Raw genomic sequence first — 144,179 nt, forward strand, 5'->3', positions numbered from 1 at the left:
TAACCTGCTTAAAAAGCTGAGGGTTAGGCTAGGTTTCTTCCTCAGGAACAAGTCCTGTTTCTCGCTTGAAGCCAGGAAAAGGCTAGTCACTGTGACCTTTTTACCTGTGCTGGACTATGGTGATTTGATGTATATGAATGCACCTGCCAATTGCCTGGTCAAGTGAGATGCTGTGTATCACAGTGCACTGAGATTTGTGACAAACTGTAAAGCATTAACCCATCAATGTACCCTGTATGTAAGGGCTGGTTTGCTTTCACTAACTGTACGGAGGCTCAGTCACTGGTACATTTTTATATACAAAGCCATGTTAGGGAAACTTCCATCTTATATCTGCTCCCTGATCTCACGTAAAAAATTGTATGTGGCTACTGCCTGAGATCGAATGCTGTGGTTTTATTAAATGTGCCAACTGCTAGGACTGTCTTAGGGAAGAGAGCTTTTAGATGCGCAGCTCCTCTGTCTTGGAATAGTCTGCAAATTAAATGGAAACTGAACAATCTGGTGCCACTAAATGTTTTTAAAGCTCGGTTGGATGCTACTCAATCGGAAGCTATAGGTACCTGTTTATGTGGATACTTATGTAAATGATGCTGTATGATGTCCTTTTGTTGTTCTATTTATGTTTGTATGTTTCATGTGGAACTACTTGAGCAGGTCTCCCTTGAAAAAGAGATCAATGATCTCAATGGGATTTATCTGTCTAAATAAAGGTTTGAAATGAAATAGTTTAAGGAGGCAGGCTTCACATTCTGTCAACACATATTCAACACTCAATTATCTTGGGCTCTTATTTAATCACCACCCCCACTCACTTAAAGCAGTGCATCACATTTCCATAACTGCCTTCTTTCTGCTTTATCCGTCTCTCATGTTGGGTTAAACTCAGAGCTTTGTATTCACACACCTTAAGGTGACATGGCCATTGTTGTTTTCAGGGTTCCTGCAGGTTTCTCCAACTCTAATTTAAGACTTTTTAAGACCACTTTGAATAGAATTTAAGACCTATTTCACGGCAAGAAAGTATGAAGGAAAATTGCTATGAAAGAAGAAATACGTCCCATAATTACTTACAAAGTAAATGTATTCATGTTCAACATAAGAACAATGACTGAATATAACAGCATAACAGTACAGAACGTGTAGACAAAAAGTGTGTGTGTTAGGGCTGTGCAATTAATCGTATTTTAATCGCAATTACGATTTTGGCCTGCCACAATTACGAAAACAACATAATCGAAAAAAACGATTATTTTGCTTTGCTAGGTTGTGACAGTGCATCTAATTAATTTTAGTCTAATTTATTTTTCATATTTATATATGTTTAGTAGCTTGTGGAAGTGCCCTCCAAAATATTTGTTGATCTTGTTTATTGGTATTTATTATTTTGATATTATTTATTTAAATGTATCATTTATTTAATTAATTTTTGTATTGGTTTTTCAGTTGAATTATACGTTCAGGGTAATCAACAGTTACAAAGATACCGTTCAAATTATTATTTGTTTTAAAGTTCAATAAATGGATGTTTTCAAAGTCAATGAATAATCGTATTTAATAATCGTGATATCAATTATTGACCAAAAATAATCGTGATTATGATTTTTTCCATAATCGAGCAACCCTAGTGTGTGTGTGTGTGTGTGTGTGTGTGTGTGTGTGTGTGTGTGTGTGTGTGTGTGTGTGTGTGTGTGTGTGTGTGTGTTGTGTGTGTGTGTGTGTGTGTGTGAGAGAGTGAAAATAGCTATATTCAGAGCTCTGCTGCCTTGGCTACAATCTTTCATCGTTGCTGTTGTATGATTGGTGTTTAGCTACGGTATTTAGCGTCTACAGCACCTCCGCTTTTAGGGTTGACGTAGACCCAAACGTCGCCCGGAGGTCCCCCGGTGTTGTTGCGGGAGCTGTTGCACTAGCTAACGCTGCACTAGTTAAGTCTACATTAGCAAGACAAACGCTAATTTCTTTTGCAAAAGGTGCAGCGGGCTTCAAACACGTTCCCTCCACTGGTTTCAACCAAACACTAAATGTTTTCCAACCAAATTGAACTTACACTTCCCCATATTTATTTGGAAGAAGATTTGAAGCTACATGAGTTTCTGACTGCCGCTAGCTGAAGCTTGGTTGCTAGGTTACTAGCTGGGTGTTCTCCAATAAGGGGCCGGGGGAAACAAAGTTAATGATTACTGGTTCCATGTTGATTTATTTCAATACAAATTGTCGGGGGGAACTGAAAGGCTCTTACCGTACTGGTTACTTTGCAGCCCGGACATTTCCCCCAAAACACATTTAGACGCGATCGCTACACAGAAGTACCTTTCAAATCCCATCATTTTTAAGACTACCTTCTTGATCATATTTAAGACCTTTCATATTTTTTTGGTCATATTTAAGACCTTTTTAAGGCCTTAAATTCAGATTATCAAATGTTAGCCTTTTTAAGGAACCCTGTGTTTTGCTATTCAGTCATTGACAGTCATCATAAGCTCACCACAGTATATTTCAGGCTGTTAGACCATTGGTTTTCTTTTAAATCCTTTGGGGTTCATCAATCCTACAGCATTGAGAGATGCTAAGCATTGATGGGTCCACACAAGCACATTTCCATTCCTCCGGGCGTTTTGTGGAACAAAACAATCAAGCAGGGTTAGAAAGTCACACGGTACATTACAATGACGGATTCCTGAAAGCCCGATAAAGACCCTCACATCAATGCCAGTTTCAATTGATTACTTTTAATGAGTGCAAATAAATAATGCACGACTTTCTCGCACACCATGTCCCATCCCCCCCCCCCCCCCCCCACACACACACACACAAATTTAAAAAGTTGAATGCCCTTCAATTGCTTTGCCTTTGTTAGAATGTCTTTGAGCGAATTGCTTGTTAGTGCTTTGCCAGCCACCAGATCCCAATCGCAAACATAAGACGGTGTCAGAGGACCCTTCATCCTGTTAAGACAGGGGCACCGGTCAGCATTAGTGAAAGCATGTGGGAGCATTTGTATTAATTCCTGGGAAATCCAAATTACCCAGAGTAGTACGACTTTTAAAGGCATTGCTAAGGACATATCCTTAGCAATGCTAAGGATATGTCCTTTTTTAAAAAACGTATTTACTCAGTTAAAGGTCACCTATTATGCAAAATCCACTTTTTGATGTCTTTTATACATGTGTCCCCTCTGTGTAATGAGATTCTGAAAAAATAATTGCTTACTTTTTGTCCTGATCCATTTATATAAAAAACTGTCTGAAAATGTGTAACCATTAGCCAATGTGTAACCATTAATCAACCAAGGTAACTGCCTTATCACCTGAATCTCCTCCGAGCACCATTGTGTGTTTTTTTTTTAACCAAATTACTTTCATCTAAAGTAATTTAGTCATTAGTTTAGTCTTCCAGACTTTTGAAACAGGACTGAAACAGAGGGGTTTATGGGATGCTACACTGCATTATCTGTTTGATATTTCGAGCAAAACACTTCAGAGACATGTTTTGTTTGTTTATATCTGAGAACTATAATATATTGATGAAAAACATTATAATAGGGACCTTTAATGTTTGCAGAGTATGTTTGTTCTTGCTGCTGTGTCTTCAGCAGCAAGAAAAAACACATTCACACCTGACAGCTCAAATAAAAAATGTCTGCACTTACCAGGTCCCCACAAATGGCAATGTCTGTCCAATCATCTGTATTGGACATCACCTGGGACAAGAAAAAGCCTAACTCAACGAAGACTTAAAGTTGATGGTATGCATGGTCCCCTAAAGATGATTTTGGACGTCATCCCATGGCCATTCATTGAGGTTCATCATCAGCCTCTAAAAAGGTAGGGTCTGCAGATACACAATAAGCATTACTACAGGCAGACCACTAAAGAAATGATGAGATTAGTGTAACATATGCATGTTTCGCAATCACCTGTTTGGATCAAGCGGCAAACTCTGGGGCAGAGCCGGGAGGCCAATAAGGAAGTGCCACAAACTGCATTTCATCTATTGGCCGATAGGCTGCAGAAAGGAGCAATTTCCATAGACCCCCATGTTAAAATGCCCAACTTTACAGCAGAAATAAACATGTTTCTACCCCTGGATGCAATACAAATTATTCAGGATATAGTTAGATTCCGCCTTCATGTTTATGAATTGGTGAGTGAATTGTTTTATAACGCAACCCTTTTATTTATATTAGGTCTTGACGTGTTTGCATAAATTAGGGCATGGTCACCTTGGTTTCTGCAGTGAGTGCTGCTTCTAGCTTTCTGTCTCTCTGCTAGCAGCTCCGTTAGCTCAGTAAGCTCCAGGATGCTACAGGGGCTCAACTGCTCGGCTGATCCCGGGAACACAACTTGAACCCAGAAGTGTTTGTTGTGTCTGTGCATGGTGGAGTATTCTTCATTTAAATATCAGACTTATGTTATAGCTCTGCAGTTAAAACAGACCATCCCTGAATGCAGTTTCTTCAGTAAGTGAAATTCAAGCACTTTATTTTTTACTGGTTACTGATTCAGCTAACGAGCGAGAGGAAGCTACATCTGTGCTATCGATGCTATCTGTAACATACAAGGTAAACCATAGTAGAGAAGTGTAAAACATGAAGAAGGATTATAGAACAAACGGCTTCTGTGTGAGGTTGGTAAAATAAGGTCATGCTCGTACATTAGTTAGTTTGCTAGTTAGTGGTTAGTTAACCCAGCTTCCCCAAATGTCTTTCTTTTTGGTGTCTATATACGCCGGGATCCGGAGTAATGGATGATCCTGTTGCTGCGGTCCTGTGTCCTGGATCGCGAGCCCTGGATCTTGAGTCGTGGCTGTGCCTGTTGCTTCATCTTCCTATTATACACACATGCATTTCCAAACATTTGGACTAGGGGTCCGATATTCCGCATTTGACCGATTATCGGTATCGGCCTTTTTTTTATCAAATTGCCGATAAAACTTTGGCTCTGATGTGGCCGTTTCTCTGGCTGTAGTCACCACTCTCTCTGTACACGAGCAATGTCCCACCCACAGCGCTATCTGATAGGCTATTACTGAAGTGTCAATCAACACTGAAGATTTTCCCGGCGGGAGCCAGCCAGAGAGGCGGGACCTTCCCCTGCGAGATGGAGTTCATGAGCTGTTCATGAGCACTCATGAAACATTCATGAACAACTCATTATATGTTCACTTGTCATGTTCATGAACCAAAATTCTTAAAATGCTCATGAACCATTTTAAAGAGCAGTTCATGAAATGTTTATGAACATTGTTCATTCATATAAAGTTCCTGTTTTGCTCATGACAGACTTTTATGAGCAATTTATGAACTTTTCATGATCCAGCCAATCACAAAATTATAATTAAAACCCCAAAAAGTTTGCATGAGCATTTCATGAACTTTTCATGACTATGAGCATTTCATGAATTTTGGATGATTGTGGCAAGTTCAGAATATTTTTGAATATTCATGAGCATTTTATGAACTTTTGATGATCAGTGTGATGATTTTAAAGACCTCTTGAATATTCATCTACTATTTGAACATTTCTTTATTTTTTAAAACTTTTAATCTTAAAACAAAACAATAGTGCATTTGAAACTGAACATTATCTGTATTTATTTTGGTGACATTCATATCATTTTATGGTTTATCTGTACTGTTTGAGAAGCAGTACGAGTAAGTAGCGCCAATGTGGAACCTTTGGCAGGTGAGCGGTGACATCTGGGTTATTTTAGGGGGGACACTTCCGCCCCCTCCAGTCAGAAGCAATCCAGACGATCAACCGCATCCTGTGTATAATTATTGTTGCTGCACTTTTCTATTTTCTACAGGTCAGTACATGATGAAAATGATCGATGTTAACTTGTGTGAATTAGATATGATGTTGGAGATGTTTAGGAGAGTGTGTCAGAAAGTTTTGAGCATGTTTGACATAGTAACGGTATTTAAAAAATACTAAACTGTCGGCAACAATAGATGCCATTTTCGCGGGCTTCAGCCGCGCCTGGGTAAATGTGACCTGAGCGAAGGCTCGCAGGCAGGTTAGCTGCTGCGCACGGGTAATATGTTTTTGTTTTACCTGAGCGTGTCTTGCAGGCACATTGCCTTGTTTTTTGTTTATTAACATTGACAGTGTATTTTTGTGATCTCCATAATATGTTATATTTGGTAAAGATAGATATATTGATAGAAAGTATTATTTGATAGCGTTATGTGTTTATATTGACTATGTTTAATTTCTCCTTGAGATACAGTAATGGACTGTGACAGACGGATAACTTAAATGGAGAAATGTGATGTTTGTAAAGTACAGCTATTTGAATGTAACTGTGTACTTTGAATTTTGAATAAGAAGCAATCCAGACGATCAACCGGATCCTGTGTATAATTATTGCTGCTGCACTTTTCTGTTTTCTACAGAAATCATTTATTGTTGCTGTGGTACCCAAGCTTTTGGGACCCGTAACAAAAAAATGTGTGCAGCTCAGTGTCAAGAACTGTGCTTCAAATAGTGATGGGATTAATTGTAGTGCTCCACCTGTATACATGTATGTTTGTATGTTTGTTAATTTGAATAAAGTTCCATTGTGATTGACATAATTGTTGTTTTCTATGGTTGCCAATTGACCCACAGTCAATGGTTCATGAACAGTTCATGTACATGAACAGTTCATGAACAGTTCATAGCCAGCCATTGAATTATATTCAGTGACTGGGTATGAACTGTTCATGAAGTTGTTATGAATATGGTTCACGGAATTTCCATGAACTTCTCATGACAAGTTCATGAACAGTTCACTATCATCTCACTGGGGTTCTCAGATTATAGGCAGGTGCGAATAACGCAGACACAGACAGAGGCAAGCAGCAGCGCTGAGCGGCAGAGCCATACATGTGTTTCGAAGGTAAATCAGTTGAAAGCCGAAGTTCAATAAACATCCCAATCCCTTTTCTGAAGTTGCAAAAACACCACGATCTTATGATCCAATTCTATCAGTTTCCCAGTTACACAGGGACGCGAAAAGTCAGTCAGAGTTGGGGGTGCGTGCAACGTCTGGGGGCTGCGAGTGGAGCCTCGCAGTTTTTCAGGTTGATATGTGAAGCTCATTAGCTAGCCAACATGTATCTAGCAAATGTTTAGCAAAATATTAGAAGTGAGGCTACTAGACTAACGTTAGGTCTACTGTAATAGCCTCACTTTTAATATGTTGCAAAACATTAGCTAGCACTAGTGTTTTACAGTTGCTAGCAGCTTATTGGGATGTTATGCTAGATAGGCAGGCATTGTTTTGATATAATAAATTAAGCATTATTGTTAGTTAAGCATGTCAGCCTGCAGCCCCACTTTTAACTCTGTCTCATTGCAGATGGCTGCACTAAAGAAAAGGGCACAGAGAGGAAAACCAGTTGTAAGATGTTTAAAAGTTCATTAAACATAATATATGCTTAAATGCATTTCAAATATGTTGTGTTGGAGTTTGTGTTATTCTACATTTTGACACCAAGATTTTCAGATTTTACTGCAAATGTATATCGGTTCCAAATATCGGTTATCGGTCTCCTTGATTACTAATAATCGGTATCGGTATCGGCCTTGAAAAAGCCATATCGGTCGATCCCTAATTTGGACTACCTATGTTGCAAATGTATTATCTTTTCAATTTACACACGGCATCTATTGCACGTCTGTACGTCCTGGGAGAGGGATCCCTCCTCTGTTGCTCTCCCTGAGGTTTCTCCCATTTCCCCCTTTAAACTGTGGGTTTTCTCCGGAAGTTTTTCCTTGTACGATGTGAGGGTCTAAGGACAGAGGGTGTCGTATTGTCATACTGATATTCTGTACAAACTGTGAAGTCCACTGAGACAAATGTAACATTTGTGATATTGGGCTATATAAATAAACATTGATTGATTAATTGATAGTTAGGTAACTGTATGCATTGATATTGTAAAAAGAACCCCAACTATACAATAATATACAATCCAACTGATAAGATACAGTAAGGGCTTTTTTTTTAAGGATAATCAAAAAGATTAGGACATGACGTTTGCATGTAAAAAAGTATGTGACCAACACATGTTACTTTACTATCTGTTTGTTTAAAGTTTCCAGGTGATGCAGACAGACCAGAGGATGCTGACCACGAGAGACAGACCTATTCCTAACATCAGTGAACTTCAGCATGGACTCAAAGGTACAAAGACCCCTTTCATACTGTACAAATAATCGAGAAACGTTCTGGTTTAAATAGATAAAGTAACAACTATAATACACTGATATACATTCCATTAAACATGACTAAATACTGACACATCAGGGAAGTTGACTGTTCCTTCCTTGCAAAAAGTTTAGATTTGACCAAGCAACATGATTTTTTTGTCATCTTTCACATGTCAATGTATTCAAGGCAATTATTATTTTACTTTGTGAAAATTACTACCATTTGTCTCTACATATTGTCTGTAAAAACATGGTAAAAGTGGTTCTTGCAGTGAGACAACCGAACAGCATGATTCTACATTTACACTAAGTTCTGATAACAGTTGAATATTATTTTAATAATAACATATATTTTAATTTTGATTAACTGCAGACTGTTCATTCATAATCTGATCTATCTTTGTCGTACAAAGTGATGAATTTCAAAAACGCATTCAAATAATTTTGTATTTCTACAGCCCTCAAATGTTTCTTGTCATTTCTGTCAGGAAAGAACATACCTGAAGGACACAACTGCCTCACCGATTTCTCCGAGGAGCAAGAAGAAAATGAAAAGCTGATATGAGATTAAAGACCAATACAATACAATACAATATAATATATTTTAATCTGTAAAGCACTTTGAATCACCACGTGCAGAAAAGTGCTATATAAATAAAATTGCCTTGCCTTGCCTTACAAGACATTCACTAAGAAAATACACTTTTATTGTGAACACAAAGATCTGCACACTGAATAGTGTGTAGTCATCATTTGTTTGTGACAGCTGTGCCTAGTATGGGCTCACAGATGCAGTTAGGTGGTTTCTTCATCAGGCCTGGGGCCTCATTTATAAAGCCTTGCGTAGGATTGGCGTGGGAAGGTTGTTTACGTAGGACAAAGCAAATAAATACGCACAGACACTTTCCGATTCATAAAAGACTGCGTACCGGCACAGGACTTGCGTACGGCACATCCTATGCCGGTTTCCCTTTATAAATCACAATCAACTCTACAGTAAATGCGGCGTAGCTTTTGCGGACTTCACGTAACGCCCATATTTGCCTATAAATAGTCAAAGAAACGCCCATTCATTCATTCATTTTGAGTGACTGCATGAAGAAGATCGCAGGAAATGACGACAGAACAGCTAAAAAACACATCTCACACCGTGTCAGATTTTGGTTATTTTGGGGAGGTCGAGATAAATCATATTGTTTGGTGGATGCAGTTTGAACCAGAGTAGCAGCATAGAGGTCGGATCGTCACCAAAATAAATAAGTAAGTGGTCCGTAAAATGTTAATGGAAAAAAATACACATAGCCTAACCTTCCTCAGACTGTGTGTTTGTACCGGGGACAGGAGACACCCCCTTGATGAGAAACTAAGAAATGATCAGGGAATCCCTCGGGAGTGGAGTCATGACGACTGGATCTGAATAATTTTTTTGTATTTGGTGGTTTGTGTTCCAGCTGTCGATCAGCAACTATATATCCATAATCCACCAGTTAAAGGAAATACAACTAATGTGTTGTGTTATATTAGCTGTACAATTTACCACATATGTTCTTAGTTTCCATACCTCCTGTGTTTTATGAGCGACTTATCAAGTAGGCTATTGGCGAACGGCATAAAACATGATTAAACATGATAGTATATAAAACCATGCTCGTATCTATACAACCTATAGAAATGCAAAACGGCGTCAGTTTAAAGTAATTATGTCCTTCTGTTTACCGCATCATTAATGATAATACATTTCTTAACAAGAGAACATAATCGAGGGGTGATCAATAACATTTCCGTATTTATTTATTTCTCCAAGTTATGTTTTTGTGTGCACTGAAGAGTCTCAAACAGGCGTTTGTTAAATCATTTTAAGATTGGCTTTAATCAATTTATGAAAATGAATTCTTCATATATGATAAATGAGAGGTAACATTCTATTTATGGTATTATTGGTTTCTCGTCCCTCCCGTTTTTGTGCTTAGTGCGTACGTATGGGTCAGAGTTTGCGTGGAGGACCGCACATTTTCCCGTCAACTTAGTTTTTTATAAATCGCAAACAGTGCGTAGAAACTGGCGTACGCCATCTTTTGTGCGTGCGCACCGTTTAGAAATGAGGCCCCTGGTCCTCCTCCCAGAGAAAGACTGCTCCACCTCAGTCCTCTCCAGCCAAACCAACAGACAGGACATCAGTCACGCTGAGGTTTCTCCCAAAGTCTCTGCAGCTCTCTGGACATTAAAGTAACGTGTTATAGCAGAAAGTTTAATGCAGCGTATTTCTGGTATATTCATTTTAATGTCACCTGATATATAAGATGTGTGTTACTGAATTGGGTCACACAGTTAGAGAGAAAATGGTCGTTCTGAATTATCAATAGATGTATTCATTGTAAGTGAGCTGACTTCGAGGTTGGAGGAAGTTTAGAGAAGGCCTTAGGGTATAAGAACAGTTAACCTTTGTTAGTTAACTAATCCTAAAGATGTCATCAGATGAGGACGTTTAAACATATACGAGTATAGCTTTTAGAAAGATAAACATGTGGCATTTGTGTGGTAGGCTGCATAGGGAAAATGTGTGTGTGTTCATTGCAGTGGCTATATATGCTGTATGATTACTGCTCAACTATACCTGTGTTTGTGTTTTATTAATTCCTCTCTGTTTTATTCTTTCATGTTGTGAGTGCTAAATTGCCACAACATTTTGGAGTAGTTGGCTTAAACATATGTGTGTGCTTAATTACTCTGTATGAAGTAGGAGCAGTTTGCATGGCAGGAGACTAGAGGTGTGGGAGATGAGACATCCTTATTTGGACACAGCATGTCAAGCATCTGGAAGGCTACATGTCTAAGATGTGTGTGTGTTGAAGATGTTTAAGGGGAATGTGTGTGCGTTCTGTCAAAGAGTCCTATGTATGTACAATTCTAATCCAACTCCAAAGCATTGCTGTAGGACTGCTTTAGGGCAGAGATAATGTTTTCCTCGTTACTATTGATTGTTGTACAACGAAATAATCATTGATCAACTATACCTGGTAAGTGCAACTTGAATGAAACATCCCTATAGGGACGTGTGTGTGTGTGTGTGTGTGTGTGTGTGTGTGTGTGTGTGTGTGTGTGTGTGTGTGTGTGATCCCAGATATACATTGGTTCTTCTTTGCCTTATAGGGACACAGGCACTCACACACACTGTAAGGAGATGGCGCGAACCAGACGGAGTCAAACATCTGTTAACATCTCCTTGTAAGGAGATGGGGCGAACCAGACAGAGTCAACGACTGCTGATTCATTGCCTAGGGTCCCGCCTAGGAGTGAACAACCAATTAGAAGATATGAAGGGACGAGCAACCGACACAACTACTCCCCGCTTATGTGTATAATTACTGTAACATTCTTACACTCGGGGCTGACTTCTGACTGACTGTCCTGATACGTCTATCACACGGTAGTAGAATTCAGCCCGGAGTACTCTGTATTTTGTATTGTTGCTTTTACCATTAAACTCAGCTTATTGCTTATCTCATAACTTGGTGTTCGAGTCCTTTCCTTGAAAAGACTACTCATCAAACGATCGGCGTGGAGCAGATTCGAACCTTCAACCACGCCACTGGGTGGTGCTCCAACAACATCCACGCTGTCTCAATTGATCCACACTGTGAATATGAGAGGGGAACATTTGTGTAATAAATGCTTTAGACAATAAGAAATATTAAGTTACTGTAACTGTAAGGAGTGGCTCAGTTTTAATAAACTAAATACTAACTGTATTTCAAGTCTGAAAGTTTAACTTAAAAGAAGAAGAGGCACCTAAAATGAAGATTGTTATTTCAATAAATGTAGTTGATTTAAAGTAAAGTAGATAAAACTGGTACACTGGTTTAAGAGTTTTAATACAGTCTGGTGGTGGAGGAGGCACACAGGTAAGAGCACTAACTAGCTACCATCACATGTAACTAAGCTTGACTTGAATTTATTAAAAGTATAATTAAGTGACAGTAAAAAATCAATAACTAAAATCATGCAAATATTTGAATCTTTGCCGGGTCCACTGTTGAATTTACCACAAAATATATATTTTAGAAACCTGTTAGCTACCTAGCTAGTAGCTTTACAGCCTTTCCATTTTATTATTATTATTAGCCTTAATATGAAGTAACATTAAGTAAACCAACATGTTAAACAGTAAGAGTAGTAGTCATATTTCGTGAACCCTTTGAAGAGTACTGTCACCGGTGTGATCATTCTATAATACACAATTTAAGCCCGGGGGAGAAATGCTAACGCTAGCATCGGCGATCGCCGATCTTTTCTACTTCATGCTATCTGCACAAATGGTTGACATTAAACATTAAAAAGACCAGGCAGTTCAGAGAGAATCAAAGGAAGGCAGGCAGGCAGCTTTGCATGACATTCTTCTGGACGTGTTTCATTGTGGTGATAGTGAGGGTAGTCAATCGTTTTGTTGACAAGAAGACTAGAATAGTGACGGCCATCTTGGTGACGTGTGTTGTTCTGCGAGACCAGAGATGTAGTTCATTGAGCATTTCACACAAACAAATGTGTTACTTCACAGTTTTACACACATATATATTTTTTTGACTTGCAAAATTATCTTTTAAATTGACAAACATCGTAATTCGTGGCACAATTCAAACGGGATCGAAAGATAATCTTTCTCTCTCCATTGACTTCAATACATAATTTTTCAGAAATAAGGTCCCATGGACAGGGGGTAGCTTGGAGTTGCTCTAGCAACTCCAACAATTGGCCTAGCAACGGCTTAGCAACCCCATTGTTTTGTTATGAAAATGTATCTATATTTATACACATTCTCCCGAGATCTATCAGGGGTCGTTGTTCGCTCCCATCACTCTAACGGCCGGTCCACACACAGGCATGAAAAAAATCTTGAAAAATCTTGATGCTGGGCGTGTCTGAAGCTTGGCGATTTCACGCGCCCAAGGCGACCAACAACCAATCACATGAATCTCCCGCCCCCGACATACAAAGCAATAGCAATGTTAAAACGAAGTAAACTGGATATAAAATCCCCAAACAGGCGAAAACCTACCAGTTTCACCCACTGTCTCTGCCACCTCCCTCCATGCCTGGTTCCTCCGGTTTGTATCCCGGTAAATAGTTCTGATCGTAAAGAACCGGGTGATTTGCTACCGTAATTTCTCGTTTGGAATATGAGGAAATGAACTGCGGTCTGGCTCTCCCAGCTTGCACGCGGTTTGATTGGCTAGCGCTTGTACTGGCGGGATTTGCATACGAGATTGTATTGGCTGATGCCAGCTTCGAAAGCATCGGGAGCATCAAAAGTTGAACATTGCTCAACTTTTGATGCTCACGATGCTTGCAAAGCCATGCTCCGCTCCCCACAATGCAGTTCGGCGAAGATTAAAAATCTTCTACGTCACCCCATTCAAGTGAATGGGCGAAGCTTTGAAAGATTTTTTTCATGCCTGTGTGTGGACGGGCCGTAACACTCGAGTTTCACCCATGGTTTCACCACGGCTGCCAGCTGTGTTTACTCGCATCATTCAAACAAGACGCGCTGGCTCGGGAGCTACAACTACAACAAAATGAACATATTTTACCGTGATTAAATTGTAATACACGTTTCTAAATGATGCCGAAGTAACAACATACTGATACCGGTTAGTAAAAACCATGAATGAATGCTTGACAAGTCTGCAGACAGGCGAACAACCTTTTTAAATGCTTGTTTTCTGAATGAAGATCGGGTCGACCAGGCTAAGCTAACGTTGTATATAGGCCTACTCCGTCCACACTCACAACAACGGCCTACAGACATAAATAAACCAGCGACTGTATTCGCCATGACACAGACAGTCTGTGGTTTGTACTTGTTTAACTTTTGTCCAGTTTCTGAACAGATATGAGGAGCTGTGAGCTCTGAGTGCTAACTGTTAACAGCTAACGGCTGATGTTTTCTGGTTGAACGTCAGTGGCAGGCTGTGTGTGTGTGTGTTGTAGTGGACATTTTTATTATATCCTTATATGTTTTAAACCAAATGCTTCTCATTTCCTGAGATGTGCTGTTTTCTTCTTTTCTACTCTACTGTGGGTTTATTCCCAAGAGCTTCAAGGCCACAGAGCTGTTTTGGCTACTGGGTTGAGACTCACACAAAGTCACACGAGAACTTCTACAGCTCAAGGCCAGGTGTCTAATAACAATATGACCGTGTGAAGACAGATTTCTGCACTTCCCACTCTTTGCTGTATATAAGCTTTGCTTTCCTATTATATCTGCGCACACTCCTGCAGACTATCATATACTCTGTGGAACCTGTGTCTTTATTTGTGAGGTAAAAACTTCTTTGCAGCAATGTTCAGCGCATCATCAAATGAGGGAAACTGGATTCGCCTGTCAATACACTGATATTTATTGAGAGACAGACAATTACATACGGCCGGGAGATCATCCTAGTTTCACACTGTCCTTGTGCTCCACCAAGGTAATCTCTGAACCCAAAAGACACAAAACCTCTAACCAACACGAGGAGAGGCGGGCTCACAGAAAGCCCGCGTATAATCAATAGCCAATGCGAGACAATGGTCTGCTTGTCTCAAAAAGATGCTGCCACGTCAACCCCCCACGGACATAGGAGAAGCGTTTGACCTGTGACCTCAACATCACAGAGGAGTCTCTGACTGACTACAAGCAGATGTTTGCAGTATCACAGATTCTATAAAACAATAAGAAACTCTATAAACAGATCAGATGAAAATATTCTCTTACATTATTATTATTTGTATTGTATTTATTTATTTGAAGCTTCAAATAAATAACCAGAAAGACAACTCTGTCTGATTCACCATTTATTTGTTTTTGATCACTCTGACTTGTACTCTCCAGTGTGTTGGGTCTTAGATTTCCATAACAGTGTGTGTGTGTGTGTGTGTGTGTGTGTGTGTGTGTTTGATTGATTGATTGATTGATTGATTGATTGATTGATTGATTGAAAAGTTTATTAACAGCTTGTATATTGGGTACAGTACAGCTCAAAACATACAATTGTTAAGGGGATGCAAACCAGAGAAAGACTTTCGTCTTGTTTACATCAGGGTCCCCCATTTCCAATTCATCATATAATTTAAGACATATAAGACATATTTGACATACAGATGGCTTATTTACAATTTACATACAGGTGTTTTTTTACATACAGATTGCTTATTTACAATTTTCATTTTAGATTTCGTTCTAATACATCTTAATCGGACATTTAAGACATACCAAGTCTACAGATATACAGTTAGTAACAGAGTCTAAAATGCAAGTATATACATAGATGGGGGGGGAAGCTGTCCATTGTACGACAGGTTGAGATTTGTACCATTACCGGGGCCAGTTTTGCAATGCTCTCCCCCGAAGGTGCTCTTTAAGAGAGGTTTTGAAGGTAAGTATAGTTTTACTTTCCTTTACAGTTGTGGGAAGAGCGTTCCACCTTGATGTGGCATAATTGCGAAACGTGTATTCCCCCTTTTTTGTGCCAAATCTGGGTTTTACATGATTTGTGGAGCTCTCTCTGGTGTTATGATCATGGTATTCCTTGACCTTTGGGAATAATTTTGACATGTACATGGGTACCATAGAGGTGTAGTGGATCTTGTAGACCAGGCCCATTGCAAGTAGCTGTACTCTGTCGTCTACTCTAAGCCATCCTAGGTTGTCAAAGTGGGCAGAGGTGAGGTGGGTTCTAGATGAAAGGTCAAGTAGTAGTCTGACCAGTTTATTTTGCGATGTTTGAATTTTTATTTTTAGCGCCTTGGAGGTGCTATGGTACCATGACGTGCAAGCATAGTCATAGTACCCTTGAATGAGTGCTCCTGCCAGAGTTTTCAGGGTGTTTTTGTTTACCAGAGAGGAGATCCGGTATAGGAATCTAGTTCTTTGATTGACTTTTTTTATTACATTGGATGCCATTTTGTCCCAGGAGAGGTGCCAGGTGCAGATTCTGCCGAGCTCGGAGCTGAGGGTTTTTTCAACCTGCAATCTGCTCCTGTCAGAGACCAGCAGGGCTGAGTCGTCCGCGAACAGGAACAAGTTGCAGTCACATGCTGATGACATGTCATTTGCATAAATTAGGAACAGTAACGGACTTAATATGCTTCCTTGTGGAACACCACAGCTCACTGGGAGGGGGGGGGACAGAGTACCGTTTACCTCCACCATCTGTTCTCTCCCCTCCAGGTAGGACCGCATCCAGCTCACCGATAGTTTATCAAAACCAATTGCTTTTAGCTTGTCAATCAGAATGGGGTGATTGACAGTGTCGAAAGCCTTTTGTAGGTCCAGCATCACCATGCCGCAGTACTTGCCCTCGTCCACCTCTTGTTTGATGTGGTCGCTCAAATAAAGAAGGCATGTGTCAGTGGAGTGGGATGTTCTAAAGCCAGATTGAAATTCATAGATTAGTTTCTTTTCCGCGAGGTACTTTTCGACCTGTTCATATACTATTTTTTCCATGACTTTCGAGATGGAGGTAAGTATAGAAACAGGGCGGTAGTTGCCTGGGTCCAATTTGCTGCCCTTTTTGTGCAGGGGGGTTACTCTTGCAATTTTGAAGTTTTTGGGTACTTTTCCCTGTTTTATGGAGAGGTTAATTATGTGAGCTATGACTGGTGAGATGGCGGTTGCTGTGTCTCTGAGGAATTTGGAGGGGATATTGTTGTGGCCAGTGGCCTTGTTAGGTTGGAGGGCGCTCAGTTTAATGAGTACCTCTGCTGTTGTTACCCTTGCTAGACTGAAATCATCTTTGCGTACCCCTAGGTTTTTGTAGTAGGTCATGATGTGATCTACCCCCAAAAGCCCTGAGTGGGAGGGTAATTTATTTACAAGAGTTGTGGCTAATTTTGTGAAAAAAATGTTCAAGTACTTGGCCACATCCAGTTTGTCTGTGATGAGCCTGTTATCTGTCTTTATGTTTAAGTTTGAAAATCTCGTTTTGAGTTTTTTACTGCAGCCAAGCTGGTTATTGAGTCATTTCCAAAGTTCACGGGGTTTATTTTTGTTTTCCTCAGTTTTGACATTGATGAAATTCTTTTTGGCAGTTTTGATCATGGAGCTTACGTCATTTCTTAGTCTGTTTCTTTCAATTTTTAGTTCAGTCACGTGGGCCTGGAGTTCACTGCTCGTGCTTTTGGAAAGCATTGACTGACTTTTATGAAACTCAGAGCATTTTTTGTCACTGGTTTTCATGGCGGTCAGTATGCCGGAGTGCATCCACGGCTCAGCGCGATTTTTTATCCTGGTTGTTCTTAGGGGGGCCAAATCATTGAGTATTGCAGTGAATTTGTTTTTGAAACCAAGCCATGTTTCTTCAACTTGTGTACCACTGAGCGGTGTGTGTGTGTGTGTGTGTGTGTGTGTGTGTGTGTGTGTGTGTGTGTGTGTGTGTGTGTGTGTGTGTGTGTGTGTGTGTGTGTGTGGTGTGTGTGTGTGTGTGTGTGTGTGTGTGTGTGTGAGAGTGATGATGAGGTTAAATGCCACAGCATGCCAGTTGAAACAGTGAACGATCGCTATTGTGTACATGTACGCTCAGGGTGTAATGGTATTATACAAAAATATTGTAGGAGCACAGAAACAGTGTTCAAATTCTGCTTTTACAAACTTATTTTGGTTGTGCTTACCTTGCAAAGTAATGTTATAAGTGTCAAAGGAATATTTGTAATGTAAATATTAAGGATAATATTGTAGCGTGTCCAAGTTATAGTTATTTCAGTTATCAGATGTGCACAGTTTTAGTACATTTGTAAAGTTATTTAGGCAATGTTGTTTGTGGGAGTTACTGTAGGGAGAGACCGCCCCTTCCAGGTGTGTGTGTGCGTTTTCCGGTGTGTGTGTGTGGAGGGAGTACGAGACGGTAGGAGTTGTGTTCGAGTGTGGGGAAAAGTCATAATGAGTGTTATACTATTGATTGGTTCTGTAAGGCCTGGCTGTGGCCGTCAATACCAGAAAATAAAGACAACGTTTTCGACATTGAAGGCTCGAGTGATGCTATGATCTTGAATAGCGGTGAACGCTACAATATGAACAGGCTTGTGCTTGGCCCACTGGTATTGTTTGTTTATTTATTTAGAAAATTAACTAGCAACGCCGTGCTGTCATATAGCAACTGCAAAGCTACTGCAGCAAAAAAATCCTGGCGCCGCCCATGCCCATGGAGGTCCACCAGAAGGGGAGGGACTTCACCACTCTATGGTTTGGACATAAGCTGAAAAATGTATATTTTTCATTTTGGTGTATTACAAGACTGTTTCTACCTTTCTCTACATATGCCTTCATGCCAATACTGTTTGCTCCAACAACCTAACCTTATTATGTGCTTGATTTTTGTGTTGTTCATTTATGATTATGTGTTTGGATTAGTTTTCAGATTCCTTGAGATTTCCCTAATCAAGGCTATTGGAATCAAATGTTGCACAGATACTGTAGGGGGGAAGCCTTGGTGGATTAGTCCACATAGCATATGTCTTACACAAAAGAAGCCCATGTTTGCATTGCATCCCATTTTAAGGAGCATTTTACACTGCTCTCCTTTAACCAAGATCAATCCGTATCCTTAACCAAGTATATTTAGTTACCTACACATTACTAAACATAGGACAGTGAGGTGTGCTTGAAAGTTCCATTAAGAAAGAAAGTAAGTTGCTCCTTTTTTAGAGTACATTTTCTTAATTAAAAAACTAGGGCTAAGCATCATTATTAGCTGATTTTTGCCTTTATGACTGCCATTGACTATAATAGCTATAGACAAAATGAATGTTCTTATATTCATGAAGGCTATATTCAAGGTTATTTCATTGATTGGAATAGTTAAATATGTGTCAATTTTAAGATCGGCTAAAGTTATATGTTTCCCCAACAGGAGATATAAAACACCAAAACAAATCAATAACAAACTAATAAAACTGAACAAAAAATCAACAACAGCTATGTTAATTTCAATATTTCAGTGCACAATTTAACAATAAGTGCATCTGCTTCAAAAATCTTCTATGTCTTGTGTGAAAGTCAGTGTTTGTTTTTGAGGTCAGAAGATGTATTGGTTAATTTTAGGTATCCAACAGTCTCTCAAATACAAGACAAACGAGAACGCTTGTGAGTCTAAAGGGCATGACCAGTCCTTAGACGCTTAGATTTGTGAAGTTACAGACTTTTTGACAGATTTCCTATTTTGTTTGACGAAACACTCCCACACTGTAAAATATTACCATGATTTCACAATATTTAGCTGTAATCTTTTACAATAAATTACTGTTTTACCACTTTACAGTCTATACCTGTAATGTTCACAATATAATACTGTAATTTGAATTTCACAGTGAAATCAATACAGCAGTGGCGAGCCGTCAGGGCCCACTAGGCCCTCTGTGAGGGCCTAAGATATTCTAAAAAATAATATTTGAAAACATTAAAAAAATAAACATTTTTATTTTAAATATTATTTTTTTGTTGTTACATTTTTCATTAGTTTTACCAAAATAACTTGATTTAATTGTATTTAAAATAATATTTCCAAAGAAATAAATCCTTCGAATCGGCCTGTTCAGTTTCTGTTGGAATGTGAAGGGTTAAATGCCGTCTCTGCGAGTTACTGTGAAGACGGGAGAGCTTGTTGGTCCCTCTCTACATTCACAGAGGGCCAGCGATAGTAACTCAACGAGAGAGTAATGTCAAATGACAGTACAATTGACCAATCATATCTTCCCTTTAAATGGGCGGGCTTTATTTTCGCGGACTTTATGACAAGTTCCGCCCACTGTGAGGTCTATACAAGTGGTGCAGTGACGCACCCTAAAACCCGGAAGTACTTCGCTCGGATTCCCTCGACAGGAAGCAATGGGATTTCTCCATAGGATTTTGGAAAATAGCTCGAAATAAGGTCTGTGGAAAACGAACCTGTTAGATAAATGCACGTTTTGTTCAGCCGGATAATATCCACATGTCTATCGTACTTTTATTATTTTTGAATCATAAATCTAATCGATAGATTTATGATCGATAGATTTATGATTAGCATAAGTTCGTTCATGATGGCTCACTTCAGTGATAGTGATGACATCGTTGCGAAATTATTATCCGAGTCATTTTCAAGATTGAGTTACAATGATAAACTGGAGTGGCAAAGGATCAGCTGAATACCCGCCATCAAGTGCTTCATCCAAAAGGAAAGGAGGATGGACTTTGTGTTTCAGTGATTTAATCATCAAAGGTAGGCCTTGTCATTTTCAATGCGGGCCGCCGTGCCGACTTAATTCATTTGTAATTGCTACTTGGCTGTGGGTGCCCTGTCATGATAGGTGTTTATATAAATGATGTTGTTTTGTGTGGTAGAGGGTCGCTGTCATTGATGCGTTTTGCACCCCGGACCACTGTTTTGATATTCCGCTGAAGTCTACGTTGAGACGTAATATCTCTTCTTTTTTTTCGAGGGAAGGGGGGGTCAGAGGGCCTAGGTATAAAAGTCACGGCTCGCCACTGCAATACAGGCACAGTTAATTACTGTGAATGTACAGGATAAATGATTACCAGGATTTCACAACATGTTACTGTATTATTTCATAGTAAAATACTGTATTCAGACCATCCTCTGTGATAACACAACAAATTAAGTCATTTTCTTGCTTTTATCGCTCTTGCTTGGCTTTAAATACTAATTTCTTTTTTTGGTGCAGGTTTTACTAAAATTGAAAGGGGCACCGCTGCATGTGCCTTAAAATAAACGATGCAACATATAAATCTGTCAAATTGAAATTGTTGTCTTAGCTTATTGTTTTCAGGTGCTTCCTGGGCATTAATCCCAAGACGGGCTCGAAAGCCAAAAAGAGGCATGGCAATTTAAACCCCCATGTCAGCACATTCTTCAGAAAAATAGTTGACTTTGAGTGGATGTCTGTGTAGACAAGTGCTCCCTTCCTTGTTTTCTTTTCTGTCTCCCTGCTAGGCAGGTGCACTTGGTCTGCACCTGGTCTGCACCTGGTCTGCACCTGGTCTGCACCTGGTCTGCACCTGGTCTGCACCTGGTCTGCACCTGGTCTGCACCTGGTCTGCACCTGGTCTGCACCTGGTCTGCACCTGGTCTGCACCTCAGCCGTGTATATACAAAGAGAAGCTGGAGGAGAAGGATGTCTCGCCTATCCTAACGCCGGGAGACATTCTCCTCAGAATACCTCTTTGCCATTTTGAGCTGTAGGCCATATTTTTGCAGTTGTGTTTATGTTTAGCCTGGAGGACCTGGTAGTCCAGTTTTCGCGGCTTTATTTTGTTTTCCATAGAGTTTATATTTGATTTATGGTTAGGGGAGGGGGAGCTCTGGGTCCTACGGTCCGTGGTGTGGCTGGCTCGGGTTCCCTCCTTCTGTTTGTTCCTTTTGGCCAGTCCTCCAGACCTCTTTTTGTTTCCCGTTTCGCTTGTGTGAGCAAACGGCTGATTATCAATAAATGCTCGTTACCAAGTACCGGTTATTGCGTGTATTCTGTCATGTTGCGGGTCTCAGCACGAGCCATTACCGCGGAGTAGAGGTTGGGGCCGTAACAACATGTCCAAGACACTGTGAAATGTACTTTGCACTTCAATGGAGTAATACAAAGTTAAAATGGGCATTTTCTTTGTTTTTCTTTGTTGATTGAGCTGATTGAATTGTGTAGTTATGGTAAAATCCCAGTTAACTAGTCAAATTTACAATATATTATTGTATTATTTACATTTGTATATTTACAGTAAATTACTGGCTACTGTGTTGCATTACTTCTACAGTAATAGTGTGAAAATACAGGTAATTACTGTAATTTATGTACAGCAAGGTCCCATAATACCACAGCTTTGTACTGCTATATCACAGTAATTCCATGGGCATGGCAACTGTAAAGTCACAGTATTTAGTTGTATTCAAATGTACTGTAAAATATCTACAATAAATTACTGTGAAATATTTAAAGTCAATTACTGTGAAATATTTATGGTAAATTACTGTGAAATCCATGCAACTAGTAGCCAGTAATTTACTGTAATTTTACAGCCAAACATTTTACAGTGCAGTGAAATCCACTTCTCTAACCTTTAGGCCACTGCATCCCCATAGCGTTGTTATGGCTGGATTGTCCCCATTCTATCTGATGTACGATGTCATTCTCGAGGTCTAAGGAAGCACTTGAGACCACACTGCCTATCCCATGCAGTGCTGCCAGCGGGGTGCTTTGTATTAAGGCTGAAATCACAGCAGCTCTCTCGCTCTGCATGGTTTCTCTCTGTACAATGTGTATATTTCATGAGCATTTGGAAAGGTAAACTTCTCTTAGATCACAATATTATTTTCTTCGTCAGTGGCAAAAACAAACATATACTTGCCATCAGTGATTCATCGACATTGCCAAAAGAGCATATATGAATATGTAAGATTTAAACAAACCAAGTCATACAATAATCTCCTCCTTCCTTCTTTCTTTGTGCTGCAATGGGACAGTGGTTTGATTAGAGCGCCAGAGGCTGGCAGATGGCTTCCCTCTTTTTGCCTTCACATAAATAACTGTGTCATTGCCTTCTGAATTAACAAAGACTGGGAGAGGTTTAATTTTGCATTGTTCCTCTTCTATCTCTCTTGCATTTGCTGCTTTCCCTGCTGTGCATTCTGAATTCACTAATTAAGTGAACCTGATTAGCTGAGGCACTGCCAAATTCACTGCTAAATTCCAAAGAGGATCTTTTCTCTCCCCCTATCACTATTTTCAATTCCTCTATTTTGTCTTTCAAACAGATGAATGAATGATGAGATTTCACAGGCCAATTGTTAACAACAGAGAGGTAGTTTCCTGCTTCCAAGGTTTGCACTGATGAAGGCTGACTGCCAAAACCAAGAGAACCACAGTAAGACAAATGTAAAATATAACGTGCAGAATGCCACTCACCACTTTCACCCCTCAACATCACAGGAATCATCTGTGAGGTGTCCCGACGGTTTGTGTTGAAATTGTGAAAATATCTAAGTCAAAATGTTGTTTTTAAAGATATACAGTAATATTTTTGACGCTTTTTCATGACCATCATTCTTGATGAGATATAAGTTTGAATACCTGCTGATAAACATCCATCGGATTTAGACTATATCACAGACAGTATATAGAGTGCAAAATTCACACAAAAAAAAACCGGTATAATATACGTATGCTTTAATTTCAATGGAACAATCAAGTCTAATCTTATTTTATAACACAGTACCTGTATATTGTGCAAACCATGTTGATATTTCAAAAGCATTGCACACTGAATACCTGTACATAATTTAATGATGACATCTAAAGTGTATAAGGTATTGTGTTATGTAATGTATCAAATTCTATGGAGGCCCATTTGGCTGCATTTAATTATAACTCAGCCCCTGTACTGTATACAGCACAAACTGCAGTCAAATGGTAAATAGCTAACTCTAATGTGGATATCTACAGTTCATGAGTTATGATGAGTTGCGTGATACTTTGAAGTCTACAAAGTCCAATTGTATTTATAACTTTGCACCTGTCTATACAACAAACTGTTTTTCACATTTATCCAGTATACATAATGTCATAACGATTACCTGAACCATTAAGTTATATATTACATTAGAGTCTATGGAGGCTCATTTGATAGTATTGTATTGGCAATATACACTAGAAACTAAATTTAAAAAAAAATGTAAATGCTCACTCTTGTACACAGCAGTTAACAAATTGGATTACTGTAATGCATCAAAAGCTAATGACCCATGTCGTCATGAGATGGCGCCATAGGAGGAGACGACCTACCACGCCGGCAATGGACCACACTAAACCGCCTACGAACTGGGGTCGGTCGCTTCAAAACATCAATGAAGAAGTGGGGCCTGGCAGACAGTTCTGCATGCGAGTGCGGTGACCCTGAACAGACTGCCGAACATATAATAACCACCTGCCCTTTATATAGACCACCCTCGGAAGCCAGCCTCTTCGACTTAGGACCAGAGATGCGGGCATGGCTACACGACACAGAGTTGGACCTCTGACGTTACACGAAAGAAGAAGATGACCCATGTCATCCATACCCTAGACCAGGGGTGTGAAACTAAATGTCATCGCAGGCCACATTAGTATTATGGTTGCACTCAAAGGACCGGTAACTTTAAGACTATATACATATATAAAATAATGTATTATATTATATAATTGCAAATCATTTGCAAATCTCTTCATTGCACATGTCACAAAATTAGATGCATTGTGGGACATGTAGTTTATGGGCAACGTGCTTCTATAAAGTGGCATGTTACCATATAGTAAAGGTATTATATTCTTTGCAAGCTCTTGCAGGCCACAACAAATGGAGTCGTGGGCCGTCAGTTTCCATGTGATTATGAAGACATCAGAAAATCATGCCAATCAGCAGCTATACACACAGCAATCACACACATTTTCTTTAGTATTTGCTCTTTGAGTTTAAATAACTCTCATCCATTTCTGTATTTCCTCAGTTTCTCTGTGTCAGGGTTGCTGCACAAATGAAATGCAGATTGATTTTGAGTACCATTTAGCAGTACTATCCAATGAAAAGTGATTGGGCTTTACTAATGCGTAACTCCTCTTTTGTTGTAGTCAGCACTTTTTTCAGTTCACTCACAGTAAAGCTCAGTGTGTGACCAACAAGACAGATGGAATCCCTCAGTGTTTGAATTTCATCTGTGAAAATGGTTTATTTAAATATTATTCTGATATCGTCATTATAATACAAACTGTTGCAATGTTCCAGTACAGAAGCCTCACACAATACCAAAGAAAAGAGAACTATAATTCATTAGAATTTTGGACAGCTCAACAAACAGACAGGACCACATTGAAATGAAATACATCAGAAGAAACAAATACATCTAGAGTGAATGAGTAGCGTGGCATATAAAACATAAAAGGAGAAAAGCTGTGTTTCTGAAATAACAGCCCAGATGAAGGAACTGCCGTCATTGTGAACTGTTCTCCCTATTTGTTAACAGAGACCTTGTTGCTTGTATGCAATCCAGCCTCCATTACATCCCACACTCATGACCCATTTGTCATCAGTTCAATCACAATATCAAATCAATAATCGCTCCAATATGTCCTTCTTTATTATTTGATATGTTGCAAGGACCCTTAGTCAATGAGTCCCCTAGATTAGGATGAAAGCTTTAAAAGGAGATGTTTCTAATATATATAGATTTTTTTTTTGTCATATACATTTTATCCAAGTTCATTTTGAAGAGATGAAAACCCACTTTGGACTTGTTAGCACTTGAGTATGAGTACATGACACCATTTTTACAAGTACAGAACATCACTGGCCTCTGCCTTTTTAAATGGATTAAAAAATTTCAACATGCTGATTATTTCATTTACAAGTTGTACAGATCTGTTGCTTTTTACATGAGGGTTGGACAAACCGTCCGCTCAAACTCTGCCAACTCTCCAAAGTGCTTTTCCAATTCCATTTCCAATAGAATCAACATTAAAATCCCATTCTACACTAAAATAAGCTTTATTTTTTTCTGCAGTCTAAACTTTATGAATCATATTACATAACATGTTCTCATTTCAAAACACAACAATCGATTTCCAGTCACAGCAGAGTGGGATATGACAGTGATGGTAGATTAACTGTCCAACTATACCCTGAAGCTATTTGGAACTTGAGGGATTAGACAGGGTTGCCCTCAATCACTAGCACATCTTATACTCAGGCTGGAAGCTGCTGATGTCTCTGGTCTGCTCCCATGACAAGCACTGCCAGCCTTTGAACCATGCTGAATCAACAAGTTTCCCTCCACAGTTTTTTAGGAATGCAGTACAACTATACCAACCCAGTCTCACGGCATTTCGTGTTCACCAACACGATTTGCCCCTTTTTTTCGTGTTGCACAGCACGATTTTAAAAGCAATGTATTTCTACTGCCTGCAGCACGTATTTTTCTCCGGTCGGGTCGAGGAAGACCGGAAGCTGTGTGGTTCATAAAAACATGTTCTTACTCAATATCAAGACACAGTTATTGCTTTTATTTGAAATCGTATAATTTCGGACTTTTGTTGCCGTCTGTGAGGAAAATAAATGCGGCTCAGAGCCTCAGGATACTGAAATCTGTATTTTTTAAATATTTGTTTCCTTCTAATTTGTTATTCTTTTCAAAATAACACACTGTTATTTACTCACCAATAACACACAATTATCCTTGCTTTTATTTATTGGTTTAATTCCATAATCTCGGGCTTTTTTGGCGTCCGTCAGGAACTGAATTTCAAAATAAAAATAACCGGAAACAGACGTAGGCATTTCGAGCGATTACCCAAGATCCTCAGCTATGGTTTTAAGCTCGTTTATTGGATGTTTTAGCCGCAATGCATGCTGGGATTTGGTGTTTATATGATATGAAATCCGGAAAACATTTTAAAAGAATAAAATAATACTTAATTCCGAGCGCTCTTGCTTTTCTCTTTGAAAGTCATCACATAACGGCATTGTAATACACGGTTCGGCTGCATTGTATATTACAGATCTGCCCTGATGAGAAGACCTTTGGAAAAACTGAGAAAATGCCGCCGAAACTGAATATTTGACATGGATCATAAATATATTCAACAATTAAACAACATCTTCAATTTCTCTTCACACAATACATCTCCTTGCAGTATCAACACTAATTCGGCTGACTTTTACATTTGATCTAATTCACAGATAGGTTATATTTACACCATAACGGTGCACAGCTGATATAAAAGGACTGTAGTTTTTAAAGATATTACTGATTTTCTTTGAATGTAAGAATGTAAATACTGAGTCTGAAATAGTATAGCAATATGCTGTAAAATTATGTGAAAGCATGCATAAAACTACACATCTTCAGATGTTGTACGAAAACACAAGTGTCCTACACTAATAATACAAAGTTATTATGGCTGTGTGTACCTTGTGTGCACCTAGTGGTTAAAGCACGTTATTGAATTATTGTGTTTTATTTGATTAAAAAAATATTAAGAGTACATACTTTCATAGGGGGAAAAGTATAAATATAGAATATAAAAAATCAAGAAGATACTATAAGTGATCTCTACAATAAAACAGTTTAGTGCAGAATGTACAAAGATATTAATAGGAGGAGGTGCAAAACAGAACAACGAATTAACCTTTATTTAAACATTAAATAACAGATTAAGGTCTTCTTTTAAATAAGAAAACACTTTGGGGGTATCTATCTACAGATAAATATTTAGCCTGACAAAGTACTTAACGTCTAATATATTGCTTTCCTGCTATGTTAACTATGTTGAAGCACTTATTTTAACTGATATTATACACATTAATTATACTCTTATGTAGATAGAATAAGAAATGTGCAGAATATGACAGTTTTAATGGTGGAGGTACACACATATTGATAGATGTCTTGTAATGCACTGTTGAGGAACCTGTGACCCAAGTGTTTCATTCATTGCATAACTACACCGTAGTTGTGTATATGATATGTCAATAAACCTTTGAAAAACTTGAAAGGGATGTGCAAAATAACCATAATATACAGTCTTTAATTAACTATTAGTAGAGAATAACGAGTAATGAATATACTTTATTACTCGTTTCCATTCATGCCAATTGCAGATACATGTTTAGTCTTCTCAAGCACCAACTATCAAATATCTCTCCTGATTGTTGGCACTTGACAATCACCTTACCTGAATTTTACTCCGGTGTAACTAAAGTCTGATTTAAGGGTTGTTTATATTTCACATAATTAATCAGAATCTGCAAAGTAACTCAAATAAATGCAGTGGAGTAAAAATACCAGGTTAACCTCTGAATTGTAGTGGAGTAGAATTACAAAGTAACAATGAGCTGTCATGTGGGTATTAATGCTGCGCATTATGGACACAAGCGATTTTCACCCATTTATTAATTATATGTTTTACATTTGATAACACCAATGTGTTTAATACTGACAACTTCTAATTGTGGGAAAAACGAAAACGTTCAGTAGAGACGTCCCATAGAACATTTTGCGAAACACAATAGCCAGCATGTGTAGTTCTAGGGGGGCGTTCGATTCCAGTTTTGGATAGTCTGGCGTGGTTCGTTCCATTTCACACAGCTGTTTGACGCTCTGCGTAACCTTACGGGGACTGTAGTCCTAAACGATAGCTGGGGATTATGGGTAGTGTAGTGTCTTCGGTCATCCTAAACTCAGAAATGTTGACAATCGCAATGATGCTCGAAATGTCCCTTATAGGCCTACGTCTGTTTCCGGTTATTTTTATTTTGAAATTCAGTTCCTGACGGACGCCAAAAAAGCCCGAGATTATGGAATTAAACCAATAAATAAAAGCAAGGATAATTGTGTGTTATTGGTGAGTAAATAACAGTGTGTTATTTTGAAAAGAATAACGAATTAGAAGGAACATTTTTTTTAAAAATACAGATTTCCGTATTCTGAGGCTCTGAGCCCCATTTATTTTCCTCACAGACGGCAACAAAAGTCCGAAATTATACGATTTAAAATAAAAGCAATAATTTTGGCTTGATATTGAGTAAGAACATGTTTTTATGAACCACACAGCTTCCCGTCTCCCACGACCCGACCGGAGAAAAATACGTGCTGCAGGCAGTAGAAATACATTGCTTTTAAAATCGTGCTGTGCAACACGAAAAAAAGGGGAAAATCAATAGATTAAAAATCGTGTTGGTGAACACGAAATGCCGTGAGACTGGGTTGACTATACAGGGGGGATGTTCGCTTTGTCTGCAAAGCGGAACAAAAGCTTAAAGGGAGGTGAAAATGTTGCTTTTTGAAAACACACAGCACAGTAAACGTTGGCAATTACATTTTTATGTCATGTATGAATGTTAGATTATATTATACAACACATGAAAAACTACATAATCATGCTTCATGTTACCTTAAGTTCAATTTTGGGCATCAATTAAGCAAAGCAAATAGCATGTTATTCTGGGTCTTACCAAATGATACTTATGGTGGATAACATTCACTTACAGTATGATTATTGAGACATAAGTAAACTACTCTATTATTCATAAATATTTCAGTTCAAATTGGAACACCTGCATTTCTGATGGATGGCGCACAATTTCCCTTTCTGCTCAAAAGTTAACAACAACAAAAGAATCCCATTTATTTTAGAGGTTATACTGTTGTATCTGTTGTTCCAATATAAAACCAAAAAACATCGTTGTCGATGTTTGTGTCAGATTGTCAAAGCGTTTTGCTTATAAATGCTTCGCGTGAATAAAAATCTTTATGACATATCATCTGAAAATAAAGGTAAACATATATTACTGTAAGATACAAGATAGATAGTTTCAACAAAACTAAATTATTCGTCCCAAAATTGGGTCATATACAATGTTGATGATGAGCGAGTTTACTTGTGTTGCACTGCATCTTATGTCCTCCAGCTGCTCAGACATCTACCTGCAAATGTGTGTTTGTGTGTTGGTATTAAAATAATAGAAACTTGCGATATCTATGATCAAAATTGGCTAAATACTTATTTATCCTTTATAATAATGAGACATACCAGGGAGGCGCTAAAGCAACTGAAGCATGCCTTTATAAAATGGTACAGTTCAATTAAAATTAATCATCGGTTTCGCGATTTTCAATGACTCATAAATTGTGACACTCATTTTATTCCTACTAAGGATGCAATACAAATTAAAATAACAAGGGACATTTTTTTATTTTACACCAAAGCTAGCACAAACAATAAAAGCTAAATTTGACATACGGAACTCCAAGTGATGACTAGTGTTGCTCAATTTAATTGTGTTTCCCTCTTGCCTTCAGTCCAAAAAGCATGCACAGCGGTATATGTATCACTAACAAGATGTAACATGATGCTTAGAACATTTAGATGGCCAATACAGCTGTAAAATAATTAACCTTTTTAACCGTATGGTTAATGTTAACAACAGTCTAAATTAGCATGTACTTTAATTTATTTTGATTATTTGAGAGGGCCATAGTGCCTATTCACAATGAAGTTCCATGGCCAATATGGTGAGTTTCAGCTATGTATACAGCACATACAGTATTTGATAGGATTTTAAAATAAAACAGATATATATATATATCTAGAATCATATCTATTACACAAATATAGATTCACCTTTTTTCTTGTTCACTTTTGAGCAATGAACACATTTGACTGGAATAGCGAAACCATAAGAAAGTCAGTCTTCCATGAGAGTTATCCAACAAGATACAGAGTCCGTTTTCACACCGGAGCGTTGGTGCCATGGCGACATCTGTACAAAAGGTAATCCAACTGGCTTAAAGGTGACTGGTGTTTACAGTGGCTAATAACAATGTGCTGGGTGCAAGAGCAGTAGTGGAGGGGTAATGAGGGCCAACTTTGCTGTCCGCATGTTGTGTGTGTATGTGTGTTTGCGTTTGTATATGTGAGTATGGGGGAAGGAAGGTACGAGATCAGGGTGCAAACCATTTCAGTTCTTCAAATTATAACAAGGCATCCCTCACCAGACCACATGCCAGGAGGAGGACAGCCAGCCCACAGTTGGATAATATTCTTGTACCTAGAAACATAAAAGAAAAAAACATTAAAACAAATTAACAAATTAACATTACTTGAAGCTCTAAATGACATGGACATAAATGTTGTTTTTAACCTTCACACCCTGATGGAATTCCCAACTCACATTATAAAAGCACATTTTGTCATGCAGTGGAACAGATTGTGTATATGTCTTTTGTGTGTTCTCTAACCTGTTTGTGTTTCACCCTCCTCTGCATTCAAAATGTAACACCATATGGTTTCATTAAGTTTGCTCCATAAGGTTGCAGTCACCTATTAAGCCTGTGAACACTGCTCAGCCGCAGAGCATGGATTCAAACAAATAACATTGCAAAATACTTAAAGATAAAAATGAATTGTGAAAATGGTGGCCAAATGCCAAACCTTATTTGATTGTTAATTAATTCCTTTTGTTGACTATTGTTTTCCAACGCCACAAGACAGAACATTGGACATTTGAGTTCTTAAAAGTGTTACACACATGAGCTTGATTCTCAGTGAGATTATGGTCATGCCTTTATTTACATATGAATCTCCTTAAACACATACATAATGCCGCCTGACTTAAAGAGCCTGTGACAGCATCCCAACAACTGTTGTGCAATGAAATATTGGGCTACTAGTAATCTCGAACCGTCAGTTTAAAAAAGAAAAAGCGATACCGTTCCGTTAAATATCAATAATTTCGAACATCGCGGGGAAATTCCTTCGACTCATTTTGAAGTTTTGGGGGAAGCCGGAAGTGACGTCAATGCGGGAACGCTTCACTGTGCGGCGAGAGAGCCAAACACGGACAAAGTATGTTGTCATCAAGCGGCAAACTGTGGGGTAGAGCCGGGAAGCCAATACGGAAGTGCCACACACTGCAGTTCATATATTGGCCGATAGGCGATGGCTGCAGAAAGGAGCAATTTCCATAGACCCCCATGTTAAAATGCCCGATTTTACAGCAGAAAAAAACATGTTTCTACCCCTGGCTCCATACATTTTATTATCGATATAGTTAGATTCCACGTTCATGAATCTGTGAGTGAATTGTTTTCTAACGCGACCCTTTATATTTATATTAGGTCTTAAAGTTTGTGCATACATTAGGGCGTGGTCACTTTGATTGACAGATACGTGCCTCACTGTCAGCTAACAGCAACTTGTCCAATCTGCTAGGCTACAACCATAGAGGCTACAACGTTAGTTAGTTGTAGTTACTGTACTTGATCCTTTAGCTGTGTTCGTGGTGATCGTGCCTGTTAGGGAATATTGTTACAAATACCAGATAATTAAAATGTCGTGCTGTGCGCTTGAATGTACTAACAGATCTTCCAAGAAGTCTACTTTCAGCTTTTTTCGGTGAGTAAAATGATAATATTATACATGTTAACCCCGTTAGCAGGTGTTTGTGTGCTTGTTAGCTTAGCCTGTTATGTAGCTTATTAGCCAGCTAAGGACGTAACCCTTTATACATATATATACAGTTTAGTTTATGATTCAGCCTTGGGTAAGACTTTTATACTATATGGCTATGACGCCCATAATGCTAAACGGGAGCAAATGTTAAAAGGGGTGGGCCGCCGGAGTCCACGCCGCCGAAGCTAACGGGGCTGCAGGGTGCTAGCTCGCTAGCGCGTCCCGGCGGCCGTAGCTAGCACCCTGGGGCTCCGTTAGCTTCGGCCAGCGGCGGAGTCCGGCGTTATAACTGGAGATCAAGGAATGCATCGTAACGCGGACTTGGTTCGCCTGCAGCCCGCTGTAGTATTAGCTAAATAAATGATGTTGAGCAAGGCTTATTAAGCTGAATACCGCCACAATTATTCTGCTATGTATCGGTACTTATTTTATTTTATTAACGTGTGAATGACAAATAGCTAATTATCTTGCAGATTGTCTCGTTTGATTATGAATGTAACGTTTATATAGTGGAACTACACTGTTTTATCAAAACCAAAGTGCCACGCAGTGACTTGGTATGCATGTATTTCAGCAGGAAATGTGCAACCTAGATGACATTTACCAACACAGACTATATAGAAATATTTGTAAAAGTTGTTCATGCGTTACTAAGTGAATATGGCATTAACCCTCCTGTTGTCTTCGGGTCAAATCTGACCGATTTACTACTTTCATCAATCATGTTTTACATTCGATTGATACTGAGAGCATGTTAGCTTAGCTTCTTAGCCTGAGCTAGGACTCGAACGTCACGCTCGTTGGCAGCAGGTCCCGCCCTGTCCCGCCTCGGCTCCGCCTCAGCTCCGCCTCTTTGCCCTTATTTGGAGAAGGCGGGAGTTAGACTCTGACGACACCTTTGAGCCGTTAGTGGCCGACTCCGCCTACTAAGGGCTTCACGGCAACTCTGCAGAATCCTATGGGTGACGTCACGGACCCTACGTCCATTTATATATACAGTCTATGGTTGTCATGCGTAGAAATTGTGAATTACTGAGTTTAGGCACGTTAATAACGTTTTAATGAAGTTGACTACAGTATATTCATATTTGTCAGTGCTTTCATGTCAATTCGGCGAACATAAACATAAATGATCGTGGTGAAGATGATGATTACATTAGGATTAAAAATCGGTAGTGAATACTGAATTTCCTCCCGTAGGATGTGATATAAAAACAAATCGATTATTTTTGTAGTTGTAAACTCAAGTGGATGAAACTACATTTATTAGTGCTTTCATGTCAATTCGGCGAACATATGATAGATTGAATGATGATTAAAAATCGTTTGTTTGTGCCGGTCTGCATTTCCTGATGAGAAAACAAACCGATGCTTTTTGTAGTTATAGTACACCAACATGGATTAAACGTGTGTTTTTTTCACCACAATGTTGGGGAAATTAATGGATAAAATGCACGGATTATTATTATTCCCACTCCGATCGGGACACTAGCTCCACCGTTTCCCCGCAGCGAGGCTCCCCCCGTTGACAGTTTACGTGGGCTGGGTGCAGTGGCGGACTGGCCATCGGGACGAATCCCGATGGGCTGGTACCGAAGTGGGCCGGTCGGATAAGTCACTAGCACATTCCCCATAGGCGGCGCGTGAGGCTCAGGTTTGGGAAGGCTAAATAACTTTTTTTACGCCTCCGGCGTCTCTAGAAAAGAGATCAACTCAGTGTGCGGAGTTTAAATCTCTCAAGTCATATTACAGGATAAAGGAAATACAGTTTAAACTGCCGTATGCAGAGAAGACGCCGACGTGTCGCACTTATCATTCATATTACATCATCAATCAGATCATCGATCATATAATATAATAATATATCATATATTTCCTTATCTGAGTCAGCTTCTCCAGCCGTATCTGGCCGTGCAACACTTACAGTGTCACATACTGTATGCAGAAGTATTATTTTAAGCAACACATTATGTTGCCCTGGCTTGATTTACCGAGTTGATAACCAGCGTCATAGGACCGCTTAGCGAGATCTTGTTTGTTAGTTTGTTGTTGTTAGTTACTCAAACATATCCAGGGTATGTTGAACTGGCTTCGTAGTACAGGGCACAGGTGGCTAGCAGCGCTATTGTCAAAGACACAGACATTGCATTATATTTGTATTTTACCAGGATGCAGTGACACAAATATTTACATATTTACATTTACTATCTACAGCACCCGCTGCCCCTGACATCCCCCACTCCCCCCCGTTGACAATTTACTAGCGGTACCGAAGTGGGCCGGTCGAGAGTCCCGGGATGATTTTTATTCCCAGTCCACCACTGGCTACATGACCGTATGATCGCCCATATTTGACGCACCTAATTCCTAAAAGATACAACATAAAGCGATCCCAGACACGTTCAAAATTAAACTGTCATCGCTGTCTGAGCTTGCTGCTGTGTGCACCATCGTGCGTTTACATGCAGATTCTGGGATCCTGAACGGTGCAGCTGGAGCGCTGTGCCCGCAATGACGTCACACATAATTTGGCGGAACTTGAAGAATCCCCGAGAAGATCCAGAAAATGGTCAACATTGAAGGGCAGATTAATGGTTATCAAAGTACAAATATCCAAAATCAGTTCAGTAACGGTTTTCAAGGGGACAATATTTACTCAAATTGATGGGTTTGGATGATGGGGGAAACTCGTGTCACAGGCTCTTTAAAGAAAACATGGCATATGAATCATATAAAACTGTCAAGTTTGTCTTTTGTTGAGTGGACCTAAACTTGATGTTGTTACATAAATTCAACTTGTTTTACCAAACAACCACAGAAAACGACAAATGCAACCCCCCTCAAAGTAAGCAGCCATTGAAGTGTTGTGAAAATGATTTACATGGGCAGCTAGTGTTGCCTTAGCCCTAACAAACTGCTATCACCACTGCAGGCAGCTCTGACTGTTTACTGAGCATCTGACATGACTAACAACTGCAAACTAGAACACAGCATCCTCAGCCTACTCTTTGATTTGCCTCTGTCTCAGGGACATCAAACCGGAATGATGAGAGAAAAAGTAACAAATACACAGTCCTATACAGCAGAATTATGTTGACAAAAAGTAGTCTACTCTGCATCAACAGATACAGAGAAAGAAAGGATTTACGCAGCTTGAAAAGAGATGTGAGAAACAAGCCAAACTTGGGAAAGAGAAAATGAAATATTCACTAAATCATATTGACATTGACTATATTCCTGTAGCAGACTGGGGTGATGGTTGTAAGAGAAAATTGTCCTTAGGGATGTTTTGAACCTTGCGGCCCAGCCCTGGATTGTCTGGGCGGCTGGGGATTGGGGAATGGAAAAGGAATTGTAGTGGGGAGGGGAGAGAAATGGAAGGCTTTGACCCTTTATTCCTCCCCACCACATCTCATTTGGCTTGAGGTGAGAGAACAGGAGTGCCACAGAGGAGCAGCAATCACTCTGAGCCAAAACATCTTTCACACAGAGAATAATTAATTAGCCTTCAGCTATGAGTCAGAGCAAGACACAGTGAGACAGTATATAAAGTTATACATGGAAAGACACGCACTGATTTACTAAAACACATATTTTGCAATAATTTACTTAGCTAAGATGTTGGAGATGTCAGTTCTTATTTGTGTTAATGCACTTTAATTAATATATTTCCACATTTTAATTTGTATTTAACCAATGTAATTGTGAGCCAGGAGAGTGACACATTGTGAGGGAACGGGTGGACATGTACATGTATATGTGTAATTCACAGCCATATACAGTACCTAGAATAATCAAATGATGTCAACAAAGTGAAGAGGCACACATGGTTTTCAAACCCCAGGTGTCAATATTGGATTATAAAGTAAAAATAACACCTGTGCCACATCAGTCAAGCTTTATCCCGCTCTGCATGACTAATCTACAAAAGAAGATGAAAGGCTTTTGGGGATAAACCTTGCTAAATGTTTGAGCATTGAACATACAGGTGTCTACACAGCCATGCTTTCTCTTAACAATTTACTACATCATAGTGGAAAGTACTCCTGGTTTGGCTAATCACAGGTTATGTTAGCACTGTAGAGACAACAATCACCTGGATTTCTAACTGAAAAATGGTCTGAAGTTATAAAATATTTGATACATTTTATAGAATCTGTGAACAATATAAACAAATGTATGTTCTGTATTTGGTTTCATCATTTTTAAGCAGCTAACCTTTTTGATTAAGTGGCACTGGGCTAATTATTATTAAGGCTAAACACCTGAATCATGTTGACACTTTTGCTTCAGTGAGTTCATCAAGAGTTTATTGTACTCATAGCCATGTGCAACGGCTGAACCATATCTATCAGTTATGCATTACAGAATTGACTTCTTTTGACCAGTGTTTTCAGCCACAGTGAAGTCACTTCAATTCATGTATTTTAAATTGATGTATTTTTATTTTGTTTACAGTACATAGAGATACTTGTGTTGTTACACAAGTCAGGTCAAATACACTGCCAATCACTGCATGCTTATTATTTGTTTTATTTCTATTAACACTACCCACACTGACCATACTGAGCTACAGTATGTTTATCCAGTTACTGTGTGAGACACTTTGTTTGGAGATTGCATCAGGGAACCTTTAAATGAACTTGATGCAAAAATATCCTCCACTGAAAAAGAGCCTGCATTTCATCATATTAATCCTTTGCTAAACTAAAGCAGGCAAATATGTCCTCTTGTGTATTTTTTCCTATGCAAACTGTTAATACATTATCTGTAGTTGGCAATACTGTGAAATGTAATGTACTGTGGAGAACTCCCAAAAAGCATGCTGTAAGACTGGCTCTTACTAACGTCAACTTGAAGCAATATGTGATGCGTTATCGGGGTGGCTGACATGGAATAGTAGTATCTTATCATATACTTGGATCCAACCTGGATATAAAGGAATAATTTCCTGGAACAACAACAACAACAACACATATAACCATATATTTCTCTCAAGAAACATCTAGTAAAAGCAGGGCCAGTGCTGGGCCATACTGATATCCTTCTGGAATAACATGATGGGTCACTGCATGTTGCACTGCTGTGCTGGGTCCTTTCTTTGCGTCAGATTTGACATCCTACAGATGTATCTTCAAAAAGCATTGAGGCAACTCTAAGTAGTGTTTCACTCCCTCTAGAATCTAGAGATCAACATAAAAAACAGCAGGAATATTGTTATTCATACATTATTGATTAGCTGTTGAATTTGTTTCTTTGGTATTTGCCAACTATTTTTTTCAGTTTGTAAAAACAGAGTAAAAATAAATACATGTAGAATGACAACAATGTTCTGTATCTTTGCTGGAAAAATCACAGGAGTTATTGGTAGTGTCTTTTAATTACAATTGTATGTAAATGTTTGTAAATGTATTTTCTATGTCACATGTCTGTGTGACTGAGTTATGCTTCGAGATGAGTCACACAATTGTTTCAGTAATCAGGCACTAAGAGTTTCCAAGTACCTTAATTGTCTTGGTGAGCTGTGTTTCATGCTCCCGCTTCAACTTTGATTGGTGAGCAAGCACAACTAAGTAACTAATGGCTCTTCTAGAACACCTGCATGCAGCTCTCCCTTTCATCGTACACAGTATGTATCCCTCAATTTCTATACTTGAACCAGCACTCGTCATAAGGTAAAAATATCTCCTGTTCCTGTGCTATTTTAAGAAAACAATAAAGGAAAATCATTTATGAATTATTGCTGTTTTTTTAACCTACCATGCATTTTATTTGCTGAGCAAAGAAATAATACAAAAAGCTGAAAACATAAACAAAGTACCTTTGTGGGAGGTAGTGGTATTATTGTATCTACCCATCACTGTGGCTAAAAGCTACTCCACCCACGTCATGTCAAAATGTGGTTGACAAGGTCACTGTGTCCTATTCTTTACAAGCCATTACAGATACATTTACATCTGAATTATTGCTAAGGGAAAAAGTGTCCATGGCATATATTTGGGAGAGTCTGACTTCCAAATATCCGAGGGTTTAAAACTGCACATGTCTCTTTGAGTTTGCATTTTTTGCATGTAATTTCCCAGCTTTCCTCCACAGTGTGAGGGACTGCAAACTGACTTTTCCAAAGGCATAATTGGAGTGTCTGAGCGGGTAGAAACATATGCGGGCTTTCTCTGTACATGCTGGGATAGAATAAGCCCACCCTGAATACTCTTCATGTTGTCCTACTTAACCTTACACAACACTCTACATTTTGCCAAAATGTTTTTGGCTTGGTGAAATGGTGATGTTGAATATCAATTCTAGGCCAGCGAGGCCGTCAGGTTCAGTGAGGCAGGGAGGTGAATCACCACAGCACCTCCACAGGGAGCTCAAACTGGCTTAGTGCCAGATCTATTCTGGCTGATCCCTGGCTGGCTGACTGGCTAGCTGACTGTCTCTTTGACTTACTTGCGTACTTGAATGGCGGCTCTGTTATAAAACCAGCTGTATGATTTGCCTGTTGAATGATACACTATATTTCTGACTGTCTGGCTGCCTAAGCCATGCCCTGGATTTGTGGATGACTGACTGGTTAAATACAACTGGATGTCATTACCGTGCAGCTTGACTGTTCATCTGTGGATCAGGCTAAACATGATAACAGTCTGTTGGGTAATGCAAATACTCCAAAATTACCATCCACTATGTTTGAAAAGATCACTCCAGCAGTTGTGTGTGTTTTATCTGACATTACTGCAACCATTTTACAAGCCATAACTGACTGAGGAACAAGCAGCTGATTAGGGCTTAATGTGTTTTCTTAATTCCTGTCTGTTTCAGTATCACTATTTCCTCCCAAAAAAATAAGCTGCTTCTATCAATTGAGTTGATTTTTTCTCATGTTTTGTTTTTCTGTTGCTTGCTTCTGTTACGGTTTGGGAAAGGTAGGACCCAAAAGCAGACTACAAAAAAAGGTAAGTTGGTCTAGAAAACGAAAACGAGCTTTATTGTAAAAGCTGATGGCAAAAACACAAAGGAAGCACAAGGAAGATATAATACAAAAAGCTGACGATGACTGACATGGAGATTGACGGGAATAACTGTAACAGGACTGGGCAGATAAAGAGAAAAGTGGTAGTGCAGCAATCACGACAGAGGCAGTGTTCAAGTCCAAAAAAGAGGCTTTATTGCTGTTAAACAAAAAAATAACTTTAACTATACAAAGGCTAACATAGCCGGGCCGCTAACCGATTTACCAGATTACAAAAATGTTTCCTCACGCTGGGAGTCTCCTGCTCCCTCCATGTGCCACACACAACTGAGCAACTCTGGGTGCTTTGTCTCCCTTGAGGGAGTGATTAGCACCAGGTGTGAGGTCTCCACACCTGCTCCCAATACTGTTAATTACATTACATTACATTACATTGCATTTAGCTGACGCTTTTATCCAAAGCGACTTACAATAAGTGCGTTTGTCCAACAAAATACAACTTGAAGAAAACAGAATCATAAAAGTACATCAGGTTTCATAGAGCAAAAACATTTCAAGTGCTACTCAACTGGCTTTAGAAAAGCCAGTCCTTTATTAGTATAAAAGTGCTTCGTTAATAGTTCTATCGCTCGAAGTGGAGTCGAAAGAGATGAGTTTTCAGTTTGCGCCGGAAGATGTGCAAGCTATCTGCCGTCCTGATGTCAATGGGGAGCTCATTCCACCATCCTGGAGCCAGGACAGCAAACCCACGTGTTTTCGCCGTTGGGAACTTGGGTCCCCCTCGCAGCGAGGGCGCAGCGAGTCGTTTGGCTGATGCAGAGCGTAGTGCACGCGCTGGGGTGTACGGTTTAACCATGTCCTGGATGTACGAAGGGCCAGATCCATTCGCAGCATGGTAAGCAAGTACCAGTGTCTTGAAGTGGATTCTAGCAGTTACCGGAAGCCAGTGAAGCGAGCGTAGGAGCGGAGTAGTGTGGGAAAATGTAGGAAGGTTGAAGACCAGACGAGCCGCTGCATTCTGGATGAGCTGCAGAGGTCGGATGGCACATGCAGGTAGACCAGCCAGGAGGGAGTTGCAGTAGTTTAGGCGTGAGATGACGAGAGCCTGGACCAGAACCTGAGTCGCTTTCTGTGTCAGCTGGGGACGTATCTTCCTGATGTTGTAAAGCGTGTATCTGCAGCAACGGGTTGTAGCAGCAATGTTTGCAGTGAAGGACAGGTTGTTATCTAGGGTCACACCCAGATTCCTTGCAGTCTGAGTCGGGGAAACAACTGAGGTGCCGATGTTGATTGTTAGGTCAAGAGTGGGACAATCTTTTCCCGGAAGGAAGAGCAGCTCAGTCTTGTCAAGGTTGAGTTTGAGGTGATGAGCAGACATCCACTGAGAGATGTCAGCTAGACAAGCAGAGATGCGTGCGACGACCTGGGTCTCTGAGCGGGGAAAGGACAGAATTAATTGGGTGTCATCAGCGCAGTGGTAAGAAAAACCATGCGGGCTAATGACTGATCCGAGCGAATTTGTGTACAGGGAGAAGAGGAGGGGACCAAGAACAGAGCCCTGAGGGACCCCTGTAGTTAATTGACAAGGGTCGGACTCAGACCCTCTCCAAGTCACCCTGTAGGTACGGTCTTTCAGGTATGAGGTGAGGAGGGAAAGTGCAGAGCCTGAAACTCCAAGTTTTTGGAGAGTGCGAAGGAGGATCTGATGATTCACCGTGTCGAATGCAGCAGACAGGTCCAACAGGATGATGACAGAGGAGAGGGATGCAGTTTTTGCAGTGTGCAGTTCCTCCGTGACAGCAATGAGAGCAGTTTCTGTGGAGTGACCTGCCTTGAAACCAGACTGGTGCGGATCCAGAAGGTTGTTCTGATTGAGATAACAGGAGAGTTGTTTAAAGACAGCGCGTTCAAGTGATTTAGACAGGAACGGGAGGAGAGAGACAGGCCTGTAGTTTATAACATCAGACGGGTTGAGAGTGGGTTTCTTTAGGAGAGGGTTTACTCTTGCCTCCTTGAGACTGTTTGGAAAGTGACCAGAAGTTAGAGAAGTGTTGATGAAATGGGTGAGAAACGGTAGAATATCAGGAGCGATAGTCTGAAGGAGGTTTGAAGGGATAGGGTCCAGAGGACAGGTGGTAGGGCGGGCAGAGGTAATGAGGGTAAGAACCTCACTTGGAGAGAGAGGGGAAAAGGAGGTAAGTGTGTTGGTGGAAGCAGGGTCTGGTGACCCAGCGGTGAGTAAAGGTGAGTCAGAAAAAGAAGAGCGAATATCATCAACCTTTTTTTCAAAGTGGGTAACAAAGTCGCTTGACAGAAGTGAGAAGGGGGGAGGAGCTTTTGGAGGGTCCAAGAGGGTGGAGAAGATGGAAAATAGTTTTTTAGGATTGGAATAGGAAGATTGGATCTTATCTTGAAAGAAAGTGCTTTTTGCCTGAGAGATCGAAGCAGAGAAAGAGGAGAGGAGAGCTTGATAGGTTAGCGGGTGGAGCCACCTATTGGGAATGTAGCTGCCTCCCACTACTCTGCCTCTCAGTCCCTTACAAAACAAACAATAAACCGACACCGAACACAGGAAGAGACAAGACTAAATGCAGGGAGGGGTAATCACGAGACGAGAAACAGCCGGCAGGGAAGGAGAAACACAAGGGCAACAGGTGAAGACAATTAGACACACCAGGGAAACTAACGACAGGGAGGAAAACACAGGGAGAAGAACCAGACAAGAAACAAGGAGGAAAACATGACAGGGAGAACAGAAAAGCAAAATAACCCCACAACTAGACACAACAAAACTCAAACCCTGACAGCTTATTCTCCATATTGATTCTCACCATATATATATATATAAAGGTAAATATGCATTTACCTTACAAACAAATAAGTAGAAAATAAATTACCAATCTTAATTTATTTTTGCTTTGAAAAAGCCACTCTAAAATGAAAAATGGTCGTACACACATGTTTGTTTAACAATCTCTGTCCATACTAACATGCCCATATGTCATCACAAACACAGGGCATGCGCTTCCTGGTGTAGAGAGGACAATTTACTCTGCAATAGGTTGCTTAGTAAAAGTAGAAATGTTTTAGTTTTGTTGAACTTTCATGATAAAAGAACGTGTCTGACACTTTAAATATCAATATATCTTACTTTTACATGCAAAAAAATACATTTGCCTGATAAAACATTATTTTCTGGTGAAGTTAAAGGCTGCTACTTTTGCTTTCTCTTCTCGTTCTCTCTCACCTGCTCTCTCCTCTGTTACTCTTACAAATCAATGTTTCACTGCACAATGGATAAATAAATATAGTCGAAATATAGACATAGCGTCTCACTGGTTGTAGCTCTGCCAGGAGGCTGGAAGTTCCTGTCATACTGGAGAGCAGTAATTATTACTTGTACCTTTACAGGTTCTTTGTTAACTGTACTAAAGTTGTGCGTAAGGAAAAGCTTCTGTTTTAAGTCGATTAACAGATGCTTAAATGTGGTCGGCAAAGCCTTAAAAATAAACAAATGCTTTGTTGTGGATGTATCCCTAGAAGTCTTCAGTTGAGGACACAAAGAGCCACTGGTGCAGACGTTTAGCCACAAATATGGTTAATTGGGTCACACACTTTTCTCCACTGAGCGTTCACTTACATTAGCCAGATTTACAGGCAAAGAAAATCATTTTTAGTGAGGGAGGAAAAGCATTTACACAAACTTGAAATGACACAATGACATTCTGTGCAATTGTTTGAGCAATTGAAATTAAGTCACGAACAGCAGTCCGGTGGTTCTTAACCACCTACTGAAGCAATGACTCATTAGTAATCTTTCCTTAGACATATGCAGTTGATGCAGTTTTAAAAATATGGTGGTTTTAAAAAAAAACAAGGTCAGTGCTTTTGTTGTTGCTGCATTAATGCTTATGCATTCAACTGAGTCCATATTTATTTTTTCTTCATTCAGTAACCAGGCTGGCCTCAGGGGTGAGGACAAGTCTGGCTTAGGGGACATTTTTTCCTTCTTTTTAAAAAAAACACATTCAGCTCTGGTCACCTCTGAGCTTTGAGAGAAAAACACTGCCAGAAACGATGGAGGCCGAGCTATGATCTAACAACATCTGACACACTGGTGGGGAGTAGCTGTGAACAGACCACTCTGCTACTGCTGCTGCTATTGCTGCAACTGCTTCACCAGCCACAGTCACATTCCCTCCATCTGGAAAGTGCCTCATTGTTTACTCATGCAGCAATGCGGAAAAGGAAAATATCTGCACTCTCCCAGGTTTTATTTAATCTCAGCCAATTTACCTATTGTTGCTCATCTTCTTCAAACCAGTAATAGAACTCTGTCGCCCTCAGCCGTAACACCTCTGTGAGCCTCCGGAGAGGCATTTATCATTGTCAGACACACCGCACACAGGACTCATTGCAACACAGTTGTCAGCATAATTTAGCTGCCTCATAATCTCTGACTCTGCAGCCGCAGGGATTATTCAACTTTTTACCTCCATTCAGCGGCAAGTAATATCTTTCTATGTTTTGCTTCAGGGTGCAGAGGGGTATCAGAACCCAGAGCAGGACCCACTCAGTGTTTGAACTATCTGACCAGGTAGAAAATGATTGACATTTAAAGATGAAGAGGAGCAGGACTGTTGTAACAAAGTTTGATAGTCAGAAATTCAAATAAAGCAACAAGGTAATGAGAGACAATTTCCACTGAGCCACTTAATGCTAGGCTGCCTGATCAGGACCCTAAACAGTTAAAAGTTAAATATGAAGATACAAGAAAGTAAATATGGCAATCTGCAAAGGCCATTATTTCAACTCCTTGCACATTACATTTCATATATGGTAATACACATTATGGGTAAATTATGTTTTATTGCTACAACTATGTCATTTCTAGCTAGTGTGAAAATGCAGTTGCATTTAGTTTAGTTGATTTGGTCCAAACTTTTTTGTTTGTGATTAGATATATTAGTGTAAGGTTCTTACTGAGGTGGGTATTAAATCCAATCCTTTCTAGTAGCATTGATTATTTATTATCATGACCACAATAAGTTGTTCATGTTTGAACAATCTCTTTCAGTACCAATGGTAGAATTTGTGCAAAATTATGTTGTCAGAGTGGCTGCAGAGGTGTACAAAGTTTGAGCCCAGCTACTACTCTTTGTATACTAACAGTTAAAATGGTTAATAATAAGTCATCATTTATCCTAAACCATAAAGCTTTAGAAAAATCCCTAACCATGTTGGCACCAGATCAGAAAATGCTTTAATTAAGAACATTAAAGCTGCATTGACGCATGATACGCAACTTGTACTTTGCTAACTTTAAGGTTGGGCACAGAGCCTTATGGTGAAAACAGCTATTTAAGTTTTGTTTCTTTGGCTACCTCTTCTTTTATCTTGCAGCTGTCATCTGATTGATTGAGCTTTGAAAGGTAAGCAGTAAACACGGTCAAAGTTGTTATTCGAAAGACTTTGAAAAGTTTGCACAAGAGTTTTTAGTATTCAAACTGCTACAATTACGTACTTAATCCTCCTGAGATTCAATTTAGAGAGAATCACTTTTTAACAATGGTTATGAATGAGGGAGCACATTTTTTTTAGCTAATTAAAGCAATTTGAACGGATGTTATACTGTACAGCACATTAGAACTTAATGTCCATAATTCCTTGGAGGTCAACATGGAAACTTCTGTATATATTTTTTTGTTAATGCCGGTGGCCAACTTAAATAATATTGGAAAATGTCTTCCAAATGATAATTAGTTATAAAAAACGTGGCCAATCAGCAGTATCATTACATGTTCACACATTTATGTTGTTGCAGTAACGCTATCCACCCGGGGAGCAAATTATTAAAAATAAATGATGGCAATGATTTCATCTCACACAAATCATTCTAAGTAATTTCTTTGAAATGAAATGATTCCTTTTTAAAGAGAAGGCATTCTTTAAATAGATAAAGTATCTTCATGTTTGACAAAGAACTCCACTGGGAACACTGACCTTTACCAATAATGAAATTAAATGATCCTCCACTGGTGTGCACGTTTTCCATTTATTGCAAAGGCTGATGATGTTTGCACTCACTGAGACAACTCAATAGGTATTACACCACACACGTCTTAGGAAATATTTCAGCCTTATTGGCTTATTGACAAGAATACATTGATATTACTTGCAACCTGCTGAATCTAATAACAGACAGGACAGTATATCCCACAATTTCATTTGTTCAAATTCAATGAAAAAAAAGACAACTTACAGTCAGTGTGTTTTTAGCAGTTATAGCATCCATCACATTTTTCTAATGATGACATTATAGTGAGCAGAAAAGACAGACAATTTTGTACAAAATCTTGCTTGTTTCTTTTTGCCCATTATTTGTTAGTATTCTTGGTTCAGGTCCAAATGTGTCGTGCCGCCAATACGGTCATGTTCAAGATTTACCCACGCAAAGTTTTAAACAAATTACAAAGATAATTAACGCGCATTGAGAAACGAAACAAATAAATGTGAAAAATAACCCCAAAAAGTTGCTACTGATTTTTACTAGCGTGCTCATGCAGGGAGTCGTAGAGCTGAAGAGCCTGCAGCAACAATACCCAAGGTAATATGTTGAGTTTCAAGAAGCACCAGAGGATTCCTGCCTGAGGATCTCAGAAGCTGCTTATAAAGTATAAAAAATTCAAAATATAGCTGGGAGCCTGACCGAGTAGTGCCTTAACAGTAACAGTAAAGTATTAAAATCAATTTCACAGCACATGAGTAGCCTGCAAACACACACATGAAAGGATACATTGTATTTGTATCTCCTAGAATTAGTGAGTGGGCCAAGCAGCAACATTTTGGGCATGCTAGAGACAGGCAATTGACTTGAAACTGTTCCCTCGATAAAGAGAATTCCAACACTCCAAATAAGATAACATAAAACGACAGGCTGTGATGACGCATTGTGGTATGCATTGATAAAGCCAAATGCAATTTTTCTCCCTTTGAGCTCTACAGGCCAGTTTCATATTTCGCATTGCTGCTATGAGATGCGACTTGATACCACAAGTGTTAAAGGTGTACAAATATTTCACCTAACTCCTCGAAGCAGAGACATTAAATCTGTAGCTAGGCCACACCCCCTTCAAATTCTAGTCCGCTGGTGCGTAGAAAGCAGCTGGCAGTTCAATCTCACATTTCTGTGAAACAGTAAAGTTCCCGTTTTTGTTCGTGTGCCTTCTTGACCATAAGTAAGTGATGTGTTTGCAATTAAAAAATTGTCGTTTCTGTTCAAAATTGTAGTCATAGGTTTATTCGCTGTTGACGTAATTTAGTTGAAAGTTTGTATGGAGTGGCAGCCTCTATCCATGTATGCATAAGTAGCTGTACTTATAATTGTGGAGAGTTGCTAGATGTAATGTTAGTTAATGGTGATGTTTGTTTCCTTCCTTTAGAACCACACACATTTCAACAATACTGTTTCTACTGAGTGCATGTGCATCCATAACCTATTTCTTATGCAGTTAATAATAAACCTTAAAAGGAGATCCCTGCCTCCCATGTCCTGACTAGACGCCCCATATTGTTGTCTACATTCCTAACCAGCAAGAGCCCCATTACAGTGATGAAATTGATATCCTAAAGCCTTTTTTTTCATTTATTTTATTTTTTGTATGCTAAAGGTTGTTAATAATATTGATATTTACAATCTTGAACTGCCAACACTATTAAAATACATGGACACATATTAGTCGCTGCTTGTCTAGCTTTTCAGAAAATGACAAGTTCAAATTGCATTCATGGTCAAATGGATGAAATCACAACGATAATGTCTGGCTGTACTCCAAACCATTTTTTTAAATGTGACAGTCCACCTTCGGCCCTTGAAGCTTCACTCAGAGTTCAAACAAATTAACCCTTGACATTTTTTAATGACATTTTTAATGTGCAACCAGTCAAATGACAGCACACTTAGGCTTTCAGAATTCAATTATTCATGTCCAGTACACAACCACCATAAAACCATACCACCATCTTGGCAGGAAGACTATCACCTCTTTGAATTGGCAGGAGATAATACATTCCTTCTACATGGTGCCAGTTGTGACCAATAGTAACTCCAAAATGTGCCTTTCATGGATGCTGATAGGGTTATTAATTATTACAAAAGATTCATCAAGTGCTTGGCCAACTTCTGTGAATTCTGGCTCTCAAATCACATTTTCCTGCTGGTGCTCTTGTTCTGCAACACCTGCACTATGTCAGTTCAGTGTGGCCAGATGGTCTGTTTTCTGAAAAGGCCCCTTTGCACTTGACTGCTGTATAAATGCATGCTGAGGTCTGTTGTTGGTTGTTAGGTTTTCTCCACCATACACCCATTTTCATGCAGGTGACTCACAAGCTTCTGGAGCTCATCGGACATGTTGCAGTCTTTATGCTGGTGGTAAAACATCTGACTACATGACTTTTTTTGTTGTTCTACTGTGCTCTTGTTATATAACCCCCTATATCTATTTACCTGAGGCGGGGTTGTGTTGAGCTGTGTTGGAGGATGTGTGGGAGGTGGAGGTTGAGGCCACTCTCTGGTCTGAACTCATGCTGTCTTGGCCCGGAGATGAGCTGGACTTTCTCGGCTTCTTGTCTGTCAGGTGCAGCGGGGAGCTTTTCTTGGGAGGCAGCAGAGGTCGTCGTGGCCGGGCCGTGGCGTTGACCTTCAGCCAGGCTTTGGCTTTGTAATCCACAACCTCCACGTAGTTAGCTCGTGTCACCCGGCATTCATACAGTCCGTCGTCATTCTTGCTGACTCTGGAGATTTGCAGCTTGTGTGAGATGTTGTTGCCCTGGACTTTCACTGTCTGTTAGAGTGATTCAGAGAGGAACAGTTATGGAACACCACAAACCACAATATTTTCCTCACACATCATCCCACTTAATTCTTCAATATGCTACATGAGCATTGGACCTTTGACATCTGGATGCAAACACAATAGGCAATATTTTGTGTCATCGATAATTGCAGGTTCAATTATATTGCTAGGTGATACGGCTACGGTTTAAATAGTGGTTCTCTACTGTGTGCAATAAGCATAATAAAGGTTCTCTATCCATCTTTTATCCAACAAAATCTGTTTGGGTCTTGAATTGGGAAACAAAATGTAATTAAATAAAATACATTTTCTCAAGATTAAACTGATAAATAACTCTCAGTTGAATCTTGATTAATAAATCACCTAAATGGTTAGGTTTTTTTGGCATTATTTGACAAAAAAAGAAAGTGATCACAGAGTTGCAGTTAAGCAATTAATAACGATTTGCAATGTTAATTTAAATGATTTAATTAAATTATATATTTTCTTTTTTAGGGGATGTAGAAATGTTTATACATTCGGTGAATCAAGTGAGTACATTTGTGCAACCGTGAAAACCTGGTTTCCTTTTAACATATTTTTACATAACATAACATATTTATAACTAATCAGGCAATGATTGCAAAGTTAAAGCTTGTGAAATAACTTCCTCAGGTGTTATATTACATGTTTTACAGTTAAAAACTCATAAGCATTTGAACTCTAGCTGCTACATTTTGATCTGTGAGCAAGTCTGCAATCCACAACCCTCCAAAGAGGCCTGTACAGGACAAAGAACAGCAGAGAGAACTGTCTATAACATGCATGTTAATCAGAGCAATTTAACTGGAAGTTCACATATACTAAATAAATATAAGAGAAAATACGTCTATAGATATATTTTTGCTTTTTTCCCAGTTCACATATTGCTACATTCTACAATTTTTACAGTGGACGTAAAAAGGCTATTAAGGTAAACAGCAAGTGGACAAAGCACAGCAGTTCGATGCTGGAGACTGGGTGCCGTTAGACAAAAAAGAGCAAATGTAGGGTAAGAGAAAGATTGTAGTTTCGGTTTAATAGTGAACACATGCTGTTAGTGCCTCAAGTCATGATTTCATTTTTTAACCTCAACAAACGCAGATACGTTCAGCATGAACATGTTGTCTCTTTGCATATGGATTTTCAAAAAAGATTCTTTACCAAGTTAATTATTGCAAACCAGGAATGCAGCTACATTTTCCAATTCCTACTGAACAACTAACAGATGTTCCTATATCCATTCCATTACTTTAAAATGTTATCATAACTCATTGGGAGGAAGTGTGGTGTGTGTTGCACTAGGCACAGAATACACAGTGGCAGGGAAAAAAGGGGCTGAACGGTTGCTGGGGCATGAACACAGGAAGGGAAGCACTGACAGTAATAATACGCTGCCACTGATTTCAATGATTAGCTCCTTTCTCCGGTTGAAGGTGTATTATTCAGGGTGAAATCAACTGCCGTTGTGTTTCCTTGAAATGATATGCTTCCAACTTGCGTCATTATGGCATACATTCGATAAGCACTAGGTTGCAACCAGGGATACATGACGTATTCTTTAACTTACACTTATTTTTGTCCCCTCGTCATCAGGATCAGGCTCTTGTGTCATCTCCACCTGGGAACACAGAAAACAAAAGAACAAGAAAGAGAGCATTAGCAGAGATCATTTCGTTTAGTTTCTGCTGTTGAGGACACATTGAAATATATATGATATGCAAGTCTAGCGTTATAATCCCTAAAACCATCTAAGATTACTACAACAACTTTTTTTTTAAAATACATCACCCATGCGCTGACAGTAACAGTATAAATCTTTCATGCCAACTTCAACACACAGTTTACAGACTGAGTGATTGCATTGGTACTGTTCAGCCTTTAAAAATAAATGCACAAAGATGTTGCTCTGCTTCTGTATTTGATTTATTTTTAGATTATTTGAGTGGTTCTGTAGAGAAATGTAAGATCGTTTCCAGACGCCGCAGTGATTCAAAAGGAACAAACAGGTTCAGACCAGGATGCTGTGTGACAAAATGAAGCTCAGCGCAAGTTCTTTCAGGAAGACTGCGTACAGTATACATTCACTCCGCAGCTGCATATAATCAGCTCATCACGGGCGTTGTCTATAACCTATTACATTCACCTCATTCTCCAGCAATCACTGTGCTGCAGCCAAACTTTAAAATGGTTCTCATCTCTCCTGCAGTCAGCTGTGATTTCAGGTGTTCATGCTGCCGCCCGCCTCCTCCCCATCCACCTCCTTTCATCATATCCAGTACCAGGAGAGTTAATCCAAAGACCTCATCACACCTCCTCTTCATCCCATCTCCTCATGAAATCCAGATCTTCAGCATCATCACCAGTGCCTAGACACCAGGGGGTTCCCTATATGCTCACGGCTGCATTTCCCCCGTTAGATACGATTTCAGGATCGGGGTCTAATCGCCAAAGACTTAACATTTATCATATGACATGTGTCAATACATGTTCTTTAAACAAAATGAAGTCTCTCCTGATTGAACTGATTTGCTTTGCTTTTTAAGACAAATGATGCCTCAAAACCTCAATTAGTCTCTGCGACGGAAAGGGCTCAAGAAATGCCCCTGTTCAAGTCCCAGTGGCATAATTCTAGCCCGGTGGCAAGCACTAAGCCTACAGCCTACATCATGTACTGGGCATTGATTTTAGAGGCTATCATTTATTTATCTCACATCGGATGCCAAATGGATGTGTGCCCAGGAAAAGAAAAGTCTGCTGACTACATAGCTAAAGAGGAGCAAGAGCGGTGCAGCAGAAAAGGCTTGAGAGGAGGAGGAGGACGTTTCTCCAGAGGACATGGATGAGACAGAGAAGGCAGGGTAGGAGAGGAATAAGGTGGCTACTTATGAGCATTTGCAGCAGAGAGCGTTCCTTCAAGTGCTGTAATTACCTTCGAGGAACCGAGCGTTTTTCTCTGGAGGATGTTCAGCAGACAGGTGATTAATGAGCAGAATTAGGAGCCATAGCTTTCCCTGTCTGCATGTATGCATGACTCTTACATCTTGACTCCGCAGATGGATCTGGCATCCTCTATTGTATCAAGCAGACGTCTTTAAGGGTTAGGCAGGATTAATTGTCCTCATGTCTTGGTGCTGCAGTTTCAAGTCATCAATTACAGCCTCCTCTTTTACAAACTTCACAGTGGTTATATGGGCTGGGTGTGCAGTCTATGTCACCTGGGGAGGATAAAGTTGGAGTTCCACTCGAGGACAGACGCTCCACTCTGGTCTACACATAGTGGCTGTTGTGTTCATGAAAAAATCGTCACAGTTACAAAGAAGATGGTCTAAAGTTTAATTGCTTCTCAAAAAATGCATTTCCAGAAATCCTGGGGCTATTTACATACAAGTTCATCACAACATGGCTGGATTCATTTTGTTTCTAGTGTCTGCGGTAATTAATAAAATACATTTATGGTTTTAATGCTTTGTTTTTAATTTGAATTCTTTTTTTTCTACACATGCAATATACTGTATGTTCATTGCTCCATTTCAATTTGCAATATTCTGTTATGACTCACCAAACAACTTATATCTTCACAGGGTTTTCCATATTTTATTTTATTTAACCTTTATTTAACCAGATAAAAGCATTGAGATAAAATCTAATTTTCAATGCTGACCTGGCCAAGAAGGCAGCACCGTTACACATAACACATAACACAAACATATAAAATACAGAGAACATAACTAAGAAAACAAAAGACGAAAAAGCAGTCACTACATTGTGCACATTAGGACAGTAAGAAAGGTACACTACTTATTACTGCAAGAGCAGCTGGTGGTAAGGACTTCAGACAACTTCAATTTAAAACATTCTATTGAGACAAGTGCCCTCAGTTTTAGGCTTGATTGAAGGTCATTCCAAGACCAAGGACCATAATAAAAAAGACTCCTTTTTCCAGCCTCAGTCCGCACAGCAGGTACCTGGAACCGTATCCCGGCACTGGATGTGAGGTTGTAAGAGTCACAAACTGGGGCAAATCTGGCACATATGTACAGTGGAAGCTTACCTGAAATGGCTTTATACATTAATAGAAACCAATGCTGCATCCTACGCATAGTAAGTGAGGACCATCCAGTTAGGCTATACAGTTTGCAATGATGAGTCCAATATGGTGCATTTGATATATACAACCCAGTCTCATGGCATTTCGTGTTCACCAACACGATTTTTAATCTATTGATTCGTGTTCACCAACACGATTTGTCCCTTTTTTTCGTGTTGCACAGCACGATTTTAAAAGCAATGTATTTCTACTGCCTGCAGCACGTCTTTTTCTCCGGTCGGGTCGAGGAAGACCGGAAGCTGTGTGGTTCATAAAAACATGTTCTTACTCAATATCAAGCCACAGTTATTGCTTTTATTTGAAATCGTATAATTTCGGACTTTTGTTGCCGTCTGTGAGGAAAATAAATGGCTCAGAGCCTCAGAATACTGAAATCTGTATTTTTTAAATCTTTTTTTCCTTATAATTTGTTATTCTTTTCAAAATAACACACTGTTATTTACTCACCAATAACACACAATTATCCTTGCTTTTATTTATTGGTTTAATTCCATAATCTCTGGCTTTTTTGGCGTCCGTCAGGAACTGAATTTCAAAATAAAAATAACCGGAAACAGACGTAGGCATTTCGAGCGATTACCCAAGATCCTCAGCTATGGTTTTAAGCTCGCTTATTGGATGTTTTAGCCGCAATGCATGCTGGGATTTGGTGTTTATATGATATGAAATCCGGAAAACATTTTAAAATAATAAAATACTTAATTCCGAGCGCTCTTGCTTTTCTCTTTGAAAGTCATCACATAACGGCATTGTAATACACGGTTCGGCTGCATTACATATTACAGATCTGCCGTAGTTCTTTATTTATAGAGCCCTGATGAGAAGACCTTTGGAAAAACTGAGAAAATGCCGCCGAAACTGAATACTTGACGTGGATCATAAATATATTCAACAATTAAACAACATCTTCAATTTCTCTTCACACAATACGTCTCCTTGCAGTTTCAACACAAATTCGGCTGACTTTTACATCTGATCTAATTCACAGATAGGTTATATTTACACCATAACGGTGCACAGCTGATATAAAAGGACTGTAGTTTTTAAAGATATTACTGATTTTCTTTGAATGTAAGAATGTAAATACTGAGTCAGTATAGCAATATGCTGTAAAATTATGTGAAAGCATGCATAAAACTACACATCTTCAGATGTTGTACAAAAACAAAAGTATCCTACACTAATAATACAAAGTTATTATGGCTGTGTGTACCTTGTGTGCACCGCCTAGTGGTTAAAGCACGTTATTGAATTATTGTGTTTTATTTGTTTAAAAAAATATTAAGAGTACATACTTTCATAGGGGGAAAAGTATAAATATAGAATATAAAAAATCAAGAAGATACTATAAGTGATCTCTACAATAAAACAGTTTAGTGCAGAATGTACAAAGATATTAATAGGAGGAGGTGCAAAACAGAAAAACGAATTAACCTTTATTTAAACATTAAATAACAGATTAAGGTCTTCTTTTAAATAAGAAAAAAACTTTGGGGGTATCTATCTACAGATAAATATTAAGCCTGACAAAGTACTTAACGTCTAATATATTGCTTTCCTGCAATGTTAACTATGTTGAAGCACTTATTTTAACTGATATTATACATATGAATTATACTCTTATGTATGTAGATAGAATAAGAAATGTGCAGAATATGACAGTTTAATGGTGGAGGTACACACATATTGATAGATGTCTTGTAATGCACTGTTGAGGAACCTGTGACCCAAGTGTTTCATTCATTGCATAACTACACCGTAGTTGTGTATATGATATGTCAATACACCTTTGAAAATCTTGAAAGGGATCTGCAAAATAGCCATAATATACAGTCTTTAATTAACTATTAGTAGAGAATAACGAGTAATGAATATACTTTATTACTCGTTTCCATTCATGTCAATTGCAGATACATGTTTAGTCTTCTCAAGCACCAACTATCAAATATCTCTCCTGATTGTTGGCACTTGACAATCACCTTACCTGAATTTTACTCCGGTGTAACTAAAGTCTGATTTAAGGGTTGTTTATATTTCACATAATTAATCAGAATCTGCAAAGTAACTCAAATAAATGCAGTGGAGTAAAAATGCCAGGTTAACCTCTGAATTGTAGTGGAGTAGAATTACAAAGTAACAATGAGCTGTCATGTGGGTATTAATGCTGCGCATTATGGACACAAGCGATTTCCACCCATTTATTAATTATATGTTTTACATTTGATAACACCAATGTGTTTAATACTGGCAACTTCTAATTGTGGGAAAAACGAAAACGTTCAGTAGAGACGTCCCATAGAACATTTTGCGAAACACAATAGCCAGCATGTGTAGTTCTGGGGGGGCGTTCGATTCCAGTTTTGGATAGTCTGGCGTGGTTTCATTCCATTTCACACAGCTGTTTGACGCTCTGCGTAACCTTACGGGGACTGTAGTCCTAAACGATAGCTGGGGATGATGGGTAGTGTAGTGTCTTCGGTCATCCTAAACTCAGAAATGTTGACAATCGCAATGATGCTCGAAATGTTCCTTATAGGCCTACGTCTGTTTCCGGTTATTTTTATTTTGAAATTCAGTTCCTGACGGACGCCAAAAAAGCCTGAGATTATGGAATTAAACCAATAAATAAAAGCAAGGATAATTGTGTGTTATTGGTGAGTAATAACAGTGTGTTATTTTGAAAAGAATATCGAATTGGAAGGAAAAAAAGATTTAAAAAATACAGATTTCCGTATTCTGAGGCTCTGAGCCCCATTTATTTTCCTCACAGACGGCAACAAAAGTCCGAAATTATACGATTTCAAATAAAAGCAATAACTGTGGCTTGATATTGAGTAAGAACATGTTTTTATGAACCACACAGCTTCCGGTCTTCCTCGACCAGACCGGAGAAAAAGACGTGCTGTAGGCAGTAGAAATACATTGCTTTTAAAATCGTGCTGTGCAACACGAAAAAAAGGGGCAAATCGTGTTGGTGAACACAAATCAATAGATTAAAAATCGTGTTGGTGAACACGAAATGCCGTGAGACTGGGTTGATATATAACGCAGTGCAGCATGGTAGAGTGGGTCAAGTTTGGCCAAAACAGTGGGACAGGCAAATCTATAAATGGTATCACCGCAGTCCAGCTGGCACAGGAATAAGTCAGAGACCAACCTTTTACGGGATGAAGTTGAAAAACAACATTTAAGTCTGTAAAGGAAGCCAAGAGTGAATTTAAATGTCTTTGTTAGAACTTCAATATGGTGTTTGAAGTTCAGATTATGATATTTGTATCGATAAACTCAACAGAGACGCCATCAAGGGTGTCAATGGAGAGGCAAGAGGATGCTGACTTGGGAGCAAAACGCATTGCTTTGGTTTTCTTACCGTTCAATAGCAGTTTGGAATCAAGAAGTGCATGCTGCAGCGTGATCAAATCTGATTTTAAATTGGAAACGGCCATATCCAGAGAAGGAGCACATGAGTATACAATAGTGTCATCAGCATACATATGATTATGTCATTCTCTTTTGAACTCTAAGCCCTTGTAATGCTACTGTAACTTAAAGAGTGTTAACCCTGAAATGTTCAAATCCAAGTAGTCCAAGTATTTCAGTGTTCACCTTGATATTTAATGTCTGTTTTTGCAGTTTTGCAATGCAGTTTGAAAAGGCTAAAGAAGGAGACAATGGAGAAAACCTAGTACAGCCAAAGATAGTAGGAAGAATTGCCATTCCTCTTCTTCTCAAAATACCTACACGTATGTGTCCCTTGGCAACAAACAATAGATGCCATCAGTCGCTAATGTCATTTCAAACATGTTTAAAATAAACAAATACAAATTGTATCTGTTGACAACTTCTTATGGTGAGACTGATGTTATTATAATGAATACGTTACTCCATCATTGTTGCACTGGGCATACATTCTGTAAACATGGGTTGATAACACATTTACACTTTTTTTTTATTCTTGGGAGCAAAATTACCAATTTATAAAAACATGTTAACTACAACAAGCCCCTTCCAGACATAGATCTATGTTTAATTATGTATTCTTCTTTATTGTATAGCTGCTACGGAATCTCTCTGTGCCTCAAGGCTCATCAGGGTTACATAATTGCATGGATGGTTGACATTACACACATTGTGTATCCTCCAGCATCAGGACACAACTGTGTGTGTGTGTGTGTGTGTGTGTGTGTGTGTGTGTGTGTGTGTGTGTGTGTGTGTGTGTGTGTGTGTGAACAATGTGGGAGGATAAAAGGAGAGACAATTTGAATCCTTTTTTTGTGAGACAGTATCTCTCTGCTTGGTCTCGGGTCAGCTCACTGTGCTTGCCTTGTTCACACATTGAGAACAAATCCACGTCTGGTTTCACCTCTGCCTCTCAATTTTTTTTAAATATTTTATCCGAATTGACTCTTTGAAATTTGTAGGCACTACAACAACAAAAATAGCTGGTAATTTATGAGTATAAACCGTATGAACCCATTAGTCACCCAGCACTGTGCAAATGCTATTAAGGTAATTGTGACATAATGAATGTCCAATATCAATTCAGTATCCTGGCATTTATCATCTGCTGTAAAATCTACATGTGTTCCTGACAAATGTTTCCAGAAGCAAGTTTTTCGAGCTTGCGACACCAATGTAAAAGTTTTCAATGACACTGTCGGAAAAAACCTCCATTATTTTCCCATTTATATTTAATTTCTTTCGCATGAGTGCCTGCTGAGCCAAAGCTGCGGCAGCTCGCAAGTATCTCAATTTCAATCGCTTGTCTTTTTATTGCAAAACCCTTCCACCATGACCTACTGCCATTCTTCATGTAAATCTTAAATTGACTTCTTGTAAAATGTGCTCCGCAATTATTGTGCATCAAAAAAGCTCCATTGAGTTACTGCGTCTAAACTAACGTCATATGAAGAAAAATTGTTATCATTTAAACTGAAGTATAGAGTAGACCACCCTGTGTTGCTGTGATTGTATTAAAGCTCTTACTGAGACCGGATAGCATCTCATGTGACCCCGGATGATAGACATCTGCGGCAAATGAAAACACATAAAAAAAACAAAATATTTAAATTAGTTCATCCAGCATCATCCATTTTACAAACACAAACACAGGAGGTTAAATCCAGGTCATTGAATCTTTTAACCCTGTAACCTTAAACTATGGTGGCAGAGGAAAAGTCATTAGTGAAAGGTTTATCATCACTAGTTTCCATAATATGATGCCAGTTTGGTTTGGTATTGAAATACACATTTAATTAACTACACAATTGAGTGTTAAAAACAAATTGATTAAAGGATACAGTATGCTTGTGTATACTGTAGATTAAATACTCATTCCAGAATACATTTTACAATTCAATTAGACAACCTTTTAAAGATAAAAGACGATTAATTGTTGGAATTTGTATGTAGTTGATGGTCTTCAAAATGCCACTATGTATATACATGTGATTTATATCTTTTGTTTTGACCATTGGATTTAAAGTATGACATTGGAGAATCATTGACAGAAACAAAATCCAAATAATAAACCCTGTTCTTCTTACCTTGGTTTCACCTTTTTCAGTGTGTGTAAACTTTAGATGACAGAATAAATACCTGAAACATGCTCATTTGGCTGATTGAACTTCTCACAAAGCAAAAAGGGAGATTTGTGTGGAGCATGACAGTCAGCCAGAACAAACGTTTCAGGTTGTAAAACGCCCATCAGGCTCAAGCATATAGTTGATGGTTGACTGACTGCAGCTTTTACTGTATACTTGCAGAGGTGAAACTAGGGCATTGTTTGTCCTGCACCTTTCCATCTGTCAAATGCATTCAAACTATATTTGTATACACTACGAAGGGCACAAATAATTCATATTTTTTTAAAGTCAAACTTGTAGGTCAAAAGTGAGATTCATGACTTGAATCATGTTGGGTTTAGTTTTAAGATTATTTGCATTTATCGTTTCTAAACTGATATTTAATGCTTTCTGTTTTCATTTAGTTTTTAACTGTTGCTCTTTTTGTATAACTGGTCAAATGTTTTACCCTGTGAGACAATGTCAGGGTGTTTCCAAAGTAGGATCAGTGGGGTTTAATAGCATAACATGTCTCATGAGATCTGAAACAACATGTCATGGTGTCAAACTTTCAGAATCAAAGAGCAAGGCTCTATTTGTAAAGCCCCTATTTGCCATGGTAAAAGGAAAAATCCATCATGGAGGAGAATGAGATAATAGTGTCTCACAGATGCAGAAAGGAGACCAGGATGTTACGTAGCAATATGATGACTTGTTTTGCGTAAGACACATGTAACAGACTGAATGTTCTCACTTTTGAAGAGTATTGTACTGTATGCCCATACCCCTACTTTGATTGAAATGGGTTCATGGCCTGGTGATTAGGAATGTAGGACATCATGCGCTGAAGTCGAGGTAAATGAGGCAACCACAGACACATCGATCACAAATTCATAATGTTTTACAATGCGAGAGGATCCGGGGGGATTTTTTATCTGACTTCCACTGGTGTTGAAATAATACATCTGCAAAATGCAGCATTGTAGCAAGTGTCAGAATAAAATAAGTGGTTTGATTCGATGTAAAAAAGACAACTCCAACATTATAAGCAGAGATAAATAGTCAAAAGAGATGGTGACTAAAAGAAGACTGTAAGAATGACTTGTTTATCCAACAAGAGACTCTGATTGAAGGATAAATTAATTTTAAAAAAAAGGACATGGATACTTACATCATAGATTTTTTTAAATACATTTTAAATACAAGATTTGTCATCGGAAAGGAGATCTTTCTAAAAGCATAGTTGATCAACAGCAGAGTGAATGAATGGGCTGTACAAGACATCAACCAGAAGGCTTTCTCTGCCCACTGCCTAGAAAAACAGTGGGTAAGACATGGCAGTCAGCTTCAATATGGCAGAAATAAAGAACAGGTGGTGGAGCGGGTTGTCCATTAATCTAAAGATCAGTGGTTCGATCACTGGCTCTTTCACAGCCAGTACAGCCAGCAGTAACGGTAGCATTGAAACAGCCTTGATAGTAGGGGTGTGGTGATAACAGTAAGGACGATAACAGTCATATTTAAAAAAAGAAGAAGATTCTTCTTATGTCACTTTTGCAAATGTTTTATTACATTTTCTCAACATTGTTACACTCATATATTGAGTTTAATTCATTTGGCATTAAAGAGACATAATGCAAGCTAGAAAAAGTTAAAGATTTTAGAGATACCTTTATTTTTTTCTTCAAATGTTCTTAAGAAATAGCGTTAATCCTTATTGTGATTTATCTTGGCCACTATAATTGCGTAGTGGAGATATGATATTGTCACAACCACAGGAAAAGTGTTTGGATTTGTCATAGCACGATTATACAAGTTCTGCCCTTGAATCTGTAAAGGTTAGCTACACTGCCATTGTGAATCTGAACTCCTCTCATACTCAAAAAAGTGGGTAATCGTTGTGTAAAATCCTGTGAACTGTAGAACCTAGGATTTGATATGCCCTTTCTTCAATTAAAAAACAGAGTAGCTCTCAAACTCATATGACTCCTATCATCCAGCCCAAGCACCACACTCACTAGTTTGTTTACTTTGTTCATTTATCTTGTGAAAACATATCAACAACTATCCAGGGAAATGCAATCATCATTGCGTGTGTAAGTCACCTACAAATTGGCAGTGTATTGATACTCAGTGACACATCGCAAATTATGATGGATGTGTTGGCGCAATCGATATCCATTACAGCCGGAAAACGTAATCATATCTAATAATGAACTATGAATGTTGCATGCATAGCATACACATTCCATCTTTTTAGGGACCAAGTGAGGCCATACAGGGTGCAAAGTTAGAGTACATAAAGCACAATAGTGTGCCCTGTAAAGTGCTTCCTAATTACAATGCTCACTGGCTCCTGCTTGAAGATGTTTTGGGTCTAAGCCTAGTTGTTAACCCTAATTACATCCCACAGCTGACAGGGGTCCCATTCACATGCAAACACTAATCCCCTTCACAGTCCATTGGTTTATGACAAGAGCTATGTTAATTACATGTAAAGCCTGCAATTGTGCGTGTAAAAAAACATGAAAGTGCTTGAATTGTGTACAATTACTCCATTACTTTATCAAGTGAAGGGGAAATGATTCCTTGACAAGTCAATGTAACAGAAATTAGAGACCAAACAAGTGTTCTTATTGAACTGTTAGAGGGTCTCAAAGTGCAACTGAAATAATAGGCACCAAATGATGGTTTTTCAGTCTCTGAAAAAGCCATAAAATCACATGCACTGCATCAATATAATAATTTCAGCTCAATTCTTGACACCAATAGCAGCCATATTAGTATTGGAATGAGAACACTTCAGTCCCACTGTGCGACACTGAGGAAACAATCTGAGGTTTGTCCTCTTTTTAGCTACTGCTCTTGTAAAAAGCAGACATCCTCAGACATGTACTTGACTTTCTCTGTGTCCGAGCAACAGAATCCCCCAGCGTTGGCTTCAATGAATTACAATTATTCGCCTTCTATCGTGCTTTCAGATCTTCAATCATCATTTCAAGTATCATCAAAAATGCTGCACTGTTTCCTCCATGTATTGTATGAGAATTTCAGCATATAACATGCAAAAATGTGTGAAAATGCTTGTCTAAATCCTTTTTTTATTCAAGTTATTCTGTTGAACAAATGACTTTCTCTCTCTTTAAAAAATATATATTTTTGGTTTGCCTTTCTATGCAATAACATAAAGCTCGCTTTATCAATCATCTTCATTTTTAAACTCACTAAAATATGCTACAGTGTTGCAACCTTCAGAAACTTGGATTAACAAGAAAGCCAAAAATGTACTTTATAACCTTTATACCTTTGTTCTTTGAAATAATGAGAAAAATACTTGCTGAGTATGAGAACCCACTCAATAATACACAGTTTAGTTTCTTTGTTCTAAAATATCCAGACTGGAGTCTGGTAACTCTTTTGTTGCCCGCAGCTATAATTACTCATTGCTATAATTAAGCAGCAAGTTTGTGCATGTCTCTCTTGTCTTCAATCTTATTTTTATTTATGTATCCGTGTGATAAGAATTGCAATTTACCTGAGAATAAATTGTTCCATAGTGTTTAACAGTGGGGAAATCAGCCTATTAACATGTGTGTGACATTTATCAACAATAAAGCAGGACACTTTATCTCAAAATGAGTTATATATCTGTCCACTAACATAGAAACCACAGGCACTACATTGCATGCATTTGTGTGCATTTAACAAATTCATAAATGAATGACTTATATGAAGTGTGCCATCAGAATACATTTCTTGGCAATGTAGAATAACAACAGGTATCTTTGAGACAAACTTCTGAAGTATGTGAATGACAATAGGGAGGCTGTGGTGTAGTGGATTAGTACGTTGGTGTTCGGATCAGGGGAACACAGGTTCAAACCCCAGTCTGCAGTCAGCATGTCAGCATGTCGTTGTGTCCCTGGGCAAAACACTTCACCCCAAATTGCTCCTGTGGGGATTGGCCACAGTATTGAGTATGCAAGTCGCTTTGGATAAAAGCGTCTAACAAGTAACATGTAATGATAAAGCTGTTGTTTTGTATATGTAAAATGTCCACAAACACTCAATTGAGCAGTCAACAGAAGAAACCTCTATGGAGCACCATTCACATTGCACTGATTCTAAGCAGGTGTAATGGACACAATCTTAGTTTGGTGTGTTAGCTACTTCTATTTCTCCAAAATAGCAGGATGATGATGGTTAGCCCTGTATAACTGCTGCCAATTGCATGGCAACCCAATAGTTTCAAACTAAAAGTGTCACCCTACTGGGGCTGGTAGAGAAAAACTCTCATAGGATAACCTCGTCAGCATACTCTATCCTCGGAGATTTATCATCCTTTAGTCAAGATTTTTCAGGCTGGATCAAAGTGATGGATATAATGATATAGACATGCACAGTAATACATAGGGCTGCTAGCATGGTCTATGGTTTGTTTTTAGGCACTAAAATCTGGTCTTGGTTAGCAAATAATTGTTGTCATTGTCTTTCGTACCCAAGTTGTATGCTGTGTTGATTCATTCATTCACCTGCACCTTTTAAAACTAAAGGAACATATATGTCAGACAAAACCAAAAATGATAATGATTTCTTTATATTTACCATCTTTCCTGTTAAATGCATATGCTTGTAGGTTAGCATATAGCAAAAGCACACCCAATCTTCCAACAGACAAATGTTGTGATGAATTAGCGTGATAATGAATCTGCCTGTTCGAGAAACTCTAATTGATTTGGCAGTTTCATTTTTGTCCTGGCTGGCTAATTATCAATTTTCAGGAAGACAAAAAGGTTGAAACGGCCTGGCGGGTAATGATGGGACGGAGGGAAAGGCAGTCTCCGAAGAATATTGAATGAAATGAGAGACTGAGTGAAATGTCAATTCAAGTTGACGGTTAACAGAATGACAAAGTACTTACTACTCGCAACGGGAATGCCGGATGAGAGCTGAAGGGGTGACATTTGAGTCGAAACACTGAATTGTGACAGCTTCAGTACAGTTTTTAATGCTCAACAAGGCTATTTTGAACATTGGCAGCTCTTAATGCAAACTGGAAAAAACCTGAACCGAAATGCCCAGAAACCTTCAAAGATGGGTCATCAGTAATTCGTCTGTCCAGTTTTATTTGGACCATGCATTGCTGACTGCTACTGTATATAAGAGATCTTTTAGACAAGTTAGTTTTCTTTCTGCTTGCGAAAAATCCCTTTCCATCACTGATACCATAGAATATCATTTAATATGGACCAAGTGGTGAAGCTACAGCATTTCAATTTAAGGTGGTCATTTTTACATCAATGCTTATTGTAAGGGAAACTTATGAAAGCTTTAGCGCAAGTTCAATAAGGAAGACCTAACAATGAGTCACTTACACGTCACTCTATTGCTCTCTCCCCCCTCATTAAATGCGTGGGCGTCACCCCTCAGCAGCCAATTGCTGCACACGTTAAATTCCTTAAATGCCTGCTCTTTCTTCTGTCAGTTGTCATTTCAGGTGACCACACGCAACCCTCCTCCACCCCTCTCGCAAAGCTAAAACCTTCCTCCTTCAGACCGGTCCCACCTACTTATCACCACCACCAGTGTCTAGACCCCGGGGATTTAATCGGAGCGGTTCTTTCCCTCCTGAATGATTATCCTGCAAACCGGGGCCTAATCGCCAAACACCATTCCATTCTCCTGTTGTATTATCATGGCAATCATTTCATTCATATGACGTGTAACAATAAATATGTATTCCATACATCACGTCTCTCCGGGTTGAACTGTGCAGTGGGAATCACCGACTCAGGAAAGAGACACGGGAAGAGCAGGAGCTTTGATGTCAAACACTGATGGTTTATTTGGAGCTTCGGCCGGAGAATTCCCATCACAAGTCACAGCAGCCACGATCTGACTGCACGGTAGAGTTGCCACGTCAATTCTCAAGAACTCTACCCCAGACCCATGTATTTAGCTAGTTTCGAGAGCATCATCAACATGCTGCATAACAAGATAAAATCATAACACCTCTATCAGCTGACGTCAACAGGCAGGAACATTTGAGCAGGTCTCCCTTGAAAAAGAGATCAATGATCTCAATGGGATTTATCTGTATAAATAAAGGTTTGAAATGAAATGAAACATAGAATCATAACACCACTATCAGCTGATGTCAACAGGCAGGAACAGGGAGACAGAACACTGAGAGCACAGCAGCCAAGGTTACGAGGTGCGTGTGCTCAGTCAGGACAGTTTGAACTGATACACTTGGTCAAAGTTATGGGCCTTGGAAAATATTCCCCAACACTTATTACAGCTTTATCTTAAGCCTTCCAACTACAAAATTAATTCTCTGCTTTTCATGTGAGGAATCCGATCATCTCATTTATTTTGCTGGGATATATTCAAATATGTCATGCTCTTTGTCGTACAAAAAACTAATGAGAGCCCTTGTATTTCAGACCCACTTTTCATGATCTAAGAAAATATAGTTTGAACCCCGATATGATTAGAGGAGAGATTCCTCCTAATGAGTTCACAAAACCCTTAAAAGATTTGAAACATACCCCTGAAGACTTTGGTAGAAGAAGAGTTTCTGTTCGAAGGACTACATATGGCTGTAATCTGTTACAGTAATCAAGATGACTGTTAAAAGGAGCCACAGGGGTGGTAAAATAATAGAAGCAGCACATGAAGACAGGCTTTGAAATAACTAGATCAAAACTATAAATGGCTCCGCATAAGCTTGTCACATTAAGTTGATTGTCAATAAGCGGTATACAGGTTCAACAGGGAGGAAGTGTAGATGAAGATTGAGCAGTGGTGGCAAATAGAAGTTACTGTTAAGGTCGAAAATAGATTTAACCTCACGAATAACCATACAAATGGATGAACTCACCAACAGCTTCATAACCTTGTGTAAGCAATATGAACATAGTTTATCATAACATGGCAACAAAACAAAAAATACCTTTCCTTTTAAGGTTTCAGTTAATTTGTCATCCAGATAGTTCAGACGAATTCAACATGTCTAAGCTGGAAAACATGCTAGTGGATCCATATAATCATGTAGCAGGAAGTATAAGACCATCATTTATTACCAAGCACAATGGGGTTCAAATCCTTTTCTTGACATGTCCTCCATATTGACCAACTAGCATCTGGCTGGTAGCTTGTGAGACTCTGTCGGCAAAATGTGGTTCCGCAGAAGGGATTTTGAGTACATTGTCAGGTGTTTTATTTTTTTGATTTTGATATACTTTATTAATCCCCGTGGGGAAATTGTTTCTCTGCATTTGACCCATCCTGTGTTAGGAGCAGTGTGCTGCCATTTTGAACGTAGCCTGGGGAGCAGTGTAGGGAACGGTGCCTTGCTCAGGGATACCTCGGTAGCACTCGGTCTTTCCGGGACTTGAACTGGTGACCTTCCAGTTGCCAAGCCAAGTCCCTATCGACTTCGCCACCACCGCCCATTTATATGTCTTTCTCTCGGTCTGTGGACAGATTTAGTCAACACAATACCTTTACAATTGTGTAAGATGCAGATACAAACTATACATGTGTGTGGTTAAAATCTAAATGTGAACCGACTTTGAACTCTACCCTTTGCCTAAGTTGGCGTTGTGGTTGGTTGATGGTAAAAAATATGGAAATAAAAGAAAGGTATATTACTAAAGAGGGGAGATTCAGAGCTTTTGTACTGGTTGGGCTGTTAATTGATCTATTAAGTGTAGATAACATCTTATTAAGTCTAATATCTAAACTGTTGTTGTCTGCTTTGGCACATAACTGAGACAATTTAAGTTTAGTGTTGCTTTTCTGTCGTCTTGAGACTTTATATACTATTTTCTGGGTTACTTAAAGGTGAAACCAAAGCATTTTGTTTCCAAAAGCAAAACACCTCCCACTTCTCCTCCTAAGCCACTTTTCATAAAGTAGTGTGCCCTAGGCCCTGTATCTTTACCTTTAGCAATATTCCTCATAAATTCTGAAGGAAAAGGAGGATGAAGCACTTGGCACATGTTTCTTTTAGTATTTTGTCTTTTAAAAAGCAAACTGAACCTCTCACTACACATTAACATCGTATATAACCTTACACGCTTGGATTTCAACACCCAAAAGGGATAAATAATTCACAATTGATTCACAATTTCAGTAAACCAAACGGCATGACCATGTTTACCAAGTAGGCTTATGTGTGATGCTTCTTAGAGAAAAGACACCTAAGGTATAACACAAACTGAGGTACTGTAGCAAATGTTTTTCTGTTATGCTCTAAAAATTAGTTTTTTAATACTTGTGGTTCTCTAAGGAGGTTTCCTTGCAGATTTAATTTAACACAATGTGAGTGCTTATGCACAATATTATGCTTGGTGTTTTATTGTGTCTTATTACTCATATGGGGTAATATGCTCTAACGATAGATGTTTACAAAATCTGTGACCTGGGGCCTCATTAATAAAGTTTTGCGTAGGATTCACGTGGGAAGTTGGTTTACGTACTGTAGGACAAAGCTAATAAATACGCACAGAAATATTTCCACTTTAAAAAACACTGCACGCACGCCCTACGCCGGTTTTCTTTTATAAATCACAATCAACTCGAAATGCTGCGCAGCTTTTGCGGGCATCATGTAACGCCCATATTTGCCAATAAATAGTCAAAGAAACGCCCCGTATTAATATTCATTTTGACTGACTGCATGAAGAAGATCGCAGGAAATTACGACTGAACAGCTAAAAAAGACATTTCACACCGTGTCAGATTTTGGTTCTTTTGGGGAGAATAATCATATTGTTTGGATGCAGCTTGAACCAGAGTAGCAGCATGAAGGTCGGATCGTCACCAAAATAAATAAATAAGTGGTCCGAAAAAAGTTAATGACAAAAACAATACACATAACCTTCAGGGGGTGTTTCTCAATGTCGAGGACGCTTGCTTGGTAGCACATGTCTTCTGAGTCACTTGCTTCAGAAGCGAGGCAAGCATCCTTCCTACTGTAGCCTCGGAAAACAAAGAATTGTGGAACAGGCTAACAGGTGTGCGTCATATGAGAGGCCCCGCCTTAAATGGAGCGCTATTTCCGCCAAAGATTTGGAAATTGGTCCGTGCGCAAAGCATTATGGGGATTTTAAGACCGCGTAGTCTACACATGTTGTTAGAGATTTGGAGGGATATCTGATCCGCTTTTCAAATCTCCGCGCGTTCCTATGAAGCTGGTTATAATACAGGAAGGAATCCATATCTACAAAGTAACCGTTAACAATAATCTCCTGTTAATGGCAATATGACAATGCAATACAATTATTACAATACAACATGATATATTACAGTTATATTGTAATGCTTAAAGAGTAATGCCGGCTTACTCCTGCACTGGTTCGCATACTGCCGAGCTACTTTCACCCGAGGGCAGCATGTGAAGAAGAGGCCGAACGCCAGGGATCCACCGGATATATACCAGAGTAAGAAGGAGGGGTTTGGTGTTAGGTCAGCTGGTCATCTTTTCAGGTCATCTCATTGGGAGACGCAACGCTGGCCAGCAGGAAACCAAACAGGCTCACCTTACAACCAAAAGTCTCAAGGCCTGCATACCTACACCTCCCCCACATCTTCCTTTGTCCTCAAAAACACATGTCAAAAGGCCCCAAATGCAGCTCACAGTTTTACCCAAATTATTCTCATTTTAAGCTTATCCATAGTTTGCTAACATGAATAAATACAAATATAACTCTACAATGTGCAGCCTCGAAATGTCTCGCTACGAAGTACGCCGGCCTCGGTAGAATTCCAAGTATGCCGGACATTGGAACAGTCCTTCGGCGGCACTCAATGACGTAGTATGCTTGAAATAGTGGCTCTGGAGCAGCCTTCCTCGACATTGAGAAACACCCAGTGTGTTTATGCCGGGGACAGGAGACACCCCCTTGATGAGAAACTGTAAGAAAGGATCGGGGAATCCCTCCAGAGAGGAGTCATGATGACTGGATCTGAATTTTTTCGCTCATGTGACGTGTTCAATACTACATGAGTTTTACATTTACCCATGGATGCACAATAAGAACGGATTATATAAATACTTTTGTGACGTTTCGCCATTCGGCCATTTTGTCTTCATCCGCCAATGAGCAACTCTCATAGGAATTAACGAGGCCCACCTCCCACGCTGTATCCAGTTCTTATTATACATCCATGGTCTCAACCCCCCAGCAGCAACTCCCCCCGCAGCAACTCTATCCACCAGTTAAAGGAAATAAAACAAATGTGTTGTGTTATATTAGCTGTACTTACCAAATATGGTGTTCTTAGTTTCCATACCTCCTGTGTTTTACGAGTGACTTATCAAGTATTGGCGAACTGCACAAAACATGATTAAACATGATGGTATAAACCATGCTCGCATTTAAAACCTAGAGAAAAGCAAAACGGCGTCAGTTTAAAGTAATTCTGTCCTGCTTACCGCATAATTTATGAGAATACATTTCATAACATTAACACAACATAATCGAGGTGGTTTTAAATAACATATCCGTATTTATTTATTTATTCAAGTAAGCCTATAGATGTTTTTGTGTGCACTGAGGAGTTGCAAAAAGGCGTTTGTTTAATCATTTTAAGATTGGCCTTAATCCATTTTTGCAAATTAATTCTTCATATATGATTAATGAGAGGTAACATTTTATTTATGGTATTATTTCCACATATTTCTCTCCATTCTCCCTTCTGCCAACGGTGTCGCAGTTTCTCGTCTCTCCTGTTTTTGTGCGTACCGCCGACCGCGTACGGATGAGTCAGAGTGTGCGTGGAGGACCGCACATTTTCCCGTCAAGTTTTTTTTTTATAAATCGCAAAGATTGCTTAGAAACTGGCGTACGCCATCTTTTGAGCGTACGCACCGTTTATAAATAAGGCCCCTGAGGTTAGGCTCTTTCTTGTGGATCAGTATATTTTCATCTTTCCTTACAGGGGGCATACATAAAATAATAGATGATGGATAATTCACTGAAATTTGGACTGCATTCAAAGACAGGATAGAAATCTGATTTATATAGGTTTTTAATCTTCCGATTCATGGGGGGGGGTATCCTGTCCCCGGCACAAACACACACTGCCTGAGGAAGGTTATGTGTATTTTGTCATTAACTTTTTTCGGACCACTTATCGACCTCCATGCTGCTACTCTGGTTCAAACTGCATCCACCAAACAATGTGTTTTGTCTCCACCTTCCCAAAATAATCAAAATCTGACAGTGTGAATTTTTTTTTTTTAGCTGTTCTGTCGTCATTTCCGGAGCAGCGTCAGAAGCAACCTTCCCATGTGAATCCTATAAGCAAGGCTTTATAAATGAGGCCCCTGGTCTTAATTCTAATATATAGAAAAACCTGAATGTTTTTTTTTTATTATGAGCTTGATTTAGGATCGGATCTGATGACACTAGAACATACCGTATTTCAATAATTTCTGATTACCCTGTGGTCCCTTTCAGATCAGGGTTCTTTTTTTAGCCTTTGAACATGAATGATGAACAGCAAACAGGTTTTCTTGTTTTTAAAAAAAACACATTTTACTGTTTGGCTTTTGCATCAAACCTATACGCTGCTTTCAGTGCTTTCTGCATTGTAAAGTTATAATTGCAGGACTGAATGAAGTGGCATTGCCTCAAAATTCTTTCATTTTAGCAAATATGATTAAGGAAGCTTATCAGAGTTAATATATTTGAAATCACTTCTTAGGTATTTACCTCATAATGGCAGAAACGTTTTGAATTGCACTCACTGCTTCAAGATCTACATCAAAATTGAGCCTACTTGAATGGATATTTGAGTCTTAGAGGTTATTCTACTAATCTACATCTTGCTAGCTTGGTTTTCATTGTTATGCTAAATAATGGAAACCATCCACTCAAGAACTGATTCAGCTCAGCTGCTTATGTGTTGGACTTGTCCTTGAATGGTCAGCAGTTGTTGCTCAAGTTTCTCTAAAACTCCTTACTGCATGATCTTTTTCTATCTTTAATTGTCTTTCACCATACAGTAGACATTGCTGGATGATTGACACTTTTTGCAAATATGCAGTTTTTTTCCAATTAGAACATCCAATGCAAACACTTGTGACAGCCCAGTGAGAGACTGCATTCAATCAGATACGGGAAAGGTTGGTGCACAATCCACCATTCATAACTGATCAGCCATGCGGCACAGCTTTGCATTTTCTTTAAAGTCACAGTTACAAAATATACATTTAGGACGCCATGTATGGTTTCCAAAGTTAGCATGGCACTAGTCATTGCTGCAGTGTAGACCTGTGTGGACAGACAATTTCCATTCTTCTGTTAATAATGTCCTGCTTATGCAAATAGTTAAATGATCCACTGGTGCTAAATCACTATAGGCAGCTTGCAGTGCAGGAAACAAAAGAAGAACATAATTTTGGCACATTTCCATTCATCAGTAGAAATTAAACAAGTAAAAGGTTCACATACCGAAAGGACTCAAATTCAGTTTTAATCAGCCATTACTGTGGGAAATAAAGATTATAAATTGATGGTTATTACCAGCTTGGATTTTAATCCTAAATGAACTACTTTAGTAAGGAATGACAGAAGCCTGATCTTGAATCTGCGATGCATTATCTAATCCCATTCGCCATCACCTGTCACCATTTATCACCACATAATCTCCTTGTGACTCTGCTCTCACTTTCACTTGTATAACTGTTTTAAGGATTAGGTGTCAAACCTTATGGTGCAATATTGTGAAACATGAAGCCTGTTACATGACATGCTAGAATGTACACTAGATGACCCTGATTGCAGTCAACTTGGTGGACTTGTGGATGTATTGTGAATCAAATGTGGCATATGATAAGACAAATGTTGCAAACAGTTTGGATATAAATGCAGTCAAATGTAAAATAAACAGAATTTATACAAATATTTATTAAGATTCAGTATTATTTACACACTTAAAGGAGGTCATTATCTATAACATCCATGCAGTTACAGAACAAATGAAAAAAGTTGCTTTTATTACCCTAGAACATTTATGAGAATCATCAGGTTTTTGAGCCATTATTAAACATATTAAATTAACTTTTACATTTATCAAACCAATCTGGTGATATTTGTCTGTACAATCAATGACCATCATAAGCTTATTTGGCACATGTTGCCTGTAAGCCAAAATGTAAGTTTATAATGCCTGGAAATGGGGGTGTTGGTTGAAGCTGCTAACACATTTAGGATTTCAATTTTTGTCGTTTACATTTCATGTGTATTATTAATGGATGCTATTTTCAATCACAGATTTAATCATGCTACAAAACGGTGTGAATTGTATCACAAAAAAAGGGTTACAGGGGGGGGTCACATATTCATTTCTTGACAAGTTGTTTTTAGTCAGCCGCAGTGAATTATACAGTAGGAAAGGTGCTTCAAATGAATGTTAATTAACAACTGTCTCTGGGCTTTGGAGTTGAACCTTTTCAATTTTTCCAACTGTGACTCTTGGTCAGTGAAGGTGTGCCTAGTGCATTATTGAGGGGGTGCGCTCCAGTGGTGCTTTGATTCTATGAGCAATGGACCTATTAAAGCAGATAAAAAGTTTGAGAGAGGGAAAAATAGAGAGAGAGAGAGAGAGAGACTCTCCAGAATGCTTTGCCATGAATCCATATCAGCTTTGAAGTTCAGAGGCCTAAGTTCTGAAGGTAATGAAATAGTTATCACAAAATGTCCCAAAGTTAAAAGGGAGATATGAAAGCATGGAAGGGGAAAAATTACGCTTAGAAGTCATAGTCCTTAAAAAAAGATTGTGAACTGCTAAAACTGAGCTTGAATTCTCATGCAAAATAACCTCCTTTTGTAAAGTCTAGCAGGCTTGCAGGATATCATTAAAACATTATTTGTAAAACATAAATCAGAGAATTTACTCTGATACTGCCTGTAATAAAGCTTTCCAATACATCATGGACCCATCAACCATCTTTAAAGTTTAATTGCATGTTACTCATGGGTAATGGATAGTGATTCAAACTGATGAGAAACCTTGGGCAACTTCTTCAACAAGTGTCTTAATCAATATTATATGGTAAACAATCACAGCAGCCAGGGGAGACTTTCGAGGTGTGGGCGTCGGAGAGCAGATGGGGAGAAATAAATTGTGAAAACATGAACTGTACAGCAGATGTTTGCAGCTACAACAGGAAAAAGTTTGACTTTAATGATGGTGAAATTATTGATTAATTGTAGTCGTGCAGTGAAGCAGCCCGAGTGCTTCCCTTTGCATCTTAAATGAAGAAATGTTGAGATGGCAGAACCAACTGGATACTTTTTCAATACTTTGGTCCAGAGCACAATATATTCAAGCAACTACTGGCCAGATCTTCCTTTGAATGGTTGTGAACTTTTATCGACCAAAGGCTGATTATTAAGGACTTAAGTCACTTCATGTCCTATAGGGGCATCATGTTCAGGGTTAAATTCTCCTATCGAAAACACTTTTCAAGGTAACAAAACAAATCTAATTTCCGTGTATTTTGCTGTTGGACAAACACAGGCCCGAGGGGATCAACCCTGATATTTCCTCAATCCTCTAATCTTTTATTTTGGGCCATTATCAGGCCAAACTTTGCCCTTGTACAAATTACAATCTAATGACAAGAATGTCACATCACTTATTTTAACATTACAGTATACTCCCTAAAGGATCAACCACTCTCTGTTTTATTTAGCAGCATCCTCGGGCAAAGCATCAACTCTGAATGTGTGATATACACAGGCAGGCCCTCATTGGGATAATTCCTTTTAATTGTAATGTCCCTCATGCAGCACAAATTAAAAGAAAAGCCCCCCGCTGGTTTCACGCTCACAGACTTTTAGTGTTGGTTGTGAATTGACCCACCATAGTGAATAGCACCATTTATTATAAGTTAAAGGTCCCATGTCATGGCCATTTCTAATGATCATAATTCCATTGTTGAGGTCTACTAAAATAGATTTATATTGTGCAATTTTCCAAAATCACATTTGTTTCTCATACAGCATCTCTGTATAGTATGTGTATTCACTCTCTGTCCTAAACGGCTTGTTGGAGCTCTTGCCCCTCCTCCTACCTATGAGGCTGTCTGCGAGACAGCGAGACACAGCGAAACCCAGCCCCAACACACACACACACCGACTCACAGCCTCGCCGCGTCCCGCCGTCTCAGGGAGGAGAAATCGGCGGATCTGCAGCTGAGAAAATATCGAGTGTGTGTGTGCTAGGAAGTCCGCAGATTGGTCCATTTGGACCAATCCACGGACTTAACCTAACGGCTCCGCGGACGTAACGGCTCCACGGACGTAACGGCTCCACGGATTGGTCTATTTGGACCAATGGGTCCATTTGGGTATGGGCACGTCACTGTACCCAGGAAGAAAACAATGGAAAAAGGGAAATCTCCAACGAGGCGTTCTGGGGCAGCATAGACAGGTATTTTCTGTGTTAGAGTTTTACTCGCTACAGGGTGTACTTTGAGGGTTTGTGACTTTGCAGACCGTTTACATGCAGAAAAACCGGAATGACATGGGACCTTTAAAAAGGGGTTTTGCAAATGTTTTTTGGGCATGCTGCTAAGGAAATTATCTGTTTTTTCTACACCTGTATAGTTACTGTCCTGCACTAGTATTGTGGTGACATTTTAGCTAAGTGAGTCAGCTATGTACTCCAGTGACGTGCGGTGAGGTTCATGGCTGGTGAGGCACTGACTCTTTCAGAGTCAGATTTACAAATATTATATTTTGACCGTAATCGAAATATTCGGTTATTTTCAAAAGCTTTTTTAGTCTGATGCTTCGATTCATTTTAAACAGACCGTTCAACAAAATGATACCCAAAATCTAAATATTGGATTGTTCTTTCTTAGTAAGATCCCATTTTCATTACAATTGTGGTCTTACCTTGACTTGAAGATGAAGTCCATGCTATCCTTCTGGACAACAATCTCTATTACTTTTTTGTAAAAGTCCTCCTTATCTTCCTCTAGTTTCAAAAGTCTAGTTTGTTGTTTGCGTCTACCGTCTCTGCGTAGAATAACAGTAGCAACAAGAACCTGTGGGCTCACTTGCGCCCCCTTCAGTGCGGCAGAGGTTATGGCTGCCTCCCCTGGTGCTTTTTTCATTGCCGTTGTATGATGAGACCAGCGAGCCTAAATATCATATAAACGTGAAATAAGTTATTTAGAGACTATGGATGGCGAGGATAAATGTAATAAAGGGATCTACAAACATTACATTGGTGACCTACAGTGAGATGGTGCAGGCATGCGTTTAGGGTCCGCTTTCCAGCCAGTTTCTGTGGGGTGACGAATTCTGAGGTGAGGCAGATCTCATCTGTGCCTCACCTTACCCCACAGTAACTGGCTTGAGCGTGCTCACAAAATAAGTGCCCGCGGTAAATTAGTGCCCGCGCTCCAGACAGTTACTGTGGGCTTACGAGAGGCAGAGCTCGTCCCTGCCTCACTTCTCATCGCTACCCGTAGTTGTAGCGGAGCTCGTCAAATTTGCTGATTTTGACTATAAAAAGCGATTGGAATCATACAGAAATCACATTTACAACACAGATCAGTGGAGACATTTTATTATTATTTAGTTTTTCTTTAGTTGTTTTTCCGTTACATTGGAGTATGACAGGTGAGGCTCTGCCTCCCCTGCCTCCCCTGACTGCACGTCGATGATGTACTCAATCCATACAAGAAAGAGACGCAAGTAAGAGCTTGAAGCTTTACAGTATGTCTGTGTGTGAGGGAGGGAGTGAAATCAAAGTTTGAATGGCATTACCCCTGAATAAACAGTGTAAACTCAAAGGATCATGTGTACATAGAATGTGCGGGAATCCAACCTAAACTAGGTATGCCTAGTGCTGACATCCAGTCTCGTTAAATGTCTCATAGTGCTCAAAAACCCATGCCAATTACGTAACTTCCAAAACCAAATTTTCAAAAATCCCAACTACTTGAATGATTGTAACTATCCAAGTTGTTTAAACCTCTACCTATCAAATTTCTACTAAGGCAAATTTCAAGGTCAAGAAAAAATCAAACTGTCGGTGTGCTTCTTGCACTGATAAATTCCCCTTTTGGGGAATCTATCTTTTCGAACTATCATGACTTTTACTCTTCCCGAGCATTCACATCTACTAAATGGACTTTTGAAGGGATTGTCTGTTTGAGAAATGTGTTATACAAAGGCTGTGCTGTTGTCTGCAGCAACGACAAAACAGATCTGTTGAAATCTATTATGGTTTGGTTGCTATTGTTGTTGGGCCTAATTCACGCTGCTCCGGAAAACAGCCCAGCGGATGCTCTGCCCTTATCTTGAACCTTATTTTCTCATCTGTCTATCAACAGCCATTCAGGCTGATTAACTAACCTTGAAGAATAAAACATGTTGCTGCAGTTTTGTATCCTTCAACTACTTCTGCTTGTTTACTATTTTCAGGATCAAAGTGTAGAAAACCTTGAATTTTGTTATTTGACTTTGCTCTGTTGTACACCTTTCATACTACAGTGTGTTTGAAGTCTTGTGGCTGTCCTAACAGAGGCCTGTACTACGAAGCTGGTTCAACCTAACCTGGATATGTTTGAGTTAGCCGGATGGCCTAATCCAAAACATACGCGCTCTCGCTAAACTGTACTACGACGCGGGTTATCAAGTGGATCGCTCAAGCCAGCCGTGTCCTATCTAGTTAGGTGCGCGTTCACATGAAAGGGGTGGTATTTGGAGCATTCGACCAATCACAAACATGGACAAGCGTACTGACAGCGCAGCGTCATACTTCCTGAATGAAAAGTCAACTATAATATTAGACATATGAAGAAGTTAAACTTTAAACATCCATGACTTAAACACTTTATCCAGGATAAAAGCCACATAGTTGCACCTGCAAGGTGAATACAGCTGGTAACAGAAAAAGTGTTTGAATGCGTACATTAACAGGTTTATGATATCACTGCATCTGACTTTAATTACATTTGACTCGAGTGTTTCGTCAACTTAATGTGTTGCTTAAAATAATACTTCTGCATACAGTATGTGACACTGTGAGTGTTGCACGGCCAGATACGGCTCAGCTGACTCAGATAAGGAAATATATGATACATTATGATGGCGGACTGTACTGTTACTTTTATCCGGTTACTTATGTTGTGGCAGATATTTAAGTACGCTTTCTTAACGCTAATGTTATAATAGTCAGATTGCTCTGAAGATGGGAGGTGATATTCTATTAATGTTCACGTTCACACAGTCGGTGATTTTTACCGGCCGTCTTTCCTGCAACGGCAACTTTTCTGTATTTCCTTTCTCCTGTAATGTGACTTGATCGCTTTAAACTCTGCACACTGAGCTCTGATTGGTCAGCAGGCGGTGCTTTCACTGAGTTGATCTCTTAGCCTGCAACCTCACCTGCTCCGGGGCAGGTTAGCCGCACAGCATAAGTTACCATGGAGATCTAGCCCGCTAAAAAGAGAACCAGTGTCATAGGACCGGAAACCCCGAGTTTTCCATGAAGTTAGCCGGCTAAGCGAAAATCCTGCTTCGTAGTACAAGCCTCAGTTGTCCTATTTCAGAGTTTGAAAGGCATAAATAGAACTTGTTGATTAAAAATAGTTTTTAGTCAGAATAAGGCAATGGACCAAAAATAAAACCTTTTAATGGTGACTTGTTTGTTCAATTTCAGAATCTGTTTTAATTGTATTGGCTAGAATGTTATAACTTGTCATCCTGAAATTGAACTCTGACATTTTGCATTTATCATTTCTTTAGATTATTTAAGATTATGCACTCATAATTACGAACCTAATGCAGTGATTGGAACTATTGATTCTTCTGATGCAATGTAAAAAAGAAAAGCAGCAAATAATTCAATAAGTATTTAAACTACATGGGACAGTGATCAAAATCTCAGGTACACTTAATGTCAGTTTGAGTCATTTGTTTACTGGCAAAGTTGTTTCACAATTTTCCCACATAAGTTACAAATATCATCAGGATGCTGAATTGAGAGCACGATCAGCAGATATATTAACAATGAAAACAGTTGTTGGTTGCAGCCCTAAAATGCAATGATATCAAATCACTACAAACTTACCAAATACATTAAAATATATGCAATTTCCTTTATCTTTACAAAGCCGCTAGCATGACTGTTAAATGTGTTGAAATCAGATGCTTGACAATCATGATCATGCTTGATTCTAGTAAAAGCACTAAATCATGAAACTTTAGGTAAAACTTGATAGATATGCAGGTTCTTTGTCTCTATGGAAGGTGAATTGATGTGACTGCATCAATAATATTGTTGAATATTTTCAACAACAACAGTCGAGCTCATAGGATTTAATTTTACAATCTCTTATAATAATTGTCACCTTCTTGAGTTCTTGAGTGGATGAAGGGGTAATAACATATTTGGGGTCATCAGGTGGGCATGCATATTTTATACTACAACAAAAAACATACATACAAAAAGCAGAGAGTGGCTGCAGATTGACTGATCCCAAATGTTAGCATGAACAGAGAGAGATCCCCAGTAAGCAGTCCCCAGTTTGGGTCTAATGTCACTGCTTTACCAGTATAAACCCTGCTGCACTCTGGGTGATTGATACCTCCATCTTGAGGTGGATCTCAAGATGTCAGCGATACTCTTTGATTGACAGCTTGAAATGACTTTCTTTACTCACCCAAAGTGCTTTCTGTCTGCTTCCACCTGAGAATATTGAATCAGTCATTCCTGCTCTTTTCACACACACACACACACATACACACACACACACACACACACACACACACACACACACACACACACACACACACACACACACACACACACACACACACACACACGTTATGATGTAAAGAACTTCTGCTTTTCTTCCTTCAAAGTGTGTGCTGGCCTTCGTCTGACCTGAGACTAATACAGCGTTGTCAATAGAAGGGTTGCAGTGTGGGAGTATCCTATTTCTATAGGCCAGCCACGACTCAATCTCTGAAATTGAGAAATTTGAAAAGACAAGATCTGGAGGACGTGACTGTATTATCTTATCGAATTGTGTAAAACTCTTCCTTCAGGGGCCTATACTACGAAGCTGGTTCAACCTAACCTGGATATGTTTGAGTTAGCCGGTTGGCCTAATCCAAAACATACGCGCTCTCGCTAAACTGTACTACGACGCTGGTTATCAAGTGGATCGCTCAAGCCAGCCGTTTCCTCTCTAGTTAGGTGCGCGTTCGCATGAAAGGGTTGGTATTTGGAGCATTCGACCAATCACAAACATGGAGAAGCGTACTGACAGCGCAGCGTCATACTTCCTGAATGAAAAGTGAACTTTAATACTAGTCAAAAATGAAGAAGTTAAACTTTAAACATCCATGTCTTAAACACTTTATCCAGGATAAAAGCCACATAGTTGCACCTGCAAGGTGAATACAGCTGGCAAAAGAAAAAGTGTTTGAATGCGTACATTAACAGGTTTATGATATCACTGCCCCGTCTAAAACACGATCTGACTTTAATTACATTTGTCTCGAGTGTTTCCTCAACTTAATGTGTTGCTTAAAATAATACTTCTGCATACAGTATGTGACACTGTGAGTGTTGCACGGCCAGATACGGCTCAGCTGACTCAGATAAGGAAATATATGATACATTATGATGGCGGAATATATGATACATTAGGAAGTGATATGCCGCGGACTGTACTTAATGTTACTCTGATCCGGTTACTTATGTTGTGGCAGATATTTAAGTACGCTTTCTTAACGCTAATGTTATAATAGTCAGATTGCTCTGAAGATGGGAGGTGATATTCTATTCATGTTCACGTTCACACAGTCGGTGATTTTTGCCGGCCGTCTTTCCTGCGACGGCAGCTTTTCTGTATTTCCTTTCTCCTGTAATATGACTTGATCGCTTTAAACTCCGCACACTGAGCTCTGATTGGTCAGCAGGCAGTGCTTTCACTGAGTTGAGCTCTTACGGCCCGTCTACACTACAGGCGTCGAAAAAGCTTGAAGCTGGGCGTGTCTGAGGCTTGGCGATTTTTTGCGAGCAACGCGACCAACAACCAATCACATGAATCTCCCGCCCCCGACATACAAAGCAATAGCAATGTTAAAACGAAGTAAACTGGATATAAAATCCCCAAACAGGCGAAAACCTACCAGTTTCACCCACTGTCTCTGCCACCTCCCTCCATGCCTCGCTCCTCCGGTTTGTATCCCGGTAGATGAACAGAGACTGATCATACAGCACCGGGTGATTCACTACCGCTATAATGAATTTTCCCTCCATTTTTTTGAATATGAGGAAATTACCTGCGTAGTCTCTCCCAGCATACACGCGGTTTGATTGGCTCGCTTGTACTGGCAGATTTGCATAAACGGGATTTGATTGGCTGACGCCAGCTTCGAGCAAGCATCGAGCCTCAAAAGTTGAACATTGTTCAACTTTTGACGCCGATAGACGCTCGCGATGCTTGCAACGCCTTGCCATGCTACCCACAATGCAGTTCGGCGAAGTTTGAAAATATCCTACGTCACCCCATTCAAATGAATGGGCGAAGCGTTGAAAGCATTTTTTGACGCCTGTAGTGTAGACGGGCCGTTAGCCTGCAACCTAACCTGGTCCCGACCAGGTTAGCCGCTAAGCATAAGTTACCATGGAGATCTAGCCTGCTAAAAAGAGAACCAGCTTCGTAGGACCAGAAAGCCAGTTTCCCCTGAATTTAGCCGGCTAAGTGAAAATCCTGCTTCGTAGTATACCCCCCAGGTCTTCTCTGTGTATACACAAAAAGGCTAAGCAATGTCAAGTGGTTTATTTAATGTATAGTTACATTGTGACGTGCGGTGAGGTTCATGGCTGGTGAGGCTCTGACTCTTTCAGAGTCAGATTTACAAATATCATATTTTGACCATAATCGAAATATTTGGTTATTTTCAAAAGCTTTTTTAGTCTGATGCTTCGATTCATTTTAAACAGACCTTTCAACAAAAGGATACCATCTAAATATTGGATTGTTCTTTCTTAGTAAGATCCCATTTTCATTACAATTGGGGTCTTACCTTGACTTGAAGATGAAGTCCATGCTATCCTTCTGGACAACAATCTCTATTACTTTTTTGTAAAAGTCCTGCTTATCTTCCTCTAGTTTCAAAAGTCTAGTTTGTTGTTTGCGTTCCGTCTCTGCGTAGAATAACAGTAGCAACAAGAACCTGTGGGCTCACTTGCGCCCCCTTCAGTGTGGCAGAGGTTATGGCTGCCTCCCATGGTGCTTTTTTCATTGCCATTGTATGATGAGACCAGCGAGCCTAAATATCATATATATGTGAAATAAGTTATTTAGAGACTATGGATGGCAAGGATAAATGTAATAAAGGGATCTACAAACATTACATTGGTGACCTACAGTGAGATGGTGCAGGCATGCGCTTAGGGCCCGCTTTCCAGACAGTTCATGTGGGGTGACGCAGTCTGAGGTGAGGCAGATCTCATCTATGCCTCACCTTACCCCACAGTAACTGGCTTGAGCGTGCTCACAAAATAAGTGCCCGCGCTCCAGCCAGTTACTGTGGGCTTACGAGAGGCAGAGCTCGTCCCTGCCTCACTTCTCATCGCTACCCGTAGTTGTAGCGGAGCTCGTCAAATTTGCTGATTTTGACTATAAAAAGCGATTGGAATCATACATAAATCACATTTACAACACAGATCAGTGGAGACATTTTATTATTATTACTATTTAGTTTTTCTTTAGTTGTTTTTCCGTTACATTGGAGTATGACAGGTGAGGCTCTGCCTCCCCTGACTGCACGTCGCTGCATTCTCGCCACAGTGGCATGGTGTAGCTTCTCATCTAGGGTTTTGCAAGCAGGACCACAGATAATGCATAAATAAAACATCGCTAAGAGTGTATTTTCAGTGTGGGTGTGCAAAAGTGCTGCAGCCTCATCATCTCAGGCATTCTGTAGAAAATTGCCTAAATGCTAATCCACATTTTGTACAGGCTTGTGACAACTCCTCCACGCCAACAGCAATCCTCTTTTTTTTGTTCTCTCACTCTGCTTTCCTAGGCAGTTACTCCATTTGCCATGGTAACATCATTTTTCTAGACAAAGAGGTACACATAATGAAAGAAAGAAAAATATAAAACTATCATTAATTCAAACAAAAAACCCACAGGCTGAGTCAAGATGTAAGTAACCATTTAAATTAGGTGTGAGGAATATAAGTGTTAAATGTTAAGACTTAGGCTCAACCCACTTGCCGGAATAGAAAAACAAACATAATCATTACAGCAATTTCTAAAAAAGAGATATGTCTTAGGTGATCTTGAGCCATGAGTCAAGGATCATTCAGTTTATATTAAAATTCCATAAAGGGACATTTTTTAAATGAACATTAAATCAAATGACTCTTTAATATAAAATGCGCTGCTATTACTGCAAACCTGCGGGGAAATAACAACCATCTTTGCAGCTATATGCGGCTTTTAGCCGATTGAGTCTTATTGTTTGGGGTTTCCAGCCCATGTAGACTGTATGTCATGTCTAGGAAACTAATAGTGAAAGTGTATTCTTTATGTTAGTTTTGTCATGTCCCTTTGCCCTGTGCTTTATGTTTATTCCCTTAATTAATCATCCCTCTCATTTCAGGCCTTCACGCTCCCCGCCCCCTTTCTGTCTCCTGCGTCCTTGATTGTTTTCCCCGCCCTGATTGTTTCCACCTGTGTCCCCTTTACCTGTGTATATATTGTGGTAGCTTCCTCCTGTTCATTGTCAGTTCGCTGTCTTACATTTTGTCTTTTCGTCTTACCCACGTTCCTGATTACCTCACGGACTTCCCACGGATCTACCTCATTGATCACTTGCTAGTTTTCCTCGAAAGAGTATATTTGTTTTCCTTGTTTTGATTACTGTGCAAAATTCCAGTAAAGTCTTTATTTTTTGAGAACACTATCTGTGTCGTGCAATTGAGTTCATGCCTCAGAGTCTCTCCTTGACAGTACGAACTGACCATTAAAATGAACTCAGCCGACTCAGACCAGCTAAAGAACGCCATCCGCTCTCAGGGCCAACGTCTTGGGCAACAAGAAGAGCAGATGGCCGCCATACAGCACGGAGTGCAGCACCTATCCAACAGCCACGGGGAACTACAATCATCGGTGACAACCCAGGTGAATCTGCTGGCAGCTGAGGTCCAGCGTGTGCTCACTCACCTGAAGGCTGCTTCTCCTCCCACGACTCCCCCGGTTCCGGCGGCGACCGGTTCTGATCCCAACCGGTCTACTGAGCCGCACAGTACTTCCATGCGTCTGGCTCCACCCGAAAAATACTCCGGAGACTCGGAGGGCTGCCGGACGTTCATTGTGCAGTGTGAGTTACACTATCACCACCAACCGGCTGCTTTTCCCACGGACAATTCCAAAGTGGCTTTCATGATCTCCCATCTCTCCGGCCGAGCAGCAGCGTGGGCTACGGCAGAGTGGTCCCGAGGCTCCCCCATCTGCGGGTCTCTGGAAAACTTCATAGACACTATGAGAAAGATCTTCAATCAAACCACGCTGGGCAGGGAAGCAGCTCGGGCTCTGATTAAGCTGAAACAACATCAGCGGAGTGTGGCTGACTACGCCATCGAGTTCCGGACTATGGCAGCCGATAGCGGCTGGAACTCCGCTGCATTGTTTGACGCTTTCGTCAGCGGTCTCTCGGATTCCCTACAAGACCAGCTGGCGCCTCTCGATCTGCCCGCTGACTTGGACTCTGTCATATCCATGGCAATACGGATAGACAATCGTTTGACGGAGAGGAGAAGGAATAAATCCAAGGATGCGGTTGATCCGCCTCCCCAGAGGAGACGCTCGCCGCTGGATACTACTTCTTCTTGGAGGCCCCGTCACCCCTCACCGGCGTTCCGGACAACAGCGCCCCCTGGCTCCGTGGAGGAGCCAATGCAGTTGGGCCGCGCCAAGCTTTCGATGGCAGAACGTCAGCGTCGATTAAAGGAGGGTCTGTGCTTCTACTGCGGGCAGCGCGGACATCCACAAGCGGCTTGTCCGGTAAAAGAGGAGGCTCACCAATAAAGAGGAGTACGTTGGTGAGCCGGATCTCTTCCTCTGACTTTCCTCCTCGCACCCTGACCCGCATCCAGGTAAACATCAGAGACAATGTGGTTACTCATGGTGCACTCATTGACTCAGGGGCAGACGAAAGTCTGATGGATTGGGGTTTAGTTAAAAAACTGGACATAAAAACTAAACCTCTACCCCAGCCTCTTGAAGCGAGTGCTCTCGATGGGCGGCTGTTGTTTAAAGTGACTCACCAAACAGAGCCTTTAGAAATAAGATTTGATGATAACCATCACGAGACAATGTCATTTCACTTGTTTAATTCAGCCCAACATCCACTCATTTTGGGGTTTCCCTGGTTGAAACTTCATAACCCTCACATTGATTGGCAATCTGGGAGGGTGGAGGGGTGGGGAAAGAATTGCAGAGATCACTGTGTTAAGCGGGTAGCGGAGATTGACAGAAGAGGTAACACTGGGAGGGTTAGGCAGGGAACTATCCCAGAAATATATTTTCCTGATGCTCTTTCAGTCCCTTCCTGCTACCACGATTTAAGTGAAGTATTCAGTAAATCCAAGGCTCTGACTCTTCCGCCTCACCGCCCCTATGACTGTGCTATCGACCTGATTGCTGGGTCTACAATTCCTAAGGGTCGACTATATGCTATTTCAGGACCTGAGAAAGAGGCCATGAAGGACTATATTGATGCCTCCCTCAAAACAGGCCTTATTCGCCCTTCCTCATCACCAGCAGGAGCGGGGTTTTTTTTTGTTGGGAAAAAGGATGGGTCTGTTAGGCCCTGTATTGACTACTCGCATCTCAATGACATTACGGTTAAAAACCGGTACCCCCTTCCTCTCATCTCGTCAGCCTTCGAGCAGCTTCAGGGAGCCAAGGTTTTCACCAAGTTAGACCTGCGTAATGCTTATCATTTAGTCAGGATCAGGGAGGGTGATGAATGGAAGACGGGTTTCAACACCCCTTCAGGCCACTATGAATACCGTGTAATGCCATTTGGATTATCAAACGCTCCTGCTGTGTTCCAGGCTATGATCAACGACGTGTTGAGGGAGTTTCTGAACCGTTTCGTTTTTGTATATCTGGACGACATTCTGATCTACTCCCCTGACCTTGACACCCATAAACAACATATCCGCCAGGTTCTACAAGAGCTGCTCAAGAATAGGTTGTTTGTCAAAGCAGAAAAATGCGAATTCCATGTAGAGACAGTCACTTTCTTGGGCTTCATCATTTCGCCAGGTCAGGTTAGGATGGACCCAGAGAAGGTTAGCGCAGTAGCTTGTTGGCCTACCCCTGACTCTCGTAAGAAAGTGCAGCAGTTTTTAGGCTTTGCAAATTTTTACAGACGTTTTGTGCGGAGGTTCAGTGCTATTGCAGCCCCTCTTCATGTCCTCACGTCCCCTCAAGTGCCTTTTTTGTGGTCTCCTCAGGCTGAGGAGGCTTTTTCTCGGCTTAAAGGAATGTTCACCTCTGCTCCCATACTCACCTTGCCGGACACCACTCGTCAGTTTGTGGTAGAAGTGGATGCCTCCAACGAAGGGGTGGGAGCGGTCCTCTCCCAGCGACTACAGAAGGACAACAAACTTCACCCCTGCGCTTTCCTGTCCAGGAAGCTCTCCCCAGCAGAGAGAAATTACGACGTGGGAAACCGTGAGTTGCTGGCCGTGAAGCTGGCACTGGAAGAGTGGAGGCATTGGTTGGAGGGAGCCGAGCATCTTTTCGTGGTTTGGACCGATCACAAAAACTTGGAATATATAAGAAAGGCCAAAAGACTGAACTCCCGCCAGGCTAGGTGGACCTTGTTTTTCAACTGTTTTGACTTTGTTCTTTCCTTCAGGCCGGGGTCTCAGAATGTCAAGCCTGACGCTCTGTCCCGTCTGTTTGACCCTGTGCCTGCAGTCAAGGAGCCGGAACCCATCATCCCATTAAACCGGGTGGTAGGAGCGCTGACTTGGTCAGTAGAGAAGGAGGTAATACGAGCCAATGCTGGAGCTCCTGCACCAAGGGGTTGCCCGCCTAACCGGCTTTTCGTTCAGGAGGCCGAGCGACCACAGGTGATCCACTGGGCTCACACTTCGCTGCTCACCTGTCACCCTGGAGTCAAGAGAACTATGTTCATCATAAAACAACGTTTCTGGTGGACATCCATGGAGAAGGAGGTGAAGGAGTATGTGGAGGCGTGCCCTGTCTGCGCTCGAAACAAGACCTCTTCCAGGGCGCGAATAGGACTATTACAACCACTCCCTATTCCCAGGGTCAGAGATCTCCATGGACTTCGTCACTGGCCTGCCCCTCTCTAGAGGTAAAACCACAGTTCTTACGGTAGTGGACCGTTTTTCTAAAATGACACATTTAATTGCTTTGCCCAAGATGCCCTCAGCGAAGGAAACGGCTGAGGTCATGATGCATAATGTGTTTCGGCTTCATGGTTTCCCAAAGGATATTGTCTCCGACCGGGGCCCCCAGTTTGTGTCACGCTTCTGGAAGGAGTTCTGCCGCCTCATCGGTGCCATGGGCAGTCTCTCGTCAGGATACCATCCGGAGTCTAACGGCCAGACAGAGCGCCTAAATCAAGAACTGGAGACCTGTTTGCGCTGCTTGGTGTCCCAGAATCCATCCTCCTGGAGCGAGCACCTCACCTGGGTTGAGTATGCGCACAACATCCTCCCTACTTCTGCCACGGGCCTGTCCCCATTTCACTGTGTTTATGGCTACCAGCCGCCACTGTTCCCAGCCACGGAGAGGGAGGTCACGGTCCCGTCTGCCCACGCGCTGGTCAGGCGTTGTCGGCGCGTGTGGGCTGCGGCTAGGAAGATCCTCTGCAGGAATTCACAACTGGTGAAAAGAGCAGCAGACCGAAAACGCCGACCAGCTCCTGTATACCAGCCAGGCCAAAAAGTCTGGCTTTCTACACGAGACCTTCCCCTCCACGTACTCTCCCGTAAATTGGCTCCCCGGTGTGTGGGTCCTTTTCCCGTCACCAAGGTCATCAACCCGGTTTCAGTGAGACTACGGCTTCCCAGGTCCATGAAGGTACATCCCACCTTCCATGTAGGGAAACTAAAACCCTTGAAGGAGAGCGCTATGGTTCCCACCGCCAAACCCCCCCCCCCCCCCCCGGATGATTGATGGAGGTCCGGTTTACACCGTCAAGAAGATATTGGCTAGTCGGAAAAGGGGTAGAGGGCGACAGCTACTGGTTGACTGGAAGGGTTATGGTCCTGAGGAGCGGATATGGATTCCTTCCCGCTTCGTCATAGATAAAAGCCTCATTGAGGATTTTGACCGCCTCAACTCAGAGGAGCCTGGGCCGTCAGGAGCCGTCCCTAGAGGGGGGGGTACGGTCATGTCTAGGAAACTAATAGTGAAAGTGTATTCTTTATGTTAGTTTTGTCATGTCCCTTTGCCCTGTGCTTTATGTTTATTCCCTTAATTAATCATCCCTCTCATTTCAGGCCTCCACGCTCCCCGCCCCCTTTCTGTCTCCTGCGTCCTTGATTGTTTTCCCCGCCCTGATTGTTTCCACCTGTGTCCCCTTTACCTGTGTATATATTGTGGTAGCTTCCTCCTGTTCATTGTCAGTTTGCTGTCTTACTATGACCCACGTTCCTGATTACCTCACAGACTTCCCACGGATCTACCTCATTGATCACTTGCTAGTTTTCCTCGAAAGAGTATATTTGTTTTCCTTGTTTTGATTACTGTGCAAAATTCCAGTAAAGTCTTTATTTTTTGAGAACACTATCTGTGTCGTGCAATTGAGTTCATGCCTCAGAGTCTCTCCTTGACACTGTACAAACAGTTTGGCAATGACATTTAGAGGAAGTGAGTATGTTCTGAAAAAGTAAAACAAATATTCAAAAAATAGGGAAATAAGAGCTTACGCTATATTTAATTGATGCCGAGGTCTCAATCAGGTTTGTGCGCATCATCTTGGTATCAACTACATTATTTTTATTTTAAACTATTGCTCAAAATACTTTCATAGTTCATAGTTCGAACCTTCAAAGTATTATCAGGGGACCATGCAGTTCTCCTGAGCTCTAGGAAGCGTTTGAATGTCTTTGAGCTCATTGTTTTTGTTCTGTGGGCCCCAACTCGGCTGTTTAGCTCATATATATAACCAACTGTACATTAATTTGCCTAGTACCAAACAACCACATTGATTTTAAATCCTGATTAAAACACTGATGATTTGAGCAGATTTGTACCACATATAAAATAAAGATTTATTGTTAAAATTAACACTATACCAAACGACACCTTCAAAAGGAGGGCTAAACGAGGGAGAGTTTAGGGCTCACATTCACCAGGGAATGCAAGAAATATCACACCTTTCATGACGATTAGATTGGTAACTGTTTGCTAACATTTGTGATAAATCGACAAAGGTTTAAATATTCCATGTTTTGTTGATAGTGAATGTGAATGTGTCTGTCACGGACAAAGGCAACATATTTTTGTCATAATTCTGTCTATTTATTAGTATATGTGTTAATGAGATTTGGGACCCTCATTTTTAAATGTCTTTTTTACTTTGCATTGCAACTCACCTTAAGAGTCACCGGTCTCCCACCCAAGGATACAGTCAATTGTGCTCAGAGAAAAACACAACCAAACTGTGTGTGCTTGTGATAAAGACAGCTAATTGGTTCTGCTTCTTTCACAGCTTGTTGATCTATTTAATTGGTTGTCCTTGTAGGACAGCGGCAATTGTTTCAATCCTCGGTAGTAATTTTGAGCTGTGCAAACGACAAAGGTAGTACTTCTGCAAAAACAAAAAGCGTTTTTACTGCTGATCATGTGAGGCACTTTGACTTGCTGACCACAACACATGTTTTAGCCCCCATACTCAACAATCCAAAGTTTGTTTTAATTTAAAGCTGTCAGATATCTGTTATGTGTTATGTTGTTGGGAATAGTGTCCATCAAGCCACCCTTAAGTATTTTCTACTTGATATTCCAAGTGTTTTTACTCTATGCATACTCAACACACAGTTTGAATAGACTGTTTAGTTAGAACAGCTTGTTTTTCTTTAAATTGCACCATCACTGTAAACAATGTGGAACAAACATTATGAAGCTTCACTTAGAAAGCTACATTAACCTTAGCTAACTACAGTCAAAAATGTGCCTATTACAGTTTAAAGCAATTACGAGTTCCAGAATATCCAATTAAGCCTGACACAGTACTAAACTACTCAGTATTGAAATTGTGAATTATAAATACATCGTTAAAGCGTTTGTTTTTTGTATTGTTCCTTTTTATAAACTGTTAATTCTGGCAGAGGCTTTAGTGGGGTTGGACTTTTTACCACCATGTTGTATTTTTGCAACAGAGCTTTCTTAGTTTTTTTCTCTGTTTGACCAGCATCTGTATCCTGCCTGATGCACTTTATAAGGGTTCAGGAGTAGCACTTCAAACACAATTATCTCAACAAAAAAAATAAAAACCCACAGTGCAGATCGGGCAACAGCCGTAACAGCTGAGTAACTCAATATTGTGATGAAGAACTGCTCTTGGTGTTAATATCAGAGAAAGAAAGAAAAGGGCGAGGGAAAAAGTGCATAGTTGAACTCACAGAAAGAAAAATATGCAGCTCATACATCTATATTATAGCAAATATGTATGTTTATGTATATTATGTTGTTAGATGTTAAGTGCACCATAAAGAAAGCAGCGTATTAGTAATCTTTTAATTCTTAAGCCCTTTGCAGCATACTACAAACACGATTGTATGCCATCTGTAATTGGTGAGGAGAGTTAAGCTTCAATCAAGCCAATGAGCCTGATACACTCATCAGGTGGACTGAGGGACAAAGCAGTAACTCTTTACAAAAAAATGAATACAAATTAAATATATAAATCATAACCTATACCAAGTACAATTTGCATTCACCCAACCAATGATTAATGCATTCTGATTCACGATATTGGCACATTAAACATCCAATCAAAAGTGTTGAAATACCAGCTGTTATCTTCTGTTGTCATTTAGTCTCATTTTTGCATCTTTATACATATTTTTTAAATTAGAAATGTAAAATAAATAAGTTATATTTTTAGCAGCTGTAAGGTCTAAGTGCTAACTATTGGGAATATATTAAAACAATCCTGCTATAATTTTGATGTTGACAGTTGAACTCACTGAGAGTAGTCGAATGGTTGAATATACACTATTTAAACAGTGAACTGACAATGTTCCCCCCTTGACTCTTTTTGGGGGATTGTTAGCAGGATTACATTGTTTCTCAGTGCCTTCCAAACCTGTAATAAATCAATTTTCATTAATTTCCCATTTCCATGGTTACTGTTTGTTCGTTTTAGACAAACAAATAAGTTGTGTAACACATTTGATGAAAACCACATGTATAGTGCATGAGGAGGGCCAATTCATGCATATTAATGCATTCAACTTCACCTACCACCAACAAAAGCCTTACGGTGAAACACATATGATTATATAAGCATACAAAAACACATACAATGATAACGTGACACTGCATGGACTATAATAGCACATACTATAAGGCCATTTCAAAATGGATTGTTAAGGTGTGTATAAATGAGTATTGGTTGCACCCATGAGTCTTATATGTAATTAATTAAGAGCATGTAAAAGACACTATGATTTATATATAATTGATTAATAACTGGTGATATAATTAATCCTTGAAGATTATATATTTGTGTGAATATTGTTTCTAAATGTGTCTAAGGATCCTCAGCAAAATGAATCATTATCAAGGTTAATGGTACAAAAAGTTATAAAAACAAAGTATTGTATTCAAGATGGAAGGATCTAGGTTTGCTGCAGCACTGGCATTTGAGCCAGATCCTGAGAGAAATGTTAGTCTTAGAGGTGAAAATCATTGTGGACGAAGAATCATATTGTTAAAAGAGCAAGGCAGGGATGCAGGAAATCATTAGTTTGGCTCAATAAAATATCCATGCTGGATGGAAACAGAGCGCTGCGCCGTCTGAGTTATGCCCCTAAACAATCGCCATAATTGTTTGGAGGCGGCCCCAATCGATAAAAGGATTATTGGCACTGACAACACATGAGTACATATCAGTGTGTGATCAGTGTCATAACTGTTCTTGTGCAACAATACATTATATTTATTATCCGCGGATTGCTATCGGGCAAGCGGAGGCCTAAAGCAATTAAAGGCAGAATCAATGCCCTGAGTCAAAACACTGTGACAGCTCTATTATCCCTAGATATAGCAGAGGCCTAGGGGAGTCACATTTCTCTGCTGTCTGATACACACGCGCACACACACACACGCACACACTTTTCTAATCCATCTTTAACTATCTGCAGTGGAGAAGATACACCGCAGCACTATCACACACATAATACACCGACCTTTCACATTTTCAACCGTTTTCCCTCTATTATTTTCTAAGAACTATCCTGCGCTACGTCTGTCAGCATCAGACCTGTACTGTTGAAATGCTCCAATGTCAGCTCCACATCAGCACTGACAGCACTTTCATATAATCATACTCTTTAATGTGCACAGGCTCTTCTAGTCCTAAGGTACCTCAGGTGAACAAGAGTTTGCCTGCATTTTGTTCATTTTGACATGTAATTATTTGCTTCATTAACCACTTTAGAAACTGTACAGTGGGCTTAACATTATTTAGGCTTTTTCCACTGCATATAGACAGTGTTTCTCATTTAAAAATGTAAGTACTTGTTAACTGATTTGTATTGGCAGCATGGAAAAAGCTTTGAAAGAACATTTTGTCCTTTGTAAAGGTAAAACAATTGTAAAAAAATTCCATAAGAATTGTTATAATGGGCTATTTATTATAGTGATTATGTTCAGATGAATTCTCCTAAAATATAGCAGAAACATAAACAAAGTCTGCATGCACTTATTTTGATACATGAAATAAACTTAAACACATTTAGACACACCACAATAGCTAGTATGTACTGTGAGTACTAAGACACGTTTCACCGCTGTGAATTGATAGTAATCTTGTCATATATAATGAGAACACAGATTTAAAACCATGTGTGTCTGATAAGAAAATTCCAGCTGGCACTGTAAAGTTTGCTTAGCTTGAGGGCCCTTTCCATTGAGTGCCAGGGAGATTAATTTGCATGTCATTTAAAAAAAAAAAAACTAAAGAATATAAAAAGCCTATAAAAAAACGTAGATCTCAATTTCAAAAGAGAACACATCTGCTAAAGAATAGATGCTTACAATTCCACAAACCTTCACAGATGATGGAGTCTTCAAATTGTAATAGTATTCAAAATGGTGCATAGTCATTGTCCTTGGCAAACGTGATGAATCCATAAGTCCATTTCATACTTTCTGCGAGCCCCTTTGTCCTGCATAAAAGCATCTGCCTTATTTATATTTCTCATGTTTTTATTAAGACTTTTCCTTCCATTTGTCAACCTATGAGCAGCCATTCAGACATCTGTCTCTCCCAGGCTGCCTGTTGCTGCTGATTTAACATGATGGGTTGCCTAGATAACCACTGATAAGAGCAGACTGGAGCCAACAGACAATGCCAAACACACTGGCAAAGCTTAGAGTGGAATCCAGCCACAGAGAATCAATGGTGGCTCAATAGTGCCTCATTATCTTGTAGAAATGCTGATATTTGACATGCAAAATGTCTTTGCATTTTTTCTCTGTACTTGTGATTGCTTTTGTCATAACAATTTTATGCCGTATTTTTCATGAATAGTTCATGAAAATCCTTTGTCTGCTATGTATTCCTTCATTTAAAAGGAAACATACATTGATAAAAGATCAACTTAAATTCATGTCTAAAGGGAAAAAAAAGCTTTTTCGAATATGTACAAAAGTCAACATGATAAAGTGTATTTCGTATACAATTACAGACTAACTCATGTTTACCTGATGTCTAAACAGTCCTTCAGAATCATGCCTGCAAACACACAGGGCTCACTAATGAGGCTGTTGACGGTCGAAGTCACACTTCCTGCACAGTTTTTACAGTGTCACTTCACTGTCAGTTGGCTGCATTGATGAAGTGTAGAAAGCAACCTGCTGACGATCACCTCATTCTTAAAAGAACAATGTAAGTGTGTCAGTTTATTTGACTGAGCTGTTTTTGAGGATATCTTTGTTATGGTGTACTTTTTCCTTTTTCATATTTGTCTCACTTAAATGCTAAATATTAGCAGATTAATTTTTTTTTCAGCTGGTATCAGTACTTAACTCATTACCCTGAAGTCGATCATCTTCATCACCTCTGTTCTACTTTTGTGAATTGTGCTACGCCATAAAACAATTACCTTAATATTCGGCACTATGCTGGCAGTCCAAAACGAAGGTTCAAGTTATTTTTTAATTGAGAGGCTTTTCTTGATACCTACAGCACTTCAAAGCAATTTAAAAATTGCACTATGCAGTTGTTACATCATCAGCAAGGTTTATCCAAATCTGCATTGTGCTGCAACTATATACATTAAATTAAACTGTGCATTTTGACACAGTGTACGCCTACGGAATATAACAACTATACTGCCTGAGGACCCAGACCTTCAGGAGGTCCACTCTCAGCAGTTTGTGGTCATTCAGTAAATTCCAATTTGCACTAATGCACATTATAAACTGAAATAGTAGAGGCCTTAAAGCATCATATACATACTTTTTTATGGCCCTATTTTCGTGAGGAGTTTTGAGTTGACATCCAGTTTTTAAGGCTTTATTATTGCATGATATATTGTGCTTACATGGGTCATGTTCAGATACAATTTGGGCTCATTCTAGGATTGGAACTTGGTTGAAATAATTATGGAAAGTAACTGAGTGCAAATGTGTAGAAATAAGTCAGAAAACGTGTTGGTTTGCATGATTTGGTGAAGCTGTATGAATAGAACAATGCATAGAATACATTCATGACATTCTTTTGAAAGGAATAGTTCAGTAAGTCATATTGCATATTTGAAAGAATGGAAGTTGGGCATGAAATTACATTTGAAAGCTACTGACAGAAATGTGAAAAGTTATTTTTGCCTTGGTTTTAGTTATTGTCCCTAACAGGAGCCTGTCAGGCCACCAGGATCATCATTTGAAAAAAAAATAACCATACCATAACAAACCATAGCAAATATGTCGACATTTATTGTTGATGCATATTGTACAAAATGTTCAATTCATAGCCACCATTACATTATGCAGATTGTAGCAGTGCATTGCATTTCTAAATTATAACCAGGATAATACGAAGTGTCATGACAAAAAAAAGAGAACACAAATACATCTTAATGTGGTTCAGAGTGAATTATCTCTTTATATCTGAAAATGTATTTGTATTCAGTACCAAGCCTAGAATTCACAGAGTGAAAGAAACAGCATGCCCAACAGGGGCTGACAGCTCATTTTTTTTCGCCCCGGCACCCCTGGTGGGTTAATCCAGCCCTGCTACTGTTAATTATTTGCGATGACTTCATCTTGTCACATTTATTTCTGCGCTGATTTTTTTTTTTGTCATCATCTCCCAGTGAGCTACATAGTCATGTCTGTGGAAAAACTGAACTCATACTCACTGCAGCTTTCTACAAATTAGAGTCAGTTATTGCTGCACATGTTGTCTCTGGCTCCACCGTGGCTCCAACTTGTCCAGGCCATTTCAAAAGTAATTATGTAGAATTTTGTCTGAAATGTCAGAAATGCATCTATTTACTGTTATCCAGCCATGGCCATTTTATATAATGTATATTGCTTTTTAGTAATTATTTCTACTAAATAGAAAACAATATAGTACATCGTTTCAATCTAGCATTGGGCATGTAATTATCTATGTGAAGATAGGTGGATAAGGGGAGTGGAAGCAATTAGAGAAATGAATCATGCCAATAAAAGTCCTCTGCATTAGATCTGAGGACCTGAGGGAAAGCATTATGGGCCATGAGTCCTGTAAGCTGAAACAAATCATCCTCTACTCTTCCTCTGGCAATTGCCTGCTATCATTATGATCTGGAGTAAAACTATAAGCAATTCTGTCTTCTTTATGTATTGTACGGTCGTCCTGCCCTCCAAACTGGGGTTTCGTAACCTCAAGAACACACTGTCGTTGTACTTTTACACATCAGAAATCATGAGCAATCAAGTAATTTTTTTCATTTACGCCTCATTCCCATACAATAATCTCATCTGGCATTTAACAAGCTCACACAAATTAAATAATTAAAACCATGTTATGTCATTTCCTCTGTTGCACGGACAGTAATATGACTGTATGGGAATGGAGCTAGACAAGTTATGACATGCAGCCAAGGACATGGCTTGATTATATATATTTAATATGACTATTTATAAGCATTATATAGATATATGTAATGTATTTCTCAACTGACACCACATGCAAACCATGGCTTAATATCTAATGATTCACAACATAGTATCGATTTAAAAAAATGTACTTCCTTTCTACAAAATAATTCAGCTTTTTAATGTTTTGAAATCCGTCTGCAGGTTATAACATATTTAATTACATTATTGAATGACGGTGTGTTGTTGAGGTTATGAAACAACAGCCAAAAAAAGGACATGGTCATAAAAGTAGATTATAATCACAATAAGTAGGGGGAAAGTAAGCCAAATTAGTTCTTCATAAAATAATCAATACAATAATTAAGGGTGACACAGTGTCAACGTGTACCGCTAAGATTAATCATGCTCTTAATGAGTTCTCTGAAATGTTTCAGGGACACTTGAGTATCAAGCTGTAAGATCTGTTGGAAGATGGATAAAGCAAATCTATAAAAAGCTTCGGTACAATATGACATGTTTCAGAGTGGACCTTATTAGGCTTCCAAACAAGCTGCAATTGTATTAGTTATGATGGTTGGTTACGTTATTAAGTGCGATGAAGCGAGAAGTACAAATTGCTTCAACATTTTAGAGAGTTTGATGCATCCTTATTTGGTGGTGTTTTTCCTTGTCCGCTGAAAGGATGTGTGAGGATTGATTACCAAATACAAAATGTTTACCGTACACCCCAGCACGTGCACTCCGCTCTGCATCAACCAAACGGCTCGCTGCACCCTCGCTGCGAAGGAGACCCAAGTTCCCATCAGCAAAAACACGTGGGTTTGCTATCCTGGTCCCAAAATGGTGGAATGAGCTCCCCATTGACATCAGGACAGCAGATAGCTTACACACCTTCCGGCGCAGACTGAAAACTCATCTCTTTCGACTCCACTTCGAGCGATAGAACTATTAACAAAGCACTTATATACTAATAAAGGGCTGGCTTATCTAAAGCCAGTTGAGTAGCACTTGAAATGTTTTTGCTCTATGAAGCCTGATGTACTTATATGATTCTGTTTTCTTCAAGTTGTATTTTGTTGGTCGAACACACTTATTGTAAGTCGCTTTGGATAAAAGCGTCAGCTAAATGCAATGTAATGTAATGTAATGTTTATTTTTTTGTGAACTGCAGAAAATGCAGAACAGTACGTGTTTGATTAACCAATACTTGACTACCCATGCACAGCATTTAGAACAAGCTTTCCAGGGTCAACTAAATATGAGTGGACATGGTTTGTGGTAAATGAAATCATTAAAGGCCATCTCAAATAATATGCATTTTTATCTTTATGTCATTAAAATAAGTCCGATATGTTTTGCAATTTTCAGTTATTTTCCAAAACATGACATAAGGTTGCATCGTGTTTGTACATTTTTGGCATGTGTCGGCAAATCGATGTTTTTGTCATTGTTGACGTTTTTATAATTTGACTATATTCTGAATAAACATTTACATTGACTTTAAGACTATGATATGACAAATATTAAACAGGTTGGAAAAAAGGACAACATTAATAAGCCGATACCACTTTACAATAACACTACCCTTATAAAGGATTCATAAAGGGTTTATAATTAGGTTATGAATTGGGTTGTAAACACTTTATTAATCATTAAGAACCATTTATAAACCAGTTCTAACATAGAAGTGAGTGAGTGTGCAGTGAGTCAATACAGGCTCACTATTTAGCAAGATGACTAAGCCTTGTATTGGCTACTTAGCGAGAATCAACTCAGTGAACAACAGATACTAAGGATGCTGGCTGATGAAGAAGACGAAGTAAGCTAGGTAGCCATAAGACTTAGCAGTACAGATAAATGTGGGCTCACTATTTGGCAAGCAACCGGTCACAGTTGTCCTGTTTATCTCATGTCTTATAAAAGCTTATTAATGATTTATCAAGTGTTAATTGTTAATAATTAATAAATGAATTACAAACTATTCGTAAACCCTTTATAAGGGTAGTCTTATTGTAAAGTGGTACCAATAAGCCTATAATTAAGAAATTGAAGGACGACCACAATGTGAACGCCATCATTTTGCCTCAAAATATTTATAAAAGTAAAGTTAAAAATGTGCAAAACATGATCAATAAGGATTGTGCTATGACAAAAGGTCATTACTGTGTGGGATAGCACAGCGCAGATTAACAGAGCAAGCAAAGGGGTGCAATTTGGCAATGATTCCAACAATGGAAACACAGAACAACAGAGCAGACATCAAAGGCATCGTCTGTAGGCATTTGGAGAAGCCTCAGATTCAATTTGAAAAGTACTTCTCTTAGTCTGACAACTGCTGTTATGACACCAAATGGATTCAGTTTCCTTTTGGTGACAGTATAACAGAGGGGTCAAGAAGAACAGTGACAGCAGAGGATCAGTTGATTGAATTATCTGCAGTGACTGTTAGAAAAAAGGCAGATATGAGATCCAGCCCCCATCTTGTCTGGCAGTAGATGGGCTACACGCCGGATACTTGGACTGACATCAAAAGCAATAAAGTGACTTTGCTGTTTACGACCACGCATCTGTGACAGTGGATTCTCCACCATTCTGAACAGCGAACAAATATAATGCCACGCTTTGGCAAGAAAATAATAAGTCTGTGCGAAACAGAAGGGAAAGAAAAGTGTGTGCAGCTCACGATGTCCAACAGTAGAGAAAAAGCAATAAAACATTTTCCTCCTATTTGTGAATACAATAGAGGTAAATTGATGCTATTCCAGCAAAGGTTGACGTTGAAAACATCTATGATAAACCACAGCCAATGTGATATTTTTGAATTAATACAAGCATCACATCAGGGATCAGGCTATTCTCAACATAATCCTCACTGCCATATCAGCAATAAAATATATAAATTAGAGTTTGTGCATTCAGATCAACATGAGGAAAATACTCAGTGTATATAAGCTGATTTCCATGGTATAAAAGCCACAGCCAACCTTTACACCTCCATCATTATGCTTGTGTCATAATCTTCCTCTACTATCAAACAGCAAGGATAAACCATCTCCCTAATCCATGTTTAATTTCCTGTCCCACTGTGATGTGTTTAAGCTCTTTTTCTGCCACCACCGGTCATTATCTCCTGCTGATTAAAGCACCAAAAGGAATACGATGGATTATGGAAAAGGATGTTTGTTAATGTATTGGCTGCAGTGAATGTATAGATATGTAACAGCAACCGGCATTGATGTGTATTCTATAGATTTGTCTATGAATCTCAGAAGTATGGTAACCATTTTCCTCAAAGCCAAACAACAATCGCAACACTGGAACACCCAATATTTTGTTTTCCACAGTTCTTCAGTTGTTTCACTTCACTAGGGGAATATAACTTACATTGATTTGTTTGAATGTCAAATCATTTGTATTACTTCAAGCACTACACACTTCCATTGATAATGTGCTGTTCCCTTCCAGCTCCACTAGGCCCCTCTGCTCATCAGATCAAGGGCTCCTTGTTTTCTGTGCCCACAGGTGACTGAGTAGTTTCTGTCCTGACTGCTAGACTGGTCTCCCTCATATTTGCTAACAATGTTAAGTGTTTCAGATTTTAGCTTAAATTATATGGCATTTTATTGGTGCTTCATTGGCCTTGGTTTTTCCTCTTAAAGGTCACCTATTATGCAAAGTCCACTTTTTCATGTATTTTACACATAAACATGTGTCCCCTATGTGTAAAGAGATTCTGAAAGTTTCAGTAAACGAGATTCGCTCTGTTTTTGTCATGGTCCAAAACGAAAACAGTCTGAAAATGAGCTGATGGCCACTTTATGATGTCATAACGATTTTTTGGCTCGTGTAACCATTAGCCAATCACCAACCAAGGTAACACCCTTCCACCTTATCACCTGAATCTCCTCCTAGAGCACCATTGTGTTCTTTTTAACCAAATATCTCACAGAGAGGTGTGGGGAGTGGCTCCTTATTTTCTAAGACACAGAATCAGCACTTTTGAAACAGGGCTGAAACAGAGGGGTTTATGAGATGCTACAATGCATGATCTGTTGGGTATTTTGAGCAAAACACTTCAGAGACATGTTTTGTATATAACTGAGAACTATGATATATTGATGAATAACAGTATAATAGAGGACCTTTAAAATATATGTATTTATTAAATGATTTTCAAATGTTCCTGTAACTGTGAAGCACTTGACCCTTGTTTTAAGGAAGTGCTTTATAAATACAATTGTTGTCAATACTTAGTGGATGATTGCTTATAGTGGACCTGTACAGACACTGAATATATGAGACTGGGTCAGAACATAATCTAATGAAAAGTCTGAGAGCTAAAAAAAAAATACTTTCATGAATGATTTTGAAAATGTAGGATAACAGGAGATCCAAAGTTGGCAGCCAGACAAGTAACATGATGTGATTACAGTGTAAGACATCCTTTGAGACCGGAGGGTAGATAAAAGATAAGTGCACAGTCCAGTCACTGTTTGGAGGCCGATAAGAAAAGACACGGTAAGAACACTGCAGTCAGTTAAACGGCCTTATTGCAGATTTGAGTGCGTGCATTGGAATAAAAAGCTTAAATAAGGAAGGAAACAATATTTACTCCTGAAACAATAAAACACCACTGTGATACCAATGGGGCAATAATTGTCATCTCTTTGCAAAGCGTAAAATCGCTCGTGGGATTTAGCATTATGATACAATAATGCCAGTAAACAGACTTGCGCATTCATGTGAGCTCCAAATACTACTGAAATGAGTCATTAAGCTAACAAGCTAGTTAGCTAACTGGCTCTTCTCCCCCTTATCGTGAACAAAATGCCCAGAAAGTCTGTTTTGTGAGTCTGCTTTGTTCAGGTCTTGCTAATATAAGTCTACAGAGCTGTGTTGAAGCACATGGGAGAGTAAATGAGAAATTGTTCTGCATGCATGTATGAATCTCTTTCAGATATTTCCCTAAGGCATTCAGTATCCCTATTGCATCACCCACCTCCCATATGTTTTTTCCATCTGCTCGTCTCTTTATCCCTTCCTCCATTATCGTATTCTTCTGCAGCACTTGAATGGCCTCAACTCTGGGTTTGTTGGGCGTGTTAATACGAAGAATTCAGAAGAAAAGAGGAATAGTAACAAATATGAGCCCTATATGAAGCTTTATAGAGATTGAAATGTGGGAACATGCTTTTTCTAAATATATATAGAATATATATATATATATATATGTTTTTCTATGTTTTATTTTTTGGGAAAATCACATTCATGTAAGATCAGACCATGGTGCGGACTGAAAAGCACCGAAAACAGGAGGACTGTCATCATACCATAAAAGAGAATTCACATTAAAATTATGCAAATAAAATCCTTGAAAGAGTGATTATTGGCTTTATGACCTTCACATTTCAAAACGCATTATGTTTGCATTGCGTAACGGTCCAATGAGTCATTCTAGCACTTGGATTTTCATAGAAGAAAAAATCATTTGAATCAGATGAATCAATAGAAGAAGCTGTGGGTTTATTTTCTGAGCTGACAAAGCTCCTTCTGTCATTTTCTTTGACACCATAACAGTCAATCATATTCCATAACATTCATTTTCCCCACGAGAGAATGAATGCCCTCTAAATAGAACACTCTTGATGTATATACAATAAATGTATCATACTAACTACTAAGTGTTTTGGTATGAAATCTCTTATTCCTCTGTGCTACAGTATAGAGCCTCATTGTTGTCTAAAAACCATTAGAACACATGAATGAGGTTTACTGATGCTCTGAGTGACATGTTCTTTCATTACCATGAAAACACACTTCAGGTTATTGTGACGCAATCCTTCAACTTTTGAATGTGTCAAACACTCCCTAAGAGCAACACATGTGGATCAATCCACCTCTAAAAATACGGCTCTAAAATTCACTTTTTGAGTAGTTAGTTACTCAGCCTTTTTTAAATTAAGTAGAGATGCGTGAGAATTTTTTACTTGATCTTTTATTCTTGCTTGTTACTCTTCTTCAGCATACTGATCTGTAAATTACATTCATGTGCTCAACACCCAAAAGGGGATATTTGTTTTAATTATTGATATGGTTTCATAACAACCCCAAATCTGTGTATTAACCAGGTTGATTACTGTTTCCTTATTTAAATTCAGAGCTTTTTTTATGAAGTCCATGAAGTAATTTAATTTGAAACAGTATTTGCATCAAACAGCATTTTCTCTATTCCATTGTAGACTGATTTCTCGTCACACTCTCATCCAGAACTCAGCTTGCTTTTCAAAACAAGCCATAGAGTTTAAACACAATGGCTTGTAAACTGTCATTTCATTTTTTAGATTTCATGTCCCTGTACCTTTATTAATAATGATGTTACATGGTCAAACTATTCATCTCTAAAATTGTTTTCACATAAATGGTGATTGAGAAAATGCGTTAATCAAATGTCCTTGTTCAGAGGAGTGTCTTGGACCATGAAACATTACAAATATTAAGCTTATAGAAATAAAGGTCCCATAATTGTATGTTGAGTAGGTTGAGTTTTTTTTATTTTGAGTGAGAAATGGTGCAGTGCAACACAGGGCCAGTTTTACAGCAGCACAATGCAGTAATGATTTCAAAGAAGCCTTCCTTCCATGACTGATGACTGTAGTTAGCCTGACAGCGAGGGGTCCACAGTCCACTAGTCAGAAATGAAAGCAGCAGGCATGATCACTGCAAGCCATTTGGAAACCATTACAATCATTACAGACGTGTGTGCGCACACGGGGATGACGGGGCTGATGAGAGCAGTTAACCGGACTACTCCTGGAGCATCATATTGACTCCTGATGCAGTTATCTCAGCAAGAGTGTCGGAGGGGGCTGCAGTCAGGCAGTGATGGAGGGGTGGAGACGCAGACAGTAAGGTCACTCAGAGAGCACGCCCGCCAATGGATTTTATGTTTCCTTGCTGTTACATCCACTGGTTTTATAAACTCACTTGTTTCAAGAGCTTAACATTGCACAGATTTCAGTGCATTTTGGTCAAAGTGTGTCGCCCTGTTTTCAGAGGTGGGAAGTAATTGAGTACAAATACTTCGTTACTGTAGCCTACTTAAGTACATTTTTCTGGTATCAGTAGCCTACTTTACTCCACTACTTATTTTTCTGACGACTTTTTACTTTATATTTTTAACACAAATACCTGTACTTTTACTTCTTACATTTTCAAAACAGGCTGGTTACTTTAGTTTTAATCTGTGTTTGGTGGCGTGGTCATTATTATTTAGAGCAGTGGTTCCCAAACTTGTTGTGCCCAAGGCACACCAAAGGACAAGTAAAAATCTCAAGGCACACCTATTGTGCAAAATAGCCCTTATAACACGTGTTATCACTCATATCATGTAAAATATCTGTAAATGTGTATAATTATTTACTAATGCCAAATAAAATGTGACAAAGACAACTATATTACTCGTGAAATATTTCTTAATGAAATATTTCAGAAATTAATTTGAAACTTTATCAAATTAGGCTTCATCAAAGCAGCAACACACTCATTTAAACCAGACAGGTCACACAATTAAAAATGAGGCAAAGGAAATTCAGCACAGAGAACTGTCAATGCAAGGTAGCTGCATTGTCCATGGTCCTGAACTACAAATTATAAATGTAACATTTCAGCAATCAGCATTGAAACATGTGCTATTGTAAATATGTTTGCCGACTTACAAATTAGTGAGATACATGTGCCTGTCGGGGCGCGCAGATTTTTTTAATCCTTGGTGGCACTGAGGAAAGGGCCACTCGCAAGTCCTGTTCAACAGAGAGCCGTGACCTCCGGTTGTTCTTCATGTAAATCATAGTAGAGAACGCCAACTCCAGAGATGGGGTCGTTACTAAAAAAATGTAATATATTACATATTACTTTTTTTAAAAAGTAATATATTACACTACTTTGTTACTATCTACATAAAGTAACTTGTTACTTTACTCGCCGAGCACGTACGAACTGCGCATGCGTGAGTGGCAATAACTTTCCTTACCAGCAGGCGGCGGTAGTGTGTATTTGTCATTCAAAACAGGCAACAACCGGAAGACAGAGAAGAAGAACAGACTACGTGATATAAACAAACAACAAATAGCTTGTGCGTACTAGCTTCACCGCATGTGTTCTTTGCAGGTGGTTGTTGAGGTTTGACGTGGTGTTTACAGCAGTGGATAACAGCTGCTGGCCTGGACACAGTTTGCACCTCACCGTCACATTCCTGTCTATTCTTCGGACGAACTCAAAGTAATGGGCATACCTCCACCCCTCGAAAGTTATCGCAGACTCAGCCATGTTTATGCAGCACTGCACGTGGAGATGTGGACGCGCAAGTCACGCAGATTACGTACATATAAACCTACAAAGTACTGATATAGTAAATAAAAAAATAATTATTTTTTGTGTAGTTGTATATTGCAATAATAACGTATGGTTGTCACAAAATCCCACGGCACACCCGGATTTGCCTCACGGCACACCAGTGTGCACACCGTTTGGGAACCACTGATTTAGAGTCATTGCGTGCCTATTGATTTTAACACGATTTCTTGATCTTCTCTAAAGAAGAGGGACCAATGAGAACTTTGTAATTTTGCCGTTGTTCAGCATCGAAACATTCATGAGCTAACAATTACATTATTGTTCTATTAATATAAAGGGAGGTCAGTTACTCTATAAAACAGATGGTAGTTATGGGTACTTTTTACTTAAAGGTAGGGTATGTAAGTTTGAGAAACTGGCTCGAGATCGCTAGAATTTGAAAATACACGACCGGAGAAAATCTGCCACTTCCTTACAGAGCCTCCCCTCCAACACACACGAACGCGCACATGACCAATGAGGGCACGAGATAAGTTTGTGCACAGATGGAAGGCTGACAGGCAGGTAGGCCATCCAGTTACTTTAGCCGGGCCGGCTAAAATGATTGGTCTTACTTTTTACAGTATTACGGCTTCCACAGATGACATTTTTTTATGGATTTTTTGTCAAAGCACTTAAGATATTCATTGCTATCGGGATGTTAAGAGCATTCCATGGAATATAACAAAAAGTGTATCTCGACTTCTCGAGCCGGTTTCTCAAACTTACCTTTAAGTACATTTCGAAGCCAATACGTCTTTACTTTTACTTGAGTAAAGAAGTTTAGTAATTACTTCTACTTTTACCAAAGTATTTTTAAACACGAGTATCTGTAGTTCTACTTGAGTAAAGGATGTGTTTACTTTTGCCATCTCTGCCTGTTTTTCATGTAACGGTCGTTTGTATTCTGTTGGCAGGCCTCAGCTGATCCTATTTTCACTGACTGGCTTAGTCAAGGGCAGCCTCGACATCATGTCCGCTTACCTTTTCTTAATTCATCTCACTTTAACAGACACATCACGCCGCCTTTTAACATATCCCAGATCAGGTATATCCAGGTTTGGATCCAGCAGCCTAGCCATTTATGCACTCCGGGCGGTATTTGAGGAATGAAATGCGGTATGAATTTTTAAACAGCACACATATGCATCGAGTCTCCAGCATCATCTCTGATTCTTTGTGCCTTTGCTTGATCCAGCTTTGAAATTCAAACTGTCAAGGTGTAGCTTTTCTGATATTTCAGATATTCAAAGATTTGTTCTCCACTCACAGAAAGCATAAAATTGATTCCAAGCTGTTTTTATTTTGTATGCATTTATTCTCCACCAAGGTAGGAATATGAAATACAAACTCACTGAGCACTGGCTTAAAGGATGGAAACAGCTGCCTTCACAAATAAAACCCAGCTTTTATCCGTTGTTTCCTTATTTCCAAACATAATCCCACACTAAATAGAATGACAAGTGGACAGGGTTGTGAAGATTTACTCAATACATTGATCGTGGTCGGATTAGCTGGATAAAGAAGAGAGATCAAACAATTGAAGTCACCTCTTCAGAATAAGAGGGATTTAGGGTTTGGAACCAAATGAGGAATTTATTAATGCATTTTTAAATTGAAAAACATGGAAATTAAGCTCTCTGTCCACCATGTGTGACATAGTTTTCCGTTATTATAATTACCTTGGAGGCTGTGTTATGTTATTTTTATGCTTTCTGATTCGATGATGGAGGTCAGGGCAGCAAAGCAGAAATTCACAGCCTCAGGGTATGCTAAGTGTTGGTGTAGGCATTACTTCCACCAGTGAAGGTACATTATGTTACTTATAACCTGTGACGTACATACAGGATAAACAATGATATGTGCTTTGATCAGAAGGTGGTGTTGATGAGGATGTACAATGTCCACCATTAGTGTCATATTCAGGGCATCAGCGCAGGATCCAAGGGAGCTGTTTGACTGTATTACATGATAGTTTGACAGAAAATCAAACAGAAGACACATTTGGGCCATACCTTGTTGATCCTGCCTTCAGGTCAGTCAGTGTATTGGACATGTAATATACATTTCCATTTAGTTGTATTTGCTTATTGCTAAGTGTATTTCACATGAGTGGGAAAGTACTGAGACCTCCTTTCCCACATAACACAACGCTTTGTTTTAATTTACAACTAACTGTATAGCCCTGTATTACAAGATATGGATTCGTTTTTTGCACTTGTTGGGCAGTCTCAAGGACGCTGGTGTTTCAACGGCTCTAAGTAAACCAGATACAACACACACAATCTTCATTCAGACTTTCATTTTCTTGCTGTGAATATGGGGCTCTGTACTCTGTATAAGACAATCTCTTGACTTTAATCTTTATTTGAAGGATTTCCACCACATCAGCTATAGGTTTTTAATATTTATTGATTTGGCATCTCAGGATAGGATTTAGCTTTTTTAAGATCATGATGATAACAACCTGTGTTATAATGGTGGTCCTTTGGCTTTACTTAATTTTTGGAAATTCAACAGGGCCGTGTGCTTTATCTGTATGAATTCAACTTTATTTTTTTTCTTCTGACCTTATAAAAACATAAAAATGTCGTGACAAATGAACAGTAGCCTATATAAAGCAACATTACACCAATTTAGAACATATTATGTGCTGTATTATCTTGCACTATTGAAAGACAAATGTAGGCATCATTTTACAAACAATAGTACATCATATTTTATTATATTTTATAACTTTACATTCATGGATGTGCAAACCGCATTTTGAAAACCAATAATGTATAATGAAAGTAGTACCAAAACACAGTTTTTTGCATATATATAATATATATTTGTATTTCTGGGATTTGCTTTCTGACTTGATTTAACTTTTAGTTTATTCTTTTTAAATTTAGTATATTTTAGGTTGTGAGCTCGTTGGCTTGGTTGAATTGTAAGAAAATGTCTTCAAGCTCCAAATAAAGTGTTAACTTAATCAACATTTAGACTGACCTTGATGGTCTGGGCATAGAGTGAATGTTGCCCAAGGAATAAATGTGCAGGTAGCAATTGAGTTTTATTCAAAACACATTTATAACATATAAGTAGTACTCAAACGTAATTTTAGGAAGATACGGTTGGGATGCAAGTACACAAAGCTTCACACCAATGGATCACACAATTGTTTTTGAACTACTGAGCAAAATTACTTATAATGCCTGCCGGATTAAGCATCATTGCACAACAAGACATTTTTTATGAGATTTGTGTGACATACTTCAACTTTCATAAAATACACAACTGATTTTTCATCACTTTCTTCATGAAAAGAGAGACCTAACATTCTCCCACTGAATTTGCAGAGAAAGGACTGTGACAACATTCATGTCTCATTATAGTTCTCATCCAGCTCATTACTGTCATCTTGGACATTAAAGAGGAAGTATTGAACAAATAACTTCCCTTGCTAATAACTTAAAATGTCATCCTCAAAAAGGTATTATTTTGCGTCCTTTGAGAGCTTCTTTTATATTTGGTCCATAGCACCAAAAAACACATAGAATAGTATCAAATAACACCACATACTCATGTGTTATCACGCCTAGCGCTGACTCACTTTGTACTTAAAAAATCTGCTGCCAAAATGCCAAGTGATGCCCCGTTGCCTCCACAGCAATCTGCTCATGTTCCGTAACGGCAAATGTTTAACTCACATTCGTGCTCGACATCACTCTCTTTCTCTCTGTGTATCTTCACTACATGACTTGAATCAATAACATCACAAGTGTTGCAAATGCTATCAGCAACATGAATCTTCTTTGTCATGGAGGTGTGAATATTTTTGTTTGTCTCTGTGTTTGCGCATAGTGTCATTTCTAATCTGAGAGGGGAATCACATAACAGTTGTTGTGGAAGTCGGAGCCAAACAGTAGCTTTCTCTATTGACATGTTTGTTTGTTAATTTCTTTCCTTCCCTAATCCATGCCCAGTGCAGAAATAAGCACAGACGTTCCAACAGGAAAATAATTTTCTGCCAATACAAATTAGGTTTCGTGAAAACAATCACAAATTGACAATGCTATTGTCTTCAGCATGTAGAAATATAGATGTAGCTTGGATGTTTGCCAAGATTAGAAGACTATAACTTTTCAAGGTTGCAGCTAGAAAATAATTCGAATGCTTTGGAATGGAATCCTTATCACCGTATGAATAGCCGTTGACAGAATAAAGTAGGCTGGAATAGTTTAGAAATGACGTAGTTTGAAAATCACTCCTTTGTTCTTTTTATTTTTAGATTTACAGACCTTTCTAACCTACTAGTACACTTCAAAAGACCTGAGTGATTAATAGTATTAATAATGTTAATGTCGTGAAAATAACTGAACAGATTGTTTTAGAGTTCATTTATGGCTATATATATATAGCATTTGTATGTGTACATTATATTTTTCTATTTGTCGAAATCTAGTTCCCATGATTTCTTCCCCCCAAAGACAATCGAATGTGTGAAATGTGATAATGAAATATAGCTTTGTAATGTATAACTGGATGGGTATCGTTTGAAATGTATCGATTCCGATTCCGGTTCTGCTTATCGATTCCGGTTCTTATAGATTCCCCGTTTCGATTCCAAAATTGTAAAAGAAAGAGGTCAAACGTTTAGATAACAAAAATATATTTATTCATTTAAGCTTTAACTGACATTTTTACAAATACAAAATATACATGTAATCAAGGGTGTAACTTTGGTTTGAGAAGTGGGGGGGGGACACAAAACAGGGGGTCCTCCACAATGAAAAATGTTCTCAATTTAATTCCATTTCCTGCCTTTCTACTAATATATTAGGGACTAGAGTGTTAACAAATCCAAGAAAAATGTGTAGTGTATATGATGAGTGCGCAAACTTATCTAGTATCCTATCCATGTGAACCTGTTTTATTTATCCCAACTGACTTATCATTGTGTAATGCATTTTTCTGTTTAAGTTGTGGATCAAAGCTCCAGGCCAGGATGTAGATTTTGTAAGGGTTTCTTTGTGATATAACTAAAAGGCTTGAATGTATAAAAAAAGAGAAAAAGTTAAGGTTGAATGTGAACAATTCTCAGTATATTCATTTGTAATGTTGAGAAACTGATCCTGGGTCGCTGAGAGTTTAAGATAAAATATCCACCCACCCAGCAACTCTTTCCCTTTGCTGCACTATTTCAATGTAAAACTGCTTTCTCCACGTTGTTCCTTTCATGTCGTCATTTCAAAGCTCAAACATCTCTTACTTTTCATGCTGGCAGCTTATATCTGCATACATATTTGCATTCTAAGTCATTGAGCTCACTTCCTCTAAATTTCCAGGAGACCAGCTGCTTCCCAGGCAGCATCTCTGACACAGCCTTGACTCTGTTCCCATTCTAACTGCAACACTGCAGGACAACACACACACCGCGGCTTTCATTTCAAACAGCCTTCGATGATAAGAAATGTGGGTAACAATGAGATGTCTGCATCAATAGCCCACTTCAGCCCAACATCCAAGAGTCACGTGGGATCAAACCCACATCAAAGCCTGGCCCATGTTACTATGAAAGCCCAGCAACAATGACACAATAATTAAACCACATGGATATCGAACCACCCCACTGCCACACACACACACACACACACACACACACACACACACACACACACACACACACACACACACACACACACACACACACACACACACACACACACACACACACACACACACACACACACACACACACACACACACACACACACACACACATCTCTCTCCCTCTTTGTCACAAAAATAGAAAGAGCCCCGTTTGATGTATGTCAGGACAATACAGCAACTCTTCCAAATCCTGACATGCAGCTACCTGCCACACAATACGTAAGAACATCATTTCCATCCATTTGAATGTAGTAAACACATTCAGCGATCTCATCCACTAAGCAGGCAATCATTATTTGAGGCGAAGGAAGCTGTCATAGCAAGCAGTAATGCAACAGCAATCCATAACAAAAATGCCAAAGCGCTTCCAATGTGTCGTTTAATGAGGCAATATACAAGAATATTATTTGGCTGTTTTGATTCAGCCACTTTTTTATCCATTCATGACTAGTCAGGCTCATTTACTTCATTTATCATGTAATTAATATCCAGAACGAGCCCTTTTTTTTCCACAATAGCCCTTGATTAATGTTCTTATTTTTCCTGATGGGACTGCTCTGTGCTTAATGTGTGAAGGGATTAGTTTAACTCGTTGAAGCCAGGAAGCTAAACATACCACATTATGTGGAATATACAATGAAGTATCACATACAGATTTTAGACGGATGTTTAAATATCTGATGATAATTTGTTATAATAATGGACCTTCCTCTGAATTGAGGATAATCTAATGGTGATTCCAAAACTTATGAAGGGATTTTAACGATCAAGGTAAACATCTATAACTGCGCATGACATTTTCTTCATGTTAACATATTTGAAGGTCATAACACATTGTACCTTGTGATAAAACAAGTCAATACAAAAATATCAAACATGACATAGCCTTCACACACGCACGACGCTGATGTGACAAGGTGCGTAATTGCGCGGATACTTGTTGTATACCTTTATTCCCTTTATGAGTTTGTGTGCTTTAAACTTAACTGGCATAGGAAAGGGGGGAAAGAAAGAAAATAATAGGTGTCTTGTACCTCTTCAGCATCGACCTCCTCCTCGCTGTCAGTGGGTTCCGGCGCTCTCACGAACCACCACTGGATCTCCAAATACACCGACGCTGTCGTGCTCTGGAAAGCACACGCCATTTCTATGTTTTGTCCCTCTTTAACCGTCATGTTAGAGGGCATATCCGTGAAGTGACCTGCATATAAAACAAAAAAGGGGAAAGGGGAGGGGGGCAGTTGTGTGATTTATACCGCAGATAAATTCAAATGAATTAATCACTTAAATGGTCTGCTTGTGAACGCAGCCATGAATGTGGCCGCTGACAGCAGCTGTGTAACTGAAAACAAGCGCTTGATAAAGACGTGTGCTTGTTTTAATTGAAGGAGACCCCCCCGCCTCCTCCCAAACACTCACGGAGCATCTTCATGGGAAATGTAACCAAGGCACTGTCGCACCAAAGCTAATCTAACCAGTTACTTAATTACGAGCAGGTTGGGATTTGTATGGGAGTTGTTTTCATTCTGTGGCAGTTTTCGTGCTATCTGTGACCACGATTAAAAACGAAACACTTTGAACTATAGGGCAAACAGAATAAAGTATAAAGGGAAATATACAAGCAGCAATAAAGAATATGCTTGAAGGAGCCGAAAGGGGTTACGCTTAGGAGAGGTGGCGACGATAGAAAGATTTGTGAGGATATCCGTGCATGCAAACTTCCATACCAAACCATCGTTCTAATTCTGCACAAGGAGCTACAGCGAGGCAATATATATATCGATTTGTGGGCACTTATTTTCAGATATTTTTGAAATGTGGCTGTGAGTGGTGAAAAAAGCACAGAAGCAGTTTGAAAGTGTTCATCTCAGCAGCAGCAGCAGCAGCAGCAGCAGCAGCAGCAGCTATCCGTGGTGCTGAAATCACCGGAAGACCGCTCACTTTTTATGCAAGGAGCCTATTAGAATAAATATATTTCTTAAGCAGCGAATGAATTGCATGCTGTGAAAATAGGAGAGAAAACAGCCACCCACTCCTTTCGACACTATATAGAACGACTTGATTTCAAACAATCAACAGTTGCATTGTTCGTCATCGACGGGTAAAAAACGAAACGTTCTACACCTTTCATTGTGAGCTTGCTTTTCCCTTTTATGAGCGTGTTCCAGTCCATCTCACCTGAAACATGTTCCCCTAAACAACCCCATTTGCTTTTCCGGAAAGACTGCGCACTTTTAGCACTTTGTACGGAGCCTACCATGCAGGGCAGCGAGCTCGACACGATGACACTGAGATGGAATGTTCGTTACGAAAATATGCAGTTCTTACCTTCCAAGGAGAATCCAAATTGCACGCAAATTCCGGCTAAGAAAACAAATCCAACAGTATCATGAGAGGTCCACATCATTCCAAGATAGAAAGGTTGCTTTTTTTACATCAGCCGAAAGGAGGTAAAAGGCGAACGCTTCCAAAAGAAATTGCCAGCAAAATCAAACAGTTTCTGGGCTAATATGTTTAAACGGAGATTGACGAAGGTGGAACATGCTGCAAAACTACAGATCGTCGTTGATGAAGTTCTTTTTTCCTTTCTCTGTGCCTCTGCAGGAGAGACTGTCGACTGCTTGGCTGTACTGAAGTCTGTACAATAACCGGGCTGCGGGCTTCGTCTGCGCTACCGGAGATACGTCAGTCTAGTGGATCACTGTGGCATCTACACACTCCACACCTCTGCGAATCTGGTGCTCATCCGACCCCCTTACTGTCACCTTGACCGCTTTATTTTAAAATTACAAAGTGCATTTTAGCGTCAAACACAAATGCGCATGAAGGAGCTTTATTTTGCACTGATTCAATTACGAGCGCGGAAATATTTGTTTATTGTGCTTCACTTCTTAAATAACATGGTGATTTAAACGTCATCCAATTGTACTAATTAGCGCCCCACACACAAACGCATAATGGGAAAAAAACTTCCCATCTAAAAAAGATAACATTCTTATCATAAAAAGTGTGCATATGTAGTGTGGGTGTGTCCTACTCTTGAGTGATTATGTATTCAGGACACACTCTTACCACCCGTCTCAGAGGCTATAAAACAATATTGTAGCTAGATAGTAGCAAACAGGGAGGGGGTGGAGCAGCGACCTGGCATCTGCAGGGCAATATAGCATGTCCTGAGTCATTAAGATAGAGGAGATCCAGCCGGGATATTATTAGTCTCCTGGGCGGACTGAGAACACTTTGCCCTTTGTTGCAATGGGCCCAACATGTGCCACTCCAAATGTATGCTCTTAATTGATTCAGAGACCAATCCAGGATCATCCTTTTGGGACCAGCCCTTTTCTCTTCAATCAACAAAAGTGTCCGTGGGCAGAGGTATTTAGGTGATTAGCATAATCACTGGTCCCTGCTGCCATGTGGTTCACAGAAGATCCACAACTGTACTTTCAATATTAAACTTGCTCCTGGTAAAGGACACAATGGCTTTTTTTTGTGTTTTATTATCAGAGTCCTTTTGTTATGCTGGGCTCGGTTGGGGGTATCAGCATCATTGCAGATGATAAAACAGGATCAATAGAATACTCAAAAAAGGGAGAGTTACACAGATACTAACTGTATTAAATATATCAAGAGCCACTTAAAAAAAACACAAAAAAGGGATTTGAGGGCCATACATTGTTTTTATGAACTCAAAGGCTCAGTGGTTGAGTGACTGAGGATGCCTTGGTGTCCTACTGAACAATCAGAAGGTCTTTTGTTCCAGTAGCAGTCAGATTTTTTAATTGACTTTTAGTTGTGGTCTTTAGCATTTTACAGCTGTTAATCATGTCTCAAATGGCTATTTTTGGTGGTATTTAATTGTGGTCTCATGTGTTTGTTGTTTGCTGTGAATATAATGAGTTTCCCCATTGGGGATTAATAAAGCTTTCTAATCCTATTAGTCTAAATGTAACACAGCGTTCACCCTGATGTTGGTGGTCGACTATTTTAAATGTAAGCATGCAATAATGTACTAAACAGCAAAGACCCCTTCACCCCAGCAACAGCTTTTTTTATTCCACTATAGGGGAGAGTGGGGTAAGATGAGCAAATGTTTACTTCAAAGCAAGAAAACATTTGATATAAGTCAAATGACAACAACAACAACAACTGTAATTGCAGGATGTCTTCGGCCAATCAAAATGATAATAATGCATCTACGGGCCATGAAAATATGACTTCTTGAAAAAAAGATTGTCTTGTGGCTTAACTTTCGCAATCTAAGGGGTAAGTTGTTCCGAGTCAAAGGGTAAATTGAGCCACCTGAGGGTAAATTGACCAATTGACTTTTTCAAGTTGAATCCGGAGTTGTTTGGTTGTTTCCGTCGGCTAATTCAAAGGCCAGTTCAAAGCATTTATTTGGAGTGAGGCCATGGAACTGGTCAGCCAGTTTTTTTATATGGTCTGCAAGCTCCTTCCCTCTCCTGTGTGAGACCCTCTTTGCCTCTGCTGCTCCACTGTACTGTTTTCCCTTCCTTTCCTCCTTCCTTGTTATGAACAGGGTTGACCTGTCCATATTTCTGTCTTTTGCCACTGCTCTGATCGATTTTCCACCCTTGCCATCGGTGGCTTCTCTGTCTTTCTCTTGTACTTTCTTGGCATGATAGCTTTCCTATAATGTTTAAAACATAACAAACAAATCAGTTGTTTAAAACTACATTGAAATAGGCGTGTGACGAAGTGGATAGAACCTTGGTGTTGGGATCAGGGGAGCACAGGTTCAAACCCCACTGCAGTCAGCATGTCGTTGTGTCCCTGGGCAAGACACTTCACCCCAAATTGCTCCTGTGGGGATTGTCCACAGTATTGAGTATGTAAGTCGCTTTGGATAAAAGCGTCTAACAAGTAACATGTAATGTAATGTAAAAAATTACCATTTTATACTACAGACTCAACCCAACTTCAGTGCCTCATGGGGGTTAATGTGAACAACTGGCTACATTTACCCCAAAGCATCTGGTTCACTTTGCCCCACAGCCACTTTTTTGGGAAAAAAACGTCTAGCTTAGTCATTCATGCTAATCTTTAGGTATTTGAGTCACATGGTTATACACCTTGCTAAATAACCAACATATATCTTTATAGACCTGGATACATTTGCTTTGACATAACAGTAATTATACCTGACATTACTTTACCATGTGCTTCTCTCCATCACAGCCAAATAGAAATGATGGGGGCTTCCTGAATCATGTGCACAGTTGTCTAGATAAAGGGGGAGGGACAACTTACCCACTGGCTCATCTTACCCAACTCTCCCCTACAGTATTTAATTTCACATTTTGTTTTATTGGTTCCATTTAACATGTGACTAACTTCTGCGTTTTTACTTCAACCATTTTGTCGTTGGCACTATTTTCTTGCACTATTATATGTATTATTTTCTTCTTTGTTTTGAGTATATTGAGAGTATATAAGAGCCTGGGACTTATTATTTTCATTGCCAATACTTATACGTTCATATTGTGCATAGGACAATGAAGCCTTTGAATTTTTCAGTGTTTCAGGAATGCACTAAAATGCTACCAAGCTATGTTTTCAAAGTGCAAACAGTGTTATAGACTGTATATATTGCAAGTATTCTTATTAACATTTCGCCAGTATGGTTTTTGCAACACTGTACATTTCTCCACTTTTTTTTTTTTTGTATGTTTTATTATCAGCAAACAAGTTCTCATGGTTAATAAACCAAAAGCCGTAATTACTTCAAAGAGGGTTTAGGGAGGACATTTACAGCATGTATTTCAACAAGGGACATTAGAGAAGAGAAAGGACATGATAGTAGAGTGATGAGACACGCAAGAAAGGTTCCTTGCTAGACTTTAACCGGGGGCTTTAAGATGAAATCGTCAGCATATTAGTGTTCGATGTATTTTAATGTAATACTCACATGCCTGCATAACAGGGTTTACTGTAATTGTTCCTCATGTCCATCATTTATTCCACATCCCTTTATTTAGTAATTTCAATGCACGTAAAGGGGAGAAATTCACATTTTTATATAATTTGTATTTTATATTTAAAAAATATATGTAATAAAAATGTGTCTTTAAGGAATTGAGCCAAATTATACAGCAGCAACTTGTGAAAAACATCTTCATTAAAACAATTATAAATGTGAAGGTATTCATGATGTACATTTGATTAGTTTTAAGGGTTTTGCACTTCGTGTTTGAATCCTCTTAAACTCTGCAGTTAATCCATAAAATAAATGTTAAACTACCATAATACATTACAACCTGTCAATTAAAATCTTTAGTCAGGTTCTGTGTAAGTGAAGCCGGTGTTGTGGTCAGCTTCTGACTCTTGTCATTTCAAAGTCATCCAAGCATAGAAGTCAGATGTTGACATCTGATAGTCAGCGGCTGGTGCTCAGAGGCCCGGCATGTCACAATTTAATGAGGACTTTTACGAGTCACCTTGGAATCAGGTGACTCTGCAACATGTGGGCGGCTTTAATCAAATGCACAATGAATTTGTTGAAAAAAAAATCCACAATGTCTACCTGAAAATGTGCTGTGCATTTGTATTGAAAATGAAAACTGAAAAGAGCTGAAACTCTCAGATGTAATCACTATGGGGGATTTCAGGTGAGTCTAAGGGTATTTTCTCGATTTTTAGATGTTTTCTTAAATCACCTTTTGTATGTATTTCTTCTAACATGGCACCCCATGTGTTACATATCAAAAATGTTCAAGACAATCTCTGGTCTTGCTATATATGCAAATTACTCACCTTAGAGCACTGTTTATGATGAGATAAGTAGCTCAAAAGCTTAACATTTCACATCCGATTTTCGGAAAATCTTCAAAACTCTTGTGAAAACACAAATGTACTCATGTGATCGAATTGTTTTGGTGTTTTAGATTTGGTTACCAAAGTCCTAGGATCACAAAAGCAGTGACATATTTGAATTACACTGTATATAAAATGTGTTATTCATGTCTAAAATTAAAAAAATTAAATTCGAATTTTGAGTAAAATAGGTGTTTATCACTCTACTTTCACCACAGCAGGGACTGAGATACAGTAGGACTGAATAATGACTTCATATTACATACCAAGGTTCATGTGATGTGTACAAATACAAATTGAGCATTCAAACTTTTTATTCAACCAACAATTTATTATAAATATGTTTTTTTTCAACCAACTATTTATATAAATATAAGAAACTGGAAAATCTCACTATTTACAATATTGAACATCAGAACTTTCAACCAACTATTAATTATAAATGTCAATACAGTGTCAAGGTCTTTGTCTGTCTTCCAAGACAGTGGGTCTGGCTGCTGTGAAGATGGGGGTGATGGTGTATGGGCTGCTGTGTAGGTGGGGTGTACAAGTGCAATACGAGACCTCCACGAGACCTCCTTGCTGGCTGGGTTGAAGGTGATGGCTGTGGTGGAGCCTTTGTGCTGAGGTGTATCTTGACCTAGTGGCAGCCACAGATGGAGGTGGAGGCAGCTGTAGTGATGCTGGTCTGCTGGTCCTTGGTGGTGATGGCTCTGGTGAAGGCCCTTGAGCCACAGTAGATCTTGACCTGGGGGCCGGCACAGATGGATGTTCTGGCTGATGGATAAACGCCACCTGTGGGTCACTAGGCCCAGACAGCTGTGAAACATCTCTGTAAAACAAATTAAAATGTAGGACAATAATTACATCTAATTTCATTGAAATAAAGTTCAAGTAAAATGTTGCTCAAGCACAAATAACAATGCACACATAAAAAGAAAGTTTGGGAGGTTGGAGAAGGAGAATCTCTCATTCTCACACACACACACACACACACACACACGTATTTCCAGTTACTTTACATTCAGTATAAAATTACAGACACACATATACATAGGCTACATCTGATTACAAAGTCTCATCTGTACAGGACGGTAACATAATAACAGGCACACATATAAATAAATCTATGACAAAGTCTCATCTGTACAGAACAGTATGATAAAATAATCGATGGCAAAAACATGTCACTGTAAATGTCTGTTGTGGGACGAATACATTATTAATTTAATCTACACATGTAATCTCACTTTTACACACCAACATAACGTTAACACAGAGTAAACGTTTGCTAATGGAGAGTCTATTTTGTCCCAATAAAAAGTTCATGACTATCGATACAAAATATATAGGCTATCAATAAACGTATTGTTCATTTTCGCGGTATTCTTTCACACACAGTGACGTCACGAGCTACCCACAATGCAACGCGCGCCATATATATATATATAAATACGCCATTTTCCTTGAGGTGCTAATATCCTGGAGGTGCTAATATAAACAGCTTGTAACGTAGCCAGGCAGAGCGCACTAGGTTTTTTTTCTGAATTAACGACCGAAGAAATCGCTGCATGTCTTCGGATTACATCTCTGGACTTGAGGGGTGTGCTCTAGGTCGTTAACAGCGTAAACTAGAGCTGTGTGGGTTGTCCGATTGCCCTTACAGACTGCCTGCAGATGTATGGAAAAACGACTCTCGAAAGTGGCCTTCGGTCGATTTTGGCAGCATATACGTCTATCTTCTGGAAACACCAGGTGAATACCCCACTTGTCACAATATTATCATACCAATGCATATTAGGGCTGTCAGTAGATTAAAAATATTTTATCGCGATTAATCGCATGATTGTCCATAGTTAATCGCGATTAATCGCAAATTAATCGCACATTTTTATCTGTTTTAAATGTACCTTAGAGGAATATTTTTCAAGTTTTTAATACTCTTATCAACATATGAGTGGACAAATATGCTTTATGCTAATGTTTATTATCATTTGAACAATGACAAATATTCTCATGAATATTAAACACAACAACTTCTGAACATTACAAATATTCGCCTCAATTCAACCTGGAACCTAATACAATAAAAATGGTGTGTGTGTGTGTGTGTGTGTGTGTGTGTGTGTGTGTGTGTGTGTGTGTGTGTGTGTGTGTGTGTGTGTGTGTGTGTGTGTGTGTGTGTGTGTGTGTGTGTGTGTGTGTGTGTGTGTGTGTGTGTGTGTGTGTGTGTGTGTGTGTGTGTGTGTGTGTGTGTGTGATCGTTGGAGCTATGTGCAACTCAAGGCATATGCTCGAACGGGAGCTGCCTGGACGCTGCAATCATGTTGCACTATCCGTGCTGAGTGTGCTGACTTCTCGTACAATGTCCCACTGTCTGGCTTCCTGCATAAAGTCAAGTTCTCGGCGCAGTTGTCGGCGAAATGTCGCTTCTCTGTTTTCATTTAAGCAGCTCCTTATATCTGTTAGCGCAGCTAGCTAGCACCAGATGCTAACAACAACAATGCACGTAAGGTCTCTCTCTCGCTCGCTCGAGCCACACATACACACACCCTCCCGGTCCTCCCAATAGCCAGTCGGTGCCTGCCGGTGAGCGTGGAAGTGTGGTCTGCCACAAGCGGGCGGCAGGAGCGGGGCTGTCAACATCAGCTTGTAGATGGTATTTTAAATTCGATGCGCTCTGAAACTACGGGGCGGCCGAGGAAAAAAAATACACATGCGTTAATCGCGTTAAAATAATTAGTGGCGTTAATTTTTTTTTATTAACGCGTTAACTTGACAGCCCTAATGCATATATGTGGTATTTTAGAGTTGACTAGATATTGATTAAGGCAATATACTATGATATTCTGCTTGCACCTCGTGTGAAATGGCGGATACCGGAAGTACGGTGTCGCCCTCGGCCCAAAACCCGTATGTGTGTGTGAAAGAATTCCCCACACATTGCCAGTACACTATTACTGTAATATTTACACTTACTCATGTCCAAAATGGATCTTTGTTGTTATTTTTGTATTCTTCTTCTTCAGAAGAGTCGAAGACTTCAGGTTCTGAGGCTCTATCTTCACTGCTGCTAGCGAAAAAAATCTCTAGCGAAGTCGGCAACTGTAAAGTTTTTTTTTAGCTATTTTCTCTGTGTCTCTCTCTCTCCCTCTCCTCACAGACGTAAACTGATGGGAGACACGTGATCTATGTTTGTTTTACTTGGTGGGTAGACTTAGTGCCGACCGAGATTTCCTTGACGGACACACGAATCCACCAATCCCACACAGTGTAAAGTCAAGCTGCTTTGAGCGGCCTTATTGGCTGCTGTGCCCTGGTTACAGTCTCACATGAGATATCGCTGGAAAGCTACTCTTCCAGCGATTCCGCGGATATCTGAATCATATTTCTACTCCTTATAATCGAAAATATATGATTAATTACGTAAAATTATGACTCCAGAGGGTTGGACAGAGAACACGACACCATTGGTAGATGTGAGTGCTCGTATATCCTAAAATCGCTTTAAATGTTGCCAGTTTTGAATGATTAATAGTTTGTTTTACTTTGCATATTGACTGGCTAATGTGTCATTTTATTTGTGTTTTACAGCTGTATTTGTCTGCCTGTCATGTCTGTGTTGTATCCAGTGGCGGCGAGTCATTAGGGGCAGGTGGGGCACAGCCCCACCTAGTGTCAGAAGAAAGTATTACAAATAATGATTACAAAAAAATACTAAAAAATAAATAAAAAAACATATAAAATATATTTTAAGGTCATGTTTAATAATCTGATTCGTCTGTACATTTCTGTTTTAGTCTGTGTTCTTCTAATTAGTGTCTAGAGTGCCGTTTTGAGCTGTTTAGAGCCATGTGGGACAAAACCCGATCCTGCCCCTCCCTCTCACAGTCTAAGTGAACGGTGATTGTAAAAACTACACTGCGCATGCTCAGAGTATTTTTCTATTTAATGTGTGTGGCAAAAAAATAATGACCATAGGGGCATAGTGCTCCCATCCCCACCATACGTCATCTCACATAATTCAGAATTGATTGGCTGTAAGTACTCACGTGTGCAGTGCTGAGAAACGTCACGTGTAGTTTGAAGAGGAGACGAGAGAGCAGCAAATAGCTAACATCACCAGCGATTAAAAGAAGTAAAAAACTGAAAGAAAATGAATGAAGTTGACCATTTACTGGAGCACACATTTGAGACACTTAGTCTCGGAGAGAAACTGGAGGTAAAGCGCCTCGGTGCCCACCATCCACCGGATTTCCAAATGGTCCAGACTGCGGGCAAAGTTAAACGTGGGTTTAACGCTGAGTGGTTTGCTAAAAAGAAATGGCTAACGGCGAGCATCCAGAAGAATTCCCTCTTTTGCTTTCCTTGCCTTCTTTTTGGTGAAGATCAAGGTACTTCGTCGAGGACAGGTTACAAGGACTTAAAGCATCTTTCGGAGAGGACAATGAAGCATGAGAGCAGCAACAGTCATTTGGAAAATGCCGTAAAATTGGGATTACTTGGAAGGGTGAATGTTGCAGCTCAGATTGACAGCGCCTACAGACGCGGCATTGATTCTCATAATAGGAAGGTGGAAGAAAACAGGTACGTGCTTGGTCGGATCATCACCTGTATTAAACTGTGGGAAATGTGAGACAGCACTGCGGGGCCACAACGAGTCGGCGGACTCTCTGAATCCAGGGATATTCAGGTCAATTTTCGAGACAATGTGTGAGGGCGATTCCAGGCTTCAACGGCACTACGAAGCTCAGCTTGTTTTCAAAGGGACATCAAGCACCATACAGAATGAACTCTTGGACTGCATGTATGATGTGTACAGGGAGGAAATAGCCAAGCAAGTGGACAACACATCATTTGTTGCCGTTCAGGCCGACGAGACAACCGATGTCTCCTGTAAATCGCAAATGGTGATTGTGCTGCGATACATTATGCCTGACCTCACAGTTACAGAGCGTTTTTTGGAGTTTGTGGAAGTAAAGGACAAAACTGGTGTAGGTCTCTCTAACAGCATCAAGGCTGTTCTGGAACCCCTGAAGCTGAAAGAAAAGCTAATCGCTCAGACCTATGACGGGGCGGCCGTCATGAGCGGTAACGTGCGCGGGGTACAGACGGTGATGAAGGAGACGTACCCAAACGCTCAGTTTGTTCACTGCTACGCCCACCAACTGAACCTGACCCTGCAGCAACTGTGTTCAGCAAGGATGAGCATCCTGAAGGTGTTTTTTGCAGATCTAACTGCTTTTTCCACTTTTTTCTCCGGTGCTCCAAAACGTGTTGCAGCTCTTGCAGAGGCAACACAGAGACGCATCCCACGGCCACCGGCTGTGAGATGGAACTTTAAAAGCAGAAATGTGAACGCGGTTTGGGAGACCCGAGATGCACTACTTCAGTGTATGAAGCATATACGCGCACAACCAGGATGGGATGCGGTCACCATAAGTGAGGCATACGGCCTGTCAAAGAAACTGCGGGACCGAGCATTTATGCAGCTCCTGGAGTTTTTTTCGTTGCTTATGCCAGAAGTGGATGTTCTATACAACACTCTGCAAAAACGAAGCATCGATGCACCTGGGATCAACAGCGCGCTCTGCCGTTTCAAGGAAAATGTTCAGAAAATGAGGCAGAAAACTGATGCATTGGCCGCCACTGCTCATGATGGAACAGACGAGCCAGGCCGACGAGTCAGCAGCACAGCGCCGGTGATGAAGGAGGCTTGTGACACAGTCATCTCACAGGTGGAACAGAGGTTCTCACAGAGTGACCATTTGATCGCTGCAAAGCTTGTTGACAGCTCATTCTTCCCACAGCATGTCCTGTCATTTCCTACACCTGAGCTTGACTGCGCCGTGAAACTGTGGCCTGCGTTGGGAAACAAGGAGAAGTTGAAGTCTGAGCTGACCACGCTCTACCGCCACAGTGAGCTTCACACTGGAAACACTGCCCTGTCTCTGTTGAAATCCATTCACGAGAACAACTTGGAGGAAACGTTTGCTGAGACTGTTATTTTGGTCAAAAATAATAGTGACAACTCCGATGACGACATCCGAGTCAGAGAGGAACTTTTCCACCCTCAAAAGGATAAAGACTTTCACTCGCAACACCATGGGACAGCCGCGACTTAACGCATTGGCCATGCTTTCAATTGAAAGCCAGTTGATCCAGCAACTACAGGACTTCATCCCCAAAGTGATAGACACATTCTGTCAGAGGAAGGACCGCCGTGCCGCTTTTCTTTTCAAGTGAGCCTTCAGCTTTGGTAAGTTCATTTATGTCATATATTTTGTTGATCTTCTGTGTTTTGCCTCTGCTGGATCGATTGATATTGTGACCTCGATGATGAGTGTCTGTGTTTTCCTTATATTTACAGTCTATGGTGTTTTAATGCTAAAGAATTACGGTTGTTGTTATTGTTAAGAATTACTTTGTGATGGTGACCTTTACTCCATGTATGAAGGTGCATTACTATGACATCCCCACGCTGTGTACGTAAATGTATGCGCTCACAGTGTTGCTCCTGTGGTCTTCAGTATGTAATTTGACACTCCCCCCTCTCTCTCTCCCCCCCCCCCTCTCTCTGTCCCCCCCTCTCTCTCTCCTCCCTCTCTCTGCCCCCCCCCCTCTCTCTCTCTCTCTCTCTCTCTCTCTCCCCCGACCTCTTTCTGCCCCCCCAGTTTTGTACACCTAGAAACGCCACTGGTTGTATCTGTTGTAACTTCGTACATGCTGCCCTTCTTGGCCAGGTCACTCTTGGAAAAGAGATTTTAATCTCAATGAGTCTTTTACCTGGTTAAATAAAGGATATATATAAAACGTGATGCCATGCAGAACAAGCTACTTACTAGTTCTACAAAATTCCAAAACCAAAAGCAGCTGAACTTGTTTTATAAATTCTTAATTCAACATTGCTAGACATATAACCCTCAGACCGGTTTGAATCTACAGTTATTAGTCATATTGCTCTATTCTACATGCATGAACAAAAATAGAGAATAATAAGAATGCTTATTTCTGGTTTAAAATATTGCTGCTTTTATTGTTAATGAAGAACATTAATTTATAGTGGTTTTCAAACTCAACACAAAAATAACTAAGGCTTGGATTGTCATAACATATTCATTAAGAGTCAGATTGCATTTTGTGCTTTACCAACTCAATTTGGTCTATTCCGTCCAAACTATATGTCAACAAATTAGAAAGTATATGATTGGGTAGGAAATATATTATTTATTTTACATAAAACATTTCTAATGTTTACTAAGACATTTTGTATTTCTATTATTGACTCTGTCTTTCGAAAATAACTAATCTAGTAAATAGAAACATCTTTACCCAATAGTTTTTAATTGTTGTATAAATGAGAGAAAACAAATAGCTCTTCTGAAACGTGACTTAGCTTTGTTGTAATGGAGTTGGAGGTTTATTGGCATGGTGCTACACATATCTCAAGTTTTGTCTGATAATTTGTTTGCCACAAAAAAAGTTTGTACATTGTAAATGTGTTTTTTTTGTTAGAAATCAATGGAACCCTTTGTTGATGTTTTATTAAGTAATTACTTGTGCCAAGGTTGTTGTTCAATTCAGTTTGGATGTCACTGTGAAATTAAGATAGCCTTGGCCTAGTTATGTTCATTCCGAATGACCCTTGGTTGTTTTTTAAATGAATAACAAACCCTAAAATATCCTTCAATCTCCTCAAGGAAAATGATCAACTATCACGCTGAAAGAAAAATATTTATTGAACTAAAAAATATCCAAAACACTCTTGAATGATGTAGAAGCCCTGCTGTGAAACCCAAGGAGCCTCTCCTAGAGATTCACATGTTAATCTGATTTTGTATCCCAGTGCTCTGATACAGCATGTCATACTTGTTTGATTAAAGCCTTGACTCAGTGTTGGGTTATAGGCAAACAAACAGCGTGGAGTCACTGTGTGTCAGATAACGGCTCAAAGACATGGTTTGGTAACTGTTTCCTGCTTCCCTGCTTCAATCCTTCTGTTTCTCTTAAGACTGTTTGTTTTCTATCGATAGAAGAAAATCAACTGTCTTTAAATCTGTTGTTTATTCAAATGCCTAAATTTGACATTTATTGATGATAAACTGACAAGGAACTCGAGCAGCTGGTGTGAATGAGTATTTTGTGTCACGAGCAAAGCAAATATTGAATTGCTTTCCCAACACTTTCATTGGCAGGGGGTAAAAAAGCTGCATAGATTATTTGAAAAAGCACATCTGTTCTGAAAACATGACAATGTGTTATGAATTAAAAGGAGGTAGTGTTTATCTTTTTTCAGGGGTGGTTGCTCATCTCTGATTTAATCACTGGCATGTACGGATAAGTGATATGTCTTTTTTTGTTGTCAAATGAACTTGGAATATACACCATATAGGCATGTTTTAACAGCAATACTACAGGCCTTAAACCTAGATGTTTCCTTTTGCAGGTTCACAATAAGGGCCTATAATCCAGGATTCTAAAAGACATAATTATACAGGTATCTGAAAAAGAGATGATGCAGATAAATAGGGTCATAATGCTGACATGGCAACACAGCAAACCTGGAACGTTTAAGTGCCCTGAGGGCTGGTGCCAACTTAACGCCATTTGTAACCTAGCCAGGAGAGGAACATTTAGCATTGCACTCCTATAACATTGTCAGACTCACAATGGTCAAACACAAGACATGATCTAAATGGAATCTATTTCCGGCTTATTTTGTTTGCGTAGAGGAAAAGGAGGCATAGTTACAAATAAAGATTACAATTGATGCAACAGAACAAAACAATCTTCTTTTCTTCTTTGCTTTTTAAAGATAATCTTTAGGGCTTATTTTGCTTTTATTAGATTGTACCGCTGAACAGAGACAAAGAGGAGAGACAACATGCAGCATGAGCCTCAGGTTGGATTCAAACCCAGTTTAATTTAGCAGGTTAGCTTAGCTTCAGTCATGCCTCTCTTGACTCTCTTCCTGGAGAGGAGATTCTGGTAATGGCAGCAAATGCAGCCTTGAGTCTCTAGCCTCAAGTAAAGATATGTGATGGGATTAAGAGTTCTACTAAATTGTTTTTCTCCTATCACATGTAAATAGACTGATGTTGCAGTTGAGGTCCCATTCTTTAAAACATCCGACGAAACCTTTCAAGGTGGATGGATGGGTCAACAAATCACATGACTTTGACACACTCTCTTGCTTCCTTCTTTTTACCAACAGTCAATGTTTGTAGTTATCCCAAGCAAAAGTTGTATATTTTCCTATCATTTGTAATTTAGTTAGGACTAGAGGAATTAGGAATAAATGATGTATGATAATAATGAAGTATTTACTGTCAGTGTGTTGACACCTTTATGGTGCAATATAACATCTACAGACAATATAGCAAATAAATAAAGAAGTAAAGAAGGCTACTCTGTTGTTTGGAGGAATTTCTTCCAGAGCAGCGTTAACTCTGTTAAAAAAAGAACATCAATACAGTATCTGCAGTGTTATATGTTTTTGTGCTTTGAGCTGCCCTGTTCAGCTGCTGCAGACATTGATCATTTAAAAAAAAAAGAAAAACCTTTAAAACCAAGCAGTGTCACCTCTGCTGCGGCAGACCTCAGTGCATCTCCACTGTCAAGAAATACCATCTGCCCTGCCAGTGCAATAGCCATTAGGCAGTGAAACCACAGTTTAGCTGGTTCCCTGCCAGCATCCATTTTGTCAGCCTGAGCACACTCTACAAGGCTTGCTGAGTGCAACAGAGTGCATCAAAAAATAATTAAACACTTTTTCCTGGGTGATGATGCAAGCAGTAATTAATTGCCTGTGCATTCAGTAGTGTTCATTAATGTGACTGCCACAATAATAATGCCTTTTACCAAACTGTCTCATCTCTCATTATCTTGCTTTCCAAGGTTTCATGGTTATACAATCTGTTTGTGAAACAACTAGCATATCAATAAGCCCCAAAGCAGCCACAAGCTAAGTGTAGTACTGTACAGTGAGCAACAGCTACAACACTAACGTGTACACATAGAGGGTATTAACATATAATTAAAGTTTAAAAAGTGCAAACGTAGTTCATCTGAATTTACCTGAACTGCTTATTTTTTGCTTCACTGCTCTAATTAATCTCTTTTACTTTTTGATAAAGCTGATGGCTCTCAGTTCTTCTTATCATCAACCACGGAGTGCGATGTCACATCCCTACTGAAGCAGCCTGATGTCAGGATGATGCCGCTTTGGTGTTTGAGTTGTGTGAGGGGTCTGTGAGACGATCCTGTAGTGTCTTAAACCTTTGATGCAAGTCATCCATGAAATAAGTAGATGAGCTGACTCTGGGTGTATAGTACAGGATACAAGACAATTAAGTTAAAATGGAATCCTTTACTTGATTTGTCCTTGTATGGAAACCCTTGTTTCCTTTACTGTTTTACTGGCAGGTCAAGAGATCAGGGTCTGCTCCAAAACAGCACTACTGAGGCACAATTGATTTGACTTGTGGTTGAGTTAAGTCATGATATATGCAACCTTAGACTGTAGAGAAACCAAGCCTATAGTTCCACAGGTCATCCAAGGTCTTTAGAGGGAATATATGTTGGTGGGAAGAACTGCCACCAGGGCTGGTGCCTGTCAATTAAAAAACAAAGCAGACCTTTAACAATGCTGAAGATACTAATCTCTCATAAAGCACAACATAAAATGTGTAATAAAAGACCTAGAAATTGTACATTTGCTGTGGTTGATTAATACACATTTGGTGCTCTAATTTAGTATTTGTGGCAGCAGGACAGTGTAATTACACTGAACACAAATATAAATGCAACACTTTTGTTTTTGCTCCCATTTTTCATGAGATGAACTCAAAGATCTAAAACATTTTCTGCACTGCGTGAGGCAAATGGTGGTCACACCAGATACTGACTGGTTTTCGGACCCCCCCAGACCCCCCCAATAAAGCAAAACTGCACGTTTCATGGTGGCCTTTTATTGTGGCCAGCCTAAGGCACACCTGTGCAATAATCATGCTGTCTAATCAGCATCTTGATATGCCACACCTGTGAGGTGGGATGGATTATCTCGGCAAAGGAGAAGTGCTCACTATCACAGATTTTTTCAGATTTGTGAACAATATTTGAGATAAATGGTTATTTTGTGTATATTGAAAATGTTTTAGATCTTTGAGTTCATCTCATGAAAAATGGGAGCAAAAACAAAAGTGTTGCATTTATATTTTTGTTCAGTGTAGGAATGAGTCAAATATTATATTTAATGGTAATGGCGGAATATGTCTCCTGAGCTTTTCATATTTAAATAGCTTTTACTACGTGACACAGAAGGAAAAAACATATATCAGGCTTTATTACAGTACGTTATGCTTGGACATTCATTGTTGGATTGGGTTTTCACTTTGGGATTTGTTGAATAGGAACAAAATAGAGAATATTATCGGTCTCATTTTTGAGACTTTGTATCTTATAGTAAAAAACAAGGAATAATAACAATTTATCCAATTAGGCAACATTTTGTTATGATTGGCACCTACCATTACAACCAACAGTATGCTCAAAGTTCATAGCACACCTTTAAAACATAAGCTTTAATTACGTATTTTTTTTAAAAGTGCTTAAAACCAGTTTTTGTGTGTGAGTATTCACTTTGAAAGACTTGCAGGCAACAGAGAACTTTATCATTTCAGTTGCTCTACTCACTCCATAACTTTGGCTTTCGTTCTTCTCATGAGGTGGCACGATGGCAATCAAACTTAACAGCTGTCACATCTCCATCCAATTTCTAGTTTTTGCAGTCTGTTTACTCTGTTTCTCTGCCATATGTGGAATATCCATGTCAATCCAGATCCTACCACCCCCTCCTGTCCTGCAGTAACCCCTTTCCGCCGTTCCAATAACCTGACATTCCCCACCCACACACTTACCTGCTCCTCATTCCCCAATAAGCCCTGCAGCTCATACACCATCCCACAACACAGTCACTTCGCACCTGATTGTGTAGTTTGTATCTGCTCCAGCTTTTCAGCGTTATTGCTCTGTTTGCCTTATCCTGCCTGCATGAACCCTTCCCTGTTGGTCTTTTCTGATTGATTTGCTGATTTTGACCCTCAATTGTTTTTTAAATAAAAAACTGCTCCAAAAACAAGTTAATAATGAAAACAAGGAGGATGGCCCTCCTTAGCTGGCCGTAGTTGTATCGATAGAACGCCGGCAGGCTATGCGCTGCCAACTGTGCCTCCCCGGAGAGCAGGGGCAGCAGCCGCACAGCCCACTCCTCTTCCGGCCACCCACACGCCGCCGCGGTGCCCTCAAAGATGTCGAGGAAAGCCTCCGGATCGTCGCGTGCTGACATCTTCTGGAGGCCGATCACCGGCGGCCGTGCCGGGCTGCTCCCGGGATCGGCTTCCCGGGTGGCTGGACGCTGCAGGAGAGCACGGTTCTGGCGCTGGGCAGCCGCGATCTCCAGCAGTGCCTCGCTCTGCTGGCGCTGGAGTTTGGTGGTGCCCTCCTGCATGGCAGCGAGACGCTGGAGTGCTTGCCCCAGCGGGCTTTGGGGGTTTTCTCATTAAAGTCCCTGTTCAGGCGCCACTGTGAGCAATCCAGCTCACGACAGGGATAAAATATGACGCACAAAGAAGCAGTTATTTGAAACTTTTAAAACACAAAAGGGGCTTCGATGAACCCTGGTCTGCTCCTGTATTGTCCAAGGTGGCTGGGAGAGTGATTGTCCTCCTCCCAGGACCTGCAAGAGACAGAACCAGGTTACCAGCCTTTATACTGAGAGCTTAATTACCTGATTCTGCTCAGATGCCTGGTCTCCGGCCGAGCCACTCCCATCACTCCAGCAGCCGGCACCCTAACCACACCCGCTGCCACAGTTGTGTTACATTATAAGCCGCAAATGATCAAAAGTTTTCTATTTTCTGATGTTATTTTGTGATTTTCCAATAAATATGTAAAAAAAATAAAGAAGTTTCATCTGAGATACAACTCAAAATAAGATTTTTTTTTAAATTAACAAGATGATACATTGTCTAAAAAGAAGACCCGATATCTCACTGCAGTGTTACTTCTGAATTTATTATGTCTTTTATCAGGTGTAAAGACATATTCTGACTAGATATTAGACGAGTAATCAGCTGGCAGGCGCTGCAGACTGCAAGCGGGCCCAGGTTGTCCGCCGGGTGGTCGGACCCCAGGCACTCGATGCACCGACAGTGGGGGTCGGCGCCTTCTATGGCGCCGGACATTTTCTTCGTTTTAATATTTCTATCCGTCTCTCTTCACTCAGTTGTTCACTGCCTAAAGAGAAAGGGATGACTGTAAGGAGGCAAGGCCTCCTTTTATGCGGTGAGATGCGCACGCATTCAGGTAGGCCCGCCCAGTGGCGGCGCCAGAGATTTTCTCTAGGGGGTGCTGTAGGGTAGCTTGACGTTTCATAGAGGGTGCTCAAACATTTAGGGTTTCCCATTAATGCACCAGCGCTACAGTTGAATTTTCTACTGCAACACTCCCCACGCACACACACACAGTGCACCTGCGACTGTTACAATGAAGGCTCGATAATCAGCTCACGGCATATAGGCAGGGGTAAAGTGCTATTTTTACAAGTGGGGAGCGGACCTCACCTCCTCTAGGAGGGTCCTCACCTCCTCTAGGGGGGGTCCGGGGGCTAGCTCCCCCGGGAAGATTTGTTGTTACATATTTAAGTTAAAAGCATCAATCTGGTGCACTTTGAGAGCAACATTAAGAGATCTATGGATACATCTCAACACCCATACGAAACAGAACTGTCAACAGATTTTCTATTTCTTTATAGATATTTTACAAATCACTCCCCTTTTAAAACAAACCGTTTGAGACCCACTGAGATAACTAGACTAAAGTTAACTATCTAAACACTGAGAGAGTCCTTTACTTCACCTGCGTTGAGGTTACCTGAGACTCTCCGTCTGACAGGAAAGAGTTCTCCCTCCACCTTGTTGTTGAAAAAGCTCCTTATATCCATTAGCTTGGCTAGCTAGCACCAGATGCTAACCACAACGATCTCCGGTAGATACCCACTGGTGCGCGAGGCGAGCTCTCTCGCTCGCTCGCGCACGCACGCACACAAAATGGCTCGTGCCACACACACACACACACACACATACACACACACACACACACACAGAGCAGGGCTTGAATGAAACACAGAGACCCAGAAGTAAGCTACTTGTACTCACGAGGCCTATTATGTGCAGAATCCCTCTCGCTTTCAGTTGGTTTTGATTGAGTGTCCACACGTGGTCGTTTAAGGACTAAAAAACGATTAATTTTTCACTTTGCTGTTAGCAAATCATTTGGCGCTCTAGCTAACAGGAAGTCAATCAAGTGTCACAAAGTAATTTAGCCTATGGGTAGGTCAAAAATTGAATGGGTGCTGACCATTGGCCTAATCATATCACCTGTGTTGGCTTTATGTTTTTGGTCAAAAATGTGTTTGTTTCACATATGCATTGATGTAATCAATAATATTTCTAATTTAATTTAATAAAAATAATAATAATAATTTTCGAAAAAAAAAAAAAAAAACACATATTTCTTAGGGGTGCTTAGGGGGTGCTTTGGCAATCCTGGGGGGTGCTTCAGCACCCCCTAGCTCCCCCCTGGCGCCGCCCCTGGGCCCGCCCCGGGGCCGGCTACGTCTAGAAAGTCTCAGTGGATGAATGCTTGCATGATAGGATCGAGGGGAAGTACCCATAGAGTCCAGTAGAGGGCGCAGCCTGTGAGAGATATAACAAATGTTATACCAAGAGATTACAAAGGTCCATTTGTTTTCCATAGATTTTTTTTTAAAATAATAATGAGAAAATAATCAAAGACATTGCAATGAAAGAAAACTACTTAAAGTTCATGGCTGAAATGGTAACTGTAGCACATTGTAGGATAATAGACCACTACACGGACCACTATTGTGGTAAGCATGTTGTAACTTCCGGTTGTTGTCATCTCCGGGTATCCCGTGTGCCTGTTCTGTTGCTGATAGCTTATTATCTTAACTTAATCGATCGTTTTAAAACTCTTGATCACGGCAACTGCCTGACGTTGTAATCACACGTTACTACAGCTTAAGCACTCACAACTCTCCTTCTCTTAGCGACTGTAACTCCACAGTTGCCTACACTCTTTTCGGGTTTGCTAACGGTAGCTACTTTAGCTTGATAGCTAGCCATGGCTCTTTCCCCACCCTCGGGTGCTATTTCCTGCTCTAACTGTCTCATGTTTGGTTACTTCCCTACCTCCTTTACTGGTACCGGTACATGTGTTAAATGTAGTATAGTTGTTAGGTTGGAGGCGGGAATCATAATAGAAGCCCGGCTCCGCATTTTAGAAAGTAACTCAGCTACAGTAAAGCCCATGTTAGCCGGTGCGGACCGGCAAAAGGTAGCTCCTATTAGCCGTCCCCCGGCAACTCCCGAGCAGCAGGGAGACTGGGTGACTGTTCAGAAGGGGCATAACGCGAAACCCGCAGGTCCCCACCAACCCGTTCACGTATCTAACAGATATTCCCCACTCAGCGAGACACCCGCTGAGAAGCCAACTCTGGTTATTGGTAGCTCTATTATGAGACACGTGAAATTAGAGACCGAAGCCTCCACAGTCACATGCATTCCGGGGGCCAGAGCGGGCGACGTTGAGGCGCATCTTAAACTGCTGGCTAAAAATAAACGTAAATACAGTAGGATTGTTATTCACGTCGGTGGTAATGATGTTCGTATACGCCAATCAGAATGCACCAAACTTAATGTGGAGTCGGTGTGTAGTTATGCTAAAACAATGTCGGACACCGTAATCTTCTCTGGTCCCCTCCCCAATCAGATCAATGATTGATGACATGTATAGCCGCATGTCATCATTTCAGCGCTGGTTGTCTTGGTGGTGCCCAGCAAACAATGTGGGCTTCGTAAATAATTGGACAGCCTTCTGGGGAAAACCTGGTCTGATTAAGAGAGACGGCATTCATCCTACTTTGGAAGGTGAAAGAAGGTGAAAATCTCATTTCGGCAAACATTTCAGGGCTTTGTGGACTTAATCCATGACAAACTGGAGTTGAGACCAGGAGGCGGAGTCGCAGTCTTACACGCTTCTCTGCGCTCTCTCCTAGGCAGTCATCCATAGGAATCCCGAACCCAATAAAATACCCAATATTAGCGGTGTGTGTGTCTTCCCAAGGACAAGTTAAGGTAAAACCTAATAGAGGTGTCATACATAATAACCTAATAAAAGTAAATGTAACAACTACTACAGTGCAACAAAACAGGAATATTAAATGTGGTCTCTTAAACATAAGATCTCTAGCATCTAAAGCAATATTGGTAATGATTTAATATCAGATTATAATATTGATATATGCTGTCTCACTGAAATTTGGTTGAGACATGAAGAATATGTCAGCATAAATGAGGCCACTCCACCCAGCCAGGAGTTGCAGCAATCTTTGACTCAAGTTTGCTTACTAAACCAAAATTAAATTATACCTCCTTTGAAAGTCTCGTTTTTAGTCTTTACGCATCCGACCTGGAAAACTTTGCAGCCAATCTTATTTGTTACAGTGTACCGTGCACCAGGTCCTTATTCAGAATTATTATCTGAATTCTCTGAGTTTTTATCAACTTTGGTACTTAAAACAGATAAAGTAATTATCGTAGGTGACTTTAATATTCATGTTGACGATGACAAAAATAGCCTTACTGTTGCATTTAACTCTATATTAGATTCTGTTGGTTTTTGTCAGAGTGTAAATAAACCAACCCACTGCTATAATCACACTCTCGACCTTGTTCTGACTTATGGTATTGAAATTGAGCAACTATTAGTCGAACCGCATAATCCTGCTTTATCCGACCATTTCTTAGTAACTTTTGAAGTACTGTTACGAGACTACAAAGCATTAGTCAAAAGCTCCTGCAGCAGAAACCTATCTGTTAGTGCTATAGCCAAATTTAAGGAAGAGATTCCACCAATACTTAACTCGATAGCATGTCTGCATGTAAGGGAGGAAACTTATACAAAATGTACACCACCCCAAATTGATCATGTTGTTGATAGTGCTACAGATGCGCTGCGAATAAAATTAGACTCTGTTGCTCCTTTGAAAAAGAAGAAAATAAAACAACATAGATTAGCTCCATGGCATAATGCCGAAACCCGCAAAATAAAGCAAAAGTCGATACAACTTGAAAGGATATGGCGTTCCACTAAACTTGAAGAATCTCGTTTAATTTGGCATATTACTCTCAATGAATATAAGAAAGCACTGCGTAAAGCGAGAGCAGCCTACTACTCTTCATTAATAGATGAGAATAAGAATAATGCAAGATTTATTTTCAGCACTGTAGCCAGGCTGACAGAAAGCCATAGCTCGATTGAGCCTTCTATTCCCATAGCACTCAGTAGTAATGATTTTATGTGCTTTTTTAACGATAAAATTGTTACTCTTAGAAACAAAATTAATGACCTCTTGCCTTTGACCAGTATAGTGTTATCAACAGCTCCCGGAAACGTAAGTTCTAATATTACACTAGATAGTAAACTAGAATGCTTTTCAGCCATAAACCTTGAACAATTAAATTCAATGATTCTCTCTTCTAAACCATCAACGTGTATGTTAGACCCAATTCCAACTAAGTTGTTGAAGGAAGTTTTTCCATTAATTAGCACTTCTTTATTAAATATTATGAATATGTCTTTATTATCAGGCTATGTTCCACAATCATTCAAAGCAGCAGTGATAAAACCGCTTCTTAAAAAGCACAACCTCGATCCAGAGGTTTTAGCCAATTATAGACCTATTTCCAATCTTCCGTTCCTCTCAAAAATTCTTGAGAAAGCGGTCGCAAAACAGTTGTGTGATTACTTAAAAAACAATGATTTATTTGAAGATTTTCAGTCTGGCTTTAGAACACATCATAGCACAGAGACAGCTCTGGTTAAAGTCACAAATGACATTCTAATAGCCTCTGACAAGGGACGTGTCTCTATTCTTGTTTTGCTCGATCTCAGTGCTGCATTTGATACTATCGACCATGATATCTTATTGCAAAGACTAGAGCACTTAGTTGGCATACAGGGAACTGCTTTAGGCTGGTTTAGGTCCTATCTATCTGAACGCTCTCAGTTTGTACGTGTCAATGATGAATCTTCCACGCAAACCAAAGTTAGCCATGGAGTGCCACAGGACTCAGTGCTCGGACCTATTTTGTTCACATTATATATGCTTCCGTTAGGCAATATTATAAGGAATCATTCTGTACATTTTCATTGTTATGCGGATGATACTCAACTATATTTATCAATCAAGCCTGATGAAATTAATCATCTAAATAAAATTCAAGACTGCCTTAAGGACTTAAAAACGTGGATGACCTTAAACTTTTGATGTTAAACACGACCAAAACTGAAGTTATTGTACTTGGCCCGAAGAATCTACGAAACAAATTATCTAAGGATATACTAACTATGGATGGCATTAATTTGGCCTCCAGTGAGACTGTAAGGAATCTTGGTGTTATATTTGATCAGGATTTATCCTTTAACGCCCACATAAAATCAATTTCAAGGACCGCCTACTTCCATCTACGTAACATTGCAAAAATCAGGCATATCTTGCCTCAAAACGATGCAGAGAAACTAGTCCATGCATTTGTTACTTCAAGACTGGATTATTGTAACTCTTTATTATCAGGGTGTACCAAGAAGTCAGTCAAGTCGCTTCAGCTGATTCAAAATGCTGCAGCTCGTGTACTAACCAGAGTTAGGAAAAGGGACCACATTACTCCTGTTCTGGCTGCCTTACACTGGCTCCCTATAGAACACAGGATAGAATTTAAAATTCTTCTTCTCGCCTACAAAGCCCTTAATGGGCAGGCGCCATCTTACCTTAAAGAACTCATTATACCCTACTAGGGCATTGCGTTCCAATAATGCAGGGTTGTGGTTGTTCCTAGAGTCTCTAAAAGTACAATGGGAGCCAGAGCCTTTTCTTATCAAGCTCCACATTTGTGGAATCAGCTTCCAGTTTGTGTTCGGGCGGCAGACACCCTATCCGTTTTTAAGAGTGCGCTTAAGACCTTCCTTTTTGATAAAGCTTATAGTTAGGGCTGATTAGATTCAGCCCCTAGTTTTGCTGATATAGGCTTAGTTTGTCGGGGGACATCTTACTTCTTCCTTCTCTCTGTCTATACCTGTGTACTCTCATGTTCCGATTAACCCAGCTTCCCCAAATTTCTTTCTTTTTGGTGTCTATATACGCCGGGATCCGGAGTCATGGATGATCCTGCGCTCCTCTGTCCTGGATCGCGAGCCCTGGATCTTGAGTCGTGGCTGTGGTCCTGGATCATAGGTCCTGGATGGATATCCTCGTGGATTCATCTTCCTATTATACACACAAGCATTTCCAAACATTTGGACTACCTATGTTGCAAATGTATTATCTTTTCAATTTACACACGGCATCTATTGCACGTCTGTCCGTCCTGGGAGAGGGATCCCTCCTCTGTTGCTCTCCCTGAGGTTTCTCCCATTTTTCCCTTTAAACTGTGGGTTTTCTTCTGAAGTTTTTCCTTGTACGATGTGAGGGTCTAAGGACAGAGGGTGTCGTATTGTCATACTGATATTTTGTACAAACTGTAAAGTCCACTGAGACAAATGTAACATTTGTGATATTGGGCTATATAAATAAACATTGATTGATTGATTGATTGATTGAATAGAAAAATAACTCAAACTGAAAAAGTGTTGATTCTGTTGTTGCTAACACTGCAGCATCTATACTACATTGATGGATACAATGCTGGATTAGTTTACCCATTTAACCAACCAACACAGTCTCACTCCCTGAACGTACAGGAACAACGCTTGGTCAGGGTCCTTTGGCGTGCAGTTGTGACGCACCGAGGCTCCTTCAGCTTCATAAACGGACGCAAAGAGCTTTCAACTGATTGCAATGTATTCCCATCAGCGGTGGTATTTGACGCTCAGGGAAGCACCGCATTGGTCCATGTCGGCGGCACTTGAAGGCAATGTGAGCGTCCATTCCCATTGGATAACGGAGGATTTTACACCCGGAAGTAATTATTCTCTTTACTGTCGATTGATTTTACAGTGATATCTGCACTACTCAACTCAAAAACACCAGATTATCCTTGTTAATTACACAACATTGATTGGTTTAAATTGTGTACAATGCTTTTGTATTTTTCCCCTTCGAAAAGAAAACAAATATTTATATAAATAATTTTTCGGAGTTTAGGATGAAAGAACACTACACTACACTACCCAGAATCCTCAGCTATCGTTTGGGACTACACCATGTGCTTTGCTTCACAAACCCCGTGATTAGTCCTCAAGCTCTGTGATTGGTTGACCTCCAACTGCATTCCATATGAAAAAAAACGTTTCGTAAAAGATCAAATCATACTTTATTCAGCAGGGCTTGCTTTACTCTTTGAAAGTCATCACATGAATGCATTGTAATAAATGGTTTAGCTGCATTAAATATTACACATCTGTCGTAGTTCTTTATTTATCTACAGAGATCGGGCCTCAGAATAGACCGGAAACTATTATTTTACCGTTCTGTTTTAATTTCACAATAAAGTTAGTAGCAATATTTTGTTTTGATATTAGTTTTTTATTAACTACTAGACCGCTGGGTCATGTTAAGACCATATTTTCTGTGTTGCTGTGGGTTTTTTTCATCGCTTTTGTGTTACAAATATCAAAACAATAACAAAATATATCCGTCGTAAACTAAACCGGAAACAGCAGTATATTTTATTTTGCTACTGGTCTGATTTAAGGGTTGTTTATATTTCACATCATTAATCCAAATCTGTAAAGTAACTAAAATAAATGTAGTGGAGTAAAAATACCAGGTTAACCTTAAAGAAAGCCTTCAGGATTATAAAAGACCCCATCACCCCAGCCACAAACTGTTCTGTCTGCTGCCATCTGGCAGGCGGTACTGCAGCATCAGGACTAAAACCACCAGACTCAGGGACAGCTTCATCCCACAGGCCATAAGACTATTAAACACCTGAACTTTTAAACAACATCCATAACATTCATCTGGCTGCTACTTAGAAATTATTTGTCAAATATATCATATTCCAATCACTTGTATATCGACTCTTATTGCACTATTTACTATTTTACTTTTTGTATTTACTTGCACTATTTTTTCTGTGTATCTGTTTATTGTGTTGCACTGCTGGAGGAGCCTGTGACCTAAGGGGGGGGTAGGACACGTTCGATTCCTGTTTTGGTTAGTGTGCCGTCGATGAGATGCATTCCATTTCAAAGTGCTGTTTGACACTGTGTAAACTTTGCGCACTGCCACTCCAACATCCAATCACAGAGCTTGAGGACTAATCACGGGGTTTGTGAAGCAAAGCACATGGGCTGCTTCTCAGGTCGATTAAATGAAATCCTTGCTTCCCTCACTTGCGTCGTTTTCCTGCGTTTAGTCCCTCCCACCAGGGAAGCATGGAGGGACGCAAGGAAACCACGAGAAGCAGGGACATGAGTTTTAAGAGCAATGGGACGTCCTTTCCTCCGGAGCGTCAAGTGAAGCGACGTCCGTTTGTGATGACGCTGCACAGCTGATCGTCTGACAGCAACTCTGTCCCTGTTATTTCCACACACACCCCCGCCTCTGTTAGTACACATTTACTGACACAAACATTTGTATCATCTGTTGTAGACCCCAATAAATAAAATAAAATAAGAACTAATTCTCAAAAAAGATAAACGCCATTCTTAAAATTTATAAACGAACAATAGTTTGATTAATATTGATTAGAGTGCACAAAATAAATAAAATAATTGAGAGAAGAAAAAGAGATATGTTATCTATCAAAACCCAGTTAGATTAACATTCATTGGATTGCACACTTTGTTTGTTTGTTTGGATATGTAGTAAATTAACATTTCAATAGCACTTAATGACTGACTGAATGGAAATGACAATAAATGAAAATGTAAAACGAAAAAAGCGATCATGAAAATGTTTCCAAAAAATGAATTAAATTATTTTTGACCAGTTTGTTGTTCAGATATATCACATATTTGTAACTAAATGATACATGAATTGAACACGGTATAAACTGAGGAGTGACTCCCGTGAGGTTCATGTATTTTCTTCACTCTGCTCTCATGTCAAGAAGCATCAGATCAGTGCATGCACTGCCTCGTCCAATCAGTGAGCGATACACAGTAAGGGGGCGGGGTGAGTATCTGAGGATTTCATCGGAGGATGGTCTGGTGGTTCCTCGGTTATCGCTCTTCCATGATCGCTCCTCGATCCTCGGTCCTCCGGCATAAATAAGAGCCATGGGACGGTACTCAAGATGGCGCAGGCAAATCAACTTCCGGTGAGACCGAGGAGCGAGGAAATGAAAATAGTCAACCTGAGAAGCAGCCATGGTGTAGTCCCAAACGATAGCTGAGGATTCTGGGTAGTGTAGTGTCTTCTGCCATCCTAAACTCCGAAAATATATTTGTTTCTCCGAATCGAAGGGGAAAATACAAAAGCATTGTACACAATTTAAAACCAGGGGTCGGCAACAGGCGGACCGCGGTCCGGATCCGGAACGAGACGCCGACCCTATACGGACCCGGAGCTATAATCAATACATTAATAGGGGATTTTTCGGCGCCTTCCGTTTTTTTAACGCTGATTTGGGTGACTTGTGTAATTCGTGGAGAACCGAAGAGTTTTCGTTTTGGGGGTGGGGGGTGGGAGTCCGTCCGTCAGTCCGACTGACGGACAAACTTCTCACTTCAAAAAAAGAAGAAGAAATCTAGACCGCAAAAATAATTAAACAAGCGAGTATCTGTTTTTCCTGGCCAAGGACAGGTTCCTTGAACACAACACGAGCGTAACGTATCTTCACGTGGTATGTCTCGTCTGAAAGGAGTGCTGACAGAGAGCACCGGAACGCCGCTCCAGACCTTCAAATATTGCAGTACCCATAAGCAGTGGCATGGTCATTAGGGGCAGGTGGGGCAAAAACATAATGACCATAGGGGCAGTGAGCTGCCATCCCCACCATACGTCATCTTACATAATTCAGAGCTGATTGGCTGTAAGTACGTGTGCCGCGAAAAGTGTGGTGTGTGAAGAGCAGGTGAAGAGGAGGAGAGAGACGCGTCCTAAAACCAGGAAGTAAGCTGCGCATGGCTTCCCTCGACAAAAAAGCAATGAGATTTCTCCATAGGATTTTAGAAAATAGCTCCAAATAAGATCTGTGGGAAACAAACCTGTTAGATAAATGCACGTTTTGTTCAGCCGGATAATATCCACATGTCTACCCTACTTTTATCATTTTCGAATCATAAATCTATTGATTAGATTAGATTTATGATAGACTTTTGAAACTACAAGAACATAAGGAGGACTTTTACAAAAAAGTAATAGAGATTTTTCTCCAGAAGGATAGGCAAATGGACTTAATCTTCAAGTCGAGGTAATACTGCAATTTTATTGAAAATGGGATCTTACTAAGAGAGAACAATTCAATATTTAAATGATAACATTTTTGGGTATCCTTCTGTTGAACTGTCTGTTTAAAATTAATTGAAGCATCAGACAAAAAAAGCTTTTGAAAATAATATTATATTTTGATTTAGGTCAAAATATAATATTTGTAAACCTGAAGAGTCAGTGCCAGTGCCTCACCAGCCGTGAACCTCACTGCAGAAGCTTATAGACATCTACGTTTTTTGTGCCCCACCACTTTTGTACATATAAAATGCCACTGCCCATAAGGAGCCGTACACATGCCACAGTGTTTACGTGGCTGCATGGCCGTATCCACCATTGAGGTCACCGAGGTCCGGAAAAAACCCTCAGCTCCGAGCTCGGCAGAATCTGCACCTGGCTCGCCGATAATAAATTATCATTACACCTGGGTAAAACAGAGTCCATTCTCTTCGGTTCGAAACATAATCTCAGCAAATCCGACGACTTCTCAGTTGCAGTGGGCGACATTATTGTCACAAGTAAGAAGGAAATTACATACCTAGGATCTATTCTTGAGGCAAACCTCTCCTGTGACAAAATGGCATCCAATGTAATAAAAAAAGTCAATCAAAGAACTAGATTCCTATACCGGATCTCCTCTCTGGTAAAGAAAAAACCCCCTGAAGACTCTGGCAGGAGCACTCATTCAAGGGTACTATGACTATGCTTGCACGTCATGGTACCATAGCACCTCCAAGGCGCTAAAAATAAAACTTCAAACATCGCAAAATAAACTGGTCAGACTACTGCTTGACCTTTCATCTAGAAACCCACCTCACCTCTGCCCACTTTGACAACCTAGGATGGCTAGAGTAGACGACAGAGTACAGCTACTTGCAATGGGCCTGGTCTACAAGATCCACTACACCTCTATGGTACCCATGTACATGTCAAATTCTTCCCAAAGGTCAAGGAATACCATGATCATAACACCAGAGGAGCTCCACAAATCATGTGAAACCCAGATTTGGCACAAAAAAAGGGGGAATAGACGTTTCGCAATTATGCCACATCAAGGTGGAACGCTCTTCCCACAACTGTAAAGGAAAGTAAAACTATACTTACCTTCAAAACCTCTCTTAAAGAGCACCTTCGGGGGGAGAGCATTGCAAAACTGGCCCCGGTAATGGTACAAATCTCAAACTGTCGTTCAATGGACAGCTTCCCCCCCCATCTATGTATATACTTGCATTTTAGACTCTGTTACTAACTGTATATCTGTAGACTTGGTATGTCTTAAATATCCGGTTAGGATGTATTAGAACGAAATCTAAAATGAAAATTGTAAACAAGCAATCTGTATGTAAAAAACCACCTGTATGTAAATTGTAAATAAGCCATCTGTATGTCAAATATGTCTTATATGTCTTAAATGACATGATGAATTGGAAATGGGGGACCCTGATGTAAACAAGACGAAAGTCTTTCTCTGGTCTGCATCCCCTTAACAATTGTATGTTTTGAGCTGTACTGTACTGTACCCAATATACAAGCTGTTAATAAACTTTTCAATCAATCAATCAAAACCTCGGTAATATTTTTCGAGCTGTGTAACAAAACTTGTGAAATAATTGCACTAAACGGGATTCTTTGTAGTACTTCCATTTACTGACGATGGGGGCGCTGCATAACTACGTAGCCTCGATTTAAAGCAAACAGAAGAAGACGACATGTATCAACCGGGTTGCGTTCGGATAGTTTAAAAATCAGCTCCTAAATTCTAACCCTATCTCCTATTCCTTGACCTCTGAGTGAAACGTCACGGGGTTAAGGGATAGTGGATAGGAGAATTCAAAAGGATTTAGGAGAAGAGACTGCGGTGCTTTAGAGAATCCGATGTGTTTATGATGCGCCAGCGGACGTCATTTTGTGCGTCTGCTGCTGTGGGGAAACTATGGAAACTACAGTTTTCTATACAACGGACTACAACATGGATGTTTAATAAGAACGACGGACTCATCTAGAGACTCTGCACCGTGCTCTGATGCTGTTGCTTTATGCTTTATGAACAACAGAGAAACATATTCTTCATGACCAAAATTGGAATTGAAATAAAAAATGAAATTGAAACTTATGCTCGTCACCCTCTCCCTCCGGTCCACATTAATACAAATGATCCCAATACGTATGATTGTATGAACTATGAAAATATCTTAAAATCAATACAAATGTATTTATTATATATGTTAGTCTTTAACACTGTTACGTGCCGTAGTGTTTGTGTGGTCGTGTGGGTGTTTTTCTCTCTCTCCCTCTGACTCCCCAGGTGCAGCCTGATTGTCCCCAGGTGCAGCCTCTCCCCAGGTGCTCCCAATCCTCAATCAGGGCCTCCATATAGGACAGGAGGAAGGTTGCTGCTTTCTCTCTCCTTCTCCCCGGGCTGGATGTGTGCAGCGTGGTGTCCATGTCTCCAATATATATATATAGTTGTAGCGAGATTTGTTTTGCAAGTTGGCTGGTGAGCCGTGTTCCTGTTTGATCATTAAACGACTTGTTCGTTCCTCAGAGATCGGTTTTCTCTCCCTTTTTGTCGCGCATCCTGGTGTGTCGCTACTTCCCTTTGTACCCCCTAGCTCTACAAGGGAACGTAACATGGGGGCTCGTCCAATCTTTGAGACCAAGAGTGAGTATTTGGTTGTTGGTTAGTGTTGATATTGTGTTTGGTGGTGAGCAGTAGAGTATATAAGTGTAGAATTGGCTGTGAAAGTATTTACTGTTGAACATCTTCCTCAGTTTAGAGAGGGGAGTGTCTAGCTGGACTGAATCAGTCCTTCCTTCAGGCACTCATTTTTATTTTGCCTTTTTTATTTTCGGGGTAATCCTGGGTGGGGATTTATTCCCTGTTGGGGGCAGGCGATTCAGGGTTTCGGCCGCTGATGTTTGCCTTTTTTAAAGTCTCCTCGAGCCCGGCACGCCCCAGAAGATAGTTAGGTAAGATTGGTAGGCAGGATCTGGGGAAGTTAATAATAAATAAAATTTAAAAATATATATTTATAAGTAGCCGTTGCTAAAGATGGCTTTTGTTTTGGAGCAGTTTGTGGCCAGTCCTACTGTGGGTCAGCTAGACTGCTGTAGGAAGGTTGATTTGCGGTTAGTTGCTGACCATTATCATGTTTCTGTCTCCTCGGCTCTGGTAAAAAGTGAACTCAATGCTACTTTGATAACTGGACTAGTTGAACAGGGGGTTTTGAGGCGGCCTGCTTTAGTGGAATCTCCTGGCACGGTGGTTCAGAGTGCTACGGAACAGGCAAACATTTTCACCACACCTCAGTTTGACTCGTTCTCGGCAGGATCCTCACCTACGGGGTCTAAATTAGATGCTAGGGTAAAAATGCGTATGGCTCGTCTCCAGTGTGAGAGGGAGGAGCGAGATAGGGATTTTCAGCTCAGGAGGGAGCTGGAGATCAGGAAGCAGGAGCTGGAGGCAGACACTGCTGTCCGGATGCGTCAGCTAGAGCTCCAAGCAGCTGGGATGGGTGATTCTGCAGTTACACCTTCTGGTCCTGCTGCCTCCTTTGACGTGAGCAGGCATATTTATTTGGTCCCTGTGTTTTGGGAATCAGAGGTCGATGTCTATTTTGGTGCATTTGAGCGCATTGCTGCTGCTCTGCACTGGCCAGAGAAGAAGTGTGGGCTATTCTTTTACATTGTAAGCTAGTCGGCAAGGCTCAAGAGGCTTGCTCTTCTCTTTCTGTCGAGGATAGTTTGGTGTATGACAAGGTGAAAGGTGCTATTCTCAGGGCATATGAGCTTGTGCCTGAGGCCTACAGGCAGCGTTTTCGCGGCCTGAAGAAAACTTCTGGCCAAACGTACGTGGACTTCGCGAGGGAGAAGAAAGCCCTCTTTGACAGGTGGTGTAGAGTGTGTAAAGCTGATGACATTGCTTCAGTGTGCGAGCTAATGATGTTAGAGGAGTTTAAACACTGTGTACCGGAGCATACGGTAGTCTATCTGAATGAGCAGAAAGTGACTACCCTTCAGCAGGCTGCCATTATGGCAGACGAGTTTGCGCTGATACACAAGAGCGTTTTTTTTCAGCGTGATCCTCCTCTGCGGGACACTTATCGTAGAGCTCCTGACAATTACGTTCCCGGTGCCAGTGTTCCACTGTTAGGGCCCAGGATAAACAGAGCTTGTCATTTTTGTCTTGACCCAGGTCATATGATAGCAGACTGTGCAGCTTGGAAGAGAAAGCAGACAGTGGATGGCAAGCGCCCAGAAGGGGTGGGTTTGGTTACAACAGTGTGTCCTAGTGGACGGGCCACTGTTAACAAAGGGCCTGATGAGTGCTTGAAACCGTTCATCTCTACTGCCTTTGTCTCTCTGTCAGGAAAGGTGGAGGACCAGCGGCAGGTCACGGTGTTGCGAGACAGTGGTGGCTCAGTCATTCATCCTTGCCAGTGCCCTGCCCCTGAGTGCTGAGTCTGCCTGTGATGCGAATATGGTGGTGAGAGGCATTGAAATGGGTTCTGTGCCCGCACCTCTTCACAATGTCCATGTCCAGTATGAACTGGCTACTGGTTTCTTTCCAGTTGCTGTGCTCCCCACATTTCCTGTCGACGGTGTGGATGTCATAATGGGTAACGATATAGCCGGGGGTAAGGTGTATCCTCAGGGCAGTTATCCTCACCGTAGGGCTCATAACAGACGTGTCACACGTGCTCAGTCTGTTTCTCTCCCAGGTCCCGACACTAGGAGATTGTGTTTCTTTTGTCTTGACCCTGGTCATTTGGCGGCGGAGTGTGATGCTTGGAAGGAGCAGGTGGCAGCTTCCAAGCATCCAATGGTATGCTGGTGAACTGGGTGGTGGGTGTTGTTGGTAACTGTGACCAAACACTTGTTTGGTTTTATGGGGGGGGTAGTGTTTGTGTGGTCGTGTGGGTGTTTTTCTCTCTCCCTCTGACTCCCCAGGTGCAGCCTGATTGTCCCCAGGTGCAGCCTCTCCCCAGGTGCTCCCAATCCTCAATCAGGGCCTCCATATAGGACAGGAGGAAGGTTGCTGCTTTCTCTCTCCTTCTCCCCGGGCTGGATGTGTGCAGCGTGGTGTCCATGTCTCCAATATATATATAGATATAGTTGTAGCGAGATTTGTTTTGCAAGTTGGCTGGTGAGCCGTGTTCCTGTTTGATCATTAAACGACTTGTTCGTTCCTCAGAGATCGGTTTTCTCTCCCTTTTGTCGTGCTTGGTCATCCTGGTGTGTCGCTACTTCCCTTTGTACGCCCTAGCTCTACAAGGGACGTAACAAACACCTATCAAACATATTTTAAAAGTTGAACAAACCCCACACAGCTCAGTGAAATGTTGACTTTATTTGATCATTTCAGTAAAAACTAACGTTCATATTTCTCTTTTTGATTATAATACTGATGAACGTTCAAAACAGAGCACTTTGGCAACTTACCTCATACGTTTTAAAATGCTTAATAAGCACCGTAACTTTCATGATATAATTTCTCCGTCATAATCATTTTTGTCCGTGAACGGCCGACTGTTGTGTGACGTCAAATGCTGCGGCTGCAAGGCATTGTGGGGCAGCATTTTCTCCTCTCCTTTCGGTTAGGGAGGTCCAGTGGTTCCTAAGCTAAAGGAGGTTATAAAGGAAGTTTGAAACCTCCTTTCCTATCATTCTAGAGAATTCG

General features: G+C 39.9%; 1 protein-coding gene across 1 annotated transcript; it reads right to left on the minus strand.

Annotated features, from left to right (window-relative positions):
• Positions 1–29,920: 29,920 nt before the first annotated feature.
• vstm2a (V-set and transmembrane domain containing 2A) lies at positions 29,921–110,873 on the minus strand. Its single transcript, XM_034238471.1, has 5 exons — positions 110,476–110,873; positions 109,182–109,348; positions 49,615–49,665; positions 47,678–48,014; positions 29,921–30,795 (listed from the first exon to the last, which is right to left on the minus strand). Exons 1-5 carry the CDS (start codon positions 110,552–110,554, stop codon positions 30,719–30,721), a joined length of 711 nt encoding a protein of 236 aa, XP_034094362.1. The 5' UTR covers positions 110,555–110,873; the 3' UTR covers positions 29,921–30,718.
• Between the last annotated feature and the right edge of the window lie 33,306 nt (positions 110,874–144,179).

This window comes from Gymnodraco acuticeps, unplaced genomic scaffold, assembly GCF_902827175.1.
Source record: "Gymnodraco acuticeps unplaced genomic scaffold, fGymAcu1.1, whole genome shotgun sequence".
Lineage (NCBI taxonomy): Eukaryota > Metazoa > Chordata > Actinopteri > Perciformes > Bathydraconidae > Gymnodraco > Gymnodraco acuticeps.

Excerpts from the sequence above, each read along its gene's own strand:
- vstm2a (XM_034238471.1), bottom strand. The coding sequence starts at position 110,554 with ATGATGTGGACCTCTCATGATACTGTTGGATTTGTTTTCTTAGCCGGA. Across the intron at positions 49,666-109,181 it reads AGGAGGTCGATGCTGAAGAG|GTGGAGATGACACAAGAGCC; the intron begins GTACAAGACACC and ends CTGTGTTCCCAG. Across the intron at positions 30,796-47,677 it reads TCAACACAACCCCGCCTCAG|GTACAAGAATATTATCCAAC; the intron begins GTAAATAGATAT and ends TTATGTTTCTAG.